Source organism: Solenopsis invicta, chromosome 11 (assembly GCF_016802725.1).
Source record: "Solenopsis invicta isolate M01_SB chromosome 11, UNIL_Sinv_3.0, whole genome shotgun sequence".
Classification (NCBI taxonomy): Eukaryota; Metazoa; Arthropoda; class Insecta; order Hymenoptera; family Formicidae; genus Solenopsis; species Solenopsis invicta.
Genome location: NC_052674.1, coordinates 16,773,189 through 16,917,367, shown reverse-complemented (window position 1 = coordinate 16,917,367; position 144,179 = coordinate 16,773,189). Strand labels below are relative to the sequence as shown.

The window sequence follows — 144,179 nt, the reverse complement described above, 5'->3', positions numbered from 1 at the left end:
GTGCCTGGCCACGGGTCACGTCCAGGCTAAATGCAGCAGCCGGATCGATAGATCCGGCTGCTGCTACCGATGCGGTGGCATAGGCCACCTGGCCAAGGATTGCCGAGAAAAGGCGGGCTGCCCGGTCTGCAAAGACGCGGGCAAGCCCGCCGACCATCGGATCGGCGCAAAGGGGTGCCTAGCCAATAAGGCACAAAAGGCACCCCCGAGCGCCGGGGGCCGTCGAGAGGCGGGGTCGACAGTAACGCCGACCCTGTCCCAGACTGCGGCCCCCACCGAGTCAGAGGCTCCTCTCCCGCAAAGGGAGAGGAGAATAAGAGAAGACGCAGTAACCAACTGTGTTGAAATGAAGGAGGTGGAGGAGCCTCGGGAGCAAGCCAACAATGCCCCCTAGGCTCCTCCAGGCAAATCTCAATCACGCCAGGGCTGCGCAGGATATGCTTGCGCAGTGCCTGGCGGAGGGGGGTGGCGGGCTGGCCATCGTCGCCGATCCTTATAGGATACCCGAGGTCAACCCCAACTGGGTTGGGGATCCCTCGGGGAGGGTGGCGATGGTCAGCCATCATGTGCCGGGCGCTCCGCCGATGATTCCTTTATCGTCTGGCGAGGGCTTCGTCATGGTCGAGTATGGACCCATCGATGTCCTGGGTTGTTATCTCCCACCTAGCCTAACCAGGGGGGAGTACGAGGCGGCCTTAGATGGCATGGAGAGCGACATACTCGGTCACTCTCCAAGGCCTGTCGTAGTGGGGGGAGACCTCAATGCCCACGCTGTGGCTTGGGGCTCCCCCCGCACAGACGTCAGGGGCCGCCTCGCTCTAGAGTTTGCGGCGAGGCTCGGCCTCGTCCTTCTAAACCGGGGCCGGGTCAGCACCTACGTAGGGGCCGGGGGAGAGTCTATTGTCGATGTGACATGGGCCTCCCCCGGGGCCCTTAACAGGGTCCAGGGATGGACAGTGGAGACCGGCTCCCTTGGAGAGACGTCCGACCATAGACTAATCTCCATGGAGCTGGTCTTCCCCCCCACGGAGGTGCGAGAGCAACGCCGCCGCACCCGGGACAGGAATCGATGGGTCCTGAGGAAGCTCGACCCCGAAGCCCTCGAGGTCAGCCTCCTTGCCTCCACTTGGTCGGAGGGAGGAGCTGACCTCGGAGCCGAGGAGGAGGCGGAGCGCCTATGCGTGATCATGTCGCGCGCTTGCGACGCCTCCATGCCCCGCAGCAGACCTATGGCGCGCCGTGCCGCCTACTGGTGGTCCGTGGTCCGCGGAGCTCGCCGAACTGAGGCGGACACACACGCGCGCCAAACGGCGGGGCATGGAGGAAGAGCTGAACAACGCCGAGGCGGTCCTCAGGGAAGCCAGGAAGGCCCTGAGGACCGCCATCGCGCGGGCGAAGGCCGCGGCCTGGGAGGAGTTACTCTCCGAGCTGGACCGCGACCCATGGGGGAGGCCGTACAAAATAGTGACGAAGCGGCTCCGCCCATGGGCGCCTCCAGTCTCGGAGACGTTGGATCCCCAGTTCCTCGGAAAAGTGGTGAATACGTTGTTCCCCACCAGGGGGAGGGACATACCGGAGAAGACCGGGCCTCCCCCAGGATGGACCGAGGAACTGGAGGTGTCCAGACACGAGATGGTCGCGGCCTTTGCCCGAATAACCGGAAGGAAGGCAAAGGCGCCCGGGCCGGACGGAATATACGCCAAGGTCTGGGCCCGGGCGTCTCCGATAATCGGGGATGCACTTCGTGTCACGTACACGAAGTGCCTCCGTGAAGGAACTTTCCCCAGGAGGTAGAAGAGGGCCCGGCTTGTCCTACTCAAAAAGGAGGGCAAGCCAGCGGAGAGTCCCTCCGCATACAGGCCCCTTTGTATGCTGGATGATGCGGGCAAGATCTTTGAGCGAATCATCGCCAACCGCATCATCCGGCATATGTCCCGGTATGGTCCCGAATTGTCCCCCGCACAATACGGGTTCCGAGAGGCGAGATCGACTGTCGATGCTGTCAGGCAAGTCCGATCCCTCTCGGAATCCATCACGGGGGCCGGGGGGGTGGCGTTGGCGATATCCTTGGATATCGCCAACGCCTTCAATAGTATCCCATGGGGCGAGGTTGTGGCGGCGCTTAGCGAGCACTTTCGCCTGCCGCCCTACCTCGTCGCCATCGTTCGGGACTACTTCCGGGACAGGGTGCTGGAGTTCCGGGATAAAACCGGACTCCAGCAGCGGAGGGACATGTCGTGCGGCGTCCCGCAGGGGTCCGTGCTGGGCCCCCTGCTTTGGAACGCCGCATATGACAAAGTACTCCGTGTGGCCCTCCCCCCTGGCTGCCACGTCGTTGGTTACGCCGACGACACTTTCGTGGTAGCCCGGGGAGCCTCCTGGGTGATGGCGATTGCCATGGGCGGTGAACTGCGTCGTCGGCTCCATCAAAAGCCTGGGCTTGAGGGTGGCCCCGGAGAAGACGGAAGCCATCTATTTCCATAATGGCTCTTCCCGGGTACCGCCCCGGGCCTTCGTCCGGGTGGACAACACCCGGGTCCGAGTGGGGGCAACCTTCAAATACCTGGGGTTGCAATTGGACGGTCGTTGAGCCTTTGTCGAGCACTTCGACAAATTGGCCCAGCGATTGGGCAAAATGACGGGTGCCCTTCTGGGGTTGATGCCCAACCTCCGAGGTCCGGGAGTAGGTGCGAGGCGCGCATACGCCTATGCGGCCATGGCCGGGGCCCTGTACGGTGCTCCGGTCTGGTTTCGCGAGGCGTTGGCCAGCCGCCGCATAAGAGACGTGCTGCACGCCGTGCAGCGGCGGCTGGCGCGGAGGATCGTGCGCGCCTATCGCACCGCCCCTAGCGCGGCGACCTTAGTACTGGCGGGGCTCCCCCGGCGGAATTCACGGCCGACGCCCTGGCATGGTCATATGCCAGGGCTAAGGCCGTCCGCCTGCAGCGGGGAGTGGTTACCCCCAGGGTCGCCGCGCTACTGCGAGAAAGGGCTCGCCGGCGGGCCATGAGGTCTTGGCGGGAGAGTCTCGCCAATGACCCGCCGGCGGCGGGATCTCGAATCTTGGAGGCCGTCCCACCCCACTTGGACGAATGGGTGGGCCGCCCTTGGGGCGGCTTGTCCTACCGGATGACACAGGTGCTCACCGGGCATGGCTGCTTCGGTGAGTACCTGTGCAGAATAAGGAAGGACCGACGACGCAGTGCCACCATTGCGACGCCGAAAGGGACTCCGCGCAGCACACGCTGGAACACTGTCCAGCGTGGGAGGAGCTGCGCGGAGTCCTAAGAAGAGAAATCGGCAATCTCTCCCTGCGGGCCATCATTAGCCAGATGGTCCGCAGGGAGAGCGCTTGGGTCGCGGTCTCCTCCTTCTGCGAGCAAGTAATGCGGCAGAAGGAGGAGGCCGAAACCATCAGGGAGAGGAGGCCGGGGGGACGCATGCCCCCCGGTGAAAACAACGGTGACAGGGGCGGCGGGGACGGGGGCCATGACCCACCTTGGCTCCCCCCCCGGCCGCCCCGAAGAAGAAGACCCGCCCCGCGCCCCTCAGGGCGCAGTGGCCCGTCAGCCAAAAGGCGGCGGGGGTGCGGGCGATCAGCTGCCGTCGCCCCCTCCCTTCACGCAATTAGGGAGGAGGAGGAGAGCGACGGCGCTAACACAGAGAGGGGGCGACCCTCCTCCCCAGTGGCTGCCGGCCCCGCCTTCGGGACGCGCAGTCGCGGGAGGAGGGGGGCCCCTTCGCTATAACGGTGAACCCGGCGAGGCAGACCCGACCTGACGGTCTGGGGGGGACGACTCTGCGATGTAACGCGCAGACGTACCCCCCTCTGCCTCGCCGGGGAGGGGGAGAGGGAAGTTTCTCCCTCTCCGCCCCCAGGGTAGTTAGGAGGACCGCGCCGCCGTCAGCGCGGCGCGAAGAGGCCCGGGGCTGCGGCGGGGGCCGGATACCCCGGGCTTAACCCCCAAACCATCAGGGGAAGAGGCGGGGGGCTGGTGTCCCCCTCCCCCGACCTAGGGCAGATCAGGCCCACAAGTCCTGCCGGGTGTGCCCACGATAGTGTACACCCGGCGTGTCGAATCGGCCTAGGCCGACTGGGTCCGGGGGGCTCCGGAAGCATGCTGCACGCGTTCCCGGAGCCCCCCAGTCACGGACCAGGGCAGGACACCCGGAGAGGTTTTAGTGGGTATGTCCCCGCCGACACGTCGTCGGCGGGGAAGAGCCCCACATAACCACCAGGCCTTCCCTGTGGCCTGGGGTATGCGATAATGCATTTCCTCTCTGTTAACAAAAAAAAAAAAAAAGCCTCCAAGGAACTGGGGGCCCTCACAGCAAATGAGGAGGTGCGAAGGCTGGAGAGGGACAACTCCAGGCTTCGTGAGGAGGTGGCTGTGACCGGACTAACGGACATTAAATTCTGAGTTTTCACTTTTCAGGTTATTTCACCTACCTTTAAGATGAATCCTGCGTGAATTTCACGGTTGCCAGGTAATTTAACCTTGTAATTACCAAGGTGGGATACGTAATTGTCCTTTCTTTCTGTTTCAGGAATCCTCGTTCGTGATTGGCCAGGCTCGTTCTTCCTGTCAACGGTCATCGTGGGATAGATTACGCCGCCGCGTAACGTTCGTCGGTACACAGGTAAGTAAATTTTTATTAATTGTGCACTGCGTTTAATGTCTGTACACTTATTGTTTTAGATGCGCGCATAGGAACGGGACTTCTCGTGTTGGGTCAGCGAAAGATTCATGGCAAGTTCGCACGAGTAATATATTTATTGCACACACTGTTTGTATATAAAATAAATTGTCATTTACATTGTCTGATTTCGCGTGTACAATTTCCCGAATCACATCTAATTAATGTTCTTAACTATAACACGATTACGCGTTATGTTCGCGATGATGCAATATTGCATCATTCGCACCGATGTGCGATGACACCGATGTGTCTCGGAACGTGGTTCGTGACCAACTAACTGCTAAAATGGCGACGCTTGGCGTCTCTCCTCTGGGCCCCTATTTTGTCGCCATGTATCAATGCGCCAAGATGGCGTCGGTGCCACAACAGCGCGCGAACTGGCTGTTCGAATTTGTGGCTAGATTGTACTTTATGCATATATGATATTAAATAATAAAAAATAAGTAGGATTATTAAATCTTACGGTTGGTTATATTTTATATTGCACACTAAGTCTAACCTAGATTGTTAAAACTTGTTTATATGCACACGGTGTGGATTATACTACGTTATTTTAGTTTTATGTTTATAATAATGATAATAAAATATAGTAAAAGTATAATTAATCCGGGGATAAGGTACAATAACAAAATAGAAAATGCAATACAGTAAGAAAAATTAACGAAATAAAATCAACCTGACATAACCTATCGTTTGTGATATGTTGTGGTATGTCACCCTGTATTTAACATGTAGTCCGCTTCCTTATCTAATTCCCGGGTTGCGAATCTGCGCTGTTATCCGGAATCTTCATGCTTGCGGAGGCCGCCGAATCTTTGATCTCCGCAGTCGGACTTTCCGGCGCCTCGTTGTGGTCATCCACATTTTGGGCCGGTGATGCATCCATCTGTTGTCCCTCGCTCGGCTCACCGTTGTCCGTGGTGTTGTCCGATGGAGTTTCCCTCGTTCCGGGGTCCATATTTAGCTCCTGGGGTATTTCTACGGGGGGCTCGTCCTGCCATGGGAGTCTCCGTAGTGCAACCACGGGATAATTTTCCCGCGGTTGCATGGCCCATCTCAGAACTGAGATTGCCTCCTTCAGGAGGTGCCTGCTCGAAGTCAACCAGTACAACAACAACGAGCAGACTCATCCCCCACCAATGACGGTGGAGGCGAGGAGGTGGCTTCCCGACCTCAACGCCAGGCCAAGAGACTAAAAACGCAGGGGGGTGAGCAGGGTGCTCCCCCCCACGGCAAAGGATGACGTGGCGATAACCTCAACCCCTATGTCCCCTACCCTGGGGGATGGGGCGGAAGAACTTGCCGCACGAATCATGAGGCAGGTGGGAACAATGATAAGTGCGAGGCTCGAAGCTCTCGAGTCTCGCCTACCACCTGAGGAGATCCTTCGTCCTCCCCTCGCTGCCTCAAAACTTCCCCCGAACAACGGGGGGAAGCAAAAGGTGGCCCAGCCAAAGGCAATCAAAGCCGGCAAAGGGCAGAACGAGCCTTAGCCTCGACCCCAGCCGGCACGAACGACGGCCCCGGTCACGGATCACAGTGGCTTCGGGACTGTTGACAGGGGCCTCGGCGATGACAATATGTCATACGTCGAGGTGGTCAAAAGGGGGAGGAGAAAGAAGGGGACGACGAATGCCCCCTCCGTGCCTCCACCATCCTCCAAAGGGCAGCCCGGGGGGGTTGCCGCCAAATCGAAGGTGGCGCCCAACAACAAAAAAGGGCTGCTCTCGGCGATGGCTGCCAAGACGGCTCCGACCGCCAAAAAGGCCCCGTCGGCCAAGACAGCTCCATCCTCCAAACCAAAAAAGAACAATGGAAGGAAGGGGGGAAAAGTGAGGACGGCAGCAGTCGTCCTCACAGTCCCCCCTGAGAAGGCAAATGACCTCCCGTATGCGGAGGTGATGAAAGCTGCGAGGACCAAGGTGGACCTCGCGGCTTTGGAAATAGACCACCTCCGCATGCGGAGGGCGGTCACCGGGGGCATCATTCTCGAGGTCCCCCCCCCTCCCCGGTGAGGAGAGTGCCCCCAAGGCGGACAGGCTAGCCGAGAAGCTGGTCGCCGCTCTCAGGGACAGTGGGGTAAGAATCTCCAGGCCGGTGCCCACTGCTGAGATCAGGTTAGCCGGCCTGGATGACTCCGTCACTGCGGCGGAGGTGGCTGCGGCATTGGCGGTGGCGGGGGGCTGTGCCGCAGCCGACATACAGGTCAGTGGCCTCAGACCCGGAGCAGGCGGGCTTCTCGGAGTGTGGGCCCGGGTACCGAAAGCCGCCGCTCTCAAGGCGGCAAAGACGGGAAGGATGAGAGTCGGGTGGACGATGGCCCGGGTCGAGCTCCTTGAGGCCTGCCCGATGCAGTGCCATCGCTGCCTGGAGGTGGGGCACGTCCGTAATAAGTGCCCCTCAGAAGTGGACCGTAGCGGGCTCTGTTACCGCTGCGGTCAGGAGGGGCACCTTGCGGGGACATGCCAGGCTCCCTCCAAGTGCCCGAGGTGTGAGGCGCGCGGCCGCCCCTCCAATCATCGCATGGGGGGAAAGGCCTGTGTGGCTACACCCCCTCCCAAGAAGAGGGGCGGACAGGCCAAGTCAACGGCCTCGGCCTCGGCACCAGGCACGGCAGCGATGACTGCGCCAAAGAAGGATGGCGGGAAGACGGCGACCAGCACCGTCTCTCCTGCTGTGGGAGAGGGAGCCGTGGCACCCTCTCCTATGGACGTAGTAAGCCCGGAGGAGGCCATGGAGACCGGTAAGTAATGCCAGACACCGGTCTCCGCTTCCTCCAGGCGAATCTGAACCACTCCGCGAGGGCGCAGGATCTCATGTGCCAACATCTCACGGAGTGGTCCATCGATTTGGCCGTAGCCTCCGAGCCATACCTGGTTCACGGTCGGGCCGACTGGCTTGGCGACCAGGATGGCTCGGTGGCGATTATTAGTGGTGGCGGCCCGCGAGCACTTCCTCTCTCTCTCGTTGAGAAGGGGAGGGGCTATGTGGCCGCGAGATGGGGTGAAACGGTGGTCATAGGGGTCTACGCTCTCCCGAGCCGCCGTCTCACCCAGTTCAAGGAGTTACTCGAGAGGGTGGGATTGGTTGTGGACCGGTCCCGCCCCTCACCAACAGTTGTCGCCGGGGACTTTAACGCCAAGCTGGAGGAGTGCGGATCCCCGGCGACGTGTCTAAGAGGGGACTCCCTGGGAGACTGGGCCCTCGAACTGGGGCTCAGTTTCCTAAATAAGGGGTCCGTAGACACATGCGTGAGGCACAACGGGGGCTCCATTGTGGATTGCACCCTTGGATGCCCCCGTGCCTCACGCATGGTGTCTTCCTGGATAGTGCTGGAGGGAGAGGAGACTTTATCGGATCACCGCTACATTCGATTCGATGTCTCCGATCCCTCTGGCGGCCGGCAGCAGCAAGCGCGTGAGCAAGCTGCTGGCGGCGAGAGAGGGGGCCGTGTGCCGTGCCGCTGGGCCGTCAGGAGGCTCGATGTCGACCTCTTGATGGCCGCGGCCGAGATAGCGGCCTGGTCGGGGATCCTGACTAGGCCGATGGCCGATGTCGAGGAGGGAGCGGCACGGCTGCGGGACGTCCTCACGGGCTTTTGTGATGCCGCGATGCCCCGCATACAAAAGGCCCCCCACCGCAAGACGAGGTTGCACTGGTGGACGCCCGAGATTGCTCAACTCAGACGTGAGTGCAATCGGGCAATTCACCGGTGCACCCACGCGTGTTTACGCGCGCAAACGCGTCAAGGATGCGGGCGTAATGGCGACGCTGAGGGACCAAAAGCGCGACGTCAAAAGGACCCTTCAACGAGCCATTGGTGACGCCAGGGCCTGGGAAGAGCTGGTCAAGACAGTTGACCGTGACCCGTGGGGGCGCCCCTATCTCATTGTGAGAAACAAGCTCAGGACGGCGGGCGTACCCCTCACGGAGAGTCTTGACCGGCGGTTCCTCGAGACAGTGGTCACCACCCTGTTCCCTCCGGGGCCAGGGGAGGTGGCCCGTCGCGGCGCGCTCCCTCCGCCGGTGCCTGACCGGTGGGGGAGCGCGCACGAGGTCTCGAGGGACGAGGTGCTGGGGATCGCCAAACGGCTCCGGGCTAAGAAAACAGCCCCGGGCCCGGACGGCATCCTCATAAAGGTCCTGGCTTTGGTGTCAGGCGTACTAGCGGACGGCCTCCGGCACTTGTTCGGGAAGTGCCTGGAGGCTGGGCGGTTCCCCACCGCGTGGAAGGAGGCGAGGATGGTGCTCCTCCGGAAGGAGGGTAAGCCCGAGGGATCGCCCTCGGCCTACCGCCCCATCTTCCTGCTCAACGAGGCGAGCAAAATGCTAGAACGCATACTAGCGGCTCGCCTTCGAGAGCACCTGTCCCACGAGGGCCCCGATCTGGCCGACTGCCAGTTCGGATTCCGGGAGGGTAGATCAACCGTCGATGCCATTCGGCGGGTTCGAGCCCTCTCGGATGAGGCTGTCTCCCGCGGGAAGAAGGTGTTGGCGGTCTCATTAGATATAGCCAATGCCTTCAATACTCTCCCGTGGGAGTGTATACGACAGGCACTCCGCTTCCATCGGGTGCCTGCGTATATGCAGGAGGTGATTACCTCCGGGGATTACCTCCGGGACAGGAGCATCAGATACCCGGGGCGGTACGGGGCAACCCGGAAACGAGAGATCCATCGTGGTGTCCCGCAGGGATCGGTCCTGGGACCGCTCCTGTGGGACTTCGCTTACGATTGGGTCCTCCGGGGTGCCCTCCTGGGCGGGTTGGGACTGGTGTGTTACGCCGATGACACGCTACTCCTGGCCTGGGGGGACGATTGGAGGAGCACCATCCGCCTCGCCGAGGTCGGCGTGGCACACCTGGTAGATCGCATACGGAGGCTGGGCTTGCGCGTGGCCCCCCAAAAGACCGAGGTTGTCTGGTTCGCCGGACCTCGGGTGAGGGGACGACAGCGCGAGGCCCAGCTGACCGTGAAGGGGGTCCGAGTCCCAATTGGGACCCAGATGAAGTATCTGGGTCTCATCCTCGATAGTAAGTGGAGCTTCGTGCCACACTTCCTGCGGTTAGTCCCCCGAGTGCGGGTAGTGTCTGCCAGTCTCGGCAGGTTGATGCCCAACCTCGAGGGACCCGGAGGCGGAGCTCGCCGCCTATACCTGTGCGTGGTCCGGTCGATGGCGCTATATGGCGCCCCCGTGTGGTACGCTGACGTGGTGGCCAGCCGTCGCTTAAGGGAGCTCTTGCAGAGCGCCCAGCGGGGGCTGGTCGTCCGTGCCGCACAGGACCATCGCCACTGTGGCGGCGATGCTCATAGCCGGGGCGCTCCCGTGGGTGCTCGAGGCGCGGGTGTACGCTGAGGCGTACTCGGAAAGATGCGAGCGCCGTCGGGCCCCTGGGGCTCCCTGGACACACAGAGAGCAGGAGGTGTGGCGACTCCAAGCTAGGAGACGTGCTATCGAGGACTGGGGCGAGAGCCTGACCCTAGATGGGCCGGGTTCTCGTGCCGTCGGTGCCATCGGGCCCGTACTGGAGGAATGGGTGGGCCGGCGGAACTTCGGACCCCTCACTTACAGGCTGGGGCAGGTGCTCACCGGGCATGGTTGCTTCGGTGAGTACCTGCACCGAATAGATAGGGAACCCACCAGTGTGTGCCACCACTGTGGGGCTCCGGTGGACTCGGCGGATCACACCATGCTGGAATGTCCAGCGTGGGAAGCTGACCGTCGGGTCCTACTCGGGGCCCTGGAAATCAAACAGGCTGACTTCTCCCTTGAGAGCATGGTGCGTGCCATGCTCGAAGGGGAGGAGAACTGGGCAGCCGCGCTCTCCTTCTGCGAGTCTGTCATCTCGCAGAAGGAGAGCGAAGAGAGAAGGAGGGAGTCGGCCCCGAACGCCGCTCCCTGCCGAAAAAAGAGGCCCGAGAGGAGAGCCCGAGCGTACGCGCGGGCCTCGTAAACTCCCCAAACAGTCCCGGGCTGGAGGGAGGAACGGGCGAAAATGTGCTTGGCCCTCCAGCCCGGAGACTGTTAGGAGCTGCAGGGATGGAGTGCGGGGGCACCCTATCCCATTGCACGCAGCTCCACGGTAGGGGAGACCGTTGCGTGGTGGTCCCGCAACGGTTTCCAGTTAGGACGTCCCTCTCCCATAGGAGAGGGGAAGGGGCTCGGGTGGCGCCCGTTGAGAGTATGCCTTAGCAATCCCGGGGCGCCCCCCACGTCTCATGTAAAGGGGACCACCATGGGGTTTTAGCCGGTAAAAGTCCGGCATAACCGCCTCCCTTCCCCCCGAAGGGAGGGGTATCCTATGAGGATTTCCCCATGTAAAAAAAAAAAAGTTAGGTTAGGTTATCCTGTGTATCTAATAAAAGTATTGTTAAAATTACATAAATCAAATTTTGAATATTACTATATTTGTTTTATAAATATTAAACATATCTTAATCTTTTCTATTAGTCGACGTATGACTTAAACATTTATAGAGATGTTATAGATTATTCTTCCTTCTCTGCTGAAAATGTCCAATTAAAATTATAAGAAAGCTCTGTACGGTCTAATAATATTAAATTATTGTGTTTTTAAACCTGCATTTTTTAGTAAAACATAATACCTTTCAAATCAATTGTATAGTACTGTAGGATGTTAAAATGTTAGCTAAGGAAAAAGAGTGAGAATGAGAGTATGAGAGTGAGAGAGAGAGAGAGAGAGAGAGCGAAAGAACATGTGTCATAGAAGAAAAGCGTCGTTTGACGAAAAGGATTGCCATTGTTCGAAACATGTGTTGTTTTATGGTAGCGTCATAAAACACACAATCAATTGTATTCAAAGCGCGTAAATGTAACATCTGCGAATGGACGCACGTATGTATCAGGTAAAAGGGGTAAAGGCGAGTAGGCAGAACAAGCCAAAGGCAGAAGATTTCGAGCGGTCAGAGAGAAACGATCCTACGAGTCAAGAGAGCGTTCTGTAGACACTCAACGAAATATACATATTATACTTATTATCTAAAAGCCCTTAATTGATCCCACAGTACAATGATTGAGCTCTATGGAGTTTAATTGAATTATGTTTTCAAATTTTCAATTGAATTGTGAATCTAAATTTTCCAGTAAAACATAATACAATTGATACAATGCAATACAACCGATTTGAAAATAATTCTGTTTTCAACGTTGTCTTGTTAGCTGGGTTGATTAGTTTGTATATTATTTTGATAACAAACATTATGTAAACTTATTTAGATGAACTAGAAAGATATTCGACCAATACATGTAACATACAATCTAAACAAAAAGACCTCTTCAATCGTAGCTGGATCTTAGTGCTTTCATGTGTACGTGTGATTTTATATACTTTCTCAGACTCAACCAAACTGCGTGCCGTTACTTTCGAACATGTAACACAGTTCTAATTGAATAAGAGTTAGTAATATCACTTTTTATTAAATTAAAATTAATTTAATAATACTTGATGCTTACTAGCATCTATATTAACACTTTTCCCCCTAAAAAAACTGTAATGAATTTATTGCGAAAAATATCACCTCAGCTGCCATCTCATGAGTTCCAACTCATAGTCGGTTATTGCGAGAAATATCATCATCATCCTTAGTGGTCGAGTTGGCTAAGACACCCGTATCGGAAATTTGGGAGGTCCCAGGTTCGAACCCTGGCTGAGATGATATTTTTTGCAATAAAGTCATTACAGTTTTTCAGGGGAAAAAGGGTTAATATAGATGCTAGTAAGCATCAAGTATTATTAAATTAATTTTAATTTAATAAAAAATGATATTACTAACTCTTTTTCAATTAGAACCGTGTTACATGTCCGAAAATAATGGCGCGCAGTTTGGTTGAGTCTGAGAAAGTATATAAAATCACGTACTATATACATGAAAGCACTAAGATCTAGTTACGACCGAAAAGGTCTTCTTGTTTAGATTGTTTGTTTAAATGAGTAATAAAATATTTGCTAGGATTATATTAAAATGTGGTAATATAAAATTTTATTATTTTACATGTAAATGTATTGTTGAATAAAATGTTCGAATGATAAGAGTCGTAGTTATATATACGTAACTTTTTTCGAATATGTATTAAAAATAACTTATGTAGGATAGGAATATTCCTTGAAACATGTCCTGACACGTTTGTGCAGGATCGAGCCGTTGCGTACGCGAACCGCAAAGCCGTGCGTCCAGCGCGCCTCTCCAGCGGGGCGCAGACCAATAGGGCCGTTAAAGCCTCCGAACGCGCAGTATACTATACGGGTGCTCGATAACGGTCGAGACTAGACAATTTTCGAAAGCGTTGGTGTAAACCTACCGTTTGCAATAAAGAAATATATTTCAACTCTGGCTCGTCGATATTCTCATCTTCATCTTTAACATCCTACACTTATGACAAAATAAAATAATAAAAGCTACAGAAAATCTTAACACTACTTATTGATAGCACTATTGAAAACTATTGAACTCCTCTGCACTACAATGGTGTAGTAGTGTTGTAGTGCAATAGTGTAGTGGTGCATTAGTGTCTCAAAATACTATTGCGCACTAATAGTAGCGTTGAGTAGTATTTTTCTATAAGAGAACCTCCGATCTATCAAGGACACCCTTAGCCCGCTTTCCGTTGATCCATCTGCTGCGGGTCTCAGACGGGTCCATTTCCTACTGTGTCCGATTGTCACTGTGTTCGTTTATTACTGTGTCCGATTACAATTACCGTGTGTCCGTTTTTTATTGTGTCCGATTGTCACTATGTCCGTTTTCTTCAAATTGCTGTGTCCGATTTATTTTGTACGCAACTGGGACGTTTCCGACGCCTCAATGTACACGGCTCCTTGCAGACTGGCCAATTTGGTCCGTGAAAACGGAGGAGCCGGCAATCCGTATGGAACGCGAACGGGATCCAAGAGCGCATGGTGTGATAGCCTACCAACTAATCATTTTGACTTATCTGACCCAACCAACGAAAAAACTTTAGGCATCGGCCGTTGTAAGTGGTGGTGTGCTATTGGTCCCATGTGCTATCGGGATCCGCCCATGGAACGCGTGCCCCGAGTCGCCTTCACATTGAACACCTGTTGTAGCAGAGAAATTATTGCACACATGGCAACTGAGCGGCATTGTGATTGGATGAGGAAATCCACAGAGCCGGCAAGCGATAAGTTTGCGAACATTCTGGCACGAGATTAGTAATTTTAGGAGCCAATCTCGCGTGCAGCAATGGTGTGAGAAAGGCACGAGCCATCCTGTTGTAATACTTGTGTGGGTAAGAATAAGACAACCTGATAAGGAGTTAGCTGCTAAGAGCACTAACGTGAAGAAGCATTACGGTGCCTATGCAGGTTTTTCCCTCCCCTCCCGTGACATATACCAAAAAAAAGACAGCTTAGAGTCTTCAGTCTTCTCTCTGGTTCAAGTAGATTGAAACGCAGCTTCTGTAGGATCATGTAGGATAGATTCGATCATAACGGCTCGTAGCGAGCGGACGTGTTCCTCTGCGACGTAGTTGTTTCGTAAGCGCTTTCAAACTCTTTTCATACCTTCTGGTGGCCGTTCAGCCTCTCGAACAGTCTGAACTTTGCTTTATATCTACTAGTGCTCGTACAATGAATTTGGCTATACCCGCGTACAAGTAATAATGAACAATAACCCCCCTGCCTCTGTGGCAGGTAGCGGCGGGTTGGGTGCAAATAACGGCAATATGCGCCGTTTGCACCCAGAGGTACCTGCACGTCCTCCTGATCCTCTTTTTCCCCCCTCCTCTCTAGCCCTCCCATCCTCATACCCTCTTATTTTGGCGTCCCTGCCAATCAATTTAACGAATTTGAGTCTATACTGAATAGTAACACCAATCTCAGTTCTGACTCAGTTAACAATTCAAAAATCTTTCAGGCGAATACACTCTCATCTCAAGGCGTAACTTCATCCATCGTTAATACGAGTCTCGATAACCAAGGACATATTGTATCAAATACCGGCCCCTCAAGTGATAAAACAAAAACAACTACCTCAGAGAAAGCTTATGTTCTCATGGAAATCGATCCTGCCAAAGGCTTTCAGAAAAGATTTTCTGATGACTTGCCAGAACAGTCTTACTTTTTTACACCTAAGGTGAGCAAATCTCACAAATCCAAATCTGACTCCGTCAAGAAGGACAATAATCAGTCTACGAACATCAAACACTCCAGTTCAATTCCAATTCACACTCATTTGCTTACATTTACGTTGGATAACAATAACGGGAAATCCAATTCCAATCCCTCCCCCTCTCCGGATGACTCTCGTTCCTTTCCTTATAAATACTCGCACAAAGATAATGCTCCTTACATGGTCTATGTTTACAATATTGACAATTCTAAGACTGAGGCCACACACCCTCTCCATATTAGTTGCATTATTTCAAAAATTGCGCCTAAAGATATTCTTGAAATTAAAAAAATAGATAGAGGAAAGGTCATGGTGGATTTTAGCTCAGCCAGTTCCGCTAATAATTTTATTTCTTCTCAGATACTCAACTCACATGGCCTGCGTGCCTTTATTCCTCCCTACCGTACAATGCGTACAGGCATTATAAGAAACATTCCTAGCATCAGTGTAGAAATAATCAGCAAATCGATTGAAGCATATCCATTCCAAATCATTGAAGTCAAGAGACTACAAAAAAGAGTCACTGTCGATGACATTATTAATCTTGTACCTTCATCCCTAATCACTGTCAAATTTGAGGGTCAAATTCTTCTTAAACATGTCTACATTTTTAAAACTAGACACGAGGTTAATCCCTTTGTCCCCAATCCTCGCACTTGTTTCAGATGTTTTAAAATCGGACACATCAAATCTGTTTGTAGAGGATTCGAAAGATGTCTTAACTGCGGTTGTAATAAACATAAAGATGAAGAGAACTGCCCCATGTCAGACCTCCTATTTGCATAAATTGCAAAGGCAACCACCTCGCCACGTCTCCTGACTGCTCGATTGCATTTAGATATAAACAAATCCTCTCTTTGGCGGCATCGGAAAACATATCTCTCTTTGAAGCTAGAAAAATCATCCGTTTTAACACCCCGATTAGTGTTATACAATCTCGTTTTTCCGACTTCCCCGATGACCTTAGAGTGGACTACAAAAACTTTCCCCGCCTAAGTAACAAACATTCTGAACTACAGTTAACCATCATATGCTGATGATCTTTCGTCTTTCTATAACAATAACAGATATGAAGTCTTAAACAATATAAACCCTTACGGCTCTCTCGAGTTCACACGTTCTTCTTCCTCTGATTCTTACGCAAATGCTATTTAACAAAAAGTACACTACTATTTAACAAAAAGTACACGTACTCTACTGAGTGCGCTCCTTCCCACCTTCCTACAGTTGACGCGGGTTCTAATCTGCACCACCGCGGTGGTTTCTTGCTACTTCGTCGCCCTACCCAGGTTAGACAACAAGCAGACTTAAATAAAGAATCTCTTCTTTACTCAAATGGTCACTCTTCTTTCCCCTTTAGGTATAGTGTCGCGTTTGAACAATTTAACTCTGGTTCGACCTCCTCTTGTGTGCGCTCTTATAATCTTGACGACTTATCATTTAACTCTGTTAACCTCAATAATTTTATTGAAAATCTAAGCAATTTTTTCATAAATGATCTTTTGCCTTTAATACTCAAAAAAGATTTCACAGCAATTGTTGATGCCTTACTTAATTTTTTGTCCGCCCATATCAACATGAATAATATTATTAGCATATTCAAAAATCTGTTTAATTGTAACTTTAATGATCCTGACACTCTTAATACAGATACTCGCTTAAATCAGCAATTGGAGAGCGCCCAAATTCCTCAGATGGGTGGGAATAATCCAGGCTGTTCGTCACATACTCCACCCTTTCCTAAACTCGTCAATACTAATCTCTCTTCTTAAATTTATAAACTCGTCCTAATCGAATTTAATTTCTACATGTCATTAGCTGTTCACCTCTTTAACTCAAACACTCTTGATCACTCTCATTTTAATAATACTAGGAATTCTCCCTCTCTCACAAAAATAACACTCACAATCTCTCTGATAATTCATTTATTCCTCCTAAATTCCAATACCCTTATTCCGCCTACTCTTTCACCCCACGTATCAACAACTTTCTTACGAAGCTGGACAAAGATACCTCTAGTGACCTTGTCAACCAAAGTTTTCTTCACATGATCGATAAATCCTTCAAAGAACACACTTACCTCTATACAGATGACTCAAAATCAGAATACTCTTTGGCAGTCGGAGCCAGCATATTCATCCCTAATTTAAACAAAGCTATAAGACACAAACTCCCTGCAGAGACATCTATCTTTTCTACCGAAGCTTAAGCATTACTCGAGGCTACAGAAATCATTAAAAAGCTCCATTGGACCAACTCTGTCATTTTCACCGACTCTTTAAGTGTGCTTCAAGCTATCTCGCAAAACAACCACAAGGCTGATAATCACATCATATACAGACTTAAATACAAGCTCTTTCTTCTAGATAAATCAAACTTCAACCTGATTCTATGCTGGGTGCCGGCGCACAAAGGAATTTCAGGAAATGTAAATGCAGACAAAGCTGCCAAGATTGCGTCTCGTCAAGGATTCGTTCCTCCGCTCCGCATCCCATATATGGATTATTTTGCTCAAGTCAATTGTACTACAATTTGTAACAACGCATGCAGGGAGCATACGTTATTCCCGGTGAACGCCAGCTGGAGGCCGCTGTTCGGCTTTAAAAAACAGAAGGCGCTTGCGCCTATCTAAACGCTGCCACAGCGACGTCACCGCTAACGGCCGAGGACGGCCGTTAGCACGAGGCAGACCCGTACACAATACAAGACCACGCGCACGCCCAACACCGACCAGCCGCAGGAAGCGCGTCTGTACCATCAGCCGCGGAGGAATAAAATCCCGAGATAAAATCTCGAGGAAGAGTGAGCGCACACGGAAACGATCGAGCGCGCGAGCCGGGGGTTATAAAAGGCCTCCGCTCGTGCACTCAGCATCCATTTCCGCCTCCTCGACTCCGACCCAAAACTCCTCTGGCCGAACAAGCGGTAAAGGTTCTTTGCCGCCACCAAGGTACTTGATGGCTCCGGGCGGTCCCAGCCAGAACAAACCCCGCGACTCCGTGCCGGCTATTAAGCCGAGGAACAAAAAGCCACGCTCCAAACTGTCAGGCATTTAAACGCCGTACCGAGCCGACTCACGCGTTCGCGCCGTCGGCGCGCCTCGCGCCCCGCCGCATACCAGCGCGACCGCACCTCGAAGCTCGACCAGCCGAAATTCGCGGAAAGCCGACCCCGCTTCGGGAAATCACGAGATTCCCGCTCGGTCCCGCGGCCAAGGCCGTTTGTAAATAGATTGTATACATAGTCCACCGTCCCCCGTTATTGTACTCTGTTCTGCACGTCATTTTCAATAACACCGCGATCTCTAGATATAAATGTACTATATCGCACTGCGTCATTATTACCGCGAAATACGCTTGTACCAAAGTATAAATCCGTCGATCCGCGCTCGCCGTAGTTTCCCTCGATCACGGCAGCGCAGCTCAAATTGTACCGCGTACACGACTTTGCAATAAACCTATACGCAGCCCGACAAACCAAACGTTTATTTTCTCTCTCCCGCCTCGAACCTATTGCGTTAACCGAACCGCGAGCTAAATCCGCGCACAGCAAAACGGAATAACGGTTGTTTCAAATTCATAAATTCAGAGCATATCTGGAAAAAGCGGCATATGTTAACGGCGTTAAACATGCCTTCTTATATCAGCATACTCTTCACAAACGTTCTTGGTTTTACCGCAAACCTTTTGGCAGAGAATAAATAGTGATTATTAACCGGCTTAAAAGTAATCACTACAACCTAAGATACAGTTTATTTAGAAAAAACATGTCTGATTCGCCAAATTGCCCCTGTGGGGAGAATTGGCAGGACGCCAATCACATCATTTTCTATTGTCCATTTACTACTCCAAAATCAGCCAAACTTAGACGATACCTTAAAGACAACTATCCTTTATCCCAAATTAACATTTTTCCCATTCTTACCTACCCCACCACTAAATTGTGTCGCCTCATGCTTTCGCACTTTAAATTGTACGAACTTAATATTTGCATCCTCCCGCCTCGTGCGTATGCGCGAGTTCGCGTCTCCAACGCGATTTAAGGGGAGGGCGCTTATTTCTCATCCTGCATGGCTTCGGAGCCATTTGGAGCGCTCTTGTGCCCCCCCCCCAATGCTCCGGTTTGCTTCGCCATTATAAACTCAACTCCATCATTGTAGTCTTTGTCTACCCTTTATATTTTTCAATTCACTATTTACACTTCGCTGCAACCTAAATTATTCTGTTTAATGGCCAAATCATCCCTGCCCTACTAATTCACTGGGGATGGGTGCCAATTCAATAAGAAGAAGACAGCTTAATCAATGGTTGATTCGAGGATTCCTATTACCGAGATTAACTTATATCACAGCAAAAGCATTTTGGCGATTTTAACGAGGAGCATAGCTTTGATGCAGACAAGTATGTCATTGATCCAGGAATCCTAGCTCCTAAACAATGCAGGTTATAGGTCTAGGTGGATGTGGTAATATCTATTACTCCTGATCTAAAAACATGTTCAAAACATGTATAATTACTAAAAGTCTAAATGCGACTATTTTGCCACAGCAACAAGAATTTAACTGGCCATCTAGCTAAGGCTTAACCAGGGAGAAGGAGGAACAATAGATGTTCTTGTGGAATTACATGCCCTTTGACTCTGCGGTTCTATCAACTTCTATCACAGGAGGATATTAGAAAACTAGTTATCTATGCTGAGGGACGGGTGCTTTAGCTCCTTTTGGATTACGTTGCAAACTCCCTCCATATAAAGTGGGGGTGTACCGAAAATGAATATTAATCCGAGGGACAGAGCTTACATAACTTTGTTATGGGCTCCGATCTCACAATTCTTAAGAAAGAAATAAACAGAACTAACCTTCTTGGTTTACAGAAGTATTGAACTTCAATACTTTAGTCGTTATAATAAAAAAACTGTTTCAAAATAAAAAACAAAGTATTCAAAGACTCTCAAGATTCAACACAAAATAAACCGCTAAAACAGGCTAGTGAGAGTCAGCGCGGGTATAAGAGCACAATCAGTGTTCAAATAGTTATTTATTCATGTTTTAGCGGTTTATTTTGTGTTTTAAAATAAGTTTTTTTATATTTTCAGTACTGTTTTATGTGAAAAGTAAACGCTTGGACAAGAAAGAGGCTCTGCTCCTCTCCCGCACCCCCTCCCCGACTTACCTAACCCAATTCAACCCTAAATTTTCTGTGACCGATTCACACATGAGTTTGCGACTTTCCACACGAAGTGAGATCCACCCCATTCATCTCGTGCCCTCGCGAGCAAAACGAGGTCTACAGTACTATTCCACATGAGGAAAGTTGCAAACCCATGTGGAACAGTACATCTGTAAACCTTGTTTTGCTCGCAAAGGGAGGGGAGGAGTCAAGTGAACCTCATTTTGCGTAGAAAGTCGCAAATCCATGTGAAAGGAGAGGCTTGGCTCCTCCCCCGTTCAAGCGTTTATTTTTCATGCAAAACAGTACTGAAAATTAAAAAAAATTTATTTTAAAATAATTTTTCGATTATAACGACTGAAGTATTGGAGTTAGTTAAAATATGCAGAGAACTTTATTTGTAAGGTTTTTTATAAGCTTCATTTTTTATTTGACACACTTTTTTCTAAAATAAGTATCTGAAATAATTAAGAAAAACTGCTTTTTCTTTCTCTAAATATATTTCAAAAACTGTACGAGAGCGCCAATTAATTTATAAAAAAAAATTGTTCAGTATTCTTGCCTCTATAACATTTGTCAAGATCAACATGAATGAAACTGGGTCGGGTAACATCCGTTTGGACACAGCTTGATTGGATACTAACCAATCATCTTCAATTATTTAACCTAATCAACGAAAGAACTATATACATCGGCCGCTGTGAGTGGTGGTGTCCAATCGGTGTTGTATCCACACAGGATTCTCCCAGCTGGGTGCCCTATAGTAAATAATTACCCAAATCATTCTTTGAGCAAGAGTCGAGTGGTACGCGGTTACGCGCGATAAAGGTTAATGGGAGTAGCGCTAACACCAAGCAACCAGGCTGGCGCTCTTGGTCCAACGCATTCGTGAATATATCATCTGTTTTTGTTCTTCGATTGTAGCGTTATCTGTAAAAAGATTTATCAACTATGTTAGACACAATCACTGCTCGGCTTGCCATCGTTTACATGTGCGAAGCCAAATTTATACACATATAGCTGTTCAATAATTAAACTTTTTTGTTAGATTTTTGATCAGAATGACACTCAGTCATTGTTGTTCGTTAGTTTTCTGTACTTGGAGAAGTTCTCATTTGATACATACGAGCTACAAAACGTCAGTAAAAGGTAAATGTTAATCTCGAGTGACAAATCCAGGAACCAAAAGTACGTAAATTTTCAAGTTTTTATTCAATTTTCTTGTAGAATCTCTATCCAAGCTTTTATTAGTGCGTACTTTTATTTTACAAAAGGATTTTATGATCTGTCAAACTAATTCAAAGATGAAATTATTCTATATTGCATCGGTAATTCTCGCTAGTTTGGCATACTCTTAAATCGATGAGACGGCAATGTGAAGACATCGAATCTGTACAAGGTAACAGTGAATGAGAGGGAGTGTGCATGAAAATGATTATACATGTTATTTATCATCGCGTGTAGTACGTAATTAATCGCAGCGATTGCCCGCGTAGTCGCCCGCAACAGTGAGTTGCGCCAATCGTGGTTGCCGTTCCGTAATTTGCCAATTATTTTCTCCTATAATTTAAAACTTAAACTATGGACAAAATTTTGGTAAAAGAAAAATAGTCTTAAAAATGTCTCAGGAATACATTTTAAGAACAAAATGGTTAGTCTGAATCATCCAGTAATATATGCACGCGTGTATGCGTGCGTGCGTGCGTGCGTGGTTGTGTGTGTGTGTAAATATATAGATGGTGAAACAAAAGTAAAACCCCAAAATATTTTAACAAATACAATACAAATTTTACAAAAAAGTGTTTTAGACAAAAGTTTTAGAATTTAAAATGGTTTTCTCAATGATCTTATCAGAATGATTTTAATTGTTATCACCAAGATTAGGTCAAGGTCAAATCAATTTTTTTTAATAGAACACTATTTTTAGATTATAGAATTTAATAACTGTCAGCAGCTTATCAAACATTATAATAAAGTTTACTTTCATTAAGTATTTTCTGAGTTATGGCTTAAAATTATAGTACGTACTACCGATATTAGCATTATCCAAGATGTACCACGTGAAGGTTGTTCAATCAAATTTATATCTTTTGTGCGTGTTTGTGCGTGTCATAGTAGAGATAAATATCCCACGGTTTGCAACTCCTGTAATATTTAATAACTTTTTGAGGCGTATGCATGCACGTACGCACGAACGCATTTACAAAAGAAGTGTGACTCGGATTAGGTAATCTCTGCGTTATACATACATCTTGGCTAATATTAATTTTGGGGATAGTGTAAATTTTAAGTCTCATAACTCGTAAAATCCTTAATGAAAATATGTTTTATTATAGTATTTTGAAAAGCTCTTGAAGTCAACCAGAAGACTATGTAATTAAAAATAAGAGTTTTCGTTGTTCAGAGACAAGTTAAGAATGTGCTCCTCAGATCTGTAGATTACGGTTTACTTAGACTGAACGCAACCCGGTCAACTAAGACGTTCCAAATACTCCACGAAAAAAAGGCGTTTAAATAAGCAATAACTACAAAATGCATGATTGCAAGCAATTGCAATCATGCATCTTGTAGTTATTGCTCATTTAAACGCCTATTTTTCGATTGCACTTGGACATCAAATAATGTAATCTTACACACAAGAACAGTATAAATTTATACATTGAAGAGGACCGATTATACAAGGTCGAAACGTTTGTTATGTCTTAATACATTTTAAATACAAAAATTTATCTGTTATATTTTTCTCGACAACAACAAACGTTGCAGCTCCTTAGCTCTTTCTAATAATTATTAAATAAAAGTTTTCGTTTTAAAATTTTAAAATGATTTTTATGTGATTTTGGCAATATTATTTATGGTCATGCTCGTATTACTAGGATCAGTCAAATGAAAACCAAACACCCGCTATGGCGGGTGTTATAGCGGGTGTTCGGTTTTCATTTGATTGACCCTAGTACTAATGCGTTACTTGAAACCTAACAATTTTTGTTTAAAATATTTTTCGAGAAATGCATCTAATACGCAATCTGTTACATCTTATATATATTGTTACATCCAAACAGGACGATTAGCATTCTTGCTTTTATACACAACGGAACACACGCACACTCGTAAAATAATTAAGCAGAGTTAATAAATTACGGTTTTTTAAACAGAAATGTCAGTTTGTTTTACAAAATAAGAAATCAAAGACAAAGACAACAGAAGACGATAGTCAATTAAGTAGCGACACTACGTTCACATGCCGAACAATACCGGGTCGTAACATTTGAACCGACCTTCCCGGTCGTAACATTTTGGGGGTTTGTCCGATTGTTCTCGGACCGCTGTCATAAGAAAATCAAAACAAACCATGGCTTTGGTAAATTCTCCGAAAAGAAGAATGTGCGCACTTCGCGGGGAGCGTTGAGTCTGCGACTTTGGATATGGATCTTCATGTCATTCTTAAGGAGCTCCGTCGACTGCAAGAGGAAAGCGAATTACGACAGGAACGTGTGACAGAATTTTTATCTCAGCTGTGTCACAGGGACGAAGCGGTGCAGCGTCTTTGGGAGCTAATAATACAGCTAACAAGTAAGTCCTTCCGAGAATATTTGTTTACATGCGGGAGGTTTTGCTTCAAATGTTAGAGACGCGTTGTATCCGCATGGCTTAATCGCAAGGAGTTTTTTGTCGGATATTTGATGCACGTTATTTCTGTATCGCATACACGCAGAGAGTTTTCCGTTGGATGATCGAAACGTGTTGCGTCTGCATTGTTTTAGCACGTTTATGTTTTAGGAAGAAAGTATTCTTATCAAGCGTATTTTACGCTTATATCTACATCTATTGATTTTCATTGTTTTAATTGACGCTTGGCGTATCGTTTTCTCTTAAAATTTTCAATTTTTCAAAATGTTATGACCGGGAAGGTCGGTTTGATCTCACGAACTGCACTTCAGTAGCACTCGCGCGCACGAAAAAAACAAGTCAAGCTTTTAAAAATAACGTCTTTTAATTTAATATGTCAGTACACATTCCAAGTCAGAAATCAAAGACAAAGACAATGGAAGATGATAACCGATCGTCAATTAAGTAACGATACTACGTTCATGTGACGGACAATATCGGGTCGTAACACTATCAATATTTTTAAAGAAAAGGATTACTTACGACACTAATTTAGACTGTTAAACAGGCAAATTATATATTTTCTGTTGGAACATCGGTATTTCATTTTGATGTCGATAAAGCTATTGTAATTTGTTTTTTATGTATAATTACTTTGGTTACTATATAAAATGCAATATGAATACAAAATTTCATTGTATTGATAAACATATGGATAATGTAAAATTGTTATGATTTGAATAATAATAATAACATTGCAATGTTAACTTGCAACGTAAACATATTGTTCATTATGTTTTAATAAAATTAAAATTAAGATATTTCAAAGTAATGGAAAAATATTTTTTACAAAAAGATATATAAAATACGATTAATAATAACATACTTGAAAAAAGAATTAAGCTAAATTATACTGACTTATTAATAAATAAAAATAAAAGAACAAATTTCAATTGCTAATCAATTTAATTATTTTTTTATGCTTACACGCATCTCTACGAATTACCCTAACCCCGAGATTTCAATATACATATTTTACTAAACTATTGTAAGTAGTGAGATGTGGATAAAATAATTTGTTTTAATGTATAATACAAGAAAAAATTTATATATTCCTTCGCTTTTGAGGTCTTATTCTGAAGCACATACAAATAACTTTCGTATATGACAATAACCGTTTTGAAGTTACCACAATCAAGAAACTATATCATTTTTATATGCAAAAGTCATTCGTATGTTATCAAAAATAGGATTCTACTAGACTGGTACACTAGGTTCCACCGATGCCTTAACACATGAACTTGTACGCGTGTCAAGGCATATCGATATAGTAAATTCGGCGTGTTCCGACTCAAGATTTTTTTACATTTCATGCCTGTCATCTGACGATTATACTCAATTAAATTATTAACAACAATTTACCTCTTTTTGGTTTTAGTTAAATTTTTTTTACATTAAAGTATATAATCAATTTTTAAGTCGAAATTAAATCTAATTGGTTTACTTTAAGAAAATTAATAAATATTGATAATAATATAAATGTTATATTAAATTTTAAAATATATAGTATTTTATATGATTTTTAAATGCAATTTAAATGTTATTTAATTTACCTAATACTCTGTAGATGTTTGAATTTTTCAATCGATAGATTTTTCTATAAATTCAAGATAAAAACATTAAACTATTTTTCAATTTTTATGATTCCATGACATAAGGTTTTCAATTCATAAATATGAAATTAGACTTGGACCTTAATAATATTACTCTTAGACATTAATAAAAATATTTTTTACATTTATTTTTGATGCAAATTTCAATTATAAAGAATGAAAATAACATTTAAACATTATTTTTCTCCCTGATTTCGTTGATGGACCACCTTAACAAAATTACATGTGAAACTCTGTTCCCAACTCCTACAAAAAATATTTTTTCAGATTTTTGTCAAAAAGTAGGCCACAATGAAATAAATTAAAATAATAACATTTTTTGTTAATTTTTATCGCAAAATGAGCGGGTAAATTATTTCTGTCAGCTCTTTAACGTTTTATTTATCTACAAAATTTATATTAAAATATTTTCCTGATCACAAGTTGAAAGTTAGTGATAGCTAAATTTTTTTTCAATTCTTATAATTCCATAACATTTATATTATTATCAATATTTATTAATTTTCTTAAAGTAAACTAATTACATTTAATTTCGACTTAAAAATTAATTATATACTTTAATGTAAGAAAAATTTAACTAAAACTGAAAAGAGGTAAATTGTTGTTAATAATTTAATTGAGTATAATTGTCAGATGACAGGCATGAAATGGTAAAAAAATCTTGAGTCGGAACACGCCGAATTTACTATATCGATATGCCTTGACACGCGTACAAGTTCATGTGTTAAGGCACGGTGGAACCTAGTGTACAATTAATATTTTCAATTTGAAAAAAATTATCAACCTTTTTAAATTTTTTACAAAATATTGTAAGATGTTTCAATGAACTCAAAAAAAATGTTTTTCGATTCTTAAAATTATTTTGACATTTTTGACCTCTCATGAAGCTATTTTGATTCGCTTTTTATAATTACTTTTATTATTATATAAACTGTAAATCAAATTAAAGCAAAGGAGTTAAATAGAAGATAATATGTAAATTTTTTTTCTTTGTAATGGGATTAAACGAGAAATTTGTACCATTGATAGATGGATTCGATGACGTTTTATTTCTCGTAATTAAAAAACCATATAGAATAGTACGAGGCTTATTCGGAAAGTAAGGTCCGATTTCTACATAGTTTCCATATTTGTTTTCGGACCTTACTTTCCGAATAACCCTCGTATAAAGTGCGACATGAAATTTTACAACTGGGTTTTAATGGAATAATAATGAAGTGACGCCTTTTAAAGATAAACCCCTAAAATTGGGTTGATGTAAAAATGAATAAAGTATTTTGACAGTATAATTTCGTTTAATTATGTATAAGACTTATTTTGAATACCTAATGTTCCTGAGAGTTATATATTTTCGTTTGCTGGGATGTTTAAAAATTATTCCGATTTTATTGCATATTCTTATATACTATAAAACAATTTTTTTTTAACTAAAAAAGAGTTCACATATCATAAAAATAAAACTTTTTGTTTTATTTTTGACGCTTAGAAGCGTCTTAGAAGAATGCCTATAGAACAAAAATGGGATAGAACAAGAATTAATTTTATAATTTAAAAAACTAAGAAAGAATTTTTTTTCTCATTCTCTGTACTATTAGTGCTACTTGAGTAGTAATCTAATTTAAAGTAGCTGCAATAAAGAGACATCCAATATCAAGTCGAAATTGATTCATTTTGAGTCGATAATTCATTAAAAAGCTTGATATAAATTTTTTGAAATTGATGAGTATTAGTTTTGATTGGTTTCAGATACGCATTTTTGATGTCGAATCGACATAAATTCGATGAGTCATTTCTCGTTGGATAATTGCTAGCATCCTTAATGTGACCAGGTATTTTTGAATTTAAAGCGAGATAACTTTATTGCAGTAGTTGTTCCATTATGCTACTTTAAGCCAAATTTTCCTGATAGAAAATAGTTTATTAAATTATATGACGAAATCTTGCATAAAAATTATAATCAGTAATTATATAGGTTTGTTTACAAAAACAGAAATAGAACTATTGACTTTTTATAAGGTACTAATAATTGTTTGTTCAATTAATTTCGGAATAGTATTTTGGTAAAACTATAATGATATGGCAAATCATCTTGGTGATATATTTGCAAAATTTTTTGAAAGAAATTGTTCTATAATTATTAAAAAAAATATTTTTAGCAAATATTTGTTATGTATGAAACATCTAGAAATAAAATTAGTCCAAATAACTGTTTACAAAAATGCACAATTATTCCTAAATTATAATGTAGAAATATTGCTATATGAAATATTACACATTCAGATAATATTTGTATTAATATCGATAATATTGATAACATTTTCAATAAGGAATTAAACGGTTTTTGAAATAATTGTAAAATATTTATATCTTTTTAGAAATATTTAATTTTTGACAAATATTATTTAGAGTTTTTATTTTAATAAAACTGCTGCGTTTTAATGCATCATCTTAATGCAATTATTCAAAATCTTTGTCAATTCACGATGCTATTATTGTACAATATTCACACAATATGCCTATCGGGGTTCTAAATCAACACCCATTGCCCCACTCCTAGCCGGCTAATACAATGATTATAATATTATATGGTAATTATATGTATAAATTATTTACACAATTGTATATATATTGTAATTATATATATATATATATATATATATATATATATATATATATATATATATCATTTTACATATAGTGTAAAAATAAATTAGTATTAAAATTTAATCTATTTGTTATATTGGGAAAAATTTATGAATGTAAAAATAAATACAATTATAGTAATATTTTTAAAAAGTAATACAATTATTCATATTCAGCATTGGAATATATCTGCTTTAAGGTGGTTTTTTGATCTTATGGTGCAAGAAATTCATTTTTTTTGGGCATTTTTTGAAAGCTTATAATCTTTCCTTTATACGTATAGGTAATTAAAGATAAGTCTAAAAATTTCGACATACCACAAAAAATTATTACCACAAAAAATGTTTCGTCAAACTTTAAACGTATTTTTTTCGGAACCCAAAAGGCGTGTTTCTATACATAGTAAGCACGATAAAAAAAAACTACTTATCTGATTAGCTTTTATAATTATATTCAACAAACAAGTCGTTATTGCCTGAACTAGAATGAATAGTCTAAATTGATTTTATCTATTTTTTTTTAGAAACCAAATAAGAGGAAAAAATAAGTAAAACTGCTTTTTTAAATCTGTCGTCATATTTAAAATATGCAGACAATATTAAAAATCTTTAGTTCAAAATAAGTTCAGGTAAAAATTCCAAGTCCCCTTATTTAAATAAAAAAAACATTTTCTTTTTAGATTAATAGTACAACTTCTATTGTATGTATTATTTGACTCTGCTCGCGATGCAAACCTAACTTTGCAACCATATTGGATTGATATTAGAAAATAATATAAAAATATAATTTTTACATTGAATATAATCTTGAATGATACACTGACCAAGATAATGATAGGTTCATTATTTGCAATCATATAATTACTGTTTTTATCTTTATTTACATTCTTGAAAACGTATCACATACAGCACAGAACATTGCAGCAATATTGCAGTCATTATTGCAATGTTGCAAAATACAATGCAATATTGCGGAGATATTGTAGAAACATCTCATAACAATGACAGAACGTTAAAATAACATTGTTGAGAGATTACAATGTTAAATATTGAAGTGCAAATGTTTCTTCAATATTGAATTTATGTTAATTTTTTTACATTAATTGTTAATGTTGCTGCAATGTTGAAACAACATTAAACAAATTATTATCGATAACTTTTTTATTTTGTAAAAAAAAACAAAAATAGAAAGTTTTTATGTAAACAGAAAGTTTGTATATTTATTTTTCTATATTAATTGTTAATGTTGTTGCAATGTGAAAACAACATTGAAGAAATTATTGATTTCTTTTTTTACACTGATACAATACATTAATGTTGAATCAACATCTTAGCAACATTGAATTGCAAGATTGCAAATGTTGCAACAACAACGCAAAATATAGATTCAATATTGAAAAAACGTAACAGAAACTTCCAAATATTTATTGAATCTATGTCTTACAGATTACTTAATTGCAATTCAATATTGATATAATATTGATTTTAAATCTATTCAACATATAAGGAATATATTTGTGCTCTTTTCAAGTCCAAGATTTCTTTTTAGCATAGCACTGTTCAAAAATATAATTATTATCGATATACGAAATAAATCCGTGGATGAAAAAATTCCGATCTACATCTTAATGAGTAGATAACATTTTTTAAATATTTTTAAAAAAAGTTATTTTTCATATTTAATTTAATTATTGTATCATATTAATTTTTTTCTAGTGTATTTTTATTTAAACGAATAATAGGAAAGTTATTCCAGATACTATTCTGTATTTGTGAAAATCAGTAAAAAAAAAAGAATTTTATATGTTTATATAAATAATATACTTTAATTATATGTTTAATCTTTTCAATAATATATGTTAACCTGATCTATCCTTGATATACATGTATCAACACAAAGTATTCACAAATCATCACTAGAGATCAATTCACAGAAGTCGCAGAAATCAAGCAACGTTTGATCTGATTACGACTTGGATAGGTAACTGCTCGGAAATTTCCGACAAAAATTTTCTGAAAGAGGAATTTGTTTCATTGCAAAAAATGTGTTTTAAAATGTTACAAAAATATTATTTTGCATTGGGATTATGTGGTAAAGTTATATTAATATTTACATGAATATTTCGAAGAAATTTTTTTATATGTTGAATAGTTACTGAATTAATATTAAATCAATGTTAAATTAAAATGTCTATAAGACATTGATTCAAGGGACATTAGATATTACTGCAATGGTTTAGTAATATTGCATCAATAATTCGCAATGTTACTGCTTCGCAGTTTTGCGATTTAGTATTACTAAGATTTTGATACAATGTTAGTGTGCTCTATGGATACGGTACTTGATACTGTTTCATAAAGATATGTTCTAACAATACTGCACCAGCTGTAGTAGTCTAAACATTATGACGCAACTTCTTGAGAAATTAAAAAAAAATTATATTGTAGTATTCGTGAAACGAAATAATCTTAGGTTCAACATTATTATTTTTAAAAAATACATTTGATGCTGCAAATTCTGGACCTTTTTATAAAATTAATACAAAACTATATACTTTCTAAGTACTGTAAATTGGTTTTTAGATTAAATTTAACTTAATTTGACCTTTTATAGCATAATAAACTGTAGAAAATCTTTAACTGATTATAAAAAGCGTCAGATCATTGTTTTAAAGGACATGGGCCTTTAAATAGAAAAATTGTAAATAAACTTTAAACATCCTTGAATGTTATAAATAATTTCGTAAAATTAAGCGATAGATATTCCAGTAAAAGTGGGCCCTTCGAGAAAGCTTTCTAGAAGAGATAAGAGAGAAAAAATTCTTCAAAAACTCCGAAAAAATAAACTCAATGCAAATTAATAAAAATTAAATTAGACTTAATAGCAATTATTCGACGTGTTCAACAAGTTTTAAAATCAAATAAACCCTTCAGTATAAAAAACGAGCAAAAAAGCTTACTTTAACAAAATTTCATAAAATAGAACGTTTGAAATTTGTCGAAGATCATATGTTATGGTTAAAAAATAGAGAACAGTAATTTTCTCCGATGAAAAAAAGTTTAATTTGAATAATCTGGATGGCTTTCAATACTATACTGACAGGTTATATGTGATGAAAAAGAAACAAAAATAAGTCGCAATGGAGGAGATAGAGATTAAAATCTGTATTAGACGAATATGGCGATAAAATTAGAAAAAAATTTTATACTTTAACATGACAATGTAACGATTTAATGTGCAAAATTTAAGGAATAGTTTCAGAAAATTAATATTAAAGTCTTATCTTGGCCTTCAAAGAGTCCTGATCTGAACTCAATTTATAAAACCTTTGGGGAATTTTGGTTTATGCTAATGGAAAATAATATTTGAATATCAAAAACGATATCCGAGAGGCGTGGTTTCAAATCGAATTAACTGCAGATAAATTAATAGATTCCATACTTAAAAGGATATTTCAAGTGATTTAAAATAAATGAGGATCTACTAAATATTGAATCTTTTATTTTTGTGTATTAGCGTTACTGTTTTGTAACTTCTTAAATTAAAACTCAATATTTATTGAAAATGCACAGAGTGCATAACTTGTGTTTATTTCATATAAAAATATTAATTTAATAATGTAATAAAATAATTTTTTAGTAATGTTAATAAGGATTTCTCTATTAAACTAAACTATGTTATTGTTAATTTTAAAAGTCATAAATATGAGAAATAAAATAAGAAACGTTACATAAAATATATTTTTACATTTTTATAAAACTAAAGTGAATCTAACATAAATATAGTGAACCTATCATTATTTCGATTATTGTATATTAGTTTTTAATTGTATTTTAATTTTTATGTCTAAAAAGAATTCTTAATTATATGCTTAAATTCGTATCTCAAGACCAAAAAACTTCCTTAAAGTAGTATACTTGCAACAATACTATTCAAAAGTTGAATTCCATCACGCGCTCGGTGGCAATATTCCCACTCTTGCTAGTGAGAAAAAATTTTCGATTGCGTTGCACGCATTCGCAGAAAATAATCAATACAGATAAACGCAGATTAATGCAGCTCAATGCTCACCATTTCCTTCAGTCGCCTCTACATATATGTCAAACAAAATCGAAAATTGCATTTTTTCATGGTTCTACTTTTCACACTAAAGTAAAAAATTATATTTTTTTCATAATATTTTATGAAACATCTGTTTTATGTTCTTTCATTATATGTTTGTTTTTTATTAATATATCATTTCTAGTGTATACTATAAAAATAAACGCGATATTTTTATAAACTTTATATAGACGACACGTATAAAATGTACAGTTTATAATTGCTTATATATCAGTGTGTATTAAAATGGCCTATTTCATTGCAATTGCACCAGCGTATCAATGTCTTCTAGTACAATGTATAGTTTTAATTTCAAAAAAATTCAATTTGCGAGTGTACTACATTAATAAAGAAGGCAAATTCTTGAAAAATTAATATAAAACTTTTGGCAACTGAAAATTTGTTATTTACATTAATTTAATTAAAAATCTTCATAAATTTAAATAGGAAAAATATTACGAGATGTGAGAAAAATTAATTTTTGTTCCATTGAGACAGAAATTATCCATCATTACGATTGATTAATCAGCACAAAACTGTATTAGTTAATAAATAAAACAAAATTGCGCCTCTTTACTTTTTTGATACACAGTACGGAGAAGCAAAATTGATACAAGGGAATTAAAATGTATTGGGTTTACTATTATACAATTTTTATTTAAGTAATAAAATATTTTTTAGCGAAACATTTTTGCTAAAATCAGGATATTCGGCATATTTAAAGGGACAACGGATAATCATCTCGACAAAACAGGATGTCTGATCACATTAAGCATACTATTAACATGTGCTTACTGGACTCGCACAAATCTTATAAATATTGTCCTATTTTTCGTCTTTGCAACGAAATTTTATTGAGTAACTATTTATTGTAGCGTTGGTCATTTTAGGAAGAAGCTTAAGTACATTTTGGCTTGAGATCGAATGACTAGCATTTTCGGTTGTTATTGGCGCCACTGTGACGAACACGTAAACGGTCTTGACGACGAAGTCGCTTGCCTTTTGTTTGGCGTACTTTATTGTTTCTTTCCAGACGAGCCTTCTTCAGATTTTGGGTCGTGCGCTTCTTTAACACCTGCAGAAACAGAAGCAAATATTGAAAAAACATTGTGAATATGTAGACACAAAATGAAAGAAAGTATCAAAAAGTTTCATAACTCAGAAAAGAAAATGTTTAACAATAATGTAAATCTGAAAAATTTAGAAGCTTTCCAGGCGAAAATATTTTTTGCAATTTTTCTGTACATTTCTCCGCTATTTGTCTAAAAATTGGGCCATTCTGCGCAGAAATTGCGCAAAATTGTGATAAAATTGTAGAAAATTAGCAGAAAAATTTCAAAAAAATTTTAATACAATTTTAGAATGAAAATAATTATAAAAATTCAAATTTCAAATTCAATTTTTCAATAAAACTATTAAACATGTTTTATTTTCTTCTAATTTGGAGTCTAATTTTGGGGAGTCGCTTTCAAAAAGTACCGCTGCTAATAGTAAAAAAATCACATAATGTTACAACTTTCATTCTATTCTATGATTTTTTTACTTACGAGATATAAAATTCTTGTGTCCACAAAGCGGCAGTGCCGCGTACTGCTCCAAATCTTTGTTTTTTTTTATATTTTTCTATAAATAGGTTTTACAGAGAAAATGCAAAGAAATTGTTTCAAATATTGTTGCAGTTCCTCTTTTTTTCTGCATTTATTCTGTGATTACACTAAAAATTTGCTTCTACTTTCTTCTTAATTTTTATGCAGATATGTCTTGCGGAAAAAATACTGAGGAATTTCTTAACAATGTTCTGTACAAATTTTCCGAAAATTTGTCTGTGTTTCTCTATAGTTTTATTTTTAATTTCTATTCAATTTTTCTGCAAACAGATTTTACAGAAAAAATGAATAAAAATGTCTCTTCCATTTTCACTGTAATATTACCTGCAAGTTTGTTAGTATTTTCTCTGCAATTTTGTCTGCAGTTTCTCGTCGATTTCTCTGCTAATATTATTTAGGGATAAATTTCTCTGATATTTTTTTACAAACCGCTTTTGCAAATAAATAACATCCCAGTAAACAAAAATGGATTGCAAATTTGTAATTCATTTTATTTTATTTGAATACATTTTGGATTAAAAGATAGTCATTAAAGTCATTTCAATTCTACGCCATGGATTAAAATGTATTGGATAACATGTGAAAACTTTTTTTCGATTAAAAAAATAAAAATCACTTTATTTCAATCCCGTTTCATGGATTAAAATGGATTATACGGCCAGCAAAACTTGCTTGAATTAAAAAAATATAGAAAACCAGTAATTTCGATCTCACTTCATAGATTAAAATGGATTCAAGAAATTCGTGAACTTTAATTGGATAAAGATAGATTCATGTGGTCATTATCAAATTCAAATTCTTGATTTTTTAATCCATTTCTATCCATTTTAGATATTTTGAATCCATTTCCGTTTACTGAGATAAATACAGCAGAAAAATATTTTTGCCTCAGTGCTAACTTAAAAAGAAATCAATCATATCTATACTATAAATATAAAACATATGTGCGATGAATTTATAATAACAAATCAATCTGCATTGCAAAGAAATAAAATGAATAAAGTTAACAATAAAAAATTAATTATTTCGAGAAAATTAATAAATTTCTTTTATTTTATATTATATTCCTATACAGTTTTCTTAAAGAAAGTTTTCAAAAAGCTACTAAATCATTTCAATCTTTTTAAATTCAATAATTTTAAAAATATTCTGTAATACAAAATGTTATAATACAAATGTTTCTAAAATCTAGAAGAAAACCAGTTTTAAATTAGACTATCATAATTTAACAAACAAACTCACAAAATGGACAATAAGAGTTATTTTTAACCTCTATCTGCTCGAGTCCACAGTTTTGTATACAGGATGTCCCATTTTAATGGGACACCCCAAATATTTCCGTTTCCTTGCATTTTATAAGAAAATGTTTTGGACAAAAGTTGTATGATTTTAAGGGGGTCATAAGATGGTGTCATTAATTTGACCTTGAATAGTTGCTTGAAGGTCTCGTGAAGGACACCTACAATTTTTTTAAATAGGACTGCCTATTTTTTATTACATATTCTTGTAGCTCATCTCAAGACCTTTCCAAAACACTACAAGAAAGTTTAATCTTGTTAAGTACTTTCCGAGTTGTGACGCTTGAAAGTTACAGTACACCGTAGCTTTCAAGCCTCACAACTCGGAAAGTACTCAACAAAATAAATTTTCTTGTAGTGTTTTGGAAAGGTTTAGAGATAAGCTACAAGAATATGTAATAAAAAGTAGGCAATCCCATTAAAAAAATTGGAGGTGTCTTTCACGTGACCTTCAAGCAACTATTCAAGGTTAAATTAATGACACCATCTTATGACCCTCTTGAAACTATACAACTTTTGTTCAAAACATTTTCTTGTAAAATGCAAGGAAACGAAAATATAGACATATAAGAAACACATAGGAAACAGATTTAATGTTTAGTTTATGTAAAGTTCAATACAAAAATTCAAAAACTTCATTCATACGAATTTATTCCATCTAATTATTTATCGTTTACTGGGATGGCAACTTTTATTTCTTAAATAAAAACCATAGAGGATAGAATGAAAGGTACAGCGTACGGGATCTTTTGCACGTTAAAAGGATTCCTTCTCGGAGATAAGCCTCATTTGGCTTCAAATAAAAATAAATAAAATGTATTTTGACAATATAATTTTATTTAATTCTGAAATTAAAAGTTAAAAGCTAAGTTTTCAAATTAAAAAATTAATTTACGGACTTGGTATTCTTCTGGAAGAATTAGATCTGTTATTTCTTTCAAAATAGTTTAACAATTTCAATAATTTTTTGAAAATGTTTCAAAAGATTAGAGGTTTTTATCAATAACCTTTCAGCTATTTTTCTTTTTTCAAGATTTCAAGTGAAAAAATTCCTGACATATTTTATTATTCCAGAGATGTCTCAAAAATGTGGCATATGTATTTTGCAATTTTTATGAAATGTTTCACTTTTTAGTTAAAACACTTTTGAGAGAGATATCTCTGAAAATTTTGATGCTGTATAGACTCTGAATTAGTAGAAAATATTTTTTAACATTTCTTATATTTATTTTTTACTAATTACATATTATACAATTCATTTATAAAAATAATAATTAAATCTTTAGAAGAAGGAAAGAGGTGGCAAAATATCATTTTATTTTTTAAAGTAATCCAGTAAATATTAGTGTAACAAAATTCTTATCAACTAATTCGTTAGCCATAGAGTTTCATCAGTTAAGTTATAGGTAGAAGTACCGAGTAGATCACCGAGTACATAGAGGACGAACGTAATTTACAATTTATTGATGAAGGGTGCGTTTATGAGATAGAACAGAGATAGAGATTGTGGCATACGGATAATAAGTGTCATAAAAAATATTTTTATCTATACAACGTACTAAAGGACATTGTAAGGACATTTTGAATATGTGCGGATGTCCTTTGAACGTCCCATAGATGTTGTCAGAAGATCTGTGCTATGTGAGTAATTATAAAAATGATAAATTAATGATCTTTTGTAGATTATTATTCAATTAATAATAAGTGCCACCAAAACAAGTTCTAAAATCTAGCTATGACGCTATGAAGAAAGATTAGAACCTGTGACGCTATAAAACAAAGTTCAGAAATTTTGTATTAGAATTAAATTACATTTATTCGTATTTTGTTATTATTTTGCTGCTGTCCTATATAATAACTAATTACGAGGTGTGTTCAAAAAGTATCGCGAATTTTGAATTTTCGCGGGTTACGTATATTCGAATTTCGATCTTTTTGTGGCGTTATGTTGGTACTCATGTCTCTCACTTATGCCGACAAGCTCGGCCATTTTGAATGTTCACTTAATTGTTGACAGCTGCTTTGCTTGCACGTGTTTTGGATCGTCTTCGATTTTTACCTATTCAAAAAAATGGATCAAAGGACCTGTATCAAATTTTGTGTGAAAAACGAAATTAAGTGCGCGGATGCATTCCGAATGTTGACTGTGGCATACGGAGAAGCTACCTTGGACCGAAGCAACGTTTATCGGTGGTACAAAATGTTCTCAGAAGGCCGAGAAGATGTGAACGACGAAGAGCGTGCCGGACGCCCGAGCACTTCAACAACAGACGAAAAAATTAATGAAGTGGAGAAAATGGTATTGGCCAATCGTCGAATCACCGTTAGAGAAGTTGCTGAGGACCTAAACATATCGATTGGCTCGTGCCATTCGATTTTTATCAATGATTTGGGCATGAGACGGGTCGCCGCGAAATTCGTACCAAAATTGCTCAATTGCGACCAAAATCAGCATCGCATGAACATTGCTAATGAGATGTTGGACTCTGTCCGCGACGACCCAAATTTGCTTCAGAGGGTCATAACTGGTGACGAATCGTGGGTTTATGGTTATGACGTGAAAACCAAAGCTCAATCATCTCAATGGAAGCTGCCGCACGAACCAAGACCGAAAAAAGCGCGCCAAGTTCGGTCGAATGTGAAAGTTTTGCTGACAGTTTTCTTCGATTGCAGGGGCGTGGTGCATCATGAGTTCTTGCCACAGGGTAGAACGGTCAATAAGGAATATTACCTGCAAGTTATGCGCAATCCGCCAGAAACGCCCGGATTTGTGGAAGAACAAAAATTGGCTTTTGCACCACGATAACGCCCCTGCTCACACATCGTTGCTTGTGCGCGACTTTTTGGCCAAAAACAACACACTAATGATGCCGCAGCCACCGTATTCCCCAGATCTGGCCCCCTGTGACTTTTTCTTGTTCCCTAAACTGAAGAGGCCCATGAAAGGACGACGTTACGCTACGCTTGACGAGATAAAGACGGCATCGAAGGAGGAGCTGAACAAGATAAAAAAAAATGATTTTTTGAAGTGCTTCGAAGATTGGAAAAACCGTTGGCACAAGTGTATAATATCTCATGGGGATTACTTTGAAGGGGACAAAATAGATATTCATGAATAAATAATTTTTGAAAATACACAAAATTCGCGATACTTTTTGAACACACCTCGTACGTATCTTTTTATTGCATATTCTTATAGCTTATTTTGAGATCTTTTCAAAACATTACAAGAAAGTTTATTTTTGTTAAATACTTTCCAAGTTATGATGCTTGAAAATTACAGTACATTGTAGCTTTCAAACCTCACAACTCGGAAAATACTCAACAAAAATAAACTTTCTTATAGTGTTTTGGAAAGGTCTCGAGATAAGCTACAAAAATACGTAATAAAAAGATACGTAATTAGTTATTATATAAGACAGCAGCAAAATAATAACAAAATACGAATAAATGTAATTTAATTCTAATATAAAATTTCTTGTAGTGTTTTGGAAAAGTGTCAAAATAAGCTACAAAAATATGCAATAAGAGATACAATATTAGAGTATCGGTAGTTCCTTAATTAAAGGGTATCGGTACTTCCCTAACATTCTATATTTTTTATTGCATTTTCTTGTGGTCGATTTCGAGAGGTTTTCAAAACACTATAAATAAGTTTATTTTCGTTAAGGATTTTCCGAGTTATGACGCTTGAAAGTTACAGTATACCGTAGCTTTCAAGCCTCACAACTCGAAAAGTACTCAACGAAAATAAACATTCTTGTAATGTTTTGGAAGGGTCTTAAGATAAGCTACAAGAATATGTAATAAAAAGTAGGAAGGCCTACTAAAAAAATCAAAGGTGTCCTTTACGTGACCTTCAAAAAACTATTCAGTCAAATTAATGATATCATTTTATGATTCCCTTGAAACTATGCAACTTTTGTCTGAAACATTTTTACTGAAAATGTTTCATTGAAGAATTATCAAGGTGCATTTTTTAAAAATAGGACACCCTGTACACACGCACACAAGACGCACGTACACACACACACGCGCGCGCGCGCACACACACGCACACGCACACGTACACACACACACACACACACACACACACACACACACACACACACACACACACACACACACACACACACACGTTCAATAAGTTTTGTCGTACGATAAGAAAAACACAATTTTATAGTTTGAATTACATTTTATTATTCAATATAATCTCCCTAAACTTCAATACACTTGTTTCAGTTATCTTCTAATTTATGGATTCCATTCCTGAAGTGGGAATCTGGAAGATTGTCAAAATACGCTTCTACGGCTGTTATTACCTCTTTGTTCGATAAAAATCGTTTCCACATGAATGTTTTGAGATGCAAGAACAGCTAGAAGTCAAAGGCAGCTAAATCTGGCAAATCGGGTAAATATTGCAACAATTCGTACTTTAATTTATTGATTTTTGCGATGGCTTTTTGAGCTGTGTGAGAGGGTGCGTTGTCTTGATGAAAAATGATGTTTTTCTTCTGTAAATCAGGTCTTTTCTCACGAATTTTTACATTCAGTTGGTCCAAAAGGTTATAATAATAATTTGAGTTTATTGTTTTACCAGTTTGGAGGTAATCCACAAACAAAATTTTTTTGCATTCCAAAAAACTGATGCTAACACATTTTTGGCCGATTTCTGGACACTAACTCGCTTCGGAACCAAAGTATCGGGTTCACACCACTCTTTAGCCTCTTGTTTTAATTCAGGATTATGATGGTAGACCAAAGTCTTATCCATAGTGATGAAACAACGCACAAAATCCTTTTTATCCTTTCCAAAACGCTCCAAATGTTGTTGAGAAAGTCGCATTCAAATGGATTTTTATTTCATTATGAATAAATGCGGCACCCATTGTGCACACAGCTTTCTGAAACCCAAAACTTTATCCAAAATATTGCTCACACTGCCTAATAAGATACCTAGGACTTCTACTAAATGTATCTTGGTTAATCGACGATCTTCCAAAACCATATCCTGTATTTTTGTTACGATTTCTGGTGTTGATGCACTTTTTGGACGTTTTCAAGACTTGTGACTTCACGTGGATCGTTTTCAAGACTTGTACGATCATGTTTAAATTCAGCAACCCATCTACTGTTCTAATTGAAGGTGAATTTTTGTACACTTTTAACAATCGTTCATGAATTTGTTTTGGTGTTACACCTTCCAAAAATAAGAATTTTATCACTGCACAATAATCAATTCTTTCCATTGTAAAAAAATACTGTGACACGTCAACTTTGAACAGCTGTAAATATATGAATGAGTTGACAGATCCACATGAAACGTTACACGTGTTCAAAAAGTAGTACCATTTTTAGAAAAATAAAATAGCAAATCTAATAGTGCAATCTCTTATCGAACGACAAAACTTGTCGAACAACCTAATATGTATATATATATATATATATATATATATATATATATTGTCACGTATTTTTATCCAATGCCGGAGAGCAGCGGCGGAATACGCGATCAAACACCGGAATTACGCGCGAGACACGCGTGAGCGACGATATAACCAATAGATACCACCAATCGCGAATTTGGGCGCCAGACGCGATTATACCGGTCGCGTCGCCGGGTACACTATTTAACGCTAGACGCGGATGCACACCACGCGACAGCTTCTCAGAACGAAACACGAAATCGTCGCTCACACGCGGCCAGCTAGCTCCTCTAACCGGTAGAGGGGCGGGGTAGCGGAGACAGGGACGAAGCGGCTCTCTTACTGGAGGAGACGGGTAGGCGAGAAATCAAGCAAGATCAGGCCGATATAACAGACGGAAATAACATGTATTGTAGCATATGACAGAGACAGAGTAGAGCCAAACGCGAGGGAATTATCAGTCGAAGCAAGCAAAGAACGGAAAAGATGAAGAGAGTTGACGAAAACGAATAAGCGGAACGCGAAAATTTTCTTAAATACTACAATGCTTACGCTAGCGGCGCGAACAACGGCGGTTGGTCCCGCGCGGAACGAGACAGCCAATCACGCGCGCTCGGAACAGCGCGGCGAGAACACACTCGTCGAACTTTCGCTAACGGACAGTAATTAACTCAAAAGCAATACAACCAAAGATACCCGGTGACGGCAATGCCGTCGTCGCGGTCACGATGCACAATTCTCTCGAAGACGCGCGACACGACAACGCACCGATAACGCGGGCGGTCGTGTGATCACGGCCGTAACACGACTCGCGCACGTGCGCGAGGGCTTTGCGGCTTCCCGGGAAGCCGGTCGTCCGCGAGCTTCTACGGCGGGACAGCCAACGTACACGCGGCAGCCGACAGCTGGGTGCCTCGACAAGGTCTCACGCTTGAGGTGGAGAGCCGACCAAACACTAAAAAGGTGCGTTCTATCGCCACGCGGCGGACGCACCTGCACACTAACCCAATGGCTCCACCTCAGAGTGCGAGTCAGCCGGCACCGGCAGCTCGTGGCTTTACACCGTCTCTAGAGGGTCACCTCGACGACGATCCTGTCCTCCGTTGGTCCCGTGGACGTCTCCGCAGGGATCGCCAGGCCGGGCACACTCGACGATAGCCGCTCCCGATATCTCCAACCGATATCTCGCACGCTCGCTCACGCTTCGCACCGCAGGTATCGCCGGGTCGCACGCAAAAGCCGAGAGGATCGCGTTCGATGCGCGATCGATGAGCGCCACCCCTCCCACAGGGTGCGCGATATCCTTGCGCCTAGCGGCGCGGCCTATCAGCGGCCGCCCTTATCTAGCCGTGACGTCACGGCAGCGCAGTGTCGGGTCTCCGCAGGCATCGTCCCCGTTGGCATCCAACATCCTTGTCGTTCTCGTCGTCCTCGCGGACGACAACAGCAGCAGAAATTTCCCGCGACGATTCTTCGCCGCTACCCTTCTCGACGGACAGCCGGCATTCGATGGCCCTTGTCCTGGCCGTTCGTCCGCCCTGGCCTGTCCCTCGGCTGCGCCAATTGCGAGCCTCTTTTGCGTGGCGCATATCTGTCACCACGTCGAGTCTCGTCCTTCTCTCCGCCGTCGGTTTTCCGTGCGCCGGCCCTGGACGATCGCCTTCTCCTTGTCCTGCTGCTGCCCATCCTCCTCGCTGCTGCTGGTCCTTAGGCGACGTTTGTCGAGGTGCCCGCGGATACATGAAATAAGCCGCGAATAAATAAATGAAATCAATACGCGCCGCAGTCCCGCCGGAGATTTCGCTCTCTCGCTGAGTGCCCGACCCGGTCTTACGCGCCTCCTTGCGCTATGCTCAGGCGGAGGACGAAGTGGCGAGGCAGATAAAACTGCCACGTCACAATATATATATATATATATATATATATATATAGGCGGAGGACGAAGTGGCGAGGCAGATAAAACTGCCACGTCACAATATATATATATATTGTATGTTATTTAATGTTTAATTGCTGAATGTTTTCGAGAAAATCAGAGAATTTAACTAACTGATTATATTCTTATACTATACACAGAAAGCACTTAAAATTCTTTAACTTTGATTTTCTCAGCAACATGTTTGTATTGTTGTCGGCTTAAATCGCTTACATCATAATATGCATATTCCAGGAGAATTGCAGCAACTGAATCCGCATTTGTTGACAAATTGTCATGATGATATAACACACAATTTTTAGTAACAACATGCCAGCAATTTGCCAGTAACTTTGGAATCGTCATTGTCAAAGTTTGTATTACCGCCATAATAACTAATACGGTTCATACAAAGCTGCCATAATACTGTAACAAACCGCTTTTCCGTTCCCCCCTCGGACCGTCCATCGTTCCAGGCTGTCCGGCCGAACAACCGCCGGACAGCAGAAACACGGCGCATAGCGCCGAAAATATACTCTAACACCGGCGTAGCGCGCGTTGACGCATCCGCACGTGAGATCTGCGTGGCAGATCTCCGCGCGCACGCGCTCGACCGGAGTGGCGACCGCCGGACCGATCTCGAGCGGCAGGGAGACCCCCACCGTTTCCGTACCGTTCCGTACCCCCGCACCGTCCCTGCTCTCGAGATTCGGGTATATAAGCGCCGCCGCTCCGAGAGTTGAGCGGTCTTCTTCTCCGTCCACTCTCCGATCCAGAAGAAGCCCAACCTAGCGCTCACTTGGGAGTTAAGAGCCTTAGCTTCCGCCAAGCAGTCTTGGCAAAGAGCGATTCCGATAATCCCGATACCGCCGATAAAAACGGGCTCAAGTACATCTTGGGCTCCACCAGGAGATCCTGGTCGGCGATTCCCGATCCGCCGTCCTTACTACGGTATCGACTCACGGCCTGGGGTGTGGAGTTCCGCGCCTCTACCAAGGGCTCTTGGCGTGAGTCGATCACCACCGCCGAACATCGCGGTATTAACCGCTCGCGACGGGAATCCCCGCTCCGCGTACACTCGCACCGAGCGCGCGTCACTTACGGCCGTGGCCCCGGCCTTCAGCAAGGCCACGGTCTGCGCGCGTCAACACCGGCTCCGAGTTCCCGGAAAACTCGAGGCCGAAATTCCGCGAACTCAGCCGCGACAATAGCGCGATCCGGACCATTGTAAATACCGTTCGTTACGTCCGCGCGCTCCGTTTTCTCGTCCGTCCGTCCGCGCGTAGCCCTTAAGTTTTGTTGGGTCCGTCCGAGCGTCATCGTCATCCGTCCGTCCGCGCGTCGTGGCCAAGCCACTCCACCTGTATATAGTCAGTACGTAATAAACGCACTATTGTATTTACCACCTAAAGCAATACACGTCTAGTTCTCTTGGCGACCTCCCTCCGCGTCCTGGTCCGTCCGCAGTCACGCACCGCCCCGTGCGCGGAAAAAGACGGGTCGTTACAATACGAGGTAATTTTGATGCTATTATCTTGTCGTTAAACTGCTAACAATATGTATATACAGGGTGTTGCATCGTCATACATATCGGTATAATTGGTTGCCTATTCATACAGGCGCGCATGATGGTACACAACTACGTACGCTTCGGCATGTCGGTAAGATTAGTAGCATCAAAATAATATTTTACCGACATGCCGAAGCGTACGCAGTTGTGTACCACCATGCGCGCCTGTACGAATAGGCAACCAGTTATATCAACGTGTATGACAACGCAATACTCTGTACATTGTTGTATGCATAAATTCGACATCGTCAAAATAGCGAGTTGACAGCGTCATAAGAAATTATAGATTTGAGCGATATTGCTGACAATAAGAGACGCTTTGCTACCTGTGTTCTTGAAAACACTTAAAAAGTGCATTTTCTTCTGCTTAATAAAAGTTTATAATTTAAGGATTCTTCGGGCAAGCAATATTATTGAAATCCATGGAAACTACGTGGTAAGTTCTTCTCGTAAGCAATCAAAAATAAATGAAGCATATCAATTTTCAATTTTAGACACTTTGAGTTAATCAAATATACCTTATATTCGAAATCGTCAAAATAGCGAGTTGTTATACAATTATACTTTTTAATAGAAATAACAATAACATAATTTTTTTAAAAGTATTACTTTATAACTTTACTAAGTCATATTGTAAAATTCTTTAACGTTTTTTGTTGCAAAGATATGACTTTTTAAAGAAAAATGGATTTTTATAAACCCAAAAATACCTACTTCATATTTTCTTTTACATAATTACTCTGTTACATAATTATACTTTTTAAAAGAAATGACAATGCTAATTTTTTCTTGAAAATATGACTTGTTAGCTTTAAAACGTCGTATTTTAAAATTCTTAAGTTTTTTGTTATAAAAATTTAATTTAAAAAAAGAAGTGTATTTTTGAACAATTTTTTATTTTTGCTTAATGGTTTTTCCTTTACAACTTTATATCAATACATCATTTTTCGGCAATGTCAATTGTGTAGTCACATTTCTGAGATTCTAAACTTTTATTTTAAAAAGGATTGTTGAAAAATATTAATTGGAACAAAAGTTATAACTTCTTACAATTGGAAATCTCCCAAACCGGAAAATGTGTTTACGTATTTTACGGTATCGGGGTGTTCAAGGGTTAATGTCTGACATAATGTGTATATGAATTCGATATACAGGGTGTTTGCGAACTAGGGAACTTACCGCTTTGAGAATATAGAGGAAATGAAAAGGGACAAAAACTTAGATTATTTTGCGATATTTGCTTTAATTATCGAATTATAAAATAAAACGTCTGAGTCAATATGCGGTGACGCCGCGCCATTGCGCCTAGCTCGTAGGCAATGACGTGCGGTGGAACAGATAACGCATTGTTTGAATTTGCACGGCGCGACGGTCTGAATTTGTCGCACTGCATGTACATACACTGCAAAAATCAAATGTGTTATTTATCAAATGTATAAGGAGAAACTTTAGCTAAAATAACACATTTGATTTTTTTAGTGTATAGTATGTACAGTAGTGAGCTAAAAAGTTGCAACACATTTTCTTCGATGGTTTTTGGAATGTAGACTTGCTCATCGAACGGGGAACGTAATTAGTTCTTATCTGTGGATCTAACCAATTACGTTCGCCGATCGATGAGCAAGTCTACATTCCTAAAACTATCAAAGAAAATGTGTTGCAACCTTTTAGCTCACGTATACATACACGCGGTGCGGCAAATTCAGACCGATGCGCCGTGCCAATTCAGACAACGACGCGTCACCTTTCCCGTCGCGTGCCGTTGCCTACGAGCTAGGCGCGATGGCGCGGCGTCACTGCACATTGGTTGAGTTTTATTTTATAACTCGATAATTATAGCGAATATCTCAAAATAATATAAGACTTTTTTTGTCTCTTTTCATTTCCTCTATGTTCTCAAAGCGGTAAGTTCCCTAGTTTGCAAACACCCTGTATAAAGTTATATTATGTACAGGAGAGGGGTTCGTGGGGGTCATTTGCATTAATGTTATAATGCTCTTATGACTTTTTTCTTATAGTGGACATTACATAACTTGTACTAGCAGCAAAGAAAGTATTTTAAAAAGTTATTTTTTTAAACCAAAGAAGTTATTTAAAAAAAAAGATTTTTATGTAAAAATATATTTTATTAAATATTCATAAAACTTTCTTTTGTGGCATTTATTAGTGTATAAGGTCTACAAACATGACTAATTCGTGGTTCTTTTATTAAAAGTACCTGCTTTATAACTTTAGTTGTTAGTATACTATGACCCCACTGCAAACGTATCTAGCAAATGTATCTTCTTTTCCCCTCTTCAGTAAATTGTAAATTACGTTCATTCTGTAAACCCGATGAACTTCTATCTATAAGGATTAGTAGAATTTTATGGTTAATAAACTAGTATTCATAAGAATTATGTCGCATTAATACTCAGCTATTTTAAGAAAACAAAATATTCTATCACTTTTTTTTCTCCTCTTCAAAAAATTATAAGAAATAAATTTATTTTATTATTTCAAAATATTTCTTTATTAATAATGGAAATTGTTACTAGCAATCTTTTTTTAAAATATAACTCCATATAATTAATCACGATAGACTCATGTTTAAATGCGATAAGACTTGTACAAAATTGTTTACAAATGCTATCAATTGCTTGATGAATCAGAAAGATTTTATCTATAAATATAAATATATGCAGTAATATTTATACATAAAATCTTCGCAGTTTGTTTTCACAATAATATAAAATATTATTGCAACATTACTAAGATTATATTGCATATTTATATTTTAGTAATGTTTCTATGACATTGCATTGCAATACATAAGATTGAAATATTGTTGTAATGTAGCTGTAAGATTTTATATCGTGTAGATTAAAAATTTGAAAAATACGTACTTCCTGAGCACGTTCCTGAGCAGAACGAAGTTGATTTCCAATTCTATCTCGGATGTCATTGCTATCAGAAGAGGGAAGTCTATCACTATGAATAGCTTGCAATTCCGCAACAATTCTGCGCGAAAGTTCATCAATGTTGCTTCGGTTTGAATTGCTATCTAAAGATGTGGACATAGTGCATAACGTGGATGTAGAGGACGAGATATCAACTGGCGATGCCGTGGAAACTTTTTGGAGAACGTCAGCATTATATAAATCGTTACTATCCTTTTGGCTTTCTTTCCAAGCATCGGGTGAGGGGGGCGGAGTATCCGGTGCGACAGGAGATGTCATCGTCCCTGACACGACAGAATATACGGACATGCTGGGATGCTCTATTAGTAGATTTTCCATGGGTGAAGTTGCCACTTTTACAGGTCCTTCTTGTGTAAATACTGCGGGTGGCATTTCATACCACGGCTCCTCCAGCGTACCCTCAACTGAAAGGAAAGAAAAGTGAATATGACAGAATAATCTGCTGAAATAATCAAAATGACAAAAAAGTACACGAAATAAATTTTCATTTAGAATTTACTTTCAAAATCATATCGTAAGATAACCCACGTAGTAAAATATGGTAACTCAATCTAAAGCAAATCATTGCACAGATTAAATTGCTTGCTAACTGTCCTGTTTGCACCGGATGAAACAGAGACATACTGTTTTGGTCACAAAGTCGCAGAAAATATGATACGTTGTTTGCACGTCGTTGCGACGTAACTAAATAATTTGAATGTTTCAATTAATTAGCTGTTTGTTGAATTTTCTTTTGTATTATGACTTATATTTTAAAGATAAATAATATTTCACTTTTTAAAAATAATGTTTTTCATTTAATGTAATTAAATTTAACATGTAATTGTGAAGACGTTACGTAGAGTAATGTACAGTTGGGAAATACTATCGCGTATTTGGCTATTCGGTAAAAATCACTATCCGATGCATCTCTCATAATTATTTCCTTAACCATGCAATTATAGTCACAAATACTTTTTTCTCTGGGTATAGTAGTACACAAAACCGTCACTAGATAGCTGTTATGGCATTCTATTTCTCGTAAGAAAGGAAACACGTAAATGGTATAAAAGGCGGAGCATTATGAGATTTTTCACCGATGTTCTATTACAGTAGAATAATTTTTCTGATGAATTTCTTTGAAAATAAAATCAAGTGGTAGATGTTTTAATTTACTATATGATTAAAACTAACCTTTTTAAACTTCCAATATTTAGAACCATATAATATATGTAACTATACATAAAAGGTAGAATATTATAATTCAGAATTACTATAATTTATAGTTGCACCGAAAACCACTATAAATTACAGTTGAATTATAGTAATTGCAATTCTCTTCTCTCAGTGTAAAACTATTATACATTTTATCTAGCAAGTATTTTACGTACATAATGCAGTAAAAACCAATCTTAATTTTTCAAAATTGGTCGATAATTTTCAGGTCACAATTAGTGCATAAGTCACAAAATATACGTCATTACAACGTCGCTGTCACCAAAAATGGGGATGTTAGTTACGTCTCAACGACGTCTCAATTACGTGTCGAACACCAGTTGAGACGTAGGGTGAATGCACCGTTTGTGGCCACTGCGCCCATTTTGGCCACCTTCGTCGTTTATTAAAATTTTCTAGTTTAATATTAGCTGCAGTGCGCAGCAACCGCGACATATTCACTTTACAACTATTTTCTCGGTCATGTGAGTGCGACAATCAACATTACGTTTTTCTTTTAAATTGCAAAAAAATAGTTTGTTATACTGTATATCAAAGACACAGTCTTCTTCTAACAAAAGATAAGAATCCCCGAAACTCGGTAAATAGAATGTAGTGTATTTTTTAATAAAACATGACAGTATATACTTGTGTACACTAGAAATGAGACGTGTATAGGTCAAGTTTCTTTTAAAATATAATCTGCTAATGCGATCTTGTAAAATTAATTTGCTTTTTATTAATAAACAAGCTGGCCAAAAACCGAGCATGTTTTTTCGCATTTTCCACTTGTGGCCATAAGATGGCCAGAACTGGGATAACGTTTGCACTAATTTTGGCCACTTAATATAAAAAGAAAGATAATTTTAAAAATACTGACTAATCTTTGAGATACTAAGCCTTATGAAGCTTTTTTGAATACTATTATTTTATTATTATATTTTCAGTTTAAAATGCTAAAAAGAAAGTGTGATAAATCCGTTAAAAAGAAACAGAAGTTTTCCATAACCAAGGAAAATCATCAGCAAAAGAGGAAATTATTTTTGTATTCACCAACACAGGTACGAGAAGCTTTACTTGCTATTCAGAATGGTACACCAGTCTCGACAGCAAGTAAAATTTATCAAGTACCAAGAACAACTTTACGACATAAAATTCGAGGTGAAGCACCAGTGACCACTGGACATGTAGGTCGTGAATCAGTACTAGGTTCTCGTGTAGAAGCTATTTTGGTGGATTGGCTGTTGGAAACATGTCGAATGGGATTCCCTATCACAAAAGATGTTTTATTGAATTCAGTTAAAAAATTTGTTGAAACCGATAATTTAGAAACTCCATTTACAAATAACACGCCAGGACGTAAATGGTTTGAGAACTTTATGAAACGACACCCTGCTTTATCTATGAAGAAAGCTGAATACTTAAGTAAGACAAGAGCAGCTGTTACTGAACAATATATTCGTAATTGGTTTTCTGAAGTACAGATTTTACTAAAGGATAATTCAGACGTTCTTGAAGACCCGCAAAGAGTATTCAACATGGATGAGACAGCAGTGTATTTAGCTCCTAAAGGAGGATTAGTTATTGCAGAGAAGGGAAAACCAACGTATGATGTTTTTACTAGCAGTGATAAAGAAAATATTACTACGCTCTTTACTGTGAATGCTGCAGGAGAAATAGCACCACCTCTAACAGTTTTTAAGTACGAACGCTTGCCTCAAGCTTGTTTAGCCAAAGCTCCACCTGGTTGGGGCATCGGTAAAAGTGAAAATGGATGGATGACATATATAGCGTTCTACGAGTATTTTGCAAATGTTTTTAATAAATATTTACAAGATGAAAACATAAAAAAACCAGTTATTGTGTTCCTAGATGGACACATCACATATGTCATACTGCTTAAGTTCTTTTTGTAAACAGCAACAAATTATATTATGCTGTCTCCCTCCAAATGCCACACATATTTTACAACCTCTAGATGTAGCAGTATTTGCTCCATTAAAAAAGCATTGGCAAAAGTTTGTGAAAACTTGGCGTTCAAGTCATGATGGGATGGATATACAAAAATTTGATATTCCCGGTGCATTATCAGAAATTATTAAAGAAAAAGACTTTTCAAAAACTATTCAAGCTGGTTTCAAATGCTGCGGACTTTATCCCTTTGATCTAAACGCTGTCAAGTACGATAAATGTGTAACGCAAACGCAAATTGCATCTGATGTAATTAAGAGTGCGAATCAACATTCTGTTTTAACTTCAATAAACACAGAACTATTACAAGAACTAGAAAAGAACATTAATGTAAACATTTTGCAACGTTTCAAAGAATTGAAGAGTAACAAATTGAATTGGAATGGAGAAACTGAATATTCAGCTTTATTCGATATTTGGAGCAAAATTTACGATGATGTTTACGATAAAAATATTACTTTAAATCAAACTCCTATTGATGTAAATAGTTTGGAGATATACATCGAAGAATCGGAAGATATTTTGAATCGTAAGTATATTAAAGAATTTATTAAATTTACTTAAAAATAACTATGTATATATATATATATATATAACTATGTATATATATATATATATATATATATATATATATATATATATATATATATATATATATATATATATATCTTATGCATGATTATAAATAAATAATATTATTAGGTACAACTACTTTTGGTCAAGAACAATGTATCACCGAAATTGAGCCTGTTGTTATTGAAATTATCAATACGAATTCTGATTTACCAGAGACTACAACTAGATTATCTATGACAGAAAATACAAGTATTCACACAGTTGTCTATTATTTTATTCATTATATTTATTAAGGCTTTGTAGATTTTAACAGACTATAAAAATGACATTCTAATGCGGTATAAATAATTATTATATATTTTAATTGATAAGTAACTATTTTTAATTAGGTAAGTCTAGTCTCGAACAAGATTAAAATAAGGATGTTACAGAATCTGCATCAGTCGCTTTGGAAATTAGTGAAGAAACTAATTCTTCAATAACTACATGTGACACAAATGTAGCAGACAATTCGGGTAATCATCAAGTAATTAGTAGTCAGCCACGCAATGGTAGCAGTGATGTAAACTATACAGATCCTAACTGTGGAATAGTATTTAATAAATCTCCAGAAAATGCTTTAAAAGACATTCTCGTATGGCCTCAACCCAAAAATACCAAGAAGAAACGAGTACAAACAGAACGTTTACCTTCTGTGCTTACTTCTGAAAAATGGTTAGAAGTCATGAAAGCCAAAGAAGAAGAAAAACAAAGGCGATTAGAAAAGAAAGAAGAAGAAAAGAAGATTAAATTGCAAAAAAGAGAAGAAGCAAAACAAATTAAATTAGCAGCAAAAAGAATAAAATTAGAAAAAAAAATAATTCTAAAATGATTTGTATTAGTGTTGACATGTTAAAACTGATTTACTAATATTACTAATTATTTTCTTTAAATACTAATATATTTTCAACGTTTAATTATAAAAAAGTCTGATAAGAACTGAGCCAAAGAAAGCTAAATATAATTTAATATTTAATACTAAAAAGTACAAATTATTAAAATAAAAGTTTAGGTTTTAATGTACTTATTAATAAAACATGAAATTAATGTGTTTAGTTTATCTAATAATAAGACTTATAAAATATTTTGTTATTTTGTGATTAGTACCCACAAATGTGATGTGCAAAGATTAAAGAAACATATAAATATATATGAAATAATATGTTAAATAATCAAAGTGCAATTTTTTTGTTTGATAAACATTAAAAAATATGATATTTTACATTTTTGTTATTTACTATCCCTTTTATTTTGAACAAAAGCTTGCTGTTATGTTAAATTTTTTAGATGGCCAAAATTGGCACCCTACATGGCCACAATTGGTGCACAAGTGGCCAAAATAGGCAAACTACATGGCCATAACAGGTATACAGGTGGCCAAAAATAGTGTAAAAGAAAATTTTTGCAATTATTTAACTTTTTCATTATTTTTAAGCTTTTTTCTGAAATTAATTTGTAAAATTAAAAATTAAGATATTAAAAAATGTATTTAAGTAAATAGTTTCTTCATGTGATATATTATTTTTAAAAAAATTATTTTAAAAGTTGTAAAAATGGTTAAGGTGGCCACAATCGGTGCATTCACCCTAATATGCGACGAGTTAGCACGTCATAGCAACGTGTTTGTTACGTTTGGTGCAAGCAGGCCCTGTCTGCATCGAACAAAACAGACGTGCTGTTTTGGTCACAAAGTCACAGAAAATACGTCTGTATATAATACGTCTGTTGCACGTCGTTGTGACATAACCAAATAATTTGAATATTTCAGTTAATTAGCTGTTTATTGAATTTTCTTTTGTATTATGATTTATATTTTAAAAATAAATAATATTTTACTTTTTAAAGATTGATGTTTTCATTTAATGTAATAAAATTTAACAAGTAACTGTGACGTCGCAAAGACGTTACGTTAAATAATATTAGGAGTACAAATTGAAAACCGCCGTTTTCCAGTAGATGGCGCCAGCGGTAAATGCTGGCGCCAAACGTTAGATCAAAAATTTTAAATGTAAGGTTGGGCATCTGGCAACAATTCCTTATCATTGCAGTTGTGAATTTTTATCGGCGTTATATATTTTTTTGTGATCAAAAATGTCGAAATTTGTGCCCAATAAGCGTCGTTTGCGGGAAGTTTTGCTTTTTGCCTTCAATTCGAAAAAATCTGCGGCTGAGGCGCGTCGAATGACTGTAAAAACTTATGGTGAGGCTTCCATTAGTGAAAGAACGTGTCGAGAATGGTTCCAACGCTTCAAAAGTGGTGATTTCGGCGTAGAAGACAAGGAACGTCCCGGACAGGTGAAAAAGTTTGAAGACGCACAATTGGAAACATTACTGAATGAAGATTCATCTCAAACGCAACAGGAGCTTGCAGATTCATTGGGCGTGACTCAACAAGCTATTTCACATCGTTTGAAAACCATGGGAATGATCCAAAAGCATGGACACTGGGTGCCATACGAATTAAAGCCGAGAGACGTCGAATGGCGTTTTTTCGCGTGCGAACAGCTGCTCCAACGGCAAAAACGGAAGGGTTTTCTGCATCGTATTGTAACCGGCGATGAAAAGTGGATCCATTATGATAATCCAAAGCGAAAAAAATCGTGGGGCTACCGCGGCTATGCATTAACATCGACGGCCAAGCCAAACATCCATGGCTCGAAGCTCATGCTGTGTATTTGGTGGGACCAGCTCGGCGTGATTTATTATGAGCTGTTGCAACCGGGTGAAACCATCACAGGAGCTCGCTATCGAACACAACTAATGCGTTTGAGCCGAACATTGCAGGAAAAACGGCCAGAATACGAGCAAAGACACGAAAAAGTGATGTTGCTGCACGACAACGCTCGGCCACATGTTGCTCAGGTCGTTAAAACCTATCTGGAAACATTGAAATGGGACGTCTTACCTCATCCGCCGTATTCTCCTGACATCGCCCCTTCAGATTACCACTTGTTCCGATCAATGGCGCATGGCCTGGCTGAGCAGCACTTCCATTATTACGAAGAGGCCAAAAACTGGGTCGATTCGTGGATCGCCGCAAAAGACGAGCAGTTTTTTCGACGCGGGATTCGTATGCTGCCCGAAAGGTGCGAGAAAGTAGTGGCCAGCGATGGACAATACTTTCAAGAATAAGTATGTAACCATTTTTCAACAATCAATCCTCAAATTTTGACAAAAAACGGCGGTTTTCAATTTGTACTCCTAATATATTATAGTTAAACAATACTATCGCGGTATCCGGCTACTCGATAAAAATCACTATCCAATGCATAACTAATAATTATTTTCTTAACCATGCAATTATAGTCACAAATATCACATCTTTTTTTTCTGCGTATAATAGTAAACAAAACCGTCACTAGATGGCTGCTATGACGTTCTATTTCTCGTAAAAAAAGAAAAAACATAAATGGTATAAAAGGCGGAGCATTATAAGATTTTTCACCGATGTTCAATTACAGTAAAATAATTTTTCTGATGAATTCCCTTGAAAATGAAATCAAGTGGAAGATTTTAATTTACTATATGATTAAAACTCACCTTTTTAAAATTCCAATATTGGAATCATATAAACATAATAGTAACTATAATGTAATATAATGTAACTATACATAAAAGGTAGAATATTATAATTCAGAATCACTATAGATTATAGTTAAATTACAAACCATTTTCATCTTTTAGTGTACAACTATTATACATTTTATCTAGCAAGTATTTTATATACATAATGCAATAAAAATCAATTTTAATTTTTTAAAATTGGTCGACAATTTTCTGGTCGCAATTAGTGCTCAATACCGTTGCATAAGTCACAAAATACACATGATTACAACGTCGCTGTCGCTAAAAATTTGGATGTTAGATACGTGATAGCGACTTATCAATCACGTTTCGAATACCAGTTAATAGGTTAAGACGTTGTTGAGACGTAACATGCAAGTTAGCACGTCACAGTGACGTGCTTGTTTCGTTTGGTACAGGCAAGGATCTGTTCATTTATCCATACAGCACCAATTTTGGCGGAATTTTCAGAAATTTTAGCCTTTCATATTCCTGCAATACTTCTGAAAGGTTTGTAACAACCCCGCTTCGCGCACGGACGGTGGTCAAACGAGGGTGTGAAGGGTCGCAGAAAGAATCAGACTAGTTTTATAGATAACAACTAGAGATGTTTATTAATGATAACAACAGTGTAACAGAAAATAGAAGATCATACAAGATAATAGTAATGAGAATAATAATAATATAACGAGGAAAGAAAATGAACGTACGGACGGACGGACGATTTATATTCGCGAACAGAAAGAAAATATAGAATGGATCGGCTATTTACAGTGGCGACGATGTAGCGAGACGAGTTTCTGAGAAGACGTCGGTATTTTTCCTGGAATTGTGTCGTCACGGATTCTCGAGATGGCGGCCTTGTTGTTTTGACTGTACAATTGCTTTGTGGCGCGGCGGGGAGCGTGGTGGGAGCGCGGCGCATACACGGATCCGTGTATGTTTTGATGCGCGTCGCAAGGCGATTAATACCACAGGTGTAATCACTGGGTGGCACTACCCCATGCCAAGTGCGCTTGGTTGAGACACAGAACACCGTACCTTCTTACGCGTGATAGCACCGGACTCGAGATGCGGTAAAGGATTGCTTTGCGTCAAGTGGCTTGACAGGGCCCAAGCTTCCTTGAGCCCGTTGAAACGGCGAGAATGTCGAAACGGAACAGATCGGATTGGTTTTGGGATGGTCGAGAGCTAAGTGACTTAGCGGGGACCAAGTGACTTGATCTCTGTCTCGATCTAGTGCTCTTCTGTTTGAAAAGCCGGTCAGAAGCGGAAAAGGTAACTTCTCTCGGCAATCTTAGCCTTTATAAACTCGAGAGTTGAGAGTAGTGGATGTGTGGAGAGCGATCGAAAACGGTACGGAGACAGCATTCCCCGCCACTTGATCTCGAGTATCTCTAGACGGGCCATGCGCGCGCGCGCGTGGCAGCGGACGGAGCGAAAGCGCGTGCGCGCGGATAATTGACACGCGGACACGTTCAAACGCTCGCTCGTTCGTGTATTAGTAATTTATTTGGCGTGTAGCGCCAATTTTTGCCGTCCGGCGAATGTTCGGCCGGACGGCTTGGACGGTGGTTGGTCCGGGGGGAGGGGGGGAGTGTCGAAAGGCGGTTTGTTACTGAAAGGAGGTTTCTGCAAAATGTTATGTAAAATGTCAATAAAAATGTTTCGAAAGTCTATCACATGCAATTCATTTTCAAGTTTTTAAATTGGGCAATTTTTTAATACTTTTTAACACATCCAAGCAAAAAATTTGCTTTGTTGCTTTTGTTGGAGCAAACATTTTTTAGTTTGTTCGCGGCGTGTTGCTTTAGCCAATTGAATGAGTGAAAATTTAGGTTCTCTATCATATCAAAATTTTTCAGAGTTGCCTTAGAAATATTTCAACAGTGTCGACCTGGTAGAGATCATGCACTAACGACCGTCATCACAAATGCTCTGCCGCAAAAGGCATCATCATCGGTTGTGCAGTGATATGTACAGAACACTTGCCAAAGTTAACAATTGCAGAATGTTAAGAGTATAATCTTACAAGAGTGCCGAATTTGTATTGCTCTCGCCAGAAAAGAACACTAGTTTCATTTGTTGACCACATCAAAGCAAAAACGCAAAATACCTTTTTTCGCTCGATCAGATAAATGATTTAGAGCTTAATGCTACAACTAACATAATTAGGATCGAGTTCAATGATTTAATGGCTTTGTTTGGTCTCGATACTCTCAAATAAATGCACGATCCTGAGGTTACACTGGAGCTGTTTTGTTCAAGATACGAGCGGGCTTATCGGACTAAAGAATCAACGCCATTTTCAACATAAAGCATTAAACTATCACATTAATCAAGCTAGAAATATTCGATTTAATTGCAAGTAATTTATAGACCAGAATCTTAGGTTTTGCAGGCAAGCAGATTCTATTGAACTACACCACTGACACGGCCAAGTAGTTATTCGGCAATAAAAATATTAGTTGTCGTCCTGGATGGCACATATTTATACTGCCAAAGAAGCAGTAACTTCAAGTTCCAAAGATTTAGTTACAGTTCCCACAAGTACCGCGATCTAGCTAAAATATTCATGATAGTGATCATAACTGGCCGTAACTTTAATGTGACTGGGCCCGATGATGCTAACATATCAAATGTTGAACTTCTATAGGCCTTGCTTGCTAATGAGGAATTTACAAATCAATGTCCAGTGGACTGCACTGTTCTAATTGTGGACCGTGGGTTTCGCAATATCAATCAAAAGGCAAAACGCCTAAAATATGACATTTGTATGCTCGAGTTTTTGAATAAAAATGAAAAATAGCTAATTAAGGAGAAGATCAACAGATGGTCAACAGATTAGTTACAAAAATATGCTGGATTATTAATGTTATGAATGGAACAATAAAGTAGATATTTCAGCACATCAACAAGGTGGTGCCTAACATAGCGTTGTGGAATATCCTCGAGCGGAACTTTTGCATCTGTTAGGCGTTTTTCAACTTTTTGCAAAAAGAACAATGGAAATCGGACAAACACAATCCCACAATTGCTCACATTCTCGTTAGAGTTGAAACGCTAAATCTGTGGGCTAATTGTTGAGGAAAATAACCTCATAAAAAGTAACTCATAGTTTGTAAAGGCAATAGATCCGTCACTTGATTATGGCTTTCCTAGACTCGGAAAAGCTACAAAAGCCTTAGAGACATTTTTGAAGCTATCCTGTCCTCTAAAGAAAAATAGAGTGTATTTATTCTGCGGTTGTGTTACGTGAAGAGAAATGTGAAAGACAACAGTAGGGATTAACCACACATGTAATGAATATTAATCCGTATTTGGTAATATACGAGGAGTCTTTCTTTTTGTTCAAGGCACAAATAACTTCGTTCGTACGTTTTTCTGCGGACTCACACTTTCATTATCTTTATTTCGGTTCTTTGAAATTCTCTCTTTTCTTTCATTTCGTTTCGTTTTATTTTTGCATGCTTCTCTCTTCTTTATAATTCGCTATGCTTTATGGTATCTTTATCTATTCTGGTCTTTGATCCTGCTAATGGAGAATCAACGAGTCTAATTTCTTTCCATTTTGCCGAATGTTAAGTTTCGTCCTGAAAGCCACCCTGATGAAATACCCCCTAACGATTCCGGAGTGGCTCTCCCTTTAGGATCAGAGATTTTCCGAAGAGTTTTCAACAGATAGGGAATTGGGGCTGGATTCTTTCTTAGACTAATTGTAAGTTAAGTCTGAAGAGGTCCTGTCCCCTTCCCGAATACCGCACCGTCCCTGGTACGGCAGGTCGCAGGAAAAGGTTAAGGGTATTTCCTTTTTATAAAAGAAACTCGGAAAAGTTGAACTAAAGCTATTTTATTATGGAATATATCAATTAAAAATAGTACACTCATATTATGGAGGATATAAAAGCTGATGGCAAATATCACTCTTGCATCGAAAAGAAGACAGGTCAGATCCAATATTCTGAAAGCTTGGAGTACAAGTGGATTGACTTTCAGTCAACTCTGTTCGGGCGTCATTTCAAATCGGTGAAATACCACCAGTTCGTTGTGTTCAATAAGAAAAGGAAGGGCGGCACATGTCGGAGCACTACTATTGCACTTGTAAGATGGACCGGCGTACCGTTGAGTGTTATGCACATATCGGTAATGTTATCTGATATTTTATCTAGGGTCGCTACGAGGAAATTAAATTGCTGGCACACTCCTTGTCGAGACTGTTTCGATATACGGCCAGCTTATCTGTTTACATTGATTCATTTGAAGCTGAGATTAAGGATTTGGTAGAGGATTTAATCGAGTTTTAAATGGAGTTTTGTGTGAAGACATTGAGATGGATTCAGTTGATGAAGATGAGTTTGATTGATTCAATTGGCTCGCTGGTTGTTACAATTGTTGTTTTGTGAGCAATAAATGATAGGTCTCATAAACTTATAATGCTGCTGTACTCGATTCTTCTACATTCTAGTCCTTTGGAAAATTCACACATTATGATCTTAGGACTCAGTAGAATTTATCCTTTACATACTATATATTATTAGGTGTACAACTTTGCTTCCGCCATTTTCCAATAGATGGCTTTAGCAGTATGTAGTGATGGAAATAAACAGATATAAACGTTATACAATAAGCTTGGACATTTGTCAACATAACTCCATCAAAATAAATAATCGATTTGTGTCCGTATCGTAAAGTTATTCTCGATTAAAAATGTCAGTTTACGAGCCAAATTCTCGTCATTTGCGAGAAATTTTAATTTTCTGATTCAATATGAAGAAATCTACGGCTAAGACTCATCAAATGCTCTCAAATACTTATGGCGAGACTGCTATTAGTGAAAAAAGTAAGTGTTAATGCTTCAAGAACGGTGATTTTGATATCGATGACCAGCAAGGCGGTGGAAAAGAGAAGATCTTAAAGGTACAGAATTGGAGGTACTTTAAGAAGACTTGTGTCAAACGAAAGAAGAATTGGCAGGATCATTGGGAGCAACTCAACAAGCCATTTCAAAACGCCTAAAAACTATAGAAATGATTCAGAAACATGGAAATTGGGTGCCGTACGACTTCAAGTAGAGAGATGTTGAACGGCGTTTGTTTGCTTGTGAACAACTACTTGAAAGTCAAAGACGGAAGGAATTTTTGCATTCTATAGTGTATTATGAGCTGCTAAAACCGTCTGAAACAATTACAGGCAATCTGTATCGAAAGTAATTAATGCGTTTAAACCGAGCATTGAAAGACAAACAGCCAATACAACGAGAGATACAATAAAGTGATTTTGCAGCATGACAATACTCGACCCCATGTCGCAAAGTCGATCAAAACATACTTGAAAACGTTGAAATGGGAAATCCTACCCAACCCATCTTCTCCAGACATTGCTCCTTCTCACTTGTTTTGATCAATGTCACACGGCCTGGCAGACCAGAACTTTCGTTCTTACGAATAAGTCAAAAATTAGATCGATACGTGGATCGCCTCAAAAAATGAGCAATTTTTCGACGCGAGATTTGTAAACTGCCTAAAAGATAAGAAAAAGTAATGGCCAGCGATGGACAATATTTTGAATTTGTAAATGTATAACCAGTTTTTTCCAATAAAGTCTCGAATGTCGAAAAAAACGGTGGAAGCAAAGTTGTACACTTAATGCACGCACCCACGCACGCACGCACGCACGCACGCACGCACGCACGCACGCACGCACGCACGCACGCACGCAGCACGCACGCACGCACGCACGCACGCACGCACGCACGCACGCATACCAGAGAAGATTTAGAATTATTATAAAGAGGAAACCTCATTTAAAATCAATTTTGTCACGTTTTCTGTTTTTTTTTTTGCTGAAATTGTTAGGAAATTACCTCAAAAATATAAAAAAAATAACATTAGAAAGTTATAAGAGACTTCCTTTTGTGTTAATTTCAAAGAAAGGTGAGTCGGCTTTAGTGGCCGGAACGCGTAGGTATACAACTTTAAACGTCTTTTTTTCGAAACGCTAAATTTTGTGCGCCGGTCTATGTAACTCAAAAACAACTTGACCGATCATCTTCAAATTTTACATGCTCATTCTATAACTATCTGGTCCCAGGTTCTATATCTATCCGATCATTAATATTTTGTTTTAAACAATAATCATTAACAATTGTTTAAAGTGCTTCTTTTATGTCGCCGTTTTTTGCAATTTTATGAATTTTTTTTATTATTTAGGTATATGCTGTGCATTTTTACATAAACTAACAAAATTTTCTTGAAATTTTTGTTTCACATTAATTTTGTGACCTTGGCGTAAGCCGGCGTAAATTCAAAGAGCCAACTTCAAGCAGCTGCTGTGCCGCCATTTTGAAATTTTCAACAACAAACAAAATTTTTTTAATTAATTTAAATACTGAATATTATTGTATACTTTGTCTACATTTAATAAGTTTTGTCATTTGTTTTTAAATTAAGAAAAAACGGTTGTTTATATGAGGTTCTCCCATTAACCCGAGGAGATTGTACAACGAGAGCCTGATGGGCTAGTACTTAAAGGCCTTATTTAAAAAAAATTTACTACAGAAGTGACGAACAGTCCTTACTTCTACTGACACACCCGCACGCACACACATTCAATCAAGAATCGTATCTCGAGTCAAAGAGCTATATATTTTTACGAGTTATGGACCTTTCAAAGCTTGTAGCTCGGAAACGGCTCAGAGAATCAATTAAGTTGTGCCCATTGAGACATTTGTTCAAAATGAAGAAAACTATAAATATCAAAAAATTAGCATTTTCACAGAAATACATTTTCTATCTAAGTTTAGTGTGAAGTCCTTTATCAATTTATGTTTTTTGCAGATTTACTGCATTTACTCAAACTACTCAAGAATCACTTCTCACAAAAAGAGATTTGATCACAAAATCAACATTGATGGACGTATTATTGAAATATATCGAACAACTTTAAAGATAAATATTAAAAATTTTAAAGTCGCATTTATGATATCGCCGTATCATTTAGATATTAGACGAGGCCGACAAAAAATAATGATCATCCTTCCTGCAATTTAAGCTCGACTGTTAAGAACTTCAATCGTTAGAAAAATTGAACATTATTCACATCATCGAAGACGAAGGATTGAAGTTGCTGGCTACGTAGCCTTCAGGTTTAAATGTCAATACGCGTATTTAAGTAACGAAATATGCCTCTTGCCATTTGCAAGCAATTTGGACTATAGTTTATTTTGCATGGCAATTGCATGTATCCGTCGGAAGAACTTCTCAAATTTGCGTGCGTTATGAATGTAGAATTTATAAAAATATCACGGGTCGACCTTTTGAAAATAGAAATAATTATACACACAATCAAAATATCACAAAAAGTAATTTTATGTTTGGTAAAAACGCGAACATATATTCAAATACAAGAAATTAACCGCAAGATATCGTTGTAAAATAGAACTAGAAATAATAAGAAGAAATTGTCAAAATTCATAAATAATTAAAGTTAGTTTCTATGTATAATTTTCTTTTTTTTTAACTCACAATTTTGCAAGTACTATAATTTAATTGTCTTTTTTTTTAATTAAAGTCATTTATTTTAATTTTATTCACTTTCATAATAAGTTTGTTCGTTTTACAAAAATGACATGTATATTAGCAATAAAATAATAAAGATTATTAATACCATTATCGTTGATTGATTATTTGTGACTATATTCATTCAAAATTACGTACTTTGTTGCCTTCATACACAAAAATTCTACAATCAATTACATTAACATTATATTATATTGATATTTATATTAAAATTTTTATTAATATTAAAATTTATGTACTAAATTTAATGTATGTTAAAGAATTATAATAAATATTTAATTTATTATATATAATTTATTATGATTAATGTTTAATACTTATAAAGATTTTTTGTCTTATGTTTCTTTTTTGTCTCACACATAGTTACAAATAAATTAATAAAAAGAACGGTAAATTATGTACCAGTTCGGTCAATGAGGATCCATTCATCGTCCTCGACTTCCACTTGCCTGAATCTCCGCATTATTCCCCGAGTTCGAGGATCTTCCTCGAGCGAATCCTGCGTTCCAGAGTAATTATTTCCGAACAAATAACCGACAAAGTTGCCCAACATTCTATTACCATCCAATGTCTGTAACACGAATAAAAGCGCAAAAATAAATAAATGAAGACTTTTATCGTAATTCAATATGTAGAAAAAGTCAATAATGAGCAATTAAGTAGTAAATAGATGTAAATAATGTAAATATAATTGAATTTTAAATTATGAAACTAATATAAAAATAAAATATTAAAATAAAGGATCCTATCCTATTTGTGACCACTCGCACACTTTTATTAAATTAATAAAAAATTTAAAATAATTTATTTTTGAAAAGAATATTTATTGGCGATTGGCGATTAATAAGCTACGGTTTGATATATAGTTTCAGTGATATTGAACTAATACTTATGAAAATGTAAAATTAGGCTTTCGTATCACCAGCGGCAGATCGAGTATATTTGTTGTAACACTAAATAGTATGGCGTGTGTCACAAGGGTCAGTCACAGCTTTATTTATGTCGTCAAGAACTAACAGTAAAGTTTTACGCTAAATTATCAAGGAATTATTAATGAGTATTGTGCTATGTGTGAATTGTGAGAAAAGTTAATAATTTTGCGTATATACATAGGCAAAGTTCACAAATATGCTTATAAAACACATATTTGTGACTTGCTGAAGAAAATTTAGTCATAATAGTAAACGCATCTAGACGATTGTGCTAGATGAGTGTGAATTGCATTTGTACGAGTAAACGGAAAGATATTCGATGTATGTTCGGGGAAAAACGTCAACAAATACGCTATATCTGATATCTTATTGTTCGACAAACTTGTCGAACGTCATCAATTGAATGTGAAAGAGGATTTCTGAAGACTTTAAAACTTCTCTATTTTGTAGATAATCAATACGGCTAAAAAATTTTTCATACGATATATGAAATCAGATTATCACTTTACATTAAGTCCTCAGTAAACGGAAATAGATTGAAAATTTGTAACCCAAAATTTTGATCTATTTGAATACATTTGGAATTAAAATACAGTAATTAAGTCGTTTCCATCTTATATCATGGATTAAAACAGATTAGATAACTTGCAGAAACTCCTTTTAGATTAATAAAATAAAAATTACTTTATTTTAATCCTGTTTCATGGATTAAAATGGTTTCAGAGAATTCTTAAACTTTAATTGACTAGAAATGAATTTGTGTAGTTATTGCCGAATTCAAATTCTTAATTTTTAAGAATCCATTTCTATCCATTTTGTCCATTTTAAATATTTTGAATTTATTTTTATTTGCTGGGCTAGCGCATGTTTTGTTAACACAATTTCAAATTACTTAATTATATATTAATTTATTTGATAAAGAAACCATCGAGGGGGTGACCACTCTTGAATGCCGGTGTACAACCCGCTAGAAGTCCGTTGCACTCCTCGAAGTCTGTTGAAGTCCGATGAAGTCCAATGAAGTCCGACGTAGTTCCATGAAGTTCAACATAGTCCGATGAAATCCAATGAAGTCCGGCAAAGTCCGTGAAGTCCAATAAAGTTCGATGAAATCCCGCAAAGACCGACAAAGTCTGGCGTAGTCCGATAAAGTCCAACGTAGTCCGATGAAGTCCATAAAGTCTGCGAAGTCCATTAAAATCCGGCGAAGTCCGGTGTAATTCGATCAAATCCGAATTCCGCGAAGTCCGAGGAAATCCGACGTAGTCTGATGAAATCCGATGTAGTCCGATGAAGTTCATGTAATCCGGTGAAATCCAGTAAAGTCTTCAAGTTCAAAGTCCGGTGTACACTTATTTTCCGTGTGGTTACGACAATGTTTTTTTTTATGTCTTTAAGGCGATGCTGGAGATACCGACTGAACACTATTATTTTTAATTTCAGTAAACTTTTTATTGAATTCACAGAATGATAAATACTTCTCTACAATTAAAGTATTGACAAAAACATAATACGCTGGCTACAATTTGATACGAAAACGGAAAAAAATTGCAAAACTATGTGCTTCTGTAGTAGTCTCGTGACAATATAGGGGAAAGTAGGGTTATTGTACGCACTGGGTAATTGTACGCTTCGTGGTTTGGCACCTTCCCGATGAATAGAAATTATATCACGATGATATTTGTAGGCTGAAGGCATTTTTTAAATATATAACCACACGTCATATCATTTAAAAACGTAGGTAATTGAAAAAATAAGAAAAAGTAAAATCATGATTTTTCTTGCGATTTTGGCGTTCAGAAAATAAGGCAATAAGTCCGTATTTTTATTTTATTCATTTAATTTTGTTATACCTAACAAAAGTACGTTTTTTCCTGCGTTCTTTGAGCTATTGTTTATTAAATTTAATTAAATAGTCATTAAGTAATTTTTTTTTTTTTCAAATCAAGTCCGCCGTCGACAATTTTACGCATCCATCTTGAAAGGCGTGAGACCACGTGAGATCAACTATAGTGCCACTAGTACAGTGTAGTGCAGTGTAGTGTAGTTAAAAGAATGGGCTATAACCTCTTTTTTTTTCGCGTCCATTTATCCAACCGCACGTACATACTATTGCGCTGTAAGTTAAAGCGTGAAGCGCAGTGGCTAAAGAGATTAGGTACGCGTCTTCTATTTTGTTCTCGGCGGCCGCGTGTGTTCAAAACCTCGCAGTGCCATTTTTTTTTTTTTTTTTTTCAATAATAGTTATCAATTATTAAATATACATATATAATATTTATCAATTATAATTAATTTTTATTATTTTTAGCAAGATATTAATACTTCTATATATATATAAAGGTACTTTATTCCTTGCGGAGTACACTGCGGACCTCCGCTCCGCTTACAAAATTTAAACTTCGCAATTTTATTCCTCGCATCCCATCCAACACCTGAGAGAGAGAGAAAGATCATTCATCCATCCATACATCCACACTCATTCTCCGGACCTCCGTTTCCGCCGCATTTTCCTCTCTTCCTTCCACACTCTCATTCACACCCAACCACCCTCCTCCCTCCCTCATCTCCTCTAATCTCCTCATCCAAATCTCTCCCTCCCCATCTTCTCCCAAAACTTCATCCACCATCTCCTGCCATCCTTTTTCAACCCCCCAATTCGTGCATTCCTCCCATACGTGCTCCCAAGTTTCCATTCCCCCTCCACATATCCTACACTTCCTTTCTTCATCCCCTTCCCAATATCTATTCCCCATCATCCCGTCTCCTAACCTAAACTTCGCCACTCTCTGCCATCTTTGTTCCTTCCATCCCTTCTTTAGGTACTCTGGCACCCCCTTACCTTTCACCCTACCATACCATAAGTTATATCTCGAGCCCTTAATTTTCTCCCATCTTTCCTCCTCCTGCCACCTTCTCTCTCTTGCCACTACCTCTTCCCCCCTCAGCTCTCCCCCCTCTCTCATCTTTTCTATCTCAATTAGGTTCCAGCTCTTCTCCTCGTAAAAGTCTCTCCTTTCCTCTTCCCATTTACCCATTACTTTTCCTACCTTCGCCCTGTCTCTCATTTCCTCCAAACACAACCTCGCCAGCTCTCCTCCTCCTCCTTCTCCCAGTTTCTTTTCATAGCTCCATGCCCTCAACCCTGCCCTCCCCCTTAACTTTTCCCTCTGCATTTCCTCCCTCACCATGTACCCCGGCGTGTACCTCCCAACCCCCACAGTCCACTTCAAGAACCTGTCCTGTATCCTCTCTACCTTTTCCCTTTCTTTCCACCCCCAAATTTCTGCCCCATAGCTAACCACCGTCCATACCAACCTATCAAATAACCACATCCTTCTAGCCCAGTTCTTTCCAAATCTCCTCTTTCCTATTCCCCATACTTCTCTCATCACCACTGCTCCCTTGTTAACTCTCTCCTCTATATGTTCTTTCTGACCCCCATTTGCCATCATTACATACCCTAGGTATTTGTATTTTCTCACCTCTTCTATCTCTCTTCCTTTCCATTTCCACACCATCTTTTTCTGTCTTCCGCCTCCCCTTCTACACCTCATTATTTTCGTCTTTTCTACATTGACCTCTAGTCCCTTCCGTTCTATGTATCTTTCTAATGCCTTAATCATCCCTTTCATCCCTGTCTCCTCCTCTGCAACCACTGCCACATCATCTGCATACGCTAGCGAGTATATTTTCCTTCCCTTTACCCTTACTCCTCCCCATCCCTCCCTCTCTAACTCCTCATCCAAATCCGCCAGCAGTATCGTGAATAAGCATGGGCTCAGAGGGCACCCCTGTCTCACCCCTTTCCCCGTCCAAAAGTTTTCCCCTACCTTTTCCCCCACCCTCACTCTACTTAGGGTCTCCTCCAGTACCTCCTCGCACCTCACGACCAAGCTTTCTCTAACTCCCCTGTCCCTCATCATCTGTATGAGGATTTCCCTATCCACCGAGTCAAACGCGGCTTTCAGGTCTATATATAGCACTACCATCTTGCCTTTCCTTACTGCCACCCTCTTGTTTATCATATAATTCAGCACGTAGATCTGATCAATTGTGCCTACCCCTCTCCTAAACCCCGTTTGACTCGGTGGGAGTATCTCTTTCCTCTCCACCTCCTCCCTCAATCTCTCCGCAAGTACCGCTGCGTACACCTTGTATGCCGTCTGCGTTAGCGTGATCCCTCTATATTCTTCAACCCTCTCCCCTTCCCCCTTTTTCACTATCGGCACTACCACCCCCTCCCTCCACTCCTCCGGCAACCCCTCTCCTCTCCACACTCTGTTACATATTTCCCACAGCCATTCCTTTATTTCTTTTCCCCCATATTTCCATACTTCATTTACGATACCATCCCCTCCCGCCGCTTTTCCCTCCTTCAGTTTACTTACAGCCCTTGCTATTTCTTCCCTACTGATATCATCTTCCACTCCTTCTCTTCCCCTCACCTCCCCTCTCACCCTCCACTCTACTCCCCCCAACACCTTTCTAAAGTGTCCCTCCCATTCCCTCATTTCGATCCCTTCCGTGACTCTCTTTCTCTTTCTCCTCCCCCTATTTACTACCCTCCAAACATCCCCTTCCGTTCTTACACCTTCCAATTCTTTCTCCCATCTTTCTCTTTCCCTTCTTTTCCTTTCCTTACAATGTTCTCTATATCCCTTCCTCATCTCCTTATATTTCTCCCCATTCCCTCCTCTTTTCTTCCACTTTTTAAACTCTTCCCTTACTTCTCTTTTCATATTCCTACATTCTATATCCCACCATCCTCTCCGCACCTTTTTCTCTTCTCTCTCTACTCTTTCCAATGCTCCTTCCACTCTCTTTTTCAATTTCCTCCAATCCTCCTCAATCACCTCCGAAACATTATCCCTCTTGCCCATGTATTCCTCAAATTTCTTCCTTCCCTCTTCCGTCCACACCCCTCTTCTTTCTCTTCCTTTTCTTTTCCCAATCCTTTCTTCCCCCCTTCCTCCCCCCTTCACGTACACCGTTAATGGCTGATGATCCGAGTCCACCCAGTCTTCCACCTTCATCTTTACCACTTTACCTCTCGTATCCTCATTTCCGATTACATAGTCAATTACAGTCCCCCCCTTCCCTCCAGTATATGTCCATTCTCCCTCCTCATCTCCCTTTATACATCCGTTCAGAATTGACCATCCTAATTCCTTTAAAAAACCACACAATTTCTTTCCCTCTCCATTCATCTTCCCATCTTTTGAATTTCTCTCTCTTTCCCCTACCCCTCCTTCTTCCTCCTCTCCTATACCTCCCCCCTCTCTACCCGTTCTCGCATTAAAATCCCCCCCTATTAATATACTTACCCCCTCCTCTCTCTCCTCCATCCACTCTCTTAATTGTCTCGTTTTTTCCTCTAAATCCCCATTCACGTATACCCCCACTAGTTTCCACCATTCTCCCCCTAATTTGACTTTACTCACCTGTAAACCCACCTCTCTCCTTTTCCTATTCTCTTTTCCTCTTTCTATCCCATCCCTAATCCCTACAATCATCCCCCCCATTGCCCTCCCTTTTTTGCTCTTTCTTCCCGCTTCTTGCACCTCCCAAATGTATCCCTTCGGTAACCATCTTTTCACCCTCTCCCATCCTTTCTTCTGTAACCATGTCTCACTCAAAAACATCACATCCCATTTCTTCAATTTCTCCCTAAAGTCCTCCTCTTTATTTTCCATGCCTGCTACATTCCAAAATCCTATTTTATATTCTTTACTGTCCCTCCTTTTTCTATTCCTCCTTTTATCATATTTTCCATTTCCCTCATTCCCATCCTTCCCCTTCTCTCCCACCCCACCCCCCCCTTTTAAAAAACCTCTTTCCCTTTCTCCTCCTTTCCCCCTCTCTCCACCACTCTTGCATCTCTTCCCCTCCATTCCCTTAATTGATCTTTGATCTCATCCCATATCCACAATTTATCCTCAATCCACATTTTCATATATCCTACTCTTACCTTCTTTCCTTTTCTTCTATTCCTTTCTGCTTCCCTCTTTATCCACCACTCTACCCTTCTCTCTTTTTCCGTCAAGTCGTCCACGATCCACTCCTTCCTATCCCTCAGCTTCATCTTTCCCTTCATCACATCAATTTTCTCCCTCACACTCGCTAATCTCACCCATACCATGATCCCTCCCCCCTTATCTTTATCTTTATCTTTACTCCCTATCCTCCTGACCCCTTCCACTCTCGCTACCACCCCCGTTGCCTCTACTATCTTTTCAATCTCTCTTTTTAATTCCTCCTTTCCCTCCTCCTTTACTCTTACCCCCTTTATGATTATATTCCTTTTCCTCTTCTCCCTTTCCCCCTTTTCCCTTTCTAATTCTAGTCTCCTCATCCTTTCTTCTAGTTCCTTCGTTTCACTCTTTCCTCTTATCTGCATCTGCTCTATCTCTTCTACTTTATCCTTCTCCCTTCCTCCCGTCACCTTCTCCGCCCTTCCCCTACCTTTCTCTATATCCTCCACTCTTCTCTCCAAATTGTCTACTCTTTTCCTCATTTCCTCCATCCATTCCCTCATCTCCTCTCTACCGTCCCTCAATTCTCTCAATTCACTTTTCATTTCTTTAAAACCTTCCCTCACCTCCCGTAACATCTCCCTTAGCCCTCCTTCTTCTTGTCTTACCGGCGATCTCTTTACCATATTGCTCCTCTTAAAGATTTCTCCCTCCTCTACTCTAGTCTCCTCCCCCTGTTCACCCTTCCTTTTCTCTCCTCTCTTCAACAATTCTAGCAGTGGCGCACTATTTGATCTTTCCCTCATAAGACTTTCTGCCTTGCTCGGCCTTCCTACTCTTCTCTTTTCCTCTCCGTTCCCCTCTACTTCCTTTTCCCTCTCTTTCCCTCCTTTCTTTCCTTCCTCCATCTCGTCTTTCTTCTAACCTGCCAATTTTCCTATTTAAAATATTTACTAGAATGACTTTTTTATATTTAAGATTATCACTTTTAATCTCAGAAAACAAGTCAATTAAGTTTAGGAAATGTAAAAATACCAAATTATATGTTAAGATATTATATTGGATACTCCGTAGATTACACCAATTCAAAATTTCCCGCGACTGCACTAACTCTCTCCTGCTATGCTTCTCACTTCTACCGCCCGATGTCGCTACCCTCCCTCTTTTCTGCTTCCTCTCTTTTCTCTATACCTACTATCCCTTCTAACCTCTAAATCCCGTCCCAACCCTACTATCACTCCTGTATCCCTATTCCTTTACCGCTGTCCTATCCCTTATTCTCCCAACTCCACCTGCTACTTCTCCGTCCCCTCACCCCCTCACACTCCAATCCTGCCCTTCTTCTTCTCAAAAACACACTCTCACCAAACACTCTTACAAACACACGACTGTCACTCTCGCTACCGGAAACGGAAGTCCTATTAATACTTCTATATTATTGGTTATACAAGGTGATTATTAATGACTGTTACAGCGTTTTACCTTGAAAGCATTCATACCGACAGAACTTGTAATATACTCTATACTGTAAGCGCTCGTTAGATGATAGCTGCTTTGGCCGGCACGCGTGCGCACGGCCCGGGCAATGCCGAGTGATACATATAGGCCCCTGCTGAAAAATTTTTTTCACATTAGTTTTATATAATTTTTCAGAATATATGTATAATTTTATAATTTTTTCAAATTTTTTCACAAGAATTGGATTACTTTTCATAAATATTTTGAATGTCTACATCCTTTCTCAAAATTTATTAATTATGAAGTATCCTAAGATTTCTATTATCTTTTGTTCTATAATTTTAGATAAAATTTAAAACAGTTAAAAATATTTTATAAAAATTGTAAAATGAGAAATCTCAGAACATTTCAGAATTCATACGTATAAAAAGTTCTAAGAGAAGATGTACACTTTCCAATTAATTCTAATTATTTCCGAAAAATATTCCAATTCGTATAAAGATTATGAGAAAAACTTTTATCAGGAATGTTTTCGGGAAAAATATGAAAAATTTTCATAATTATGAAATTGTTCTGACAAGTTATGGTATTTTTTATTTTTTGTTGGAAAAAGATTTAAGAAAATGTTAGAAAATCTGAAGAATTTTATATAACTTCACTTACGAATATTCTGAGAAATTGTGTGATTTCTTATGTTATGTTTTTTTAGAAAAGTGTGAAAAAATATTAGAAAATCTTGAAATTTTTTCATAATCTTCTCATAGGATCGTTCTAATTTTATTGTGATATTATAAAGCTTTATATTTTATGTTTTAGTGAAAAATGTTGGAAAATTTGAGAAAATTCTTACATAAATTCATATAATTACTTAGAAATTGTTAATATGAGAAATTATTAAAACTTTTATAGAAAATTATGATAAAAGTTTTTCCAGGGAAAGCTGTGCGTACTCCGTTATATTTTCCATTTATTACTCAGATTACTACTTTTATTTATTAATCAAGTTAATATATAAAGTAGTACGTAATAACGTAAATAATTATACTAAATATATTTTATATCTACATAATTTTAACTTTTATCATAATTTTCTATAAAAGTTCTCATAATTTCTCATGCCAACAATTTGTAAGTATTTATGTAAACTTATGTGAAAATTTTCTAGATAACATTTTTATCTAAAATTATAGAATAAAGAAATCTTAGGATACGTCATAGTTAACGCATTTAAAAATTTTGAGAAACGATGTAGACATTCAAAGTATTTATGAAAAGTAATCCAATTCTTGAAAAAATTAAAAAAAACCTATACAATTATGCAAATATTCTGAAAAATTATATAAAAGTAATCTGAGACAAATTTTTCAGCAGGGGCCTATACGTATCACATTTGGCTGCTCAAGCCGCGCGCGCGCGTTCCGGCTAAAGCAGCTGTCATATAACGAGTGCTTAGTATATTACAAGTTCTGTCGATATGAATGCTCTCAGGATAAAACGCTGTAACAGTCATTAATAATAACCCTGTATGTAACAAAATGTAATAATCAGAAAGTTTGCATATTTATTCAGGTTTATTTATTTATTTTTATTTATTATACAATTCTGACATTGCTGTACAATGTTGTGGGTCAAAATTTACGTAAAAGTATTGGAAACACAAAGTGAATATCATAAACTCTTAATTTCATCAAAATCGGTATATTTTTGTCATTTCGATCGGTATCATTTTGTCATGTCTTACAACTGTAAATCACTAAAATTCCCCACACGGACTCTTACAATGCACATTATTGGTTAATCAATTTGCGCTACCTAACTTCATTGATAACCAATGAGAGGACATGTAGACCAATATTATCATTTATCTATTTTTTAAAAATAAAACAATTAATGATAATTATACGCTTTAAACCAAGCTTGGTTAATAAGTAGATAATATGCGAAAGTTGATACATCATCCCATACAGCACAGAAATATTGCAGCAATGTTGCAGAAATTTTTCTTTGCAAGATTGCAATATTACAGGACCGTTGCAAAATATTGCTGCAATGTTGCAGCAACTATAAAATGTCCGCCCTGTGAAATATTGCAAAGCAATATTGCAGCAATAATACAATATATAATATAAAAAAATTTGTTTATAAATATTTACTTTAATATTGTCAAAAACAGTTTTCTTAATGTTAAATAAAATAGAAATGTTACTTAAAGTAAAAAAAAATGGGAATTTTTCTCAAGAATTATTTTTTTCGGAAATTTTCAAGCAGCCATCCATCCAAGTCGTAACCTCGCCGAACATTGCTTGATCTATGAGACTGCTGCGAACTGACGCCTGGTGTGAACACTTCATGTTAACACATGTATATTGAATCAATATATTGTTGAAAAGGTGAAACATATAATTAAAAAATATTATTTATATAAACATGTATAAAATTATATTTTTTTACCAATACGACTTATGTGACCGCTTGAAAATTTCCGGAAAAAATTCTTAAGAAAGATTCCTAATTTTTTTTATTTTAAAAACATTTTTATTTTATTTAATGTTAAGAAAACGGTTTTTACAATATTAAAATAAATATTTATAAATAAATATTTTTTTCGTAAAAAAGTTATCAAGTGCAAAAGCAACGTGTCGCGAGCAGACTTAGAAAATTTTGTAAATGAAATGTATACTTTTAAAACATCTAAATGTAAACGTATTTTGTAATTGCGACAAAAGACGCATGAAACATTATGCTTGAGGAGTAATAGCGCGCTTCCCGATTGATATCCAAATTCAAATATCCTATAAACGTCCAAAAATTGGCCATTAATAGACGTATAAAATCGGACATACGATGAATATCTATTTCATGTCCATGGACGTGCGGACGTAAAATGAACTTAAAACGGATGTCTATAGGATGTCCGGTGCTATCTGAGATATGATTATATATAAAATCGAATATGATTGACCTACCTAACTATGAACTCATATATGATCATACATGATTATAGGGTAAGTCAAAAATCACTGTCGATCTTCCGCATACTGTGAGTGAGCAATTTTAATGATGATAAATTTTTTGGGTTTTTTGCCGTCAATTTGTCATTAATACATTCGATAGATCTGATCGTTGTCAACTGTCAATCTCTCATGTATTTTGATTATTAGATGTTGTTGCATTTGTGCGAAATGTTTGCTACACTATTTCCAAAACTATTTTGTGTTTTCCATCAAACTGCTATCAATATGTTCAATATTTGTTTACTGTTAGGCACCACTCTATCAAATATTTTATTGACAGAAGTTGCTGTATGTTGATAGCAGTATACTAATTGAAGTAAAAGTAATAAAGTATATTTCTCATTTATGGCTTTTCAACTAATATAATCTGTTACCAAAATTTGCAATTACAGAAAATGTAATAAAGGCATTGGTATTTCAATTAAAAAATTAAAAAAAATATTATCGTTGAAATGAGAGTAAAGTGACAAAAAAATTGTATCTAATATATCTCTTTCTAGTTCTAAAAATTAAAATAAGATAAAGAATAAGTTAACCGAGATCTTTAAGCTACATTAATAAAAATAGACAGAAAAGGGATAATATTAATTTAAATGAGTAAATAATACTAGAATTGAATAAATAAATTTGAATAAATTTCATCCACCTATTAGATCCTTAATTATCGATAAATATTTTATTATCAAACCGTCTAATTTGTTTAAAGTTGATATTTAAATGTAATATTTAAATATCGCTATACCAAGTAATATTTCTCAACATTGTTTGTCTTGTGATTGAAGGACGCAATCGCTATACTGTTTATCCCGATTCAAGTCATATTCTTAGATACTAAGACTTCTCAATTTTAAAATAGGTTCTTGAATCTCTGCACTTTGACTTAACTTAGCTTTATATCTGCTGCTGTTCTTCTCTCTTTCCTTCTTTCTTTTTCTTTTACTCACTCGTTCTCTTTCTATCTCGTGCGCGTATGTGCATATATACGTATACAACACGACACACATTCTCGCATACTGTTGTATAATCTCAACGCGTTTTCGTGGGCGGATGAGTGAAGTGATGACCTTGATCTCAAATATGCTGCAGCTAAAAGAACAGAGAGTTCTCTCTCAGCGTTTTACGACAACCGTGCACTAAGTGCATAATTATAAAGACCAATCTACGATGTGCTTTTTGCTACCTGTTATTTGTTTTTTGCCTATTGCTTTATGCCTCCTCGCACAATATTTTATCAAAATTGGCGAGATAAATGTTAACGAACTCTGAAGAAACAAGAAATATGTAATAAGAACCATAATTAGCGATAAAATAGTGTGTGAAAAGGCAAAAAGCAAGAAATAGCAAAAAGCATATTGGACATTAGCTTTTAGTATCTGAGTCTTATATAAGTCTTTCTAATTCTTTAGTCTCTTTTTATTCAAGTAACACAACTATTCGTTCTCAACTTCTTCAAATTTAGTTTGATAATTGTGCTCCGATTTATAATATCCGTATGATTTATTCATTTGATATATTTACTTCATATAAACTTTTAAATCTAATCAATTAATGTCGTAATTTTTTATTTAAATTTAATAATACAAAATCTTTTTTTTACACAGAGGAATATTCCTTAGAAAATTTTTTGAGCTAAAAAAAATGAATTTTTAAGATTGAGGTCATAATTTTCTTGCTCCCTTGATTACAAAAGTTCATCAAAATCATATAATTTTTAGAAAAATTAAAAAAAAATTTTATTTTAGCAATATAAATATAAGTATAGACAAAATATGATTATTTTTTGTTAATTAAAAATGATATTATCTCAATAAATTTGGTAATTTATCTCACGGTTTAATATGATAAATTAATACATATAAGCGTATTTTATTTTATTTAATATGTGAAAATTTTTTCTTTTTGAAGTGCTTTTTAACGGTCATACCTAGATCTTAGTGCTGATATTTACTTGTGTGATTTTATATACCCTTTCAAATGCATTAAACTGTAGTATATAAAATTACACGGATAAACATCAGTATTAACAAGAGAATATTCCTAAGTGTAAATTTCTGATTTTAATAAAACTTTGTATACGTATAGGTTACATAAATAGATAAATTTATAAAATATCAATTGCTGTCCAGTAGCGATTTTAAGTGATAAAATTATTCCTCTTGTATAAAGCAAATTTTAGATTTTTTTTGTTATATTTCAAAAACTATTCAAAATATGAAAAAATGCTTTGGTAAATATTTAGCTTTAGAGAATATGCAAATAACTCTACTGGCCTTGATGTTGATTTTGGCTCTCCACAAGATCAAGATCATTAACCTTTCCTAACCTCTTCCTGGTGCAAACCCGTGTAGAACAGTACATCTGTAGACCTCGTTTTGCCCTTGAGCAGAGGGAGTAGTGGTGGGTTAAAACTTGCTTCGCATGAAAAGTCGCAAACCCATGTGGAACGAGGGCAAAAATCCTCTAAGTAAACCTTATTTCGCTAAGAAATACACATTGTATTTGTCAACTTTGTTAATATCTTTTTAATAAACAACAAACGCCGGGAAAGATTAATGTTCTTGACCTTATAGAGCCAAGGTCAACGTCAAGGTCAGTAGAAAATTACTTGGGACAGACTCTCTAAAATTAAATATTTACCAATGTTTTATATATAATACAAAAGTTTAAAAAAAATTTTTTTTTTAATAATTAGTTTTAATAATTAATCATAATGTATTGACGGAAATAAATAGAGATAATTTTATTGTAAAACTTTTGTATAAAACATTTTTTGATATTTGGAATAGTTTTTGAGATTTAACAAAAACAAAATACTGCTTTACATAAAAAGAATGATTTTATCACTTAAAATCATTTCTGGGCAGCAACTAATATTTTCTAAATTTATTTATTTATGTAATCTATATGTATAATAAGTTCATTAAAATCAGAAGAAGTATGTTTTCTTTTTGCTTAAACTGTCTTTCTTAGACATTAGGTGTTGAACCTTTAATGGGTATTAATCAATATAACACGAAATACTTCCTAAAAAAATTAAAAATCTTCTCAAAATTGGTTAAATAAAAAATCAATTCATCAAAAAATCTTTGACTTATTTCTAAAAAAAATTAATTAAAAATAATAAACAATTTCTTCATTTTTATAACACAAAATTATTGCAATAGTGGAATTTTGTAAAGATATACTTAAAGCGCAGTTTTTTTTACACCACGCACATGATATAATTAAAACTTTTTCACAAAGTACACAAGTCAGGCAATGTAATGTAAAACGAAATTAAACAAGAGTTTTAAATTCTGATGGTCAATCTTCTAAATATCCTGATTTGTACCAAGCATAAATTTGTATTAATAAATTGGAGCGTAGCAAAGAAAATTGATTATAAAAATAATTTAAACAAAAGTTTTTTTAAATAATTATTTTTAGAAAATATTATTGAACAAAAATGAATAGAAATAATTTTATTATAAAACATTTGTATACAACATTATTTTATATGTTGAATAGTTTTTGAGAAATAACAAAAAGTTGAAAATTGCTTTACATAAGAGAAGTGATTTTGTCCCTTAAAATCGCTTTTGAACAGCAATTGATATTTTCTAAATTTATCGGTTCATGTAACCTATATGTATACAAAGTTTCATTAAAAACAGATACTTGAGAATGTTTCTTTGTAAAATCTAACTACAACCATTAAGGTTCCTGAGTACTCGCCGCGGTTATATTGAAGTCATATCGTCAGAAGCGAGAAATTGTATAAAATGATATGTAATTTTGTCCAACGTGCCTTTGTAAATAAAGCCAATTTGGATAAAACAGACTAATCAAATTGCTTTAAAACACTTATAAAAATGGGTCAAAACTGTACCTTTTCCGCCTAACAGTCGATAAATAGTCGTAAAAAGCATGTAAAGTAAAGCTATTCAAGCAAAAAAACACATCGTTAAAGTAAAGTTTTCAACGTGCTATTTGTAAATAAGGACAATTTAGATAAAACAGACTAATCGGATGGCTTTAAAACACTTGTGGGGGCCCAGACTATCCTTTTTTGTCTAAGAATCAATAAATAGTCGTAAAATGCACGTAAAGTGACGCTTATGCAGACAGGAAAACACACGGATAACTATTGAAAAGAGTGAAAAATGTGCTTTTATGTAGAGGAGAAGAAGGTATATGGTACTCGTTATTATTTTATTGAATAACTTTATTTATAATTAATATTTTCTACTGAAACTTGAACGATTACATTCGTCAGGGTGTTGTTTGACAGATTCTAGATTCAAAGTAATGAAATATTTATTATTTAGGACGTAATTTATAAAAATCTAATGCACTGCATAATCGGTGGAAAAAAAGTGTAATATGGCTATACATAAAAATAATTTTAAAAAATTAGTTTAGTTTAAAAAAAATACAGTACCTGGTTACAAAATTATATATTTTAAATTTTTTATTTAGAATTTTTCTGGCTTAGAATTTTCTGCATTCAGAAGCTTTAGAAATATCATTAGAAATTTTATTAAAAATTCTATCCCTGTTTAACATTAAACAACAAGCATAAAATAATGTTTCTAATGTTTCTAAACACCGCTCTTTAGAATGACAATCGATTTATTGAAGAAATACTTTAATATAAAAATTTTGCTTACAAACCATATTAACAAAATTCCATGTTGTTTTAACTTTATATAACTCGATATGTATACAGCCGAATAGAATAACAAAAAAACACTCGAGTGTATGTGTGATAATACATTCAAGTTTAAGAAGAATGAGGAAACGTATGTAATTAAAGGTTAAAAATGTACCTTGAAAAAGTTTAGAAGTGCTCAAAAGTAAAAATGCCTTATAACAATTGTAAGTCATTATGTACTGGCATGTATTAGCATCACTAAAAAACGGCGGACTACTAAACAAATAACTCCATAAGCAATTGTTAGAATACGTTACTTAATAACGAAAATAATAGGGGTAGCTATATTGTCGACAGTAGCCATAATACCCTCTTCTCCTCTATAAAATTCCATGAAATTTTACTTGCGGTCTATTTTCAAGAATTTGCTAAATACGAGACAAGTCATATTTTCACAATAAAACACATAATAACAAAATGACATGCACGACAACATTTCATCGTCAATCTGTCACGTTTCACATCTATTAGTTGTAATTTTGTCCGTATATAACGACGGAATGTCGTTATCGTCAACGCGGAGTTCTCGGCTGAAGTGTCAGAGGCTGTATTCTGTAACTCTTAACGATAGCTAGGGATATCGTTGCGTGTCGTTGCGCAGCTTTTCTATGTATAATATCTGCGCAACGACGCTGTTAAAATATCGAATTGTCGCTAAGGAGTTACAGAATCCCGCTACAGGAACTTAAAAGGCACTTTAAATTATGTTTTCACATTATAAGCCAAATAAGTTCTCTATCTATTTTCTTTTCGTTTTTAATTCAGAAAATATTAATTTCTAATTTCTAAGTTGACTGGAAGATATATAACACAATGATTTTACAACAAAACATTAGATATAATTTGTTTAAAGAACCTCGCACACTATATACGAGAAAAACGGTTTCTATCAAATTAACCAAATTTTTTATACAGGGTGTTTCAAAAGGTCAGGTCAACCAATTAGGAAATGAAAGAGGATGTTGAGTGGAACAAATAATGTGAATAAACTTTATTGATATTCACTATAGTTTAGTAAATATTGAATTTTACATGAATATATAGAAAATATTTGTGTTACTTTTTAACTGCAAAATAAACAATACATTGCATGACATTGTATAACATTTAACTACAAAGTAAACAATACATTACATTAAAACAGGCATTCAAAATGCTGTCCTTTATTGCGCAACCATAATTCAGTGCGCATTTAAATTTCGTGATTTAAATTATTGTTTATTTTGCAGTTAAAATGTAACACAAATATTTTCTATATATTCATGTAAAGTGCAATTTTTTACTGAACTATAGCAAATATCAAAAATGTCTATTTATATTATTTGTTCCATTCAGCATCCTCTTTCATCTCCTAGTCGGTTAACCTGACCTTTTGAAACACCCTGTATGTGGTTGTTTTGAAATGCTAATTACAAATTTCAATGAGTATAACCTCAAAAATGCTTTTAACTTTTTTGTTATCAAGTTCTAAATTGCTCAAAATTGTGTTTACAAAAATTGTGTTTCGTCTACAAAACGTCACTCATACAAACAACTCATACAGTGTTTGCTTGTGAATAGTGTGTGTAGGATATACAATGTTTAATATTAAGTATAATACCGTTTATAGTTAGATAAAGCAAATAAAACTAAATGAAAAGTCCTTTATTCATTTTTCAATTTTCACAATAATTACCGAAATATTATTTATTAAAAATTGTCAGAAATAAAGGCGTATCCACCTGGTCCACCACTTGTAATCGCGCGGCAAGATGTGACAATCTTTTTAGAACTTTCCTGTAACCTTCTTTAAGACCCTTTAACAAAGGAAAATTTATAAAAATCTAGTCTGAATAAAATAGAATACTTAATGATGTCTATTATTATATATCATTAAGTAATTATTTAATAACAATAAAAATAGAGCCTTCTAAGGTCATGCTTATTGAAATTTTTAATCAGCATCCTAAAAGCAACCATCTTTTGTAACCGTAGAGCATAGAGCAACCGTAGAGCATAGAGCAAGTAATAATTGAGAAGAAAAGTTTTTTACCATTTTTCATTATTTGCAATAGTTAACGATTTAAAAATTAGTAAAGTTTGACGAATGAGCGCGTATTTTCCCTGCCCACCGCACGCGGAGACCGCCCGTCGTTCGCCAAGCTAGAGGCGGGTAAAAGAGAGAAGCAGCATTGTCTGGCATTGTCTACCGGCCAGCGCGCTGGCGCTCGGCTGCCACACACGCGAAACAGCGCATGCATGTGTGCAGTGGGCAGAGAAAATACGCACTCATTCGCCGAACTTTACTAATTTTTAAATTGTTAACTATTGCAAATAATGAAAAATGGTAAAAAACTTTTCTTCTCAATATGACTTGCTCTATCAACCCACGAGAGCATGGAAGATTATTTTCTGACACCCTGTACAATTATATATAATTATGCATTATTTTTAATATATAAATATATATATTATTTAATATAATTTTATATTAAAAAATCCTGCATAATTATATATTATTTTAATATATATATAGACACATTTGGTACATAATTATGTATAACTACATACAGGCTGTATAAAAGGACTCCCTGATTATTTTAAAAAATAAGTATTTTAGAAAAGTGTTTCAAATAAAAGTTCTAGGGTTTCAAAAGATCTATTTATTGATCTTATTAATTTGACCTTGAATGGCGTCGCCAAAGTCATATTAAAATCACATTAACTTTTTTACATGGAACACCTTATTTTTGATTCCAGAATCTAATAGCTGTTGTTAAGAGCTTTCCAAAACATTATAAGAAAGTTTATTTTCGTTAGGTACTTTCCGAGTTATGAGGCTTGAAAGTTAGAGTACACTGTAGCTCTCAAGCCTCATAATTCGGAAACTACTTAATGAGAAATAACTTCTGATCGACATTTACAAGATTACAATGATATCACATAATCTACCACGTAAACACCAAAAACGTCCATTTTACAACGGGGGAAAGGGGGGGGGGGCAAAAAAATATTAAATGCAATGTGGGAGAAATAAATTTCACATTGTGGGGGCATTGAAATCAATTTCACATTGTGGAGGCATTGAAATCAATTTCAACCATATTCGTGATCCAAACTTTGAGCAAGAACCTGGAAACGTCATGGGTCCTACGCTATTTCGAAATTTCAATGTTTAAACAATTATAACTCTGCAAAAAAATTGTAGAGACCTCAGCAACATCACGTTGTTCTCGTCTCGAAAAACCCTTTCAAACAAACGCTCACACGACCCCACATTGGATTAAAAATTTTTTTGCCTCCCTTTGCCCTGCCCTCCCGGGGGTAATACAATGGGCGTTTTTAGTGTTACGTGGTAGATTGTGTAATACTATTGTAACCTTGTAAATTTCGATCAGAAGTTATTTTTCATTAAGTACTTTCCGAGTTGTGAGGATTGAAAGCTACAGTGTACTGTAACTTTCAAGCCTCATAACTCGGAAAGTACGTAACGAAAATAAACTTTTTTATAGTGTTTTGGAAAGCTCTTGACACCAGCTATTAGATTCTAGAATCAAAAATAAGGTGTTCCATGTAAAAAAGTTAGTGTGATTTTAATATGACTTTGGCGACGCCATTCAAGGTCAAATTAATAAGATCAATAAATAGATTTTTAATACCCTACAACTTTTATCTGAAACACTTTTTTCTAAAATGCTTAGTTTTCAAAATAATCAAGGGTATTTTTTATACACCCTGTATAATAATATATCACTATACATAATTATACATGAAAAACTTTTTATCTTGTAACTGTCAGCTTTATTGTTATTTCTTTAATTACTACGATTATTATTACTATTTCATAGGATAGAATTGATGAGAAATAGAGAAACTTGCGACAAAAAGATCCCCGTGTGTGTGTGTGTGTGTGTGTGTGTGTGTGTATGCGTAGGGCGTTACTACTTGCTGCGGAATGCGGCAAGCAGAAATGGCGTGTAACACTAGACCCCGCTCTGGGGCGAGCAATAAACTGCCCGCCCTGCGCGCTTGGCAATCTCCATCGCGCAATTTGAATTTGGCGATAGGTAGAACTAATTCGGAATTTTTATTAATTTATAATTCGTTAACTATTGCAAGGATCGTAAAGTGGTACAGGACTTTTTGACTCAGTTTGGTCTATTCTACCTAAATGCGAGAGATTCATCATTAATTGTCAGACACCCTGTATACTTGTGTTTAAGAAAAAAAAACAAAAATATAAAATGTTATAAAATGTAAAATAACAAAAAATATAAATTAAAAACAGATTCAAATAAATTTAAAAACGTGTAACCACATTTTTTATTTAAATTTGTTTTATCTAATTTACATTTTTGCATATACAGGATGTCCCAGAGCAATGTATACATATTATCACGATGAGGTAGAAGAGGTCGAGGTAAATCAAAAAATCTAATACTATTTTGCGATATTTGCAATAACTTTTAAATAATAAAATATTAAAGTCGGCCGAATAAGAGCGCGCGAAGAGACAAGCGGTGGGACTTGTTTAAAGAGAAAATATTTACTATGTTCTTGTACTTTAAAGAGAGATGTAATGCTATATTCGCAAAGTTACATTATTTAACTTTTGGTTTTTTCCTATAAAAAATGCTATAAATATTACAAAAAACAAAATACTTAATAATCGTGATTGCGAGTGTATAGCGTTGACGCGTACCACGGCGTGGTGCGGGGGCATGAGGGAGCGGTGCGGTGCCAAGCTATCTTTTCCTTTGACTATATAAATATGGACTGCTAGTACCCCCCCACTTTCCTATGTTTTCGTGTAAGAAAGATCTGCAACGCTTCCATGTCCTAAGTGGCAGAAATGTGAAACAAAAAAGTGAGACAGCAATAGTAGAAGATCAGAAAAAAAAGAGACGGAATACAATATATCGCTTTGAATTTATACGTTCACTCAAAATATGCGATTATATTTTTGTAAAATAAGAATTAATTTTACTAAATTAAAAGAAAATAAATATAATTTATACACATTTTATTATTAAAGATATAGTTAAAAATATTATATAATTAATACATATATATATATATATATATATATATATATGTATTAATTATATAATTTTTTTAAATATATATATGTATATATATATAATAATAAAATATATAAAGCAAAAAATAGAAAGTAATTAAAAATAAAAACAAATAAGTGATGTCATATAAATAAAAGGAAGTCTCATTAGAGAACCGTCATTTTCGGGTAATAAAGTGTACAGTATAAATTATTGCCCGCTGAAAATAACAGTTTTAATTAAATTACGTCTTATGAAGTCTTTGTGTTCATTCAACGTAATTATTTTACCTTCATAAGCTAATTTAATGTTCAAATAATACGTAATAATTAATTTTATTATTACATATTTATGATTCTCTAATATTTCTAGATCTTTAATATGTGTGTCAAAGTTAATAAATAATGTATCTAATCTTAGATTTCTTAATGTTTCTTGAATCATTGTAGGAATTATATTTCTCATTTTTAATTTATTTTCTAATTTAAAAAAATTAAAAAAGTTTAGGTTACAATGCAATTAACTAATAACTTACCCAAAAAATAGTACAGGAATGTGTTTCTCCTTTACACTTTTATATTTGGTTGATTTACAACCATTTATAAAGCAATATATTACCATTGTATTATCGCACAAATGTTTATTATTGTCGCGTATAAAAGCCACACACCACACCATATGTTATTTAATACTGGAAATCGTCGCTTAGGAGATGATGGCGCTGTAGATGTTTCTTACAGCCTAAAAGAGCCAACTAGCAGTCCATATTTATATAGTCAAAGATCTTTTCCCTCGCCGCGCGCCACTCACCGTCGCGCACCTACAATCGAGCCGCGGTGGGCGGTCCTACGGCTCAGGCAAGCAACGTTTGTCTCTTCGCGTGCTCTTATTCGGCCGACTTTAATATTTTATTACTCGAAAGTTATTGTAAATATCGCAAAATGGTATTAGACTTTTTGATTTATCTTGATCTCTTCTACCTCATCGTGATAATATGTATACATTGCTCTGGGACAGCCTGTAGAATTTGATTGAATAAAAATAGTGATAGTTCTAAAATTTCTTACATATACACAAGGTGTTACATATATCATTTTCAATGACGCATTAAAATTTCTTGAAAATTGAAAAAAAACGATCAATATTCTTGTAATTGACATCAAAAAGTTTTCAAATATTGCAGTGAAATGTATTCATTTTTACGACCGACTGCTGCCAACCTTCTAATTAAATACTTTTCGAGCTAGAGTTGATAAAGTTCAAATATTATCAACAATAGCGTTAGCTAAAATGTTTGATGTGAAAGTAGTTCCAATTTATACTTTTTGTGTATGTATAAATGTATCAGCAGAGATAAGAACCTCATGATTTATCACTTCCGTAGTACTTAATGACTACAAACATTCTCTGCTCCATGAATCTTTCAACTTTATTAACTTTCAGAGAATCAAGCAAAGCCTTTAAGATAACCAATAATTTTACTAATCTCAATAAGATTTATTAACCTCACAAAAACTAAAATACCTGAGTAATTTATTTACTTATATCTCAAAAAGTAGAGGAGAAAAGAGTATTATGGCTCTATAATATGGTTATCCCTATTATCTCCGTTATTAGATGACATATTCTAATGATTGCTTATGGAGTTATTCGTTTAGTAGTCCGCCGTTTTTTAGTAATGCTAATATGCCAATACTAGAGTTCTAGAAATCAGAGAGGCGTCACAAGGTGGTTTGGCTATGTCGATACCGCCATTTTTTTTCCTGATGGATACTAGAACGAGCGATATGAAAATCAATATATTGTAAGAGGAAAATATTGAATCGATTTTCTGTTAAAAAAAAAAGAAGGCTAACCGTTCATATACCGCGCGGTTACATCTACAGCAAGGAAAAAAAATAGCTCCATGTCACGTGATTTAGACTGCCAACCACATCGTACCGTTCTATGTCGCCTCTCTGATTTCTAGGACTCTAACCAATACATAATAACTGACAATTATTATTAGGCATTTTTATTTTTGAGCACTTCTAAACTTTTTTAAGGTACACTTTTAACCTTTAATTACACCTTTAATTAGTTCCTCATTAGTCTTAACCCTTAAACGTGTAAGTGGGTCTAAGAGACCCCATACGAAGTTTTAAACGCTTGTTATGTGAAGACGAAATGAGATAAGAGATTTGGACCAAGACGTAAAAAAAGTTTGAAATCTTTTCTTTCGACTGATATGGTTGATCAACTTTTTTAGTCAACTAGAATTCGAACGGCACTGCAGCAAAGTTTTGTTAGGGTCAATGCGACCCATATAGTGTGTAAGTGAAACTTTTTCAGTGAGTATTTTACATAAAAAAGCTAGACAAAATACGTTCGAATAGGTCGGTTTGTAGATGTTACTCGCATATACTGTGTCTAAAGTTGGAATACTATAAAATGCTGTAGAAAAGAGAGTTTTTTCGAAATATATTATGAAACACATCAATTTCCAATTTTAGACACAATTTAATAAAAAATACCTCATATTCGCCTTGTTATATAAATACATTTTCTAATAGAAATGACAATAATATAATTTTTTTTTTAAGTGGAATCTTTAGCTTTAAAACGCCGTATTGTAAAGTTCTTCAAAGTTTTTTGTTGCAAAGATATGAGTTTTTTTTTAAGTGGATTTTTAGATGCCCAAAAATACCTCATATTCCCCATGTTACATAATTATAGTTTTTAAAAGAAATGACTTTGCCAAATTTTATTTTGAAAGTGTGACTCTTTAGCTTTAAAACGCCTTATTTGAAAGTCCTTAAACGTTTTTTTGTTGCAAAGATATAATTTTTTGAAGGAAAAGTGGATTTTTGACTAATTTCTCATTTTTCCTTAATGGTTTTTCTTTTATAACTTCACAATAAATTATTTTTCGGCAATGCCGATTGTGCAGTCACACTCCTGAGATTTTGAATTTTCGTTTAAAAAAAATCGTAGAAAAATATTGATTGTAATCAAAGTTATAGCTTCTCAAAGTTGAAAAAGTCTCCCAAACCCAAAAATGTGTTTCCGTATTTTACAGAATCGGTGTGTTTAAGCGTTAAACTTGAGTGTATTATTACACAAATGTACATACACTTGAGTGTTTTTTTTTGTTACTTACTTTTTTATTCGGTGATATACATATTATACATATTTCAAATTATACAAAGTTAAAACAATAACAGAGGATTTATTTAATATGGTTTTTTAAAAGAACTTTTATATCTAAATATTTCTTCGATAAATCAATTGTCCTTCTAGAGTGTCTAGAAACATTAGATATTGAAGATTTAACGCATTTAACCTATGCGTTTAAATCAAACAATTACGAAAAAAAATACACAAGGTATTTACTTGTTTCTATGAAGAACTGTTTATTATACACACATAATAGTAGCAGAATAAAGTACAAAATTTGTAATAAAAGGAGAGCGAATAACTTTTACATGCATACATACTCGGTAAGAGAGAGAGAGAGAGAGAGAGAGAGAGAGAGAGAGCACAAATAACCGAAAACATGAAGAACGGAGTACTAAATCAAGCGCGACATCTACACATTCTTCTTAATTTAAATTAACACATTAAATCTTTTATCTATAACATTTTTTCTTGTTAATTAAACTAATGATTTCAATTATATCAGTCTCATAAAATTACATAAAATTTTTGACTCGTTTTAGATAATGCTTTTGTCATAATGTCGGCAACTTGCTTCTCAGTTGAAATTTGCTGAACTCCTAGTTGTCGCTCCGAAACCTTCTCCTGGATAAAAAAGTGTTTAATCGCAACATGTTTAGTGCGTCGATGAAACTCTGGATTCGGCTAGCCTGACTGCTGCTGAATTGTCGACTTGAAGAATGGGAACATCTCTCAGATTGCAAATACTGCTGATTAATTTTTTTAACCAGATAATTTTCTTTGTAGCTTTACTAGCGGCAAGTATTTCAGTTTCTGTGGTTGATGTAGCCATCATAGCTTGTCTCTGACTAATCCATGATATGGCTCCTCCTGCATACATTACTACAAAACCTGAGGTAGAGCGCCCAGTTTTTAAGCAACCTCCGAAATCTGCATCGTTGTAACATTCTAAAATACCTTTATTGATATTTGGACGATAAAATATACCCAATTTCAATGTGCCTTCAACATATCGAAAAGCCTATTTTTCTCTGGCCACGTCTTCTATAGATGGATTATCAAGTGACCTTGATAAATATCCCATGCTGTAAGCTAAATCAGGTCTTGTGCCGAGCATAAGATACATTAGAGCTCCCATTGCTTGTCTGTAGGAAAAATTATGCTGCTTTGGTTGTTCTTTTTCTGATTTTTTCAGCATAGGAGTCAAAACTGGTTTACATTCAGCGAAGTTGAATCGCTCAAGAATGCTACGAGCATATGATTCTTGTAAAATCCTGATACTTTCATCTTGGTGTCTGTCAATCTGTAGTCCAAAAAAATACGTAGCCCAAAAAAATACGCTTCTTTTATAGTAATCATGAATTCCGTCCTGAGCTTGTGTAGGAAGATCCTTAGTTCCTTCTGGTTAGTTGCTGGTACTAATAGACTATCGTCCATGTACAAGACTAATACAAGCTTGTTTCCATTATTTTCCTTAAGGCGATGCTGGAGTGATGGCCGAACTCTGACGGTCCTGCGCCATCTACTAAATGGAACTAAAAATGTCGATAATATCGATATTTTTAGATCCATTATCATTTGAGTTCTGCACTCATCCTTGTCTTTTCAACAAGCGAAACCGCCCAACTCAGTACCGTATATTTCGACAGGCACGCTCGGGCCGTCTTGTAGGCGGATGAGTTTACGCGAAACAATTTTTTGTCCGACCTGTTGGGTTTCTGCTGTTGAATAAGGACGTAATGTGTTGGCAATATACATTGCACTTTGACACGACGCTATCTCTTTTCGCTGCAAGTAACAAAAAGAGATTGACGTCAGTCAGACTAAATGTTTAGCACATTTATTGCCATTTCATTAGAAAATGATGTATATAATACATAATACTAAAATTATATTTTCATGTCGAACATGAATATGGCAATATTTTGTAGGCAATACGGAATGAATTCTTCATTCTCATCGCCCATGTTTATAAAACGCAAAAATTTTTCATAGTTTCTCTATTCTCGTTTGCTTATGTTTGCCTATAAGATGGGCAAATACAAACTTAAAATAGTCAGCCCACGATAAACGCTTCTGATAATTAATTAAAAATAGTCAGCCCATGGTAAACGCCTCTGATATCTAATTAATAATAGTCAGCACACGGTAAACGCCTCTGATATTTAATTAATAATAGTCAGCCCACTGTAAACGCCTCTGATATTTAATTAATAATAGTCAGCCCACGGTAAACGCCTCTGATATTTAATTAATAATAGTCAGCACACGATAAACGCCTCTGATAATTAATTAAACATAATCAGCCCACGGTAAACGCCTCTGATATTTAATTAATAATAGTCAGCACACGATAAACGTCTCTGATAATTAATTAAAAATAATCAGCCCACGGTAAACGCCTCTAATATTTAATTAATAATAGTCAGCATACGATAAACGCCTCTGATAATTAACTAAAAATAATCAGCCCACAGTAAACGCCTCTGATATCTAATTAATAATAGTCAGTACACGGTAAACGCCTCTGATATTTAATTAATAATAGTCAGCCCACGGTAAACGCCTCTGATATTTAATTAATAATAGTCAGCCCACGGTAAACGCCTCTGATATTTAATTAATAATAGTCAACACACGACAAACGCCTCTGATAATTAATTAAAAATAATCAGCCCACGGTAAACGCCTCTGATATTTAATTAATAATAGTCAGCACACGATAAACGCCTCTGATAATTAATTAAAAATAATCAGCCCACGGTAAACGCCTCTGATATTTAATTAATAATAGTCAGCACACGATAAACGCCTCTGATAATTAATTAACCCTTTCAGGATGGTATACATGTGTACCACATGTGTACCTGAAAGGGTTGATAGTCAGCTCACGATAAACGCCTCTGACAGTAAATGATTAATAAAAGTACAGCTTACCACTGTAAACAGTCTGTGATGACAGAAACCTTTTGACATTATATTGTCATTATAGGTATCCTACACCTCTGCATTATATCCTCTTTTGGACAGGGACAGGTTAGGTTAGGTTAGGTTGACGACATTTAAACACACATTAAAATTTTTATGTCAACTATAACTTCACCGTAATTTTGCGCCCCATCACTTTCCTTTCCCTCTCTCCGATTTCCGCAGCGGTACCGAGACATGTACGTGCGCACGTTTCTCCCGCGGCCACGCGCTCGCCTGGCCACGAAATATGTCGCGCTGACCGAATCGTAGCGCGCGCCGTGTCACGCCTCGGCTCGTTTCGAAGATCATGCAATAGAACTAGTCTTTTCCTCTCACTCTCTCCGCTCGCTCGCGCGCGATAATCTCGATGGCCCAAGCGCTCAAGAATTCTTTTCACTGTCGTATACATGTTATATATGTGCATATATAAGTGTACAAAAAAATATAAAAATTTACATATAATATTGTAAATTAAACATTATAGCAAATCATTTAATCTTTCAATAGCATATAAACAATTTCTGTATTATAAAAAAATTTTTTTAATAATTTAAAAAAAGTCATGAATTTTATTAATTAAAATTATATGACAAATCATAATAAAAATATGGAATTACTTTTATGTCGAAAACATAATTTTAATTCAATAGTTAATAATTTTAGTTTTTCAATATTATAATAGCTTCGGAATATATTATTGTTTTATGCTATAGAAAAAGAAAATGGTGTGCCATGAAATATTTATATTTTTAATATAATTTATAATTTCATTACATTTTTAATAATAAAATAAAAAAAATTTTAAACTATAATAATAATTTAATATTTATAGTATTCATAACGCAATGTAATAATATTTATTAGTATTGTTCATTAATAACTCTTGTCCTGTAGACCATCTTTCGTCCTCTCATATGTAAAATGTGAAAATAATAATAAATATTATTACGTTTTATTATAACCACTATATATGTGTATCAATATACATATATACTTGTGTGTACTTTACATTATTATGTTCTGAACCCTCTGAAAACTAAAATAAAATTTACATTTTAATGTATTTACGTTTAAATTTTTTAAACATATTTTTTAAAGATAAATATTTTTTTAAAGACAAATATTTTTTTTTAAACATAAATATTATGTACGCTAAAATTGCCTCCATTCATTAAACATTACAATTCACGGAGTCTTCACTCTCATTTATACTTTACATTTTACAGAACTTTTTAGTTTTGGGATATTATATGGGTTAAAATTTTAATTAAGAGCTTTAGTAATAAAAGAAAGGTAACCAATTCAACATTTTATGATTAGAAACTTAGTAATGTACAAAAATTTCCTCACAGATAAGCACACAGAGCGTTAGAATCACGACAATGTTCAGAATTACTCATATATGAAAGTTATCGTTCCCAGTCAAAAAAGTGAAATTTTAAACCAGAAAGGTCAGGAAAGAAACAACAGGTTTATCAGCGAGAACCCGCCACTACAAATAACTTTTAATTTATCTATTCGCCATTGGAGCTTTGTTTCATGAGTTATTCAGCTCTGAAGTCTGTTACGATAAACTTTGTGGGAAGTGAAAACTCATTATATATGGGAAAACACATCTAATCATGTTCAGATTATAAAAAAACCAATTACTGCATGAATATTAATCAAAAAATCCGTGTAGCATCGTAAAATAAAATAGTAATTTGTTTAACGAAGTAGAGTTTTCTAGCTATAAAATGCTTTTTTCAGAATTTCATTATCATCATTTTTTACAAAGTTTTACACTTGAAATATTTGTCTATTTTTCGGAATCAGAATAATGTTTGATCAATTTTGTTGTTATGAAGTGTATAATGATAATTATCTTATTTGCTATTTAATTTTTAATAATAGTAATTTGTTTATTTAGGTAGTGGTATATTATTTTTTTAATATTATATGCTATTTGGAATATATATATATATATATATATATATATATATATATATTTGTTATAGGATAATATTGGATATTGGATATTGGATAATTGTTAGTCGGTTTTATTAATTTTGGTTATTGTCATACATATATAAGGTAAATGATTCGTTATTCATTGAATTAATTATCAATTTGTAGTTTTATTGTACTTTTCTGTCAGTTCTGAGCCTTGGTTGTATGTTAATTCAATTTATATCTTGTCGCTACTACTGTCAATTCTACCATGACTACCACAAGTCTTTTTGAAGCAATTTTTCGTAATTTACTTTCCAATTGCCTGTATCTCGTTTTTCTTTCTAGTACTAGTGCTAATAAAGCTTGCGTCAAAATCTGTATGACTTGGGAACACGTATCACTGAGAAAACTTGCTATCTATTTTAGACTTTTTGACATTCGTTGGTCAAAAAATTAGAATTGAACATTAACTTAATTTTCTAGAATTATATAGTTCTTGATAACTCGACTATTGTTTTCTCTTCTCGAATTAGTAGCAATGGTACTGGAATTAAAGTTTGTATGTCTTGGGAACACAACTGACTGAGAAATCTATTTGTTTTGACACCTTTGACATCCATCGGTGACAAAATTTGTATGTGGTGTAAAGCTGATTTAAATGATTCTATAGCTTGTGGTCACTCCACTAGTGTTTTTATTCTACATTTAGTGGTAATAAAGCTTATTTAAAATTCTGTATGTGTTGGAAATACGGGTTATTGACAAAATTGAATGTCTATTTTAGCCATGTGATACTCGTCGGTCACTAAATTAAAATTTCAACGTTTTATTAATTTTTTAATAATAATACGCTTTGTATCAGCTTGACTATCGTTTTCTTTTCTAGTCTTAGTGGTAATTATGCCAGAATAAAAGTCTGTACACGTTGGAATGCTAATAGCTGAGAAATATGCCATAACATTAAAATTTCAATTTAGTGGTCGACGAGTGTCACATGTCTAAAATAGACAATCAATTTTCTCAACAACCCGTGTTCCCAATACATACAGAATTTTAAATAAGTTTTATTACCACTGAATCTAGAATAAAAACACTAGTGGTGTGACCTCAAGCTACAGAATCATTTAAATCAGCTTTACACCACATATAAATTTTGGCACCTTTTAAAAACAGACAGACAGATTTTTCAGCCAGTTGTGTTCCCAAGACATACAAACTTTAATTCCAGTACCATTGCTACTAATTCGAGAAGAGAAAACAATAGTCGAGTTATCAAGAACTATATAATTCTAGAAAATTAAGTTAATGTTCAATTCTAATTTTTTGACCAACGAATGTCAAAAAGTCTAAAATAGACAGCAAGTTTTCTCAGTGATACGTGTTCCCAAGTCATATAGATTTTGACGCAAGCTTTATTAGCACTAGTACTAGAAAGAAAAACGAGATACAGGCAATTGGAAAGTAAATTACGAAAAATAGCTTCAAAAAGACTTATGGTAGTCATGGTAGAATTGACAGTAGTAGCGACAAGATATAAATTAAATTAACATACAACCAAGACTCAGAACTGACAGAAAAGTACAATAAAACTACAAATTGATAATTAATTCAATGAATAACGAATCATATACCTTATATATGTATGACAATAACCAAAATTAATAAGACTGACTAACAATTATCCAATATCCAATATTATCCTATAACAAATATATATATATATATATATATATATATATATATATATATATATATTCCAAATAGCATATAATATTAAAAAAATAATATACCACTACCTAAATAAACAAATTATTATTATTAAAAATTAAATAGCAAATAAGATAATTATCATTATATATTTCATAACAACAAAATTGATCAAACATTATTCTGATTCCGAAAAATAGACAAATATTTCAAGTGTAAAACTTTGTAAAAAATGATGATAATAAAATTCTGAAAAAAGCATTTTATAGCTAGAAAGCTCTACTTCGTTAAACAAATTACTATTTTATTTTACGATGCTACACGAATTAACATTTTTGAAAAGGACATTTTTTAAAAGGAAAGGAAGCAGGAAAGCGCGACACAGATATAGAGATTAAAATAAATAAAATATAAATTATTTAGATGATTATTTATAAAATATTTTAAAGATTTTAATTAGAAATTAAATGTATAATAAATTATGCAAATATATATTTGTATAGCATTTATTTCAATTAACTATCAGTCAAAACTTTACACATTTTTATGTATCATATGAGAGTAATTATTAATCATTTATATTACTAAGTAGTCAAATCCCTACCTATTTTAAATTATTTTCATTTGATATTTTTATTTATTAATTTTTAGTAACTAGACATTTGAAAACACCTTTAAAATACTTCTATAGTATAGTATAGTATACTATACTATAGTAAAAAATAACACAAATAAAATTTGCGCCGAACACGTTATGACATGTCTTTTTCAACATTTACCGTGCCTTTGAGATGAATCCTAAGATTTACCAAGTGAATGATGGTAAAAGTTCGAAATGAACGATGATTACAGAACTGTTCGGACTTTTACCATTAAGTGTTGGTAAATCTTAGGTTTTACTGGAAAATCTTAGGATTTACCGTAGTTCGGGCTTTTACAGTAACATATATGAATTTGTAAATCATTTTTAAATATTTTATGCTAAGTACGTTATTATACCAAAATATTAGGAAGTTTAGAAATGCTTTTGTATTATCAATTAAATTAAAATTTCTCAAGAACACAAATGATATTAACATAAAACAAATGATATATTTGCCATAAAAATTTTCAATGAGTGTTTTAAGAACGTCAGAAAAAGTGTTAAATTTTTTAACTGTGTGTCCAATTTTAAGTTAATTTAATTGTAGAAGAACATTTTTGAATTTCTGGTTTTTTTCAATACTACATTTTGCAAAAAAAAATTTTGTCCCGAGGAATTGAACCTGGAACCTTCAGCATAGTAATCAAGAATCATGACCGTCCAACTACAAAGGTCAATTTAGAATTTTTCTTCCATAATAGTACTATAGCTGCTAAAAGTGTTGATCTTTTTCTCAAAAATGCTTGAACGAGTTCTATCGCAGTAAATGTATGAATAAATATTACAATTATATCAAATTTCATAAAATCGGTGACTAAAGACCGAGTTTCTTTCGTTAACGCAATACTGAAAAATTTTCGTCGCATGGTCGAAAAATCGAGATTGGAAAAAAAAAATACATATATATACACACACACATATAAATTGAACGTATGTTCAATATACGTATAATTATTCATGTGTATATATATATATATATATATATATATATATATATATATACACATATATACATATATATATATATATATATATATATATATATATATATATATATACATATATAAATATGTATATAAGTGAGAAACATAGAATAGTAATATGTCGCGCGCGCGCGCGCGTCGCAACTCGGTTCCGCAAGACGAAAATCTGAAATCGTTTCACTAAGCTATGAAGTGTTGCCGGCTTGTCCTCATTACAGGACAAGCCGGCAACACTGCAGAGAAAGCGAGAACTCTCGAGACAGAAGAGGATAGTCGAGAAAGAGAGAAACCGCTTGAGAAAGAAGGAGACAGAAGAGCTCCCCACGCATCTTTCTCGCTTGACGCTGGATTAAGAGAGAAAGCATACGACGTGATCGTACATACAAGCAACGGCGCGCCGTTGAGTCGGAGAAGACTCTTCTGTTTCCTTCTCTCTCAAGCGTTCCCTTTCTCTCTCCAACTATCCTCTAACGTTTCGAGCTGTCTGCTTTTCTCTCGTTACAGCTGTAAATACGTAATTTCCGATCTCGATTTACCGACCATGCGACGAAAATTTTTCAGTATTGCGTTAACGAGAGGAACTCGGTTTCTAATCATTGATTTTATAAAATTTGATATGATTGTAATATTCATTCATACATTTACTGCAATAGAACCCGTTGTTCAAGCATTTTTGAGAAAAAGATCAAATACTTTTAGCAGCTGTAGTACCATTACGGAAGAAGAATCGTAAATTGACCTTTGTGGTTGGACGGTCATGATTCTTGACTATTATGCTGAAGGTTCCAGGTTCGATTCCTCGGGTCAAAAAATTTTTTTTTGTAAAATGTATTAAAAGAAAACCAGAAATTCAAAAATGCTCTTCTACAATAAAATTAACTTAAAATTGGACACAAAGTATATGTAAAAACATATGTAAAAATTATTAAACTTTTGTTGACGTTTTTAAAACACTCATTGTAAATTTTCATGGCAAATCTATTTTTTGTGTTCTTGAGAAATTTTAATTGAATTGATAGTAGAAGAGCATTTTTAAATTTCCTAATATTGTATTCCTAATTTGTATAATAACGTATAATTCATAAAAGTGTACCAAAATAAAATTTTTTCGAAAGTCTATCTGCAAAAGAACGATTTATTTTCTTATAGTATTATATTTTCTTATAGTATTATTTTCAACGTTTTTTTCTGGCAACAAAACATGATTTCGAGCATTTATATATACATACGTGTGTGTGTGTGTGTGTGTGTGTGTGTGTGTGTGTGTGTGTGTGTGTGTGTGTGTGTGTGTGTGTGTGTGTGTGTGTGTGTGTGTGTGTGTGTGTGTGTGTGTGTGTGTGTGTGTGTGTGTGTGTGTGTGTGTGTGTGTGTGTGTGTGTGTGTGTGTGTGTGTGTGTGTGTGTGTGTGTGTGTGTGTGTGTGTGTGTGTGTGTGTGTGTGTGTGTGTGTGTGTGTGTGTGTGTGTGTGTGTGTGTGTGTGTGTGTGTGTGTGTGTGTGTGTGTGTGTGTGTGTGTGTGTGTGTGTGTGTGTGTGTGTGTGTGTGTGTGTGTGTGTGTGTGTGTGTGTGTGTGTGTGTGTGTGTGTGTGTGTGTGTGTGTGTGTGTGTGTGTGTGTGTGTGTGTGTGTGTGTGTGTGTGTGTGTGTGTGTGTGTGTGTGTGTGTGTGTGTGTGTGTGTGTGTGTGTGTGTGTGTGTGTGTGTGTGTGTGTGTGTGTGTGTGTGTGTGTGTGTGTGTGTGTGTGTGTGTGTGTGTGTGTGTGTGTGTGTGTGTGTGTGTGTGTGTGTGTGTGTGTGTGTGTGTGTGTGTGTGTGTGTGTGTGTGTGTGTGTGTGTGTGTGTGTGTGTGTGTGTGTGTGTGTGTGTGTGTGTGTGTGTGTGTGTGTGTGTGTGTGTGTGTGTGTGTGGTGTGTGTGTGTGTGTGTGTGTGTGTGTGTGTGTGTGTGTGTGTGTGTGTGTGTGTGTGTGTGTGTGTAGTGTGTGTGAGTGTGGTGAGTGTGTGTAGTGTGAGTGTGTGTGTGTGTGTGTGTGTGTGTGTGGTGTGTGTGTGTGTGTGTGTGTGTGTGTGTGTGTGTGTGTGTGTGTGTGTGTGTGTGTGTGTGTGTGTGTGTGTGTGTGTGTGTGTGTGTGTAAACAAATATTCAAAGCATTCACATAGATTATAAAATGTGATTGCTTTTATTATGATACATTTTATAATCTAAGTGAATATCAATTTGAATATTTCTCTTAAAAAGAATTTAAAGGTTGCATCAAATTATTGAGAATTGCAAGTTGAAAATTAGAATTTGACCAGTCAAATAATTTGAATTTTGCGTTTTGTTTTGACTGGTTGGATTCTAATTTTCAACTCGCAATTCTCTATATCTAATGCGTAATCTGATACAGACTTTATAGCCGTTATATATTTTTATTACGATCAACGGCATTGTTACGGTAGATGCAAAAATTTTTCTCAGGGCACTAAAAAAGTTTTACGAGCCTGAGTATGGTCGATAAATTAGGTCGTTGTAATGATCCAGCGATACGCTTCGCTGCAAATTCGATTACAGCGCCGCTCTCAGAATATCGAGCAACTAAACTATAGCTCTCTGCATCAATTCCACGTGCAAATTACGTAAACAATTTTCAGACATCCATTTCTTTCATACTAGAGCCTCTAGGACCATTCTGCAAGCGCCATATTGTTCTTTTATTTAATTCATACGCAGTAAACTATTTATTTCATATATACAAAGTCTAAAATTTTTATATGGAGCACATGTTGTCACGAGTCGGCTGCAGAAGCCGATAATTAAACTATAATTTTTTAATTTACTTTCGTTTTTCGTACTAAATTATAGTTTCCCGTGTATGTTTTTGTTACTACTTTAATTGTGGAGAAGGATTTTACGATCTATAAAGCCAATTAAGAGAAATGCCTGTCCAAAAATATGCACGTATACAGACCGGTTCAGCATCGCCTTAATGTAAAGACATGGGTCTGTGTCGCTAGTTTTGAATCTTAATTTCTACATGAAATTTCTAAAACGTCGGTTCCAACATCGTTGCTTTAATCCATGTAGACTTTTATATAATTACATACTTGATTGGTATGTTACATTGTTGAATCTTTTAGGCTGTTGTACATAAATCGTTTTTTCTAATTCTCCATATAAGAATGCTGTCAAAACATCAAATTGTGCAAAATGCATATTTTCACTTGCAGCAATACTTAGAATTAATCAAATTGTGCTTAACCTGGCTACTAGACTGAATGTCTGATTGTAATCTACTCCTTAACGTTGATTAAATCCTTTGACTACAAGTCTTGCCTTGTACTTCTTAATGCTTCCATCTGGTTCACTTTTTAAACAAAAAACCTACTTGCAAGGGAGTACTTTGGTTCCTTCTGAAAGAGATACAAGTTTCCACGTCTGATTCTCCTTCAATGACAATATTTTCCTCTTCATCACTCTTTTTCACTTGCTACTTTGTTAATTGTTAATTGCATCAGTGTAAGTTTCCGGATTGCTTGATAGACTGAAGAGATGTTCTGCTTGCATAACGTTATCATTCAGATAAAACGGTTTTTTTAATAATGAACGATTCCTTAACTTGCGTGATAATCCTTGTACATCCTCTTTTTCTTTTTCAGAATCTGCATCAATTATTCTCATTACTTTTATTATCTCACTATTTTTATCCTCATTATTTTCGGCTTCTTCAATTCTTTCTTCGTTTCTTTCACTTTCTTTATTTTTATTGTCATTTTCATTATTTTTATCCTCATATTTTATATCTTCATTGTCTTTATCTTTATTTTCATTTCGCTGTTCCCTATTTACATCTTTGAATGTCATCTTGACTGCTTATTTACATCCTCCGGGTTTCTCCAAAAACTTTACAACTCTGGACAAAATTACTTTGTGATTTTCCTTTATCCAGATCCTAAAGTGTCCATCTCCATCGTATCCTATAAGGTATCCTTTGACAGCTTACTTATCCATCTTTCGATATTTCTGGTTTAGAATATGAGCGTAGCATGTTGAACTTATAATTTGTAAGTGACTTATTCGTGATTTTCTGCCCATCCATAATTTGTACGGACTAACACCAACAACCGATGATTTTCCAGTCCTATTCAAAACGTAGATAGCAGTTTTAACAAATTTTGCCCAAATCGCTGATGGATAGTTGGCTTCAGAATTAATATATTTAAAAGTTTGCGCCATTTCAATGATGGTACGATTTTCGCGTTCGCTTCTTCCATTTTACTGTAATGTATATAGAGCTTCTTTGAACGATACCATTTGTATGAAGAACTTTTCTGACTTTTTCGTTATCAAATTCTCCACTATTGTCACTTAGCAGTTTATGTCCTAGAGTCTCGGCATGTGCATATTCTTCAAAACATTTTTGACTTCTGATTTTTCTCTGACAAAATATCTGTATCAAAACTTTGTATAACTATCTTTAAATACTACTAAGTCTCGTTTTTTCCCAAATGATTCATTGAAACATTCGCATACATACGTTGACATTAACTCGCCTGGCTTTTCTGTTTATTTTCGAGTATCAAATGGCAGACGATGAGCTTTTCCATATATACATAGTTCACATAACTCTGTATCAGATTTTACATTGATTCCAAGTTCCTTTTTAAGTAAACCTTTAACATAATGCTTATCTTGGTGTCCGTACCTCTCATGATAAAGCTGCAGCTGTTGAACTCTCTGTGACAGCTTTATTTACTTCCGCTAAGTTTGGCGTAATTGATGTGATGGCAGCTTTATAAAGAAAGCCTCCTATTTCACGTTCTCCATACACCATTATTTTTCCATTAATCTTAAGCCAACATTTCGTAGGAAGAGACTTAAATTTATTATTTTGATTTCTATTCTGTGCAGCTATAACAGAAAAAAGATTCTTAGAAATTTTTGGGATATACCATACATTAGTCAGCGTTATCTCCTGTGATTTTTCTCCAACAGATGACATAACATTGATTTTTGCTTTTTCTTCAGCAGTAAAAATCTCCTTTCCGGCAGCCTTGATATTGTGAGATTTTTAGAACTTCGTGAACTCTGTGAAGAAATCTAATCAATTAGTTACACCATTGTTAATCTACCAGTTATCCATATCCACTTCGACAGTATACGTTTCATTACAGATAGTTATTAAGGCAACGTTGGCAGTCGTGTTGTTGTTTTGAGAGTTGATGACGTTTTATCCATCGATGGTCTTCCACTTCCTGCCTTCTCTGATCCAATGTCTTTTTAAACTACAGTAATTGCATGTGCCGTTTTTCTTAAACTGTTTTTTAGCGGGTACTGTTTTAGTACTATCCTTTTTCTACGTATCCGTTTTTACTACTAAAACTTCCGACGTTGTCTTTCCGCTCTTTGCAACTTTTGTAAAATTTCTCTCGAACATGCACAGCTGAGTTGTCAGTTCGTTAAACGTTTTTTTCGTCTTCCTTAATTAGCAGCATTCAATTAGACTGAAACCTTTTAAAATTACTCGGCAGAATGTGTAATGTTTTGCAGATCAATAATAAATCTGGCAGAACATGTACCTTTAGCTCTTAGATTGTTTAATTCATTCCAAAGGATTCATAGTTTTGCAATATGCGTAGAAACATCGTTACCTCTTGTCCAATTAAATGCGAAAAAATCCATACAAATCTTGAATAATTGATCCTTGGACAATGCTTTGAATTGCTGTTTTAGAGCCTTCCATGCGTTACGCGCTGTTTCCTTATCCATGATCTTCTAATGTACAGCATCGATTACTGCAGTTGTTATCATAGACTTTGCGTAATTATTCGCCTTGCGATACAGATCACTATTCTTTTAGTGCTCTTTAATTTCAGCAGATGTGGAACAGCAGCTAATGATTTTGGATTAGTAGTCTTACTGTCGATGACATTGAGTGCACCTTCCCAGACAACAAAATATTAGCACTGTGTCGGCAAGCTGGCGGCAGATTCGATCAAGACGTGTTGGCAGACTGAAATCAACTGATCTCAAATTCTGCTTACGTTTTGTTGACAGAACCTATTAATATTCTATGTCAGTGAAATGACAGCACCAGGCGAGCACGATGTGCTGCCAGCACATGACGCCAGATAGGCGGCAGAATTCGAACATGACATGCGCAACACAATCTGACGGCAGACTGCTAGTACAAATCGAGCATCCCGTGCTGACAAGATCTAATGTCACGCTGGCAGCAGAAATCAAGCATTTTTATTAAAAAATTTTTATCATAAAAAAAATTTTTTATTGGTTTCCTTGCAGACTTTATTCTTATTTTTATTATAGGTTAATCTAATTCGCATTTATTCTATTTTACTAATTACGATTACGCATTATTTTACAATTTTTGAAAATGCATTGGGGCCGGCGGAATTCGAACCTAAAATTTCGGAACGGACAGGATCCGATAGCGGACGGTGCAATAGCCCACCAACCAATCATCTTGACTTATCTAGCCCAACCAACGGAAAAACTCTAGGCATCGGCCGCTGTGAATGGTACTGTGCTATCGGTCCCGTGTGCTATCGGAATCCGCCCTTTCGGGATAATAACCTAATACGCTAACACTGAGTTAATCGTACACTTGTGACATCGTTAATAAAAAGTCATATTTGAAGTAAAGCTGATTTGAATAGGAAAAAAACTTACGTGTTGAGTATCGCGCGAATATTCTCTGGCCCTTTAATTATTTAGCCATAAATATTTTTAAAATAAACTATATAAACTATACAAATAATTAAAACCTCAAATAAAAAGGCCTATTCGGTCATAGCTAGATCTTAGTACTTTATATATACGTGTGATTTTATATACTTTCTCAGACTCAACCAAATTGCGCGCCGTTATTTTCGGTCATATAACACAGTTATGATCAAATAAGAATTAGTAATATCACTTTTATTGAATTAAAATTAATTTAATAATACTTGATGCTTACTAGCATCTATATTAACCCTTCCCCCCCCCCTGAAAAAACTGTAAAGAATTTATTGCGAAAAATATCATCTCAGCCAGGGTTCGAACCTGGGACCTCCCGAATCTCCGGTACGGGTGTCTTAGCCAACTCGACCATTGAGGCTGTAGTGATATTCTCGCAATAACTGACTATGAGTTAGAACGCGTATACATAAAGCACTAAGATCTAGCTATGACCGAATAGGCCATCTTATTTGAATTTGTATGTTAGGTACATGTATCGGTCGAATATCTTTCTAGTTTGAAATCATGCTGCCATCACATGCGTTCTAACTCATAGTCAGTTATTGCGAAATATCACCACAGCCTCAGTGGTCGAGTTGGCTAAGACACCCGTACCGGAGATTCGGGAGATCCCAGGTTCGAACCCTGGCTGAGGTGATATTTTTCGCAATAAATTCTTTACAGTTTTTTCAGGGGGGGGGGGAAGGGTTAATATAGATGCTAGTAAGCACCAAGTATTATTAAATTAATTTTAATTCAATAAAAGTGATATTACTAACTCTTATTCGATCATAACTGTGTTATATGACCGCAAGTAATGGCGCACAATTTGGTTGAGTCTGAGAAAGTATATAAAATCACACGTATATATAAAGCACTAAGATCTAGCTATGACCGAATAGGCCTTCTTATTTGAATTTGTATATTAAGTACATGTATCGGTCGAATATCTTTCTAGTTTTTAATTAAAACCTGTTACTGCCCAAACTAATATAGTCAAAAAAATTGGAAACAGTACCAGAACATTAATAAATTGACGTAAAAAGCACGCTTGCAAAAATCATTTTGCAATTAATTATTATAAACAAATTACTAAAAATTGAATGTAGAGGAAAACTGATTACTCCAATCGATTCTACGGGAAAAATGACTCAAGAAACATGTATAACGTTTTCTTAATTGTTATAAACAAATTAGTTGCAAAGTTTATTTTTACAACGTTTCTTTAGTAATTTTTCCCGTAGAATTAATTGGCGCAATCAGTTCTCTTTTAGAATAAATTTTTAATAATTTTTTATACCAATTGGTTGCAAAATTGAGTTTTGAAAAGTTCTTTTTACATCAGTAATGTTTTTTCATACTTTGGTCCTATTTCCAATTAGAATTTTTTTGACTATTTTTGTTAGTCATCTTCACTAATCTGAAATATGTGCTGCGCGTGGCCTTTTTCATCACAAACGTAACATCTCAATCATTTTCTGAAAGGCATTACATGTGTTAAAATAAATATTTAACTTTATCAATACTGATATGAACTGACCAAATTTTAAAAATAAGAAAACATTTTATTTGAAAGTATTCTCAAGTAAAATACATCTATAATACTGTATCTTTTATTTTGTATGATTTTTAGTTACGACTAGCAAGATTCCATCGTGTTTATCTGCCGACAGTACCGCGCGCTGTTATAACTAGAAGTTTCATAGATGCAAAAATTAAAAATTGTTTAATATGGACATTTTCTTAAATATTTCCTTTAAATATATGCTTAAATATGTTTAAGAACTAAATAGTAGTATATTTGTCCTTTCTCTGCTACAAATACACACACACACGCGCACACGCACACGCACACGCACACGCACACGTACACGCACACACACACGTACATGCACACACACACGTACATGCACACACACACACGTACACGTACACGCACACGCACACGTACACGCACACGCACACACATATATATATAAAATATTATTATAAAAAAATAAATATATGTATTTTTTTATATAAAATAAAGTAAATCGAGTATCCCGAACTGTAAAAGGTAGACTCACGTAAATCAAGCCAAATTAGTAATTTGTAAAAGAAATTTTTTTTCTCTATAAAGCTTGGCACTATGCTAGAATTATACCATATTCTCAATTTTTTTAATTGTGGGAGTGCTAACTTGGCAAAAGTTTCCTCTCAGGATTTTTTGTCGGAAATTTCCAAGCAATTACTCATCTAAGTCTGAACCATTACTAACATTGCTTAACTTCTGTGACTGTTACGAACTGATACCAAAATAATGATTTATGAATACTTTGTGTTTATAGATGTGATATGTGTTATCGAAAGAATAATACATATATGTATGAATAATTAAAGCATATTTTTTTATATAAGCATATATAAAGTTATATAATAGTTTTCTATTAATTTTCACAAATACGTAATAGCAACCCACACAGCACCAATTAAGTTCTTTGGGAGTTCATATTGCTGAGCTCTTGGAAAGTTTCCAAAATTCGACAAAATAAACTCTCAAGGAATTCATTTTGCTGAGCTGGAATACCTGTAAGATGTTTATATAATATAAATTACGTTAAAATTTGAAAATAATTTTATTCAACATTTCTTAACATGTCAAAACCCAATGAGCAGACACAACCTTTTTAATATTTTTTTAAATATTTATTTTTTATTAATTACACATTGTACAATTTTATTGTAAAAGTAATATTTGTTTTATATTAATCGCATATTTATTTTATATTAATTCTTTATTTAATCAAAACAATAAGATATAATGGTTCGTGTATACTAAAATAAATTTATAACTTGAAAGAAAATCAATTAACCGAGCAAAATGAAATAAATTTAAAGATAATGCATGTATTGAATTGAATCTTACATAGACGAATTTAAAGTCTTACATAAACGAAACTTTACTTAGCCTTTGTCAATCGTGTCAGATGATATTAATTTTAATCTTACTTATTATGACATAAATAATGATAATGCTTATGTTTTCGATTAGACATATACAAAACTTTTAAAATTTTCGTTAAGTACACATTACTTGTTCGATTAATCGAACTTCTTTAAAGTTATGAATTTTTTATTTAAGATAAAAATTTAAAAAAAATATGCATTTAATGTTTATTTAATGTTTAGTTTAATTCATTTAACATCAATTAATCATGAGAAATGTTTTAAAAAAAACATTTATTTTTAATTTTGCATTAATTTAGTATTAATTTTATGTTAATCATTTTTTAAAAATAACAATTCGAATAAACATTTATTTAACATTTATTTTAAATTAATTATTTGGAATAACATGAAAAAATCTTGATCTACATTACGATAAGCAAACAATATTTTTAAATGTTTTTTTAAATATTTTTTTAATAAAAATTTTCTTATATTTAATTTAATTATTGTATTATACTGAAATCTTTCTGGTTGCATTCTTATTTAAACAAATAACAGAAAAGTTATTCTAAATCCCAAAGCACAAAATATTTATGATAAATATTAATATTTATCACAAATAAATTTCATAAATGTTATTAAAATATTTTATACATATTTTATGTACATAACAAATATAATTTTAAAAATCTTTATCCAAATTATTATTAAAATATTTATAAAATATTTTCTAAAATATTTATGCTAAATAAACAATAAATATTTACTAAAATATTTTATAAAATATTTCAGTAAATATTTATGATAAATAAAAAATAAACATTTATAGTAATAGTTTATAATTTTTTTTCGTATTTAATTTAATTATTGTATTATATTAACATATATTTTCTAAACTAGAAAGATATTCGACCGATACATGTAACACAGTTACTAAACAAAAGGCTTCTTCGGTCGTAGCTGAATCTTAGTGTTTTTATATATTCGTGTGATTTTATATACTTTTTCAGACTCAACCAAACTGCGCGCCGTTATTTTTGGTCATATAACATAGTTATAATCAAATAAGAGTTAGTAATATAACTTTTATTAAATTAAAATTAATTTAATAATACTTGATGCTTACTAGCATCTATATTAATCCTTTCCCCCCTGAAAAAACTGTATATTTTCTAGTTGCATTCTTATTTAAATAAATAACAAAAATTATTCCAGATTCTATTCCGCATATGTAAAAATAGTAAAAAAACTATAATTTTATATATGTATATATAATTAATATGCTTTAATTATACATATTTCATGTTTTCGATAACGTATATTGACCTGATCTACCATTTATATGCACATATCAGCACAAAGTGTTCACAGGTCATCACGAGGGATTAGTTCGCAGCGATCACAGAGGTTAAGCAACGTTCATCGAGGTTGCAACTTGGATATACATGATCGCTTGAAAATTTCTAAAAAAAATTCCTAAGAATGGAATTTTTTTGTAAAAATTGTTTTAAAAAATTTTTTTAAATATTGTTTTGTTCATTGAGATTATGTGATGTAATTAATATTTATGCAAATATTTCAAACAGTTTCAAAATAATTATCATAAATTTATCATAAATATTTTTGAAATGTTAATGATAAATATTTATGATCTGTCGAATCTAGAACTATAAAAATATTTATCAAATATTTATGATAAATATTTATAAAATATTAAAACAAATATTATAAATATTTAGTAAATATTTTATAAATATTTTGTGCTATCTGGGATGCTATTCTGCATTTGTAAAAATCAATAAAAAAAACTATAAGTTTATACATATATATTTATATATTAAATAATATGCTTTAATTATACATAATTCATCTTTTTCTTTGCGAAAAATGTTTTAAAATGTTGCAACAATATTGCTCATTGGAATTTATGTGGTGTAATAATATAATATTTATGCGAATATTTTGAAGATATTCATAGAATTAGGACGTCCTGTGGATGTCTACAGGACAGAATAAGGCTCTCCTTTGATAGTCCACAGGATGCCCAGGACTATAACAGGTATTCCCTACGATATTCTACTCAACGTAACAGGACGTCCCCAGGACGTCTTGTAGACGTCATTGTGCTGATAGGAAATTAATTTTACAATAATTAAAGAGTGTAGAATTAGAAAATATTAAGCGTTTTAAGTTTTGAGACACTTTTGCAGTTTATTGTGAAAGAGTGACATCTGGTAAGCAAATTGCTCTGTCGCGTTAGATTTTTAAGAAATGTGAAGTTAAGTGTCACACATTTTTACCTCATTATTTTAATCTCACTTTTCTCAAAAATCTGACGTAATAAAACTATTTGTTTACCAGATTCGTATTTAATGTGCAAAAATACATGAGAAATGGAAACTTTTATTGAAACAACGGAAACCAGGACAGCCAGTGAAATGTTGGTCGTGGCGTGGATTACACATACAAACATTAAGTCGGTAAAAGTCGGTAAAATCTAATGCACTGCATAATCGGTGGAAAAAAAAGTGGTTGTAATATGCTAGTCATAAAAATAATTTTAAAAAATTAGTTTAGTTTAAAAGAAACACAGTACCTTGTTACAAAATTATATATTTTTAATTTTCCATTGTTTAGAATTTTTCTGATTTAGAATTTTCCTACGTTCAAAAGCTTTAGAAATACTATTAAAAATTTCATTAAAAATATCATTTTATCCCTGTTACACATTAAACAACAAGTATAAAATGATGTCTCTAATGTTTCTAAACACCTTTAGAATGCCAATCGATTTATCGAAGAAATATTTCGACATAAAAATTTCGCTTAAAAAACCATATTAACAAAATTCCATGTTATTGTTTTAACTTTGTATAACTCGAAATGTATACGGTCAAATAAAAAGTTAAATAACAAAAAAACATTCGAGTGTATGTATTGTACCTTTGTGTAATAATACATTCAAGTTTAAGAATAATGAGGAAGTGTATGTAATTAAACGTTAAAAGTGTATCTTGAAAAAGTTTAGAAGTGCTCAAAAGTAAAAATACCTTATAACAATTGTCAGTCATTATGTATTGGCATATTAGCATCACTAAAAAACGGCGAGCTACTAAACAAATAACTCCATAAGCAATTGTTAGAATACGTCACTTAATAACGGAAATAATAAGCGTAGCCGTATTGTCGACAGTAACCATAATACCCTCTTCTCCTCTATCTTTAAAAGACGCCTTGAAAATATTTTGTAGGGCTGAGTAAATTTAAAGTATTTCAAACACAAAATACAAAACATTAGTATACTTAGATTAGTATTTGAATTACAAAATACAAAATATTGATAATTTTGATTTAAAATACAAAATATAAGTTGTACTTTGTATTTCAAATCGAAAAATTTCCAATATTTTGTATTTTATAATTTAAATACTAAGATATTGCCAGTATTTTATATTTTGTATTTGAAATACTTTTTGCCTTGCCTTGATAATGCAATGAATCTTAAGCCAAAAAATTGACCAACCCATTACGCTATGTCACATTTATCTTGTATTATAAACACTTTTTAGAATATAAAGATTTCATTTTACACTAATATAATGTACATTACAACTAGTGATCTTACATTGTAAACAATGTAATATTTATTTCATTATAATAAATTAAAATTAAAATGTAAATTTACCTTGATTAGTAATTTAATAAGTTACAATTCATTAAATCACTGAAGATGTGTCACTGAAGATGTGTCACTGAAGATGTGTCAGTGAATGCGCTACTACCATTAAGAGTCTACTGATAAAATTAAAAATATCACAGACATTAGAACAACATATGCTTTCTTATTTTGTCATCATGAACCAAGTCTAAATATTTAATCATTAAAAATATTTATTACAATAAAAATAAAGCCACAACAGTTATGACTTAGAGTCAGTTTTGAGAAAACAAGAACGTTTTGTCTGCAAAAGTAAGATTTATATAGGACACGGATAGAAAGGTAAAAATAAATTTAAACGAAATAAAGAAGAATTCGACCGGTACTGTACAATACAATGGAATAAACAAAGACTTACACGATCGTAGCTGGATCTTCGTGCTATTTTTGTTTTTGTGTGAATTTATATACACATTCAAACTTAGCGAAACTGTGCGCTGATTACTTATCAGACATAACACAATCCTAAGCTAAATAGAAAAGAGTAATATCACATAATTTATTACATTAAATAATAATAATAATAATTGATGCTAACTTGCATCTACATATTAACCCTATTCCCCTCTCTCCCCCTGAAAAACTGTAATAAATTTTATTGCGAAAAATAACACCCCACCCAGGGTTCGAACCTGGCATCTCCGGAATCTCTGGTCCCCACATCTTACGTATATATAAATTCACACAAAAACAAAAATAGCATGAAGATCCAGCTACGACCATGTAAGGCTTAGTTTATTCCATTGTAAAAGTACATTTGTTAATGCGCATTCGGTTTAAGTAATTTTATTTTGTAATCATATTTATTATACTTTATAGATTTTGAACTATAACATTGTCAAAATTTGATACACAGGATTCAAGGAGGAGTAATGTATAAAATCTTTCTATAAATGTTTAAATCATACGGGGATTGATAGGAACAATTAAGATATAACTAAAATTTATAAAACAAACTTTATAGTAATATTCATACTCCGTTATAATTTTAATAATATCTTCATAAGACTCCGTCAGTCAAACGTGAACAAACATATTATTCGGAGTCTGCTATCAATTTTTGTTGCTAAAAAGACAACAGATTTCACACAGACTCTGCAATATCTGCAGTGTCAGTAAACTGCTGTCAAAATAGGACAGAAACTGTTGGCATTTAATTCCAGCAGAAATCGAGCAAATAGTGTTGACAGGACTGTTGTCAGATTGGTGGCAGAAATCTAGCATAACCTGCGCAACACAATCTGACGTCAGACTAGCAGCAGAAATCGAGCACCGTGTGCTAACAAGATCTGACGCCAGATTAGCGGTAAAAAACGAGCAGGATCTATGCGACAATCTGATAGCAGTTTGGCAGCACCACGCGAACACACCGTGTTGCCAGCACTTAATGTCAAATAAACGACAGAATTAAACAGAATGTGCAAGACTTGCACAACACAATCTGACGGCAGATTGTTAGCACAAATCGAGCACCCCGTGCTAACAAAATCTGACGTCACGCTAGCAGCAGAAATCAAGCAAACCGTGGTGTTTTGCATATTTTTAAATTGTGACGTCACTCTTCATGAATTTATTAAGAGCCTATTTAGACAAACTTGCATAATTACATGCATAAATAACATATGCAAAGAAACTGATTGATCCATTTTCTTATGCATGTGATTAATTATTGAACCAATCAATTTCTTTATGCTATATGTTCTGTGTGTTGCTATTTGTATTCTATACGCTGCAGTTTCTATCTGAACCTGTCCGCGATTACGTACAGGAATCCTATTTGTATCCGCATTGTATTTGTCGAGATTTCTATCTGCCCGCATATATAAATAATTAAAACCCATTCCTGGCCATGGTCTGATTACAAAAATAGTCAAAAATAGTCAAAAAAATTGAAATTGGAAATAGAACCAAACCATGAAAAAATATTACTGATGTAAAAAGAACTTTTCAAAACTTAATTTTGCCACCAATTGGTATAAACAAATTATTAAAAATTTATTCTAAATGAAAACTGATTGCGCCAATTAATTCTACGGGAAAAATTACTAAAGAAACGTTGCAAAAGTAAACTTTGCAACTAATTTGTTTATAACAATTAAAAACACGTTTTACATGTTTTTCTTGAGTCATTTTTCCCGTAGAATCGATTGAAGTAATCAATTTTCTTCTACAATCAATTTTTAGTAATTTGTTTATAACAATTAGTTGTAAAATTGATTTTTGCAGGCGTGCTTTTTACGTCAATGTTTTTTTATGCTCTGGTACTATTTTTAATTGTTGTTTTTTTGTCTATATTAGTTTGGGTAGAAACAGGTTTAATTATTTATATAGTTTATATAGATTATTTTAAAAATAATTAAAGCTAAATAATCAAAGGGCTAGTGAAAATGTTCGCGCGATATTCAACACCTAAGTTTTTTCTTGTTCAAATTAGCTTTACTTCAAATATAAATTTTTTATTAACAATATCACAAGTGTACGATTAGCTCAGTGTTAACGTATTAGATTATTGTTCCGAAATCTTAAGTTCGAATCCTGCCAGCTCCAATGCGTTTTTAAAAATTGTAAAATAATGTGTAATCGTAATTAATAAAATAGAATATATGCGAATTAGATTAACCTATAATAAAAATAAGATTTAAATCTGCAAAAAACTAAAAAAAAAATTTTTATAATAAAAATTTTTGAATAAAAATGATTGATTTCTGCTGCCAGCTTGACATTAGTTCTTGTCAGCACGGGATGCTCGATTTGTGCTAGCAGTCTGCCGTCAGATTGTGTTGCGCATGTCATGTTCGAATTCTGCCGCCTCTGGCGTCATGTGCTGGCAGCACGGCGTGCTTGCCTGATGGTATCATTTCACTGACATAGAATATCAAGTTCTGTCAACAGAACGTAAGCAGAATTTGAGATCAGTCTGCCAACACGTCTTGATCGAATCTGCCGTCAACCTCTCGACACAGTACTAACATTTTGTTGATTGGGTATATAATACTATTTGTCATAAAAAAAGTTTGAAGTTTGAGGTCCAAATTTGTCATTACTCTTTGTTCCAAAGTTTGAAAGGACTTGTGGCCAAATTGAACTTCTACGAGTACATCGGAATTGCAACCCGATCGTAGTACTGGTGATCGGTCGACCAAATTTGGTTTTAGAAAGGTTAAATTAGTAAAGTAATATGAATCATCAGACTCATTAAAATAATTAAATTTTGTTTATTTCAACTCTAATTATATAATAACAATATCATAACATGACCGGAAAACGTCTAATTACATAAACTGTCCACTAATTTGTTTTTTTATAAACAAAATTTATATTTTTTATTGCCAAATTACTCGTGTTTACTCAATACCAAAAAAATACATTTATAATTTTTTAAAATATCGACTTTTAAATAGAATTTTAAAAGATTTTAAATCTATTTTGATAAAAATAGAAGTGTTTGATTTAAACCAAGGGGTGGTCCGATTTGGGACCATTAGTTTGAAATTGGACTAAAAATGACGTATTTATATTTTCCATTATATTTAGTTCAACACAGATGAGAGATACTTCAAATTGTTTGAAGCAAAAATGAAGGGAATTAAATTATCTTTTCAACGGCACCTTCGGTTTTATGATCGGATTTTATTTGCGCCTTCTAGAAAACAAAAACTACAAATAGGTTTAACTTATCCCACTCTCCTACAAATATACGAACTTATAAATTGTGATTTTAAAAACTATAATAAATAATTCAGAAAAACCAAAGGCGAGCACAATAAAGACATCAAAAATCTTTTTCACTTTGCTTTTAATCTTTATTTTTATTCTAACGCAAAACTAATTTCGACTTAAACTTAGTCTTTTTCAATCGCTCATTACAATTAAAAAATTACTTTCAGCGTCTACACTTTACATATTAGTGCAGATGTGATTAAAATGATTATAAATAACCTATAGTGTCTTAACAACATTTTGCGATATCTTACGATATGTGAACTACTTGAATCGTCAATGTGGCTCGTTCAACAATATAAATTCATGGTTAACGTGTTGAAAATAAGCCATTCTAAGCTATATAAATTATGGGACCAGCGAATCAGCCTTATTCTTTATCAACATCTGTTATACTATAACAATGAAGTTTTCTGATAAATTATTTTATTACATTGTTACGATCAAAATATCGTCTTTGGTAGTCAGTACGAAATAAATAAAACACGTGAACAAATGCTATTCCAGGTCAGCCAAAAAATGAATATGTTTACCATATATTTGTTTGTCAAATTGTTAAACATTTTTTTATTATTAGAAACTCTAACAGATTAAAATATATTTTATTTAAAAGTCTCGTATCTTTGTGTTAACCTTTTGTGGCATTTTTTTTTCTAGTGAATATATTTTTTTCTTGTGAAACTTGTTATCCGGGTTTTGGAATCCAGTATGAAAAATATATAATTCAAAATTGCGGATCCAATATGACGGACAAAATTTCGACGGACAAAATTTCGACGGACAAAAACCAACTTAAATTTGCTTAAAACACGTTATTCAAAAATTTTGGAGGTTGCTGATTAGAAATTCAATAGCAAAACTTAGAAAATTAAAAATGGTAGATCCAATATGGCAAACAAAATTTTCAAAATCAACCGAATTCGCTTTAAACTTTGAAAATTTGCCATATTGGTCCGCCATATTACATCTGGCATTTCGAATTTTGTATCTTTAACATTGGATTCGTAATAAGAGACCTCAAAAACACCTGAATAACAAGTTTCAGGCAAATCCGGTTGATTTCGATAACTTCATCCGCCACCTATTTGAATTTTTGACGTTGGATTAGTAATCAGAAACCTCAAAAACTCTCAGATAGTGACTTTGAAGTATATGTTATTATGCAAAATTTGATGCAAACAAATTTAATCTCTAAGAACGACAATTTTTCAATACATATTTATTAACAACAAAATTATTTATTTAAAATATGATTCTAAAACTTAATTTATTAGATAATGAAAACTTTTAACGATACCAAACATGCTAAAGGATTACGTGAAACCATTAATTCGTTGATCAAATAAACTTGTTTAGTAGGTGTCGCTCCCAATCTACCACACCGTGACGCAAAGGGGTAATATTATTATTTTGTTTTGTTATTTAATATAGATCATTTCAGATATCAATCTTTTGTGTTATTTTGGTTTAAAATCTAATATCTCCACATTATTCCAATCAAATATATGATTTGATTCCAACGTGTGATTTGCAATAACTGTATACTTACAACAATCCTGGTATATTCTTTGGGTGTTTCATAACTCGCGTTCTCAACTGTCTCTACGTCTGATCAACATACCAAATAAATTGTGAAAAATGTGATGTATGTTTATAATTTGCGTATTGCAAGACATTAAGAAGTTGTTAAGAAACTGTAAGTTGTTTATAATCATTTTAATCACATCTGCACTAATAGTGCTTGTAGAATGTAGACGCTGAAAGTAACTTTTTAATTGTAATGGGAAATTGAAAAAGACCAAGTTAGGTCAAAACTAGTCTCGCGATATTTATGAAAATAAATGTTGAAAGCAAAGTGAGATATTTGATATCTTTATTGTATTCGTCCTCGGTCTTTCTGATTTATTTATTATTGTATTACAATAATCAGCAAAACATCATTGTTTACAAACCGTTCTTAAAGTGTAACACTCATACAAAATTTAATATAATACTTTTATGCAATGCTTTTATATAACAACATTTATATATTTTAATAGGAATGAGAAATAACATTTCACATTACCTTTTATCTTTGCTCTCTATATAATACTTTATATAATATTTTTTTAGTTTTTAAATTTGTATTCTGTGCTGATTTTTGTACAGTTTTAATCCTCAGCAGAATGATTAACTTACAATTTGAAAGCAATGTTTTATGACTTGAGTCGTTGTCTTTAGTAGTGCACAGTATATACAGTATTGGACAAAAGAAATCATACACCTTTAAAAAAATTGATTTTGTTAGTGTAACTATTTTTTTAACAAGCAAATAGGTTATTAAATACAGGAAAATCAAAGCATTTCAAAGTATTTAAATAAAGGAAATATGAAATAATCAAAATTGTTCTCAACTTTTTTGTAAAAATTGATTATTTAATATTGTTACATTTTACCCTGGACAAAATAAATCATACACTTAAATAGTTTAACGTAGGAAACTGCCAATATTTACATTGTATCTATGCTTAGAATTTATGTGTTCAGTGAATCAGAGTAACTGTAACGAGCAAGAACAATGTCACGGAAGCAAATTTCTCTTGATATCCGAAATTTGGTCATTTGGGACCGACAGAGTGGTGATTCTTTTAGGATAATTGCTAATAAATACTCGATCTCTGTTGGAGCAGTGCAGCACATTTGGAAAAAATACAAAACACATGGGATTGTGAAAAACTATTCTGGAAAAGGGGCTACAACTTTTCGTGATGATACCAGAATCGTTTGAATGTAAAACAAAATCCAAAATTATCATCGCGAAACATTGTGGAATCAATGAACTTGAATGTCAGTAGTCGCACTGTACGTCGTAGACTTAGGGAATCTGGACTAAAAAACGTGTTTGCATCAAAGCGTCCTTTCATCAATAAAATAAATAAGAAAAAGCGATTCACGTTTGCCAAGAAGTACGCAAATATGCTTCTAAGTTTTTGGAAAAAAGTATTGTGGTCTGATGAGAGCAAGTTTGAGTTATTTGGACAAAAACGGCGGTCTAGGGTGTGGCGAAAACCTGATGAAGCTCTCAAAGAAGTAAATATTCAGAAGACTGTAAAACATGTAGGTGGTAATATCATGGTATGGGGGTGCTTTGCCTGGTCTGGTAATTTAGCTTAATTGAAGGCATTATGACGGTAGAAGGGTATATCGATATCTTGTGCAAGAATTTAGAAGAATCTCTTTTAAAATTGGACTTAGAAAACAACTTTATCTTTCAGCAAGATAACGACCCAAAGCATAAGGCGAAGAAAACCATTGCCTTTTTCAAATCCAATAAAATAAAACTCCTCGAATGGCCACCTCAATCACCAGATTTAAACCCGATTGAAAATCTGTGGGCTTATTTAGACGGGAACGTAGATAAAACAAATGCAACTCACAAAACATCATATTATGCAGCACTCCAGAAGGCCTGGGAGGAAACTGATTCTGAATATTTGAAGAAATTAGTCGAGAGTATGCCTCATCGACTGGAAGCAGTATTAAAAGCTAAAGGCGGCCACCAAGTACTAAACATCATTAGAATTAATTTTATTTGTTTGTTAACTACTACTTCTACAAGCGTATGATTTATTTTGTCCAGGGCAAAATGTAACAATATCAATCTTTCACAAAAAAATTGAGAACAATTTTGATTATTTCTTATTTCCTTTATTTAAATACTTTGAAATGCTTTAATTTTCCTGTATTTAATATTATATTTGCTTGTTAAAAAAATAGTTACAGTAACAAATTCAATTTTTTATAAGATGTATGATTTATTTTGTCCAGTACTGTAACTATCTTGTGTCTCAAATGTTAAATTAAAATATAATTCTGTTTGTGACTTAAGGCTTGATACATAAAATAATTGTTATGCATTAATAAAAACTTAAAGCATATAACATTATCTTAAGTAATACTGATGCGTATATATGATATGGTTGTAATATCATATTTTGTATTATGATGACGTACCATTGCAAATTTAATAAAAGTTACATTTTGCTGCGACATTGTTCTACTATAAATTTGACGTCATTGATTGCAGGTAATAATGATAATGATAACAGTTACCTTTTAATAATCTCACAGTGACATTATAATTTAACTGTAACCTTATGAACTTATTATGACATCACTGTAAAGTTTTTCGCTATACCGATACCCCAGCAAACAAAAATGGATTCAAAATATTTAAAATGGATTAAAATGGATTCAAAAAATAAAAAATTTAGACTCTGCAATGATATCACAAATCCATTTCTATCCAATAAAAATTTAAGAATTCTTTGAAACTATTTTAATCCATGAAGTGAGATTGAAATTACGGGATTTCTCTTTTTCTTTAATCCAAAAAAGTGATGCGGGCTATATAATCCATTTTAGTCCATAAAATAGGATTAAAATAAAGTGATTTCTATTTTTTTCAATCTAAAAGGAATTTTCGCGACTTATCTAATCCATTTTAATCCATGACATAGGATTGAAATGACTTAATTGCTGTCTTTTAATCTAAAATGTATTCATATGAATTAAAATGGATTACAAATTTTCAATTTATTTTTGTTTACTGGGACGTATATATGTACGTATGTATTTTACGGAAATAAAAGGGATAATACATTAAAACAAGTCAGCTGAGTGCACACACATATATTACACACACACACACACACACACACACACGCGCGCGCACGGATATATACGCAACACTTTTATTTTTTGTACGCTGTAACATTTTTTTATTTGACATTATCCTGCAAAAAAAGAAGTGGTAGATTCAAAACGGGACACTCGGCGCGCGCGCGCGCGCGTGTGTGTGTGTGCGCGCGTGCGTGCTTGCGTGCGCGCGCGCGCGCGCCCATGAATGTGCAAAATTATGAAATAAATCAAGATATATATGCATATATTATAAAGTTAACATTACAAAGCTTATTTATTAACGATCACAATTACTAGCCTTTACACCTAGATTTGTGTGGCTGTCAAAGACGACAGAATTATAGATTGCATAATTTCTATTTAACATGACATCATCCTGGCTTATTCCATAATTGGCTGAATGACTTACATCATTCTGAATTTAGAGTTATTAACCAACTAGCAAGATTATAATTATAAGAGATTAAAATGTACCTGATCATCTTTGATTTTTGAAATCCTATACATCATATCTTACGTGTGACAAACGCTCAAATAAAGCAAAACTTCAGTACTTAATAAATAACTTAACCTGTTCAATAACAACGTGAAATAAAATGTAATTGATAAATTTGAAACTCTCTCTTTTCATTAATTTTAATCATCTTTTTTGTATCGTCGAACTGATATCAAGAATTTGATATTATGAAAAATTCTTTTGCAAAAATATGACAAATACAATAATAAAATAAAAATGTTTGATTTGCAGCACACTCAACTTGATTTACCAAAATCAAAATTGCTTTATTTTAGAAATTTTATTGTCTTTGAATTTTCTCATTGTAATTTTTAAATTATATTTTCGATAAACAATCAAGAAAACCGTTATAAAATAAAATCATACAATTCAAAATAATATTTCTTACATTATTCTGATTGTTTTTTTTAAATTTGTATTACTTCTCCAATAAATTATTATAACAAGTATATTTTATCGCAAAATAAATTTCTTTTGATATTTGCGAATTTAATCGTTTTTTATTTAATGATGTTCTGGCTATACAATCCCAAAATTATTCAAATTTGAAATTGATTAAATTCTATGTTTTTATAATTTAAGACGTGTATCATATGTGCTCAAATCATGTATAGAACTTAAATAATGCCAGTTAACATGATATTTGTCACTACAAATGAATATATTTGTATATTTTAAAATTTTTGCGATCGTCGACAAAAAACTTTTGGACATGAATTTTACTTGAAATCAACTGTAAGAAATAAAAGAATTAAACGCATATTAACATTTAATGTATATTAGATATCAAATAGTACTTAAAAATCCGTAAGATACTTAAATAAATATCATTAACATAATATTTATCCTTCTAGCACTTTATACAAGTCAAAATAGAATGTGGTTATGTAGCTCATTTGGAATTTTGCGTCGTTTTATCATTGAAATTTTAATAACGAATTATTACATCAATATAAACTTTTTTGTAAATATTGCTCAGTATTTTATTTACGCATAAACAAAGTTTCAGAATATTGACAAAGTTGCTTTTTTATAATTTTGTTGACATAAGTGGAAATGTATTGCTGCACCATAAGAATATATGCAAAATTTGAATAAAGTTGAATAGTTTATGAACCAGTTAGAGGATCAACTTCAGATTTTAAATATGTGTTCAGATAATAAATAGAAACGATTTATAAAATTTTCAAGGCATTGTCAATGTTAAAACGTTACCGTCAGTACATCTTTAAATATTTTTGCACAATCAGGATAAGTGATTTTTGCAAAACTGGGGGCCTATTCTCGAAAAATATTGTATACAAAAATATACGAAAATACTATAGTATATGATACAAATATTATAGAGTTCCCTAGTATTTTCGTATGCAATATTTTTCGAGAATAAGCCCCCTGATGTAATAGTGATTTTACAAAAAATTGAAAACATGTAATTGTAATTGCCTTTTGTATTTTCGGCGTTCTAATTTATCATTTTCTACAGCATACACACACATACACACACAACACATGCGCGCGCGTGACGCAAGTATACACTCTTCGTTAAACAATTCGCTCTACGATAAACGATACAATAAAATAAACAAATTCATTACATCGTCTGGTTATTGCTTCATTCGCTTTTACGTATGAAAGCCTTATTTTCAATTTTTTTCCAAATCTCTCTCATTTTGTCACTCACTTTGTTATAGTTTTGACAAACAAACTACTACACAATCACAAAAATGATCATTTTTATCACTTCAGACTTTCTTATAATTTATACGAATGATACTTAGTTGTTTCATTTTTCAAAGTTTCTCACGCGTTATTTGGTGCGTCAATAGTCACCGTAACTGTGACAAATGCCCGCACGAGAAGGGTCATATGGATTAAAGCAACAACTATGGAAGAATCGTTGTCTCGTCGATGTTTTCATCACTTATATCAAACGTATTAGCTTCGAATTGACGACGTCGTCATGCAAATATAGGAAAGCAATGCTCAACATTGTAATGATCATAAAAAGGAGAAACAAACGGGATAAAATATCACTGAAAAATACGAAAAAGTTTCACTTGCCTGAATAGTATTACGTTTGAGGAGCCGTGGTAGCAACTGCTTGCCGTCAGCTGATTTCGACTGTTGGCTGGTTGGTTGGTTGGCTGGCTGGATGGCTGGCAAGATGACCCAACGAGTCTAGTGACGAGAGTTGTGCGAGAGGGAGGGGTCAAATGCAGTTGGTGATGAGAACAGCGAGACGGAAGGGAAGAACGCTCTGTTGTGATAGCAGAGGATAGAAGAAGCGCGTGCGAGAGAGTTGAACGCAGTCGAATGAGGTAAAAACAAGTTAGTTGTGAGGGGACGTAAGCGGGAGAAGTCGTGATGAAACAAGAGGGGCGAGAGGGAGGCGTAGCGGAAAGGGAATTGTAGAATAGAGGGATCGTGGGTTCGGCGAGGGCGAATGTAACGTTGAGAGAAAAAAAATGGAATGCCTCGTAGAACAACGTTTGAGATAAATTTGATAAAGATGCTGCTACATACAGATTTTTACGATCAATGTGTTGCGTTAAAATAATGATTTTTTTTGCTGAGAAATACTGTTTCTAATCATTCTTAGATTTAAAATGTTAAAGAAATATTTTCCTCGTCTCATTTATTGTTTGCGTTTATCGGTATCTATTTCAGTTTTGGATATAGAATTGTATATTCTATTTATAATTAACTCAGTAAACATCATCTAACATCGGTGTTATAATTTCACATTCAAGAATCCCACATAGCATAAAATATTATTGCAATATTGCAATATATCAGAAATATTAGATATTACAGTAAAATATTGCAGAAATATTACCGGTATATTACAGTTTAATGAACAACATTAAACTATAATAATAATATTGTTACAACATATTGTTGCAATATAACATCCTAAATAGCAAGGTGATGTCAAATGGCGTTTCAATTATGTCTTACTGATGTTAACGATCATTACGACATTATTAAGATATCACAAAATTATACGTATACATACATATAGGGTAAAGACAGTTTTATAGAATGCCCGTTTTAACAATAATATTACTTCAATATAAATGTATTATTAAATTTCTAATTTATATATAAGGTTACATATTTATATTTATACATGATTTTTTTATAATGTAATTGTATATTTGTTGTAATTGTATATTTCTTTGTACAAAATTTTATAAACTTTTACGTATATGTTTTAGCAGAACCGTATTTCTATATATTTGAGAATGAAAGTAAAAATTAAAAAAATTTTAAGTGATATTTACTTAATTTAGAAATGTTTCAATAAATTATATTTAGATTTATAAATTTTTGATTTATAACAATATTATTTTAATGTGTTAATTGTATGAAAGTTTTTTCTATGTTTAATGTTATATCAATGTTATTTTCTTCTATGTCTAATATTAGAGGAAAGGAGGAGGTTGTGGAATATCATTTTGTTTTTTGACAATAACTCAGTAAATATTAACGCGACACATTCTAACCAATGTCAATTTATTAGCCATAAAGTTCTACTAAAGACCTTATAGGTAGGAGTTCATCAGGTATATAAAACGAACATAATTTACAATTTATTGAAGAGCGAAAAAAGAATGCGTCTGTGAAATAGCAGGGGAGATCGTAAAATACTAACAATTAATGTTATAAAAAGTACTTTTATTTATAAAAAGAATATAAATTTGTGATTTTTCATAAATTTTACCCATAAACAAGTGTTATAAAACAAGGTTTTACAAACATTTCATAAAATATTTTTTATTAAAGAAACTTTCTTTAAATAATTTCTTTGCTTAAAAATGTTTTAAATAAAACTTAAAGCTTTTTAAAGTAATTTCTTTGCTTCTAATAAACATATTATAACATCTACAATAAGATTATTGTAACGTCGCAAGAGAAATGCATGTGGCAGACAACCATATTCCATAATCACAGATCGCATATAACATAACTTTATTTGTCAAATTCATACGCACATAATGATACACATTAAATTCAATAATATTATTTGAAATTTACATTTGAAGCGTTCAAGTTAGACTAAAATTAAAAAATTAATATGTAACATACTTTTGAAAATTATATAGAGAGTATACCTATAAAAATTTCTGCTATCTGCAAAATTAAAATTCAGCTTTTATAAAAACACAGCAAACACTAATGACCAGTAACCATCCTACAATTTTGAAATAGACTATAACAAAATAATTTTAACTCTTGCTTTTAAAATTCAACGCGAATTATACGAAATATTATGATAAATATTCCATCACCCCAGATATATTCCTCAACCGCCATCCTTCTTCTACATATTATAATTTTTTAAATGATATTAAAATAACAATTCAATAAAAATAAAAGTCATAAAAATAATTTATTTATTTCGCAATATTATATAAATATCACATAAATATCATATAATATTACAATAATACAACTGCAATGTATCACAACAATATTACTGTGATTTATTTTTGCGGACAATGTAGTATTACTGTTAACCTTTTAGTAATATTTCAACAATATTTGTGTTATAGTAATATTACAATGGAAAACTGTTACTGCAACATTACTATAATATTACGTTCTATGTGAGTTGTTACGTACATGCGATATATTTATATTGTTAACTGTAGTGATGGACTAAACCGATTATTTTTATTATTCGGTTACAACAGTTATTTTTATTTCCAAAACAGTTATTTAAACAATTATTCGATTAGGGCCTCTTTCACCAATCTAACCGATCGGTTAGTCCATTGAAATTGACCGCATTTGTTATTTCACACAATAGGCAATGCGATTGGTCAATTCCATTGGACTAACCTCTCTGTTAGCTCTAATCGAGATTGGTGAAAGAGGTCCTTAAGGGCCTCGCACATGAAATGCATAACATAACATAAGCACAACATAAGACCAATGGACCAATGAGCATTCAGCATAAAATCGCCGTATTGATTTACATAAGATTTTCATTGGTCCACAAGCCTTATGTTATGTTTATGCAGATAAATGCCAATGATCGATTATTCTCCTCATATTCAACTATGATTAGTCAATTTCTTAAGGCTTAAAGCTTACTACATCTATTGTAGAGTGGGACTTATAGTCTTGGTTTACAATCGGTGTAGTAAGCCTTAAGCCGTTAAAAGTTGGTTTATGCAGACTGTAATTGCTAACTTATGCCGGAATCTGTAAGAATTTGACCAATCATAGTCGGTTATTTTTTTATGCATCGATTATGATTGATCGATCAATTTCTTATAGATTTCGGCATAAGTTAACGATTACGGCCTGCATAAACCAACCTTAATTGTAGACCGGGACTTAAGGCACATTTACAATGGGGATTCGTAACCGTAAAAGCGCTTCCATAAGAGTTGAATTATTTGAACTCTTATTAAAGTGCTCTTACGGTAACAAAACGAATCAAACGAGGTTAGGTTTTGAGTGATATAACAATGCATCCTATAGATCGATGTTTAAAACTATAATTGAGAAATGTATATACATTTATACGACAAAAGCCATTACGATTACAAAGATAAAATAAAATATTTTTTTTGTTAAAGGCTTTTCCACTAATTTTAATAGTTTGTTAAATTGTAGAACAGTCATTTTAATAAATTTGACAAAATTGTTCAGAATCATTTGTTTTTATAACATTAAAAAGAGTATAGTAATAGACCCTTTTCTTTTCGTTGCAATAAAGGGACCGATACTTTTTTTATTAATTTTTTCTTTTTACGTAATAATTGAACAATGATTTCAATTAAATTGAGAGATACAAGTATTTTTTTACAACGCTGAATATCCATAATTCATATAGTGAAGTTTTTACACTTTGTAACAGCTCTGCGCTTTTATGGTTGGAATCGATTTAAACAAATTCATAATACGAATTTAACAATTCTTTACGTAGTGTTATGTTAAACATTATGTGCTGCCATTGGTCTAGTTTCCACGAGGCATTAATCCGCATCTAGAGTCCTATATAAAGAGAGAAGCGACATCAAACCCCCACCACAACCTTCAGTATCCAATTGAGTCCTCCACCGTCATTTTGGGACCGCTCTAACGTCATCAAACACCATTCGTATCATTCTGCAAACAGCTGTGGTCACACTATGGCTGCTCGCTTAGCCAAGCAAGTATCAATCAGATTACCAATCAGAGCTTCGGACATCAATGTCGCTTCTCTCTTTATATAGGACTCTATCCGCATTTAATCCGATGTAGAACCAAATTGAAATCGATGGAAATATGTCGGATTGAGCTCAGGGTAGCGATCATGTCACATTTCCCTAGGGCGGAAAGCACGGACTTAAGGGCCTCGCACATGAAATGCATAACAGAGCATAAGCGTAACATAAGGCTTCTGGACCAATGGGAATCTTATGTAAATCAATATGGCAACTTTATGTTGGATGCTCATTGATGAATCGGTCTTATGTTGTGCTTGTGTTATGTTATGCATTTTATGTGCGAGGCTCTTTAAGGCTATGACCGGTATTCATAATCGATTCTTATATTTAAGATCGTCTTAATTATCACCTTAAATGCCATCAACCAATCAGAGAGCCGTATTAGCATCTTAAGACGTTGCTTAAGACAATCTTGAAATAAGACTCGACTATGAATACCGGCCTATAACACACACTTTGCATAATCGTAACCATAAGACGTACCGTAAGAATTAGCTAATCACAACCGAGACATCAGATTCTTATTTCTTAATTCTCGACTGTGATTGGCTAATTTTTACGGTATGTCTTATGGTTACGGTTATGAAAGGTGTGTGATAAAATGCATAACAGAGCATAAGCACAACATAAGACCAATAGACCAATGAAAATGTTATGTAAATCAATATGGCGACTTTATGCTGGATGCTCATTGGCCCATCGCTCTTATGTTGTGCTTATGTTATGCATTTCATGTGCGACAGGCCTTATAGCCTTAGGAATAGAGGGTCGTTGCATAACCTACCACGTTCGCGGGGGGGGGGCGCCATGTTGGTTTCAAAGATCGCACACATATAAAACATGAACAGCGTGTGTATGAAATCAACAGTACAGAATAATAAAGTTTAAAATTTTGTTAATCTTTTACATTAAACTTTTCTTTAATTATTTTATAATATATAATACATTTAACAATGTAATAAGCTAGTATAACAAACATACTAAATAATATTTTACATATAAAAACAAACTAAAAAATGAACTCTGAAAAAATAAACATAAACTTTGGAGATCTTTTTCAGAAATTATAAAATTAATAATTCCATAGACTCTCAACAAAAAATGATTTAAATATATTTACCATAAACATTTATTGATGTTTATGCTGAATTAATTTAGTAAACTTTTGTCTATCACTAATGCTTTTATCGACAGTTTTAGAGCAAATATAATGTAATCTAATTTTGATGAATTTTTTAATTATAGCTTCGGTAAGAAAAATTGAATGGGATTCTAAAGTGATTTGGTCATTATTATGATCTTTTAAATTTGAAAAAAGTAAACTATAACTTATTAATGACTTTTTTACAAGATTTATTAATAATTGATCCGAAAATTTTTTTAATAAAAACTTTCATAAAGACACATTTTTATTATTTTTTCAGCTTTTGTACAAATAAAAATTACATTAGACGATGGATAAATTAAAAATCCTCTACTTTTTATTGAAATTAAAGATGAATTTGATGATGTAGAACTTTCTAAAGCTTTTAAGCAATATTCACATTTTATTTTTTTCTGTAAAGATCGAACAAAACCTGCTATGTAAGAAATAATTGTTTTAGCAACTTCTGATACAGTACATGGATGTGTTACATATGAGTGTGTGTCAAAATTCTGAATTAACATTGATAATCTTTCTGTATCCTTATCAATGTTTTTGTCAATTATCTTCTTTGTTACTTGTTTCAGCTAAGACTGATTGATGGCGTGGTCATATTAATTACATTCACCGGATCTATTTTTGATATTATACGTAATATAGAAATATTTTTTTGAGGTATACAATTACCTGTATTATCTGTGCAAAGTTCATGATGTACTAAAATTTTTTTAAATATACCAACAAATTGACGAACTGTAAGATTATGGTTACAACCATTATGTGCTCTATACAAAAAGCAATTCTATGTGATCTTGACTCACTTTGTAAGATGGTATATATTTTAAAACCTTTTCATGTTCACATAATTCACGATATAGTTGCTGGAAACTAAGAATACAAATTAAAAATCCAACAAACCCCACCTTTTTTTTAGTAAAAATGAATTTTTCTGAGGTTTTTGTTTCCAAATTAAGAATATAATTTTCACATTTGAGTAATTTTGCAAAAATAGTTTTGTTATGATTTTGTTGGTTCTCATTTTTTTTTAAATATTCTAATGGTTTTTTAAAATGTGAGCTTTTTAAACTTTTACTATTCATTATATCAAAAAGATCATTAAATAAATTTATAAAACGGATTGTAGCAGTGCTATCTTAAAATGAAGAAATATTCATATTTTTTAAAACTGTCATTGAATTGGCAACACTATTACTAAATAATTGAGCTGCAAGTCGAATTCATTTTCTGCTTTCAATAATTTAAATATTTACTGCGTAACTTATTTGTTAAATGAAGTCTTTCCTTTTCCTGAATAGTGTGTAGTTGTTCAAAGTATTTCCATGATACTTCCCCATCTTCTGCAATAATAGTACAAAAATCGCCTAAACAATTTCGTACTAATTTTAACATATGTGATGGATCCAAAAATATGAAGACCTTTTCAGTGACAGGATGTAGAAAATATGTCTGCAAATTGTTATTTTGATATTCTTTATCAATATGAAAACTAGTTAACTGTTTCATGATAGACATATTTACAAAAGCACCATCAAATGTTAAAGAAATTACAGAAATTCCAGATGCATGTAGCAACTCTAAGCTTTTTAAAATAAGCAATTTTTTTGTATCAGTTTTTAATGAATCTATAAAAAAGTAACCAAACGGAATTTTCCATGATCCATTCATGCACACAACAGTAAAAACCAAAACCTGTTTAGCTAATTTGTTAGGATCATCAATAGTAATATGTTTCTCCATACCACCAAAGTCTACCATGCCATACACCTTTGAGCCCACTCGTTCAACTTTTTATATCCATTTTATATCCATCACTCTTTATATCCATTTCATCAAATATGGCAGCTCCAAACAAAGGATAATTAACAGCTTTACAATGTTCTTTAATTGATTTTAAAGCTTCCGAATTGAAACGGGGATTTCCATTTATGGAAGTGTACCATTTATATAAGGTTTTTGGATGAGGTAAAATGCAATCAAATTTTTTTCTAACATAATCATAACCTTTTGGACTATAATAATTTAAAGTTAATGCAAATGATCTTAATTCGGGGCTGTATTGTCTATTAATTTTATTGTTATTAAATTTTAAAATTATTCTCTTTAAAAAATCTTTATTAGACTTACCTATTTGCTCTAAAACATCTAAGTAATTGTTATCTAATTGTGATAAAGACATCATAGCAGTATCATAATCTGCTTTAGATTTTTGTTTGATTTTGCGTTTCAAACGTTTAATGGTTTGTTGTGATTTTTGTTTATATTCTTTCAACGAAGCTTTCAAATATTTGATTGTGTCATCTTTGTCATCTTGCAAATGTTCAGGACTAACAGATGTTGAGCGATGAACTTTCAAATTTGAATTTTCAGATAAATTTATTGGAGAAGAACCCATATCAATAAAAGTCTCTTCCTCGAGTCTTACAGTGCAATCTTGAAATTTATCTAAAAATAATGTAACATATTAATATTCAAAAGTTTTAAAATATATATAATATTTTATAAATAAAGTTAGATAACTATATAAAAATTCAAACAAACCAGTTAACAAAGATTCTTCTGTTGTAATTAATTCTCCAATAGATTCATCAAAAAATATTTCATCTGTGGAAGTACTTGGTTTTTGAAAATTATTGTCATTTTGATTTCCTGTATTTAATTTGTTTGTCATATGTGTATCAACTGATGAAAATGAGGTTTCTAAATCTGAAGGTTGGTCTAAATTATAATCAATAGAAGAAAATGATACATTTAAACAATTCTGTTGATTTTTGATGTTTTCTTGTTCTCTATTGTGTGTGTCATCGACAAAAGCTTGTACCTAAAGAAATAAAAGAAATTATTAATAAAAAGCACAATTAATATCAACTAAACTAGAATATTATAATATTTCATACACAAGGAACAGCGTTTTCACGTAAAAAAATTTTATCTAAAGTCCTGTTTATATTTTCTTCTTTAAAATGTAAAGAACAAATTGATGCATGTTTTTTCAAGTTAATATGTTCACTTAATCCAATATTTTTAAGCCATAATGCTCTTCTATTTACATCTTTTGGTAACCTGTTGACAATAAGAAATAGTTGTACTTATTATAACTTTAATATTTTTTAAATAAATATAGTATCAACAGACACATACATTAATAGTATCAACAAAGAGTATAGTATTTTTTTATATTAATAAAAATAAAATATCACGTATTAATAAAATTAATAAAATTTTTTACCTGTGAAAACTAATTTTTATATTTTGTTCCAATACTTTCTGAAATTTATTTTTACATTTATCTGAAGAATTTGTCGTGAAACATCCTGGTACTATGCATTTTACCATTTTATTTAAAAAAAATGAATTAACGTTGATGAATGATACGAATGAGTTTGAGTATCTAACCTAACTTTGTAACTGTCACACTAAAGGGCTTCGCACATGAAATGCATAACATAACATAAGCACAACATAAAACCGACGGATCAATGAAAATGTTATGTAAATCAATATGGCGACTTTATGCTGAATGCTCATTGGCCCATCGGTCTTATGTTGTGCTTATGTTATGTTATGCATTTTATGTGCGAGGCCCTTAAAGGGCCTCGCACATGAAATGCATAACATAACATAAGACCTCTGGACCAATGGGAATCTTATGTAAATCAATATGGTGACTTTGTGCTAGATGCTCATTGGTCCATCGGTCTTATGTTGTGCTTATGTTATGTTATGCATTTCATGTGCGAGGCCCTTTACGCAGCACAAGCGGAATGTTACTGACACATATCTATGTATAAGTTTTTTGAAACCAAGATGGCGAATAACGGTTCCCCCTGCATGCCTGAGAGAACACCCCCTCTTGCCTAAAGTAGGGCTTTATGCTCCGTCCCTCTATTCCTAAGTCCGTGGCGGAAAGATGAAGAGTGAAAAATTTCGTCATTAATTTCAATAGCGAAAGATTTCACTTTTCACCTTTTCGCCCTAGGGAAAAAGTTACATGATCGCTACCCAGAGGGCCTATTCTCGAAAAATATCATACGAAAATACTAGAAAACTCTAAATATTTGTAACGTATACTATAGTATTTTCGTATATTTTCGTATGCGATATTTTTCGAAAATAGACCCCCAGTTCATTCTCACTTCAATTCACAAGTTCTAGCGGAGTGGCAGCAAATTAAATCCGGTGGAACTAATTAAAATTGAATAGTGCCAACCTGTATTTATCTCATTCCATGTTTGCGGGTGATGGGTGCTGTAAAAAAGTTTAAGAGGTTAAAAATCGCATATAATTCATCATAGAAATTTACTAAAAACCTATAGGTTCAGATAAAATTATATAAAATTATTTTATTTTATTTTAATATACAGGGTGATTCAGAACAACCCATGTGTCTCGGTAAAGACGTGTTCTTGGCTAAATTCTGAGACGATTTAAGGTGCCTACTGATGGACGCGGCAAATGCCGCGCGCGGCAACGCGGCAGTTCAGAAAGAACTAGATTCTAGGGGCTTCTAATTCCATGACGCCAGCCGCGTGAACGCGGCGTTGTTGCATTTGCCGCGTCCATCGTAGGCACCTTAACCTCTATTCGCATCGTTGACTTCCTCATCCTGAGCTTCCACATCGCCATGAGCTTCTTGAGCGTCGTTAATGAGATCAATGGATTCATTAATTGTTATATTTGAAACTGTCCTGAAATACAATGAAATGGAATATATTGATATTAACTATCTCCAGTATTTCAATGAATGCTTTTGTGATTACTGTTTTTGCAGATAAGTGTCCCGTAGGAAAGATATCGAGTCATAATATTGCCACTTTCTACGTGATGGCTTACTTCCTGAGCCACTTGGTAACTTCTCAAGAGAGACGATTTTCATAAAACGATCTCTCAAGTTTTTCCACTTTTTTTTTACGTCGTCGACAGAACATTCGCCTGTAATAATAAAATCATACATTTTGTACTATTATATATCATTTTAATTCTATACAGTTTTCATAAATAATTATCTTCCTTTCCTTCTTTCTCAACATACACACACACGTGTGTGTGTGTGTATGTGTGTGTATGTTATACATACGTACCATTTGTCGCATCAGCTACTTCCATCCAAAGCTGTTGTACAGTTCGTCTATCACGTTTTGTTATATTTATTCTTTGGTTCCATAATAGCGGTCGTGCCGACACTTCTGCTATTATGATTTCATCTACGTTTTGTTCTGTGTTTGATGTAAGCGGTTCTTGATCTGTCGGAGGATGTGATTCCATCACCAACACTCCATCCTGATCATCTTCGTCAATCGCACTGCGCCGTACAATGCTTCCATCCTCTACAAGATATTTAATTTGTTACATTCGCTAAAATAATTTTACATCATTCATTTCACCTTTTACTTACCACATTGGGGATACAAATACAAATTTTCATCGCTAACAATTGTGGGATAATTCTTTAAACATTCATGGGCATGTGTATCTTCTTCAAGAATTATCTCGCACATTCCGCATGTATATACTTTCTATAATAACAAAAATATTAATTATATCACCAATGTCATTCAAAAGTTCGGTTCCAAGTCATAAATGTTTATAAGAATTGAAATAGATGATTTATTTGCACATACTATCATACAATTTTGTTTTCGAAAACATGTAAAACATATGTACTTAACCTCCAATCTTGATGATTATAATAAATCATATGTATATTACTTAATTGCATTAATATATTACTTCCTTAATTGCTATCTTAACATTTTTGTATAAAACTCCATATTACACACAAATATAGAATACAAATATAAACATCTACTAACCTTTGGAATCTCCATTTCGGCCATCGTTATAATCTTTCAAATTTCGCTCTAGTAATCACTTTTGCGATGCCGCGAGTGAAGTTGGATTAATCCAACTTCACTTGCGGCATCGCAGTGGTTCAGAAGCCCCTAGAATCTAGTTCTTTCTGAACTGCCGCGTTGCCGCGCGCGGCATTTGCCGCGTCCATCAGTAGGCACCTTGTATGAAAATTTTGTCCGACGTTTACTTTTTGAATAATAAGAGGATAAAGTTAGCGAATCATGGGCCGTGTACACCCAAGGACTTTGATTCTGTCCATGGGGAAATTTTCCAAACTGAGAAGTCACCACTTTCTACATACTCGCAGTTCATGATTAATGAAACGACTAGAGCTTATTGGTCGTTACGTTAATCATGAACTGTAAGTATGTAGAAAGATAGCGACTTCTCAGTTTGAAAAATTTCCCCATGGACAGAATCAAATTCCATAGGTGTACAGTCGTGAGCTAAAAGGTTGCAACACATTTTCTTCAATGGTTTTTGGAATGTAGACTTGCTCATCGATCGGCGAACGTAATTGGTTGGATCCATAGGTAAGACCCAATTACGTTCGCCGTTCGATAAACAAGTCTACATTCCAAAAACCATCGAAGAAAATGTGTTGCAACCTTTTAGCTCACGACTGTACATATGGTAGATAAAGGCGGCGCAACTCACCGTCCGACACAGGTAAGCGTCCGCGTCGAACGGTCGTCCGTCCTAATTGAACAATTTCGTCAAATGGCGACAAACCTGGCTTAAAACCAAAGAGATTATACTATAGAAGGGAATAGTCAACCACGAATGCGTAAGCTAATAGAAAGAGACAGGAAATGAGATAATCCCTACCATCTTTGTTCAATCGCGCATGCGTTGTTAATGTTCAAAGTCAAGTGGAGAGGATTTGAAACAAAATACACCCAAAAACTTTGATTCTATCCACGGGGAAATTTTCTAAACTGAGAAATCACCACTTTCTACATAGGCCTAGTTTACACCGAGTACTTGATACACGTACTAACTAGTAATTTTCTATTAAATTATCTTAATTTCGGCAATAAATTTAAAGAATAGTATACTAAGATGGTACAATCTGAATTGTGATAATTAAATATATGTATCATGTATACACGCATCGTCAAAAGTAAGATAATTTAATAGAAAGTTACGAGTTAGTACGCGTATCAAGTACTCGGTGTAAACTAGGCCATACTCGCAGTTCATGATTAATGAAACGACTAGAGCTTAAAGGGCCTCGCACATGAAATGCATAACATAACATAAGCACAACATAAGACCGATGGGCCAATGAGCATTCAGCATAAAGTCGCCATATTGATTTACATAACATTTTCATTGGTCCGTCGGTTTTATGTTGTGCTTATGTTATGTTATGCATTTCATGTGCGAGGCCCTTAAAGGGCTTCGCACATAAAATGCATAACAGAGCATAAGCGTAGCATAAGGCCTTTGGACCAATGGAAATCTTATGTAAATCAATATGGCGACTGGATGCTCATTGGTTCATCGGTCTTATGTTGTGGCTATGTTACGTTATCTGATATATAACAAGGGCTACGTAACGTAAACTATATATTTTCAGTTCTGACAGTAAATTTTGGAACGTAACCAAAGTATGTAATAGGCCAAAGTATGTAGGGGCTCCTGTAAGTGGAAGTGTTAACTAATAATATAAGAAAGAAAATGAGAGAGCCAATTTCTACCTTTGTCTAATGTTGCGCTGAGTGGGGAGGCATCGTAGTGAAACTATTGAGGGATTAAGGGGAAGTTTATCTTGGTTTATGCTTTAATGTGGCGTTGTAACAAGATTTTATTAATTTTGAATCTAATTTTTATGTATTTATTCGGATTTCGAATTATCTGGTACACTCACCCATCTGGTTTTTGAAAACACCACTCACAGTAAAAAGGTCCGCAACCATAACAAAAAAAAAAACGAGAAATTTATTTCATAAGCAAAGCACTCAAAACCATGACAAAAAACGTCTACAGTGTACAAAAAACAACCTATTCCGTTCGATGAATCTCGAAATTTTCATAAATACCGTTTATCAAATATTAATAAATTTATTGTTGTTTGAAATGTAGAATATTATTAAAATACCTTAACTAAAATTCATACTTAACCTAAAATTTACATGAAAATGCCAAATATTATTCTATATTTAATTCTTAATTACAGATTTCCTAATAATGTTGAATTGAAAAAAAGTGGATGAAAGCTATTGGTGTGACAACAGTTAACAAATCGGCTAGTCTGTGCAGCGATCATTTCCATGATGATTTATTTCATCAGACAAATGGATATACAACTTTGATACGTTTAACATCTACTGCTGTCCCTTTTGATCAAAACGATCAAATTCACCAATCTACAATGTATCTATTTAAGTACTTGGCGAAATAATTAATCATCAAGATATGACAAATAGCAAAAAATACATCATTTTCAATAAGTACAAATACTAGTGGCTTTAAGACACATGATCATTTAAGTCCCAGACATTAAAAGATACATTTATTTAGAATTTTTATAAAGATTTTATTCTGCAAAATAGTTTAATATCTTATAGAGTAATTGTATTATTAATTATATTATTGACGTTTAGAAAATCATCTGTTGTCAACGTTCGTCCAACAAAATTGTGTTTCACAGTCTGACGTTAGTCAGTCTTCTTCAAGACAGCACTTTATTTCAAATAAAGTTTAGGAACGGTTTATAAAAGTTGTGACTTCTCAAAAATATAAGACGTTCGCTTTCCATATGAAGATAGAGTAGAAAAAATAATATATACACGTGGTAAAGCCACGAACGTGCGGACGGATGGAAACAGATATGTTTATAAATTCAGACGCTCGGACGGACGAGAAGCAGTAATCGTGTGGTTCACAGACGCGCGGACGAACGAAATGGAGATGACGTGCGGACGGACGGAACGAAGAATTTAAGTAATTAATCAGCGACGCGCGGACAGACGAACGGTATAATCGGAAACGACGCGGATATTTACATCGATATTACAGATGCTCTGAGATGGTTTTCGTTAAACTCGGAGCCTCTGTTTACGTAATCGCGCAGTACAGATCTATACGGGGTTTCCCGGTCGCAGCGCGAAGCGGTTAATACCGCAATGTTTGTGGCGGTTGACAATTACCCACGCCAAGAGCTCTTGGTAGAGGCGCGGAACTTCGTACCTCTGGTCGTGGGTAATTGCTGCTGGATGAAGAACGGATGTTGATTCTGCCGATGACCAAGATCTCTTGGTCGGAGCCCAAGCGCGCTTGGGCCCATGGATCGGCGGTAACGGGAATCGGAGCTAATTGTCGAGAGCACTCGATAGAAGCCAAGTTCGCTTGACTTCGAATTTTAGCGCAGTAGACAAACTTCTTTCGAATTGGAGCGTTCGGAATAAAAGAAACCCTTTTCTGAGAAGTGGCGGTGTTTACATACCTGCATCTCAAGAGGAGGGGATAGTCAGGGAACGGTTAGTAGCTCGGCGGAGTTGGCATCCCCGCCACTCGAGATCGGCAGCGGCCGTCGTTTCGGCAGCGTTTACGACACATACGTGCGAAAAGTTCTCAACGCGCGGATGCGTTCTTGCACGCTACGCGTATGTTTGTCTATTATTTGGCCCAAAGCGCTGTCCGATGGGTGGTCGGACGGACAGCGTTGAACGGTGGACGGTCTGGAGGGAAGGGGAAAGGCGGTTCGTTACAAATGTTTTATTTTATTATTATAACATTACAAGTTATTTTTTATATAAGCTCATTTATGTAAATAAAAAACTTCATATGGAATGTACCCTTACGGAAATGGACTATTGTAACTATTAGTAAAGCTATTAATAAAACTATTGAATTATTCGTCATAGTTTTTTTTGCGGATTATTGAGACAAACTATTACACAGAACTATTAAAAAATTATTTGAGCCCAATAGTCACTACAATTTATATAGTCATATAAAATATATATTGATAAATCAATAAATTAAACGTAATAAATTATAGTTTCCAAAAAAATATTTCTTTTTTTTTTGTTCAAAAAGATTAAATAAAGATTAAATCTGAATTAAACATTTATGTACAAGATTTAATAACAATACAAATTGTTATTTTTACATGTAAAAATATAAAATTTTATGTGGAACAGTAAACCACATACAACACATCACATACGAAAAAAAACGAGAGCGAAATTCGTCTCCAGGTTATACAATTAGTTCACAAAAGTTTCACTGAAGTGCGATTTAGAAAAACGGTTACGGTGGCGTCTAGATATAATGCCTGTGGCCGCACTCGACTCACGAGAAAATCCCTCGCGGCATGGCCACCTAGTGGAAGCCGCGCAAGCCGCGAAGGCGCGAAGACTGGCGTCGCGAAAATGTTTTGAGACCATAAACATAGTACAAAGTCTATGTTTGAGACTCAAAACCAAAGCAAATCACTCGATTTTTGAGAGCACCGAAATATGTTTTTACGTGTAAAATAATTATTAATAATTGAATGTCTTGGATTTTAACCGTATTCGGTATTTCTGAAATGATTTATAAATGTTTTTCATTTCATAAATAATATACGTTTTCAATAAACCTTTAATTAGCTATACCGAATGTGTATAAAATACATTTATTATTCGTTTAAATATTGCTGCAATAAAAATGTATAAATATAATTTACGCTTAAACTTTTATTAACATATTTAAAAAGTATATCATACCTGGATATTAAATCCTATTTTTGATACATTATTTAAAGGAACAACTTTTACAAATCATAAAGGTATTTAAGAAACGTTTAATTATATGATAATATTTTAAGTATATGATAGTATTTTATAGTATTTTTATATGTGTTATAAACGTAAATACATTTCTGGCATTTTATAAACCATTTTTCAACGTATAAAATACGTTTCTTATTATACGAGGTGTGATCAAAAAGTAAGGTGACTTTTTATTTTTATAAAAAAATATTCATTTATTCATCCAAAATTATGTTATCTCCTTCAAAATAATCCCCCTCTACAATGTATTTGTGCCAGCGCTTTTTTCAGTTGTCAAAACATTTCTGAAATGCACTTTTGGGTATTGCCTTCAGCTCCTCCAGCGATGCAGCCTTAATCTCCTCGCCAATCGTCGCAAATCTTCGTCCTTTCATAGGCCTTTTCAATTTTGGGAAGAGGAAAAAGTCGCAGGGGGCCAAGTCTGGTAAATACGGTGGCTGAGGCATGATGATAGTATTGTTTTTGGCCAAAAAAGTACTCACTAGTAACGACATGTGCGCAGGTGCATTATCATGGTGCAGAATCCATGAATTTTCTTTCCACACTTCCGGACGTTTTTTTCTTATTGATTCACGCAAACGCCGCATAACCTCCAGGTAATACTCCTTGTTTACCGTATGACCTTGTGGTAGGAATTCTTGATGCACAACGCCATGGTAATCAAAGAAAACTGTGAGCAAAACCTTCACATTCGAACGAACTTGGCGTGCCTTTTTCGGTCTTGGCTCTCCTGAGCTCTTCCACTGGGATGATTGGGCTTTGGTTTCGACGTCATAACCATATACCCATGTTTCGTCACCAGTTATAACCCTTTTGAGCAGATCAGGATCATCATTGACGTCGTTCAACATGTCTTGGGCGATGTTCATGCGACGCTGCTTCTGATCAAAATTAAGCAGTTTTGGAACGAATTTCGCTGACACACGTGTCATACCCAAAACATCCGTTAAAATTAATTGGCATGAGCCAAACGATATGTTAAGATCATCAGCTATTTCTCTAAACGTGATTCGACGATTTTTCAACACAATTTCTTTCACTTCCTGAATATTTTCGTCGGTTTTTGACGTGGGGCGTCCAGAGCGAGGTTCATCGTTAACATTTTCTCGGCCCTCTTGGAATAACTTATACCATTTATAAATATTTTTTTTGTTCAAAGTTTACTCACCGTACGCCACTGTCAACATTTCAAGAGTTTTTGAACACTTAATACCATTTTTTACACAAAAATTAATACAAACTCTCTGCTCCATTATTTTCAACAGCAAAAAATCGCCGAGCACGCAAACACGAGTCTAACCTTTATGCCTCTCACATAAAAACAACATATGCTATATAGTCAAAACTGTGAACATATGATCGTGACAAGTGTACCAACACAAAAAAAAATTTTGAAATTAGAGTGTACAGAGCGAAATTCAAAAAGTCACCTTACTTTTTGATCACACCTCGTATATACGTAATAAGAACAATTATTATAAACGTATATTGCACTAACGTATAAAAACCGTTTTACCTATATACGTATCTGCCACATACCTATACCTGTTTTATACCATACTTGTGTTTAATAAACGTATAAAACAATCCAGTTCTTATTGGGTTTATTGTAAATAGTCGACTAATAATCATTTATATATTAACTATTAAAAGTAGTGTGCTGGTGATTATTCCAAATAACCTGATTATGAAGTCAATAATCATTCCATAAAAGAACTATTGGGGAATGATTATTGCAAATAATCTCATTGTGAAATTAATAATCACTCATTCAAAAACTATTAGGAAATAATTATTGCAAACAATCCAAACATTAGATACTACATACTCACTATTAGAGAATGAATAATCATATTGTAAGTCAATAATGATTATCGCCTTTCCAATAGTTCATTTCCGTAAGGGTATTGTTATTGATATAAACATGTCCGTCTTTTCTTCTTTCTTCCGTTTCACGCATGATGCGCATAATGCATTATATATCCTTTTACAACATTCGGTGAACAACAAGAATAAATGATGCATTGCACAAATGTACGAAACGGAACGCATTCCGATATATATCCGATATATATCGCTTTAAATCATGGTGGAAGTATAACATGGTGTGTTCAATTTGGCTAAACCATGCCCTTTTTCACGGCAAAGTGCCTCTTATTTCCAAGGGCTGTGAAAAAATGAAATATTTAATGTTGGAAAATTACTAAACCTGAATGGTTGCATTTTTGTCATACGAACGGATGCGTGCATTGCGTCTTTTTCTATCGTAATGTCAACTGATGTCAACACCATTGCTCCAATTTCATATGTTTTGAGGTTATTTCTCTTACAAAAAAAATCACTGGTCATGTCCCACATAGCACGTAATATTTCTGTGATATCACAGAATCATTGCAATATCACAGAAATATTACATATTACTGTGAAATATCACAGAAATATTACTGTGATATTACACAGTGATAATGACATTGAAATATTCCACTGATATCACAGAAATATCACAGAAATATTATTGTGATATTACACAGTGATAATAACATTAAAATATTCCAATGATATCATTGCAATATATTGTTGCAATATTTAATTTCAAAGAACAAGGTAATGTCAAACCACGTTTTTATTATGTCTTATTAATGCAACGTCACTATCTCTTTGATTAATTACAATATTTTTAGTATCCTTAATATTCTTGGTAATTTCGGTATCCTATAGAAGAAATCAACTTACAAATAAAATAATAATGTCTTTGCCCTTTCGTGGAATAAAAGTAAATGTTAAGAAAAAAAATTAATTATAAATTTATTATTAGTTTAGATATTTACTTAGTTTATTCCTTAAAATGTATATATGTATAAACTATAATGTACGCTCTTCTATGTAATCTATCAATTTAATTGTTGCTTTACAACTCGATCAATAATAATTTTATTAAAAAATTACAGAAAAACCTTGGTATTTATCTTATTGTCATTTATAATTTTTACAGTAGCACAAAATTGATTTTAATTTTTAAAAATTTTTATCATGAGGAATTTAAAAAAAAAATGTTTACAAAAAGTTTTGTTAATACACATTTATTATTCACTTGGCAATAAATATTTCAAAGTATATTAAGTATATATATTTAAAAAAATATACATTTTTACGTTATTTAATATTTACTGCTCGGTATATTATTTTGTGAAATAGTTTATTCATTAATATTGATTAGACTATTATACACCACAGTAAAAGGTTTTTCAAGTTAATTAAAATATTAAATTTCCAACAAATTTTTCTTTAGATTTCACTTTTTTTTCAACTCTATTAAAAAATATGATTATATATATTCTATCATTAATTAGGTATTTTACAATGTTCATTAATTATATGTATGTATATAATGTTGCGGCTCGGTCACCGACCGTCACAACATACGACGAAACAAGCGAGCACGTACACAGCCGCTATGCGGTCCCGCCGTGTGTATAAGACTCCACGCAAACAAGTGAGTGCTGGCACCACCGCTAGGTGGCCGCGCCGCTGGAGACCTTCTCGTGAGTCAAATGCAGCCTCAGGTGTTATATCTAGACGCCACTGCGGCCGACCGGACCGACTCACCACGACTCACTAGCTCACACTTCAGTGAGATTTTAAAGAAAATTGTTGCTTGTTGTAATTTGGAAACGAATACTTGTTCTAATTTTTTTCCAATATAAAGTCCCTTGAAAAAAAAGTTGATCAACTTGTTTCAATAAACTGATTACTGATCAGTAACTGATTATATTTTGTCAGTTACTGATCAGTAATCAGTTTATTGAAACAAGTTTATCAATTTTTTTTTAAGGGGTACGTGTGGAACGCTGTTCCATATAAAATTTTATATTTTTACATGTAAATAATATTTTGTATTGTTATTTAATCTTGAACATAAATTAAAATTATAATTCAAATTGAATCTTTTTTAACAAAAATGAAAAAGGATACAAGAGATTTTTTTTGTAAATTAAACATTTATTACGTTTACATTATTGTATTCTGTTTTAATAAATATAATTATTTTTTTTATGTTTAATATATATTACATGTAACGATATGAAAATAATATTAAGAATAACAATAAAAATAAAATAAATTGAAATAATTTATTTATTTAATTTTTTGCAAAATTATTTAAATATCACATAAACATCACAGAAATATTGTGAAATATCACAGTAATATTACTGTGATGCGTTTTCGCGGACATTTTGATATTACTGTGATATCACAGTAATATTTCGTGATATTTCTGCAATATTTCATTTGTAATATTGCAATGTAAAAGTGATATTGCTATGATATCACTGCAATATTACGTGCTATGTGGGGTATTATAATACCCAGCAAACATAGTTACATAACAGCACCGTTGATGCAATAAACCTGAAGGTAACACGCAATATAACGTGTGCGTTACATGTAACGTCCATATGTTAGTTGTAATTTCCCACTCAAAGAATATGATAGTTACGAGGTGTGTTCAAAAAGTATCGCGAATTTTGTGTTTTTTCAAAAATTATTTATTTATTCATGAATATCTATTTTGTCCCCTTCAAAGTAATCCCCATGAGATATTATACACTTGTGCCAACGGTTTTTCCAATCTTCGAAGCACTTCAAAAAATCATTTTTTTTTATCTTGTTCAGCTCCTCCTTCGATGCCGTCTTTATCTCGTCAAGCGTAGCGTAACGTCGTCCTTTCATGGGCCTCTTCAGTTTAGGGAACAAGAAAAAGTCACAGGGGGCCAGATCTGGGGAATACGGTGGCTGCGGCATCATTAGTGTGTTGTTTTTGGCCAAAAAGTCGCGCACAAGCAACGATGTGTGAGCAGGGGCGTTATCGTGGTGCAAAAGCCAATTTTTGTTCTTCCACAAATCCGGGCGTTTCTGGCGGATTGCTTCGCGCAAATTGCGCATAACTTGCAGGTAATATTCCTTATTGACCGTTCTACCCTGTGGCAAGAACTCATGATGCACCACGCCCCTGCAATCGAAGAAAACTGTCAGCAAAACTTTCACATTCGACCGAACTTGGCGCGCTTTTTTCGGTCTTGGTTCGTGCGGCAGCTTCCATTGAGATGATTGAGCTTTGGTTTCCACGTCATAACCATAAACCCACGATTCGTCACCAGTTATGACCCTCTGGAGCAAATTTGGGTCGTCGCGGACAGAGTCCAACATCTCATTAGCAATGTTCATGCGATGCTGTTTTTGGTCGCAATTGAGCAATTTTGGTACGAATTTCGCGGCGACCCGTCTCATGCCCAAATCATTGATAAAAATCGAATGGCATGAGCCAATCGATATGTTTAGGTCCTCAGCAACTTCTCTAACGGTGATTCGACGATTGGCCAATACCATTTTCTCCACTTCATTAATTTTTTCGTCTGTTGTTGAAGTGCTCGGGCGTCCGGCACGCTCTTCGTCGTTCACATCTTCTCGGCCTTCTGAGAACATTTTGTACCACCGATAAACGTTGCTTCGGTCCAAGGTAGCTTCTCCGTATGCCACAGTCAACATTCGGAATGCATCCGCGCACTTAATTTCGTTTTTCACACAAAATTTGATACAGGTTCTTTGATCCATTTTTTTGAATAGGTAAAAATCGAAGACGATCCAAAACACGTGCAAGCAAAGCAGCTGTCAACAATTAAGTGAACATTCAAAATGGCCGAGCTTGTCGGCATAAGTGAGAGACATGAGTACCAACATAACGCCACAAAAAGATCGAAATTCTAATATACGTAACCCGCGAAAATTCAAAATTCGCGATACTTTTTGAACACACCTCGTACATTGTATCTGCATAACATGTAACTGAAAGAAAACGTTGCTGTTATATACAGATTATTGTTGTTATATTGTTGTAATGATGATGTTACATTTATCTCTTAACCTAATTTGCTTCTTGCACATCTTAATCCCAGAAAAGTTTTTAAATTAATTCTAAGCAAAAGCAAACCAAACAATTTGTTTGCTTTTACAGAGAATTAATCCAAAGATCTTTTCTGGGATAAGTATGCAAGACATATTTCTAGGAAACTATGTTTTAACAAGAAAAGAAAAATAATTATAAATCTTTTATAATTTATTGCTTTTTGCATTAATTTTCCGTGGAAGCAAATGAAAATAAATATGACTGTAAAAGTAAGTTTTGTTTCTAAAAGATCGAAAGACTCGTTTTATGATAGTTTTTATTAAGAATCTGAGGAAATCAAGCCATAAAAATAAATAGTATTTTCACAAATATATATTTTATTCAGTATATACAAAATATAAATAATTTTTTTAGTAATTCTAGTATTAAACAAATCTTTATGCACATTACAAATTCCTAAATTTATTTAACTTTCTTAATTATGGCATTAACAGCTTTATTTAAATTTCTCATTTTTATAACAATTTAGCCTATGTGAGTCAAAATCTTAATAAAAAGCATATTCAACGAAAGAAAGGTACTTGACTCATTATCTTATAATTATAAACTTGGTTATCTATAAAATCTTACACACAGACAATTAGAAAATTAATTATAGCCATGACAAGAGTGGTAAAGACTCACATTTGCAAAAGCAAAATTTGTTCTTACCTAAAAAATGAGATCTTAAATTTAAGAAAGGCAAAAAGGTAAAATCAAGTTTATTAACAAGTATTTGGGGTAAACCTTCGGAAAAGCGGTTTCCTCGCAAAAATAAATAAAAATATTCAATTCCTATGTATTTTTGCCTGCTAAATACGAATATGACACTTAAAAATGGCGGTCAAAATCGAAAAATCGCAAAATCACGAAAAACTTTTAAAAACTCATATTTTCACAGTATATCTCCAAAAATATTGATTTTAAAAACAAAAGTTTCAGACGAAAAATGAAAAATTTAAAAAACTCTACAAAAAGTTTATATACATTATTTACGTAAACTTTTTTATGTTGTTGAAAAATCCTGTTTTGAAAGTTACATGATAAATTAAGACACCCATGTGGTACAGAAAACGCGTGGGCGGGAGAGAAGCGGAGCTTTTTCTTCTGCACCCCCTCCCCATATTTTTCCTAACCCAACCCAACTCTATTTTAGTTACAATTTGGCTATAATTTCAAATTTAATATCGCATCGTGATCAATTGGATATCTTTGACCAAATTACAACTAAAATAGAGTTAGATTGGGTTAGGAAAAATACGGGAAGGGGTTGCAGGGGGAGAAGCAAAACTCCTCCCCCGCCCACGCGTTCTCTGTACCACATGGTTGTCTCAATTTATCGTGTTACTTTCAAAACAGGATTTTTCCGCTACGGCCTTGAGATACTACGAACTCCTGTAGTTCTACTTGCTGCCGATTCACGGCTACGTTGAAATGTCGCTCTCGTAAATAAGAAATTGCTACAAAAGTATAAATGTCTGAGGCCAGAGCGTATTTGAAATAAGTTTTTAATTTGTCTGAATTTTTTTCTTGAATATATTTCTACTTTAACAAGTATGACTAAAAATATAAAATACAGTTTGTTTATTCGCGATGCTTTTGATGCGATTTGGTGCGTTCAATTTATCGTATAGCATAACATTTTTCAAGATAAAATGGAGTGCCCTAATTGTAGCAATAAACTCACAGTGAATTATAATATGCTTTTTTTTCGTTGTCATAGCACTTATCATTTTGCAAAATTTAAGAAAAAAAAGAGAAAAATTTAATGTAATTTTAAGAGAAACGTTACAATAAACATATGGTTCGATCACGTACATTTGCCGTTAACTACGGCATGTAAATTTATTGCTCATTTCTTATGGTTACCTATATTCCGATGAGGTTTCATTTCTGATGATCTCGATTTATCTTCAGAGAGTATCGTAAATTGGAGTAGTTACTGTAGTGATGTTTGTGTATACTGGCTCGAGAAAAGCTCACAAAAATTAGGCGGACCCGGAACTATTGTCGAAATTGACGAAGTAAAATTTGGAAAGAGAAAGTATAATCGTGGACGTTGAATTAATGAAAAATGGGTATTTGGCGATTACGAACGTGGCACTAAAAAAATATTCCTAGGACCCGTTCCTGATCGTACTTCAACATCTCTACTTAGGTGTATCAAAGAATGGATACTGCCAGGTACAATGATAATGTCTGATAAACGGAAAACCTACGAATGTCGGCTAAAGATTTTGAACATCTCTCTGTCAATCATCAGACAAATTTCATAGATCTGGAAACAGGTGCTCATACACAAGAAATTGGGCGCATATGGCGTACAGTGAGAGCGAATACTTCTGAATATGGTACTAAAAAGAAACACCTTGTATCTTATCTTATGGAATATCTATTTAAGCGCGTGCAATCTCGTCCTGAGCGTATTAATGCTTTTTTTGACCTCATTGCTGAATTTTGAAAGATGTATTAATCCAAGATAAAGTTTTCGGTAGATATACTGATAATCTACAAGATGCGTGAAGATATGCACTCTTATCACACGCACGCACGCACACAACACACATACACGCGCGCGAGCAAACACTCAGATAGAGAGGGTTTGGAGTCTTAAAAATTTTAAGTTAAGTTTTATTTATTTTAAGTTAAAATACTGTGGAAATAATGAACCACGGAGTCCTGATCATTATTTGTAACATACACAACACACATACACATGCACGCACGCGCGCACGCATGCACACACACGCACGCGCTGCACGCAAGCACGCACGCGCACACACGCGCGTAGATAGAAAGTGTTTGGAGTCATAAAATACTGTGAAAGTGACGAATCACGGAGTCCTGATCTCTATTTGTGATATACACAACACACACGCACGCACACACACAACATACTTTATACAGTGTATTGAATTGTATTAAATGTGTTAAAAATCATTTTTTTACATAACGACAAAATAAAGAAGTTTACGTAAATAATGTATATAACATTTCTTGTATAGTTTTTTAAGTTCTTTATTTTTTGTCTGAAACATTTGTTTGAAAAATCAATATTTTTGCAGATACACTGTGAAAATGTTAGCTTTTGAGAGTTTTTGTGATTTTGCGGTATTTTCAGTTTTGACCGCCATTTTTAACTGTCATATTTGTATTCAAGAGGCAAAAATACATAAAAATTAAATACTTTGATTCATTTTGCGAGGAAGTCGCTTTTCCGAAGGTTTACCAGCGTTCTTATTACAAGTGATTTCAAGTCGAGTAATTAGCTATTAATACTAATTAATAATAATAAAGTTACAGAATCGTTCGTAAATTGTTCTTGTGCTATCCATCATGTGTGTGAGTAAATCCGTGAAAGTGTTACAAGTTCTGTGATACAATTTTTAAGGAAGAAACAAATTTGGTATATTTCTTGACTTTAATTTGTTACAAAGGAACGTGAAAGGTCTTTATGAGGAATGTCCCAGTTGCGCACAGATCCGATTAAACACCACCAATCATAGCGACCAATGCTTAGATTATTTCCGTTGGTTGGGTTAGATTAAATTACGTGATTGGTGATGGTGATAGGGTCTATGCACACCTGGGACTCACCCTCTTTATGCTACTTCTCCACGATCGTGAAATTTATCCAAGTTGCAACAGTAAAACGTTGAATTTGTACAAGTAACAGAGAGAAAGAGAGAGAAAGA

The 144,179-nt window shown here is 35.3% G+C and overlaps 3 protein-coding genes, 2 long non-coding RNA genes and 1 other non-coding gene across 18 annotated transcripts; 2 read left to right on the top strand and 4 right to left on the bottom strand.

Moving 5' to 3' along the window:
* The first annotated feature begins 20,579 nt into the window (after positions 1 to 20,579).
* Positions 20,580 to 22,527, top strand: LOC120358959. Its single transcript, XR_005575845.1, has 2 exons — positions 20,580 to 21,165; positions 21,244 to 22,527. It is a non-coding gene; the product is annotated as an uncharacterized LOC120358959 (long non-coding RNA).
* Positions 22,528 to 31,422: 8,895 nt separating this feature from the next.
* On the bottom strand, positions 31,423 to 118,836 carry LOC105201253. Of its 6 annotated transcripts, XM_026140216.2 has the most exons (5): positions 118,579 to 118,836; positions 74,000 to 74,201; positions 62,142 to 62,310; positions 46,744 to 47,222; positions 32,857 to 33,117 (listed from the first exon to the last, which is right to left on the bottom strand). In XM_026140216.2, exons 2-5 carry the CDS (start codon positions 74,117 to 74,119, stop codon positions 32,971 to 32,973), a joined length of 915 nt encoding a protein of 304 aa, XP_025996001.1. In that variant the 5' UTR covers positions 74,120 to 74,201; positions 118,579 to 118,836; the 3' UTR covers positions 32,857 to 32,970. The 6 variants fall into 6 exon arrangements, with proteins under 6 accessions (XP_039311242.1, XP_025996001.1, XP_025995999.1 ...); XM_039455308.1 differs by lacking the exons at positions 74,000 to 74,201; positions 118,579 to 118,836 and adding an exon at positions 89,107 to 89,139 and having other exon boundaries at positions 31,423 to 33,117; XM_026140214.2 differs by lacking the exon at positions 74,000 to 74,201 and having other exon boundaries at positions 118,579 to 118,827.
* On the bottom strand, positions 86,213 to 89,100 carry LOC120359033. Its single transcript, XR_005575925.1, has 2 exons — positions 88,941 to 89,100; positions 86,213 to 87,791 (listed from the first exon to the last, which is right to left on the bottom strand). It is a non-coding gene; the product is annotated as an uncharacterized LOC120359033 (long non-coding RNA).
* Positions 101,536 to 101,611, top strand: Trnas-gga. The gene has a single exon. It is a non-coding gene; the product is annotated as a tRNA-Ser (tRNA).
* Positions 118,837 to 124,132: 5,296 nt separating the features above from the next.
* LOC120359032 (THAP domain-containing protein 5-like) lies at positions 124,133 to 127,378 on the bottom strand. 8 transcript variants are annotated; one of them, XM_039455305.1, is made up of 6 exons: positions 127,133 to 127,374; positions 126,801 to 126,966; positions 126,445 to 126,724; positions 126,031 to 126,348; positions 125,646 to 125,748; positions 125,024 to 125,352 (listed from the first exon to the last, which is right to left on the bottom strand). In XM_039455305.1, exons 1-5 carry the CDS (start codon positions 127,237 to 127,239, stop codon positions 125,687 to 125,689), a joined length of 933 nt encoding a protein of 310 aa, XP_039311239.1. In that variant the 5' UTR covers positions 127,240 to 127,374; the 3' UTR covers positions 125,024 to 125,352; positions 125,646 to 125,686. The 8 variants fall into 8 exon arrangements, with proteins under 8 accessions (XP_039311236.1, XP_039311239.1, XP_039311241.1 ...); XM_039455306.1 differs by having other exon boundaries at positions 125,173 to 125,243; XM_039455302.1 differs by lacking the exon at positions 125,646 to 125,748 and having other exon boundaries at positions 124,133 to 125,243.
* A 942-nt stretch (positions 127,379 to 128,320) lies between these two features.
* LOC105205167 lies at positions 128,321 to 129,894 on the bottom strand. The gene is made up of 5 exons (XM_011174457.3): positions 129,717 to 129,894; positions 129,299 to 129,419; positions 128,985 to 129,230; positions 128,664 to 128,835; positions 128,321 to 128,591 (listed from the first exon to the last, which is right to left on the bottom strand). Exons 1-5 carry the CDS (start codon positions 129,738 to 129,740, stop codon positions 128,477 to 128,479), a joined length of 678 nt encoding a protein of 225 aa, XP_011172759.3. The 5' UTR covers positions 129,741 to 129,894; the 3' UTR covers positions 128,321 to 128,476.
* Between the last annotated feature and the right edge of the window lie 14,285 nt (positions 129,895 to 144,179).

Coding starts and splice junctions, on each gene's coding strand:
- LOC105201253 (XM_026140216.2), bottom strand. CDS start 74,119: ATGTGTGTCGTGTTGTATACGTATATATGCACATACGCGCACGAGATA. Junction 62,311..73,999: donor GCAGCAGATATAAAGCTAAG/TTAAGTCAAAGT, acceptor TTCGTGTTACAG/ACATTGGATGGTAATAGAAT. Junction 33,118..46,743: donor CTCAGGAACGTGCTCAGGAA/GTACGTATTTTT, acceptor CTGTTTCTGCAG/GTGTTAAAGAAGCGCACGAC.
- LOC120359032 (XM_039455301.1), bottom strand. CDS start 127,239: ATGGTAAAATGCATAGTACCAGGATGTTTCACGACAAATTCTTCAGAT. Junction 126,967..127,132: donor ATAAAAATTAGTTTTCACAG/GTAAAAAATTTT, acceptor TATTGTCAACAG/GTTACCAAAAGATGTAAATA. Junction 126,725..126,800: donor GTGAAAACGCTGTTCCTTGT/GTATGAAATATT, acceptor TTATTTCTTTAG/GTACAAGCTTTTGTCGATGA.
- LOC105205167 (XM_011174457.3), bottom strand. CDS start 129,740: ATGGCCGAAATGGAGATTCCAAAG. Junction 129,420..129,716: donor CCGAAATGGAGATTCCAAAG/GTTAGTAGATGT, acceptor TTGTTATTATAG/AAAGTATATACATGCGGAAT. Junction 128,592..128,663: donor GACACTTATCTGCAAAAACA/GTAATCACAAAA, acceptor ATTGTATTTCAG/GACAGTTTCAAATATAACAA.